The sequence below is a fragment of the Malaclemys terrapin genome, chromosome 5, assembly GCF_027887155.1.
Source record: "Malaclemys terrapin pileata isolate rMalTer1 chromosome 5, rMalTer1.hap1, whole genome shotgun sequence".
NCBI lineage: Eukaryota > Metazoa > Chordata > Testudines > Emydidae > Malaclemys > Malaclemys terrapin.
This window is the reverse complement of record NC_071509.1, coordinates 115,215,626-115,359,804: the sequence shown is the minus strand read 5'-3', so window position 1 is coordinate 115,359,804 and position 144,179 is coordinate 115,215,626. Positions and strand designations below refer to the sequence as shown.

The 144,179-nt window shown below is 40.9% G+C and overlaps 2 protein-coding genes and 1 non-coding gene across 7 annotated transcripts in view; 1 reads left to right on the top strand and 2 right to left on the bottom strand.

Moving 5' to 3' along the window:
* The window catches only part of PITX2 (paired like homeodomain 2), a 19,645-nt gene extending 417 nt beyond the window's left edge, over nt 1-19,228 (top strand). Inside the window, exons 2-6 of one of the 5 annotated variants that reach the window (XM_054030098.1) lie at nt 73-455; nt 4,152-4,207; nt 4,617-4,754; nt 15,569-15,774; nt 17,903-19,228. In XM_054030098.1, coding sequence (XP_053886073.1) covers nt 4,162-4,207; nt 4,617-4,754; nt 15,569-15,774; nt 17,903-18,466 — 954 coding nt within the window. In that variant the 5' untranslated portion in view covers nt 73-455; nt 4,152-4,161 and the 3' untranslated portion in view covers nt 18,467-19,228. Of the gene's footprint in view, nt 1-72; nt 456-633; nt 797-4,151; nt 4,208-4,613; nt 4,755-13,813; nt 14,611-15,568; nt 15,775-17,902 lie in introns of those variants that run through there. The other 4 variants (XM_054030097.1, XM_054030099.1, XM_054030101.1 and 1 more) reach the window with 4 other exon arrangements.
* A 31,764-nt stretch (nt 19,229-50,992) lies between these two features.
* ENPEP (glutamyl aminopeptidase) lies at nt 50,993-99,989 on the bottom strand. The gene is made up of 20 exons (XM_054031067.1): nt 99,130-99,989; nt 93,544-93,685; nt 90,629-90,760; nt 85,318-85,438; nt 82,690-82,844; nt 81,926-82,039; nt 79,600-79,734; nt 74,167-74,232; nt 70,977-71,042; nt 68,967-69,118; nt 64,973-65,052; nt 62,956-63,092; nt 62,773-62,828; nt 58,316-58,466; nt 57,451-57,530; nt 57,239-57,340; nt 56,963-57,133; nt 55,343-55,483; nt 53,369-53,447; nt 50,993-53,092 (listed from the first exon to the last, which is right to left on the bottom strand). The coding sequence occupies exons 1-20, from the start codon at nt 99,744-99,746 to the stop codon at nt 52,955-52,957; spliced, it is 2,835 nt and encodes a 944-aa protein (XP_053887042.1). The 5' UTR covers nt 99,747-99,989; the 3' UTR covers nt 50,993-52,954.
* Nucleotides 99,990-135,171: 35,182 nt separating this feature from the next.
* On the bottom strand, nt 135,172-135,296 carry LOC128838771 (U6atac minor spliceosomal RNA). The gene has a single exon (XR_008445273.1). It is a non-coding gene; the product is annotated as a U6atac minor spliceosomal RNA (small nuclear RNA).
* Nucleotides 135,297-144,179: the final 8,883 nt, after the last annotated feature.

Genomic DNA, 144,179 nt, shown 5'->3' with positions numbered 1-144,179 from the left:
CCCGCTTCTCTTGTCTATGTGTCCCTCTGCCTGGCTCTTTCTGTATCCCGCCCCCCCCCCTTCCCCGCGCAGCTCCCCTCTGTGTATCGCTGCCTCTGCCTCCCCTTCCCCAGCTCCACTGCCCCCTGCACTCCCCCTCGGCTCCGCTCCTCGGTGGAGTGAGTTTGGTGGAATCTCTGCTGACGTCACGTCGCTCCCAGTGCAGAGAGGGGGCGAGAGAGAGAGAGCCGGAGAGTAAAAGAAAGAGCGAGTCAGACACAGGAAGATCTCCGATCCCACAGCGAATACACTAGCCCTCCGCCGCCCCCCTCCACGGAACCCTGCGCTCTGGTTTGGATCCTTTATTACTTCTGCCCCCGCGTCGCTGGCGCTGCAGTCAAGCCAGCCCGCAGGATTTGCTCGATCTCGAGGAGGAGAAGGAAGAATAACGGGGTGGAAAGCTCAACTGGTAGCCGGTAAGTGGAGGCCCATCCTTCCCTGGGATGTGAGATAATGCGAGTCTGAGAATTGGTTCCACTGTGCGGGGATCCTCCCCGATCGGTGATTTGTGGGACTCTCTGATGTCTCTTTCCGCGAGCTAGGGCCGTTCCAGACAGACGTGAGTCGAGCCGTTCTGGGGACTTTACACTGTTTTTCAGTCATGGCAATAATGATCGATGAGGGCAGTTCAATGGCAATAGAGAAGATCGTGAGTTGTCTCGGAAAACGGTGCATCTCCCTGAACCTTCCTCTACCTACTTCACGTTAATACATCTGGAGGGACGTTCAAGAGATAAAAGGAGTCAAGTCACTAAGGGTGGGGTGTTTTTTTTTTTTAAAGGCTTCTAATGTTTTGCCTAGGGGAAAAAAATCCAGCTATTAAATGAGGCCTTGAGAATACTACCTGCGAGACAGGCCCTTTTGCAGAAGAGAGTTTAATTATTTAGATCAGCTCAGATTGGTCACGATTTAAAAATTGTGTCTTTTAAAACTGCTTTTAAATTAGTGCGTTTTTACTGTTTATTTTAATTTATTTTACTGTTAATTAGTTAGATTATTAATTGTACGTTGTTTGTGGACGGAAAATATTGCCTCGATTACATTCCTCACCGTGCTTTTTTTCCTTCTCCCCCTCCAAAATAAAATGAAAATGTTGTGGGTCGCTTCCTCTCTAACTATGCGTACCTTAATTTATTTCCTAGACGCAGCATTCCAGAACATTATTTTTTAAATTAAGGACATCATTTACTGTAAGGAAACTTACATCAAGTTAGGGAAAGAAGTCACCTAAAGCTTTAAGATTTTTACCTAGTTTCAGACAATTGCATATCTGGGAAGTAAAAGAGTGTTATGCACAAAGGAATTGCATATGCTTTACATGAAAAAGTGTAATGTGTGTGCCGATAAATGAATAGCCTTACATATAACCTTCAAGAAATATTAATACAATAGAAATAATCTAAATCATTGTCCTGTGTTTACTAGACTGTAAATAGCAAGGCTTGTTTGTATTTCCAGTATAAGGAAATATTCTTTATTTATTCAAATAACCCTTACTCACGAGAGCAGTCACTGGGACTCACTACGGATTATTCGAGTGAATAAAGATTACAGGATTAGGCCTTAAATTAAGCACCGATTTCGTTTATGAACCACCTACAATAACACCTACCATATTACAAAAACTACTAACTCCAAATTATGACCAGTAGTTCTGTGATATTAAAATGTTTTGCATATAGGGTGACCAGACAGCAAGTGTGAAAAATCAGGACGGGGTGGGGGGTAATAGGAGCCTATTTAAGAAAAAGACCCCAAAATCGGGACTGTCCCTATAAAATCGGGACATCTGGTCACCCTATTTGCATATGATTTGCAAGATATTTGCCAGGGCCTCAGATTAATTTGTTTCTAAAATAACACCAATGTGTAAAACTCACCTGATATTGCTTATTATTAATCCAGGTCAGCTATACTTTAAGTGCTCGGAGCACTTAAATTAAGTTAATTAACTGAATTTCCCCAGCAATCCAAGAAAAAGAAAATACTTCAACCGTCTATGAGTTTGCTATTTGTTTTCATTTATAAAAATAATTAAATCGTTTGAAAGTGACAAAGTGGATAGGAGAAATTAAAATAAAAACCAAAGGGGAGAGCAGAGCCACTACTAAATGATTCAGCGCTGTCATTTCTGTAGTCAACGGAAAATCGCCTCTTCTTTTATGCCATTCCCCTGTTGATATTTCTTATAAAAATTAACAGAGAGAAAATTAAAATCAGCGGTGTGATTGGGATTTGAGCGGCTGAAGCCAGGAGAGTAATAATCCTGTCTAACAAAATATATTCATCCCAGGACAGCAGCATTTGAAGGGAGAGAAAAACTTCCCATTCGAAAAAAAAAAAAGTTGTGCGTCTCAATTTGTTAGATAAATTAGCCATCAAGGAAAGCGAAGAGGCAAGGCAACTGAATTTGTCATGCAAGGCTTGTCTTGACAGAGCCGGTTTAAGGACCATCAGAGAGGAATTAAGGTTTTCTTAATTGCCTTCTCCAAAAATTTAGCCACAGCACATATACTAGGCCCAGCGATTGGAAGGAGCATGTAATACAGATCAGAGTTCTTCCTAAATCCTTCTTTGGCTTTGAATATCAATTCCTGCGTAATAATAAGACTCAGAAATGTCCTGAGAAACATACCTTGACCATTTTTTTTATTTTTTATTTTTTAATTCTCACTTCCTAGGAGAAAATCCGTGTTATTTACAGAGCTGCAAACTGCGTTGGAAAATGTGAATGTTGGTTGGTTCAGCCATACTCATGTAGATTATTAATTATTATTATTATTTTGTTATTTTATTATTATTTATGTAATCAAAAATGTTTGTAAACGCCATTCTGCGGCATTTTAGGCACTAGCTAATAATTCACCCAGTTCAGACAATAAAAAAAAAAAGAAGAAGGAACGAAAGAAAAGATTACCGAAATGATGATGACATGCAAATTTCCCCAGAAATTATCATAAGTAAACATTTGAAGCCTGGACTAATAAAATCCCATCTGTGTTACTTCATATCGAGTTAGTAGAGAGCTGTGATAATGAATTTTGTAATATCTCACGAACAGACATCTCAATCAGGCACTAATCCTGTGATTTTACTGCAGAATCACTAAATCTGGAGCAGCCAAACTGCTGCTCTTTGGCACAGGGATAGCGAAGGCGCACCTCCTGCGGCGACCAGCAAGTGCTCTCAGGCTGGGGATCCTAAACTGTCACAGACCGGGTTCCCACTGCCTGGCCAGCTAGATTAGAAAGAGGACGCTCATGGCTCGCATTGTCAGGTTTCCCCAGGACAGGGAGGCAGCACGTGTAATCAGCGGCGTATCCTTAATGAATACAAATGATTTTCTCTCTAGGATACACTTCTGCAGTCTGCTCGTGCTTCTGTTTTACCTGCTCTTAACTACAACTACTCCATTGGTGCTTGGTTTACTGTTTGAACCTCGCTGAACAGAGAGCAGAGCACAATGGGGTATGAGGGTTTCCTAGACCAAAGGGGGCCGTGGTAGCCTTTAGAACGTACTACAGAGAAAGATACAATGAAATGAAATTGAGCCTAGCGCAGGGTTGTATTACCCCCTAGTAACCTTACATTATTTTAAAGTAGAGTATTATTTGAAAGTGTGAAGCCCCTTTTGTGCTACTTATAGGAAAGCTAAATCTGCTGCATCAAATGTTACCGTCTAATTTAAACTCAGTTTGTACATGCCAGGTATTCTATCCTCTGAGCAAATTATGAATCAACAAACAACCGGGTTAAAATGTGCTAAGGAAAAGTTTGGTTGCAAAGTTTTAAAATAGTAGATAAGTGTTTACAAAAGTCCGTTCGCCATTCACAAATAAATTCCGCGACTCTTTAAAGGGAGTAAAGGCAGAAATGTTTGATCGCCTTGATCATTGTGATCATTATGACTGCCCTTTAATGCCAGTGTGTCCCTTTCGGAGTGAAAAATAGGTGAACTTGATTCTGATTTTTTTAAATGTATTTTTTAAAAATCGTTACGAAAATATGTTAGCAACATGCTTCACACCGACTACAGCACTGCTCCTTTGAGGTTTGATTTTTCTTAAGTAAGCATTTTTAAAATAAAATCCAATAAATGTTATGTTTTACAGATAACGGGTGATGGAGTCCAACTGTCGTAAGCTAGTATCGGCTTGTGTTCAATTAGGTAAGGACAATATTTCCGATCGATTCATATGGACATATTATTTATGTAGGCAGAAGAGTGGTTTATTCGAATGTAAATGTTTGTGTATTATCCGCATGAGAGAGAGAGAGAGAGAGAGAGAGAGAGAGAGAGAGAGAGAGCAAAATATGCGCGTATATTTTTATAATCACATATTAAATTTACAAATACTGATGTGCAGATTGATCAAATATTATTTTCTCTCTATGCAGAGAGCTGATACTATAATAATCAACAAAATTGAAGATAAATATTTCTGGACTTTTAAATTATTTGTACTGCGGTGAAATTCACGCGGACTGTAATGTTCACAGTGATGGTGCTTTGGCAGAGTTCTACGTTTGACAACCTCTCCTCTCTGTTTCTCTCCCTCTCGTCCTCTCTCTAGTAGGGGTGCAACCTTCTACAGTTGAATGTCTTTTCTCCAAAGACTCTGATATTAAAAAGGGGGAATTCAGTGACTCTCCAGAGGGCAGGAAAGAGGCAACCAGCAGCAAGCTTTTCGGGAGGCAGCATCCCAGCGCCAACGGTAAGCGAGAGCCCCCCAGGCCGCCTCCCTTCAGTCCCAGTCACCTTCTTATCACTCACCCTATCACATGTGAGTGAGAGAAGGGGAAGAGAGACTCCAACAGGTTGGATGCTTAATTGTTCCTTCTTTGTTCATTCTTTTTTTTTTTTTTTTTTTTTTTAACTAAAAGCCAAAGGGCTTGTCTCAGGTGTGCAGTGTCCTGTCCTGGTTGGATTCTAGTGAAAAGTGTCTTGGTTGTTATTTGGATAGGGGACATGCAGAGGAAGTTTCCCAGACTCCTTTCACATCCTCCACACTCTCTCTCTCTCTCTCTCGAGCTCTTGTTTGGGAAGGTAGGCCGGTCCTGAGCTAAAACGTGGTCCAACAGCGACCTCTGCTGCTGTACATCTGCGCCACTGCACAGAGAAGTAACCAATGGGGGGAACTGGACAATGCAGCCCCCTTCCTTGAAAGTTAACTGGGTCCAGGTTTTTTGCTGTGGGGCATGCAACGCAATTAAAAATGGATATTCTTCGCGAGGTATTTTCCTCGTGCAAAGAGCAGAGTGCACGTTGTAAATAACAACTTTCAGGGCCAGCTCGTGCGCTATTTTTTTTTTTTTTTTTTTTTTGCTAAGGCAATACTTCCCACGGAGTTCGAAAGGGGGAGGGGAGCGGGGTTGCCTGAGTAAGGAGTGCAGGCAGGATCTGTCGAGTGGACGGACTGTCGGGCTGTATCGGCCTCCTTTTGATGCGACCCTTTCAATGCACATTTTTGCTGTGCTTTAAAATGTTCTCTTCGTGTACCTAATCGGAAGTGTTTGCGTCAGCATTTTTTTAAATTAAAGTTCACAATAAAAATTGTTGCTAAAAGTTCAAAATAAGAAACATGTTTGGTAACTATCTCCGTTAAGTATCGGAAATGGCTTTTTTCTTTAAAAAAAAGGGGGGGGCACAGGAAACCTTTTAGCTTCCACTGTAGGAGGATCTCTCCACCCCCTTTTTGATTCAAGTTTTAGTGGCTCTAATATGTGAATACAAAATGTAGTAAAGAAAAACATCAATGCAAACATATTACAAAGAAGAAAACAAGATCTCTATTTCAAGTTCCTATTTAATCCAAGAGGAGAATAATTTTGTTTAAATAAAATACTGTATATTAAAGTGAATAAATAGTACAGGAAACTGGACTGAACTAATAATGTAAGTATTCCTGGTCTTGTGGTTAAACACTTACTTGTAAGAATATAGTATTAACCCTATTTGGCTAAATAGCTTAATATTTCTCAGATAACATCCAGTGATTTGCAATTGTTCGTTCCCCCATTCCCCGTTTGGAAGTTTTAATCACTGTTTGAGAGCTCCTTATAAAAATAAATGATTAGACCAGAGGATAGTTAAACACCAAGATTAGAGACAATTCCAAACCCTAAAGAATTATGACCCAATAATTTGTCATCCCGAAAAAATACATGATATTAAATTGTGCACAAATAAGGTTTATCAGTGTTTTGCACTTTTTCATCCACACGTAATAGCTGTTAAATAATGTGGAGAGGAAGGATGACATTGGTTTATATATGGTTTGAGAATAACAAAGGCCTTTTTACCCTTCACCTTTTTTTTCCCCTCAATGAACAGGTGGTCTTAATCAAAGACTATAGCACGAGCTAATGGGAAAGTGGGGACCTTTCTGCTATAATAAATTTATGAGTCCTTACAAGCCAGTTTTATTCTTCTAAGTATTTATAAAAATAATATCCACATATGCTCTATGACATGGTAGCTTTTACTACCCTTGCTGAGAAACAAATGGTTATTTTCTTAGCCATTAATTATGAGTCCGGATTATTGTATTACATGTAAAATTTCCTGCCTAGTGCAATATCGATAAGTCTATTTTTTACCCTTCAGACTGAAGGGGAAATTGCTATCCAAACATATTTAATACCATTAATTAAAATATGTGTTGAAGTAATGCTGAAAACCTTGAGTTTGTTGGCAATTTTTTGGAATTTTTAAATGGTAATATTTCGTGGAATTTGTTCTACATGGAGCTATGTATAAATACAGACCGTTATATTAATACCTAATGAACAATTATAACTCCCGAAATGTCCTCAGTTGTTAGGATGATTTATTTGAAAGTAATATAAACCGTATATTTCTTTATTTAGCTGAATTATTTTATTTTCGTTTTCTGTTTTAAATCTTTTATTCCACCTTGTTTTTGTATCGCCTGGTTAGAAGGAAATGCAGCAACTTCATCTTTTATGTCATTTACTTCTAACAAATCAAGTCAGGTGTCAGAGACACGAAACAATTATTCTTTAGGAGCATATCCTGCCATAGTTTCTTTTATACAATTACTGTTGAGGTCACTGTGACTTTGGAGAAAAAAGATATGTAAGAGGGGGAAATCACAGTAAGAGAGCCTACAAAATACAAATGATTGTTGAGTTTCTGCAAGTGCTGAACATTTTCATAGCTCAGCAGAAAATAAAGGCTTTATTAAAATAAATGGGAATGTACACAGTCATATTAATATCTATATGAAAATATTCTTGCTACAAATAATTTCGAATGCAAATATTCTAATCTTATATTTAGCCATAACATGGAATATAGGAAAAGTATTTCTTAGTGACAAACCACATAAAACTACTAAAACTGTGTAGTGCGAGGGGCGGGGGGGTCAGGAGGGACGCACACAGCCACAAACATTACATTTTATAAGTACTGTTTATTATTATTTTATTTTAATTTCTGTGCGGTGCCCTGGCCTTTTTGATAGGGCATGCTGAGTATATGCAATAATTATTTATCGTTTAGTAAATTCCACTTTAGAAATCATGTTACGTAATTAATAACCCAGTCATTGAATAGCAGGCTTATAATATATAATGTTGAAATAACACGTTGCGTTATTCCATCGCTCTCAACATCGCAAATTGATTAGTTAAACTTGTTTAATTATTTGCGGTTGAATAATCAATAATTTAACATCACTTTTAGAAAATCCCCCACTCATTCATCTTTATGTACATATTCCCCTGCAAAGTTAGGTACACCACTGTTTAAAGAAGATATTTATCACTTATTTTTACACAAGTTTAAAGCTAACTATGCAAACTTGGTAGCCCTCTGTCGCCCCTCCACTCATAGTCTAGTTTCTTATAAGAACCCAATATCAACAGCTATCCTAATGTAGTGTGTGAGTGGATGGCTAATAGATAGATGGATGGATATTCAACCGGATCCCAGCCTAACTGAAAATCTCTGTATCCTATTAGTTCAGCGAGATACATATTTCAGGGGCACTGCCAGTGCAGATATTGTGGAAAAGCCACCTGAGACCACCAAAATGTCACCGTAGCTAAGTCTGCATGCCAGGAAGTACAGTGTGCTGCTTGAACAGTTTCAGTACCAAAATGTAATTTAGGATGGCAACCGTGTCCAAAAAGGGGTAGAGAAACCATTGGCATTTGGCTTCCTAACAGCAGCCTGGCCAGTTAGAGGGAATCAGAGAAAATAACCTTGAGAAGAAGGAAAGAAGGAAACCTGAAGAAGAAAGGCCTGCGTAAGATAAAAGAAAAGCATCTGGCCTGGGAAAGAAAGAGAGTCCTAAAAGAGCAAAGGAAGGCCTAGGACTAAGATAGAGACTGGGAGCTGAACAGTGAAGGTGGGAGCCTTTGAAGGAAGAGAAATGAGGTTTCCAGTTTCTAAATCAGCAACACACTCTGGTCATATACTACATTTCAGTGTTTCCGCAATTGATTGGGACTGAGTCTCTCTCCAGGGGCAATGCGACTATAGCAGTTCCTACCCCAAATTTAAGTTTCCCTTCAAATATTCTCTGCAAAATCAGAATTAAAAGTTACTTATTGTTCCTTTGATTTTTTTTTCCCGTCGTCGTCGTCGTCTGACAATAATAGATGCAGCAGTTGTTAGACTGACCCCAGGGAAAACTAAATGTATAACGAAAGCTTATTCGTGAGGAGGAATATACTAATGGAACAATCTGATGTCTTCTTAATCCTATGTAAAAAGCTTTGTCGTCTTCCTAATATTGACTGAATGGGTAATTAATGGCTCTTCATCTAGGAGAATACCCGGTAATCCAAGATAGGCGAAAGACAACAAGCCAAAGGTAAAAGACAACAGGACTAGCTGGAGACTCTACATAAGAACTAATTTATCCATTTAGGAGAGTATTACGTCTAGAAACAATGATCTTATAGTAGATGAAGGCAAAAGTGGGAAAATAAATAACTGCAGTATGTCTTGCAAACACAGCAGTACTCAGCTAAGCAGGTCAGCTGAGCTCCTGTGTCAAGATTTCGCTCTCTCTTTCCCTCTCTCTTTCTCTCATTCAGAGATCAATTTAAATCTGTGCAGAATTTGTAGCCCCTTCTCCCCCCGCCTAACGGTTACAAATGATCAGGAAACATAGGATTTACCATAATGGATCAAACCACTGGTCTGATATCTACTCCGGTATCCTGTCCTGACATTGGCCAGCACTAGCTCTTTCAGTGGAAAGTGCAAGAAACCCTGCAGAAGGAAATCTGCCCACAATCAAAGGTGCTGGGTTTTTGTTTTGTTTGTTTGTTTGTTTCACCCTTTCCGAAATCCCCATTGCACAGAGGTTGTGAGGATCCGGAATCTAAAGAGAACCAAAGATTCTACCAGAATTAAAAAATAAACAACTTCTGACATTTTAATTTAAACCTTTAGCAGTAATGTATTACTTAGGTTCCTACAATTAGGTTGAGGGTTTTTTTGGTCAGCTGACAGCTTTTAAAATATTATTTCGCTAGGGAAATAAAAACTTCATCTCAGATTAAAGGTGGGTATTTTTGGATTTATCTGATTTATGGTCACCATGACAACTAATGCCGAATGTTAGCTACCCTCATGGCTGGGGAGGGGAAAGGACAGGGGGCGAAGCAATGGTGGAGTTTTAATCACAGTACTGTAAATAAGTGACTGTAGTCTTCCCTTCTGACTATACCTGAATATGTCTCTATTCCTACTTCCCCCCCACTCCAACCCTCCACTACACACATGTTCAGGTAGAAATGGATCTAAGATAGCCCATTAGGTTCCGGGAGATGCTTCATAACTGGGACCCAGCAATGATTCTATTCAAATTCTTTAGGAAGGTTCTATATAAAAAAATATCTCTGGTGATTCTTTAACACAATTCAGATTTTTACAAGGGGACCCATTTCATCTATTATCTGGAACCCAGATAGGAGAAGGAGTTAGAGCCAGTTAGCGCCACTAAAGCAAAGGAACCCAAAGGGAGTCCAGGGTTTTGTCAAAAGAATCTTGACAGAGCTGAGGTTTTTTTCTTCCATCAGCGCCTAATATTCTAACAACCAAGGGAGTCTGCAAACTATAAATCGCCTAATCCTTCAACTCAGAATTTCAAATGCGCAACAGTCACTAAAACTGCGTGCTGTGCACTATATAGAAAAGCATGGTTTTGCAGTCACTTACATGTGTAATTATTCTTGACATACTAATAGAAACAGGAAAGAGCTGACAATAAAGACGTCAAAGCAGGGTAGGGTAGGGTAGGGTAGGATAGGGTGGGGTGGGCTCTTGTTCTTTGATTAATTAAAATTTTGGACCAGACTGTGGGAAGGGAGAGAGACACTAAAGAGACAGACATACAGACAAAATTTCCAATTTATAATCTTTTAAAAATGCCCACTAAAAAGGAGCGTGGTTGGCCACGCATCCTCATATTCTTCCATTGTTAAAGTCCATAGCACAGTAGCTGTTGAGAACTGACCGTTTCGTTTCATGCTAAACTAAAGAACAATCCCTAGGATTCTGTTGCAGGGCGTTTCCAAACGGGGTTGAACAGTAAAATCTAACACTAAATAAGACTAAAATGCATAATCGGTTGCTTAATACAGTGACAAAACAGCATGGCTCTATGTCAGACCCCAAAAATCCTCCAAACCATTTGTCTGGAAGAGGGAAAAAGAAACCGAATTCAATCTCTTATCAGAGAACATTAAATCTCATTTCTGACTACGAGTTACACCGTGCATTTGCGCATGTGGAGTCTTGTGTACAAAATTGACCAACGTTAAGCTTTATGACAGAGGCAAAAAATCATAATGATTTATGACCAAACAAGTTAGAATTCAACATAGCATCCCATTACAGAGGAACCCACAAAGTGCATAATAAGTGCCTTGCAGTTTCCAAACCATACATATGTCTTTTCGTTAAATCCCAGGATTCAAGGAAAGGTTTGCAATTCTAAACTAAAAAGCCCCGTCTTCAAAAATATAAATGAAGAATAGCTCTTCCCCCTCAACACACACACACTTTGCCCATACTCCACGTATAAAAGTGGAAGCCCTAGATAAAAATAGAAGCCTTGTAATCTTTCTCCTCCAACCCCTCTCCCAGAGCGCTTCTGTTCTTTAACCAGAGAGAGATTTATTCCATTACAAATTGTGTAAAGGTAATAAGGGTCTCGTGCTTCTCTAATTTTCCCCGTTATTTGCAATATAATCCTGAAATACAGGATTAGAAAATAGCAATTGTTGTATTAGCTTTGTCCATCCACCCATCTCCCGGACTTCCTTTAAAAGACAGAACTTACTTTGCTGAAGTTCTGAACCTCCAAATCTAACGCGCAGGAATGTCCCAGCATTGCCTTTAAAATAATGAAACTGGGAGGCATTGGTTTCGTCCTAATGGAGTCCTTTCATTAACAAGGGCTTCGGGGATTTATGAGTACAGGACCACAGTAGTACAGCGAGGTTAAGAAGAAACTGGAATATGATTAGTAAACAAATTGTGCAGAATGGAGCTGGATTCATATTGACTTAGTTATAGGTCATCTGCTGCCGGTGCAAAGGGAGGAAATATTTACTTTGCACATATACTTTATGATCTTGGGGGAATTAGAGGAAATTCAATAAGAAAACGGCTAGAATCATTTAAAACCCCCTATTTAAAAGACTTAAGCAAATTAGAGTCTTATCAGATTAAAATCCACTACAAATGTAAGAGCATTGTCTCCATCGAAACGCTGTGGGGTCTGAGGAAAGAGATTCTTTGCCAAATCTCAGGGATAAAACACGTCATTTAAACACCAGATAATGAGCAGAATGTAAATTAATTTAACCTTCTTTACCAACAGGCTGCTAAAGTAATATGTATAATTTAGCGATAAGTAAGACTGCAAGCGATAATACTGAGAGAAAGAGCATCAGCTAATAAGAATGACCTGTCAAAAAATGAATAAAAGAAAGGGAAGCTTGGAAGTTGTGTTGGCTTAAGAAAGGTCACATCTGTGGGAAACTCCCAGACATCTAGAATTGTGAAGAGTAATTATAAGTATAGGAACAATCTTAGTAAATTGCACATACAACTTCGGTGTCTGGAATAGGTCGTGCCATTAAGCGGAACTCTTCCAATCAATGGGGTGCTACTTAAAACCCCCTGGCACTGCTATGGCCCACTCCCAAGCCTATTGCAAATATTTGGGATAAGGTGTTTTCTTGCAACTAGATTCAAAGGAGACAAACGGATAGGTTCAAATATATTTGCCTCTTGCTTTATCTGCGGGACAAGCCCATCTTCTGATTGAAGAACCTTCCAGTCATGTGGCCAACATGGAAGGACACACAATCTCACAATGAGCTATCCCTCCCCCCAATGTGAGATTTGCTGAAGAACTCCCCATATTTCTACTATCTCACACCAACAACTACTGTAGTAATATAGCAGGACACGAAAACAAAATCAGAATGTAGAAGGGAGATTAGCTCTTGGTTGGCGCTCTGAGACGCAGCCTATGGGAGGATTTTATACTGCCGCCCATCACCGTAATATCTCGGCGTTAGCGGTGTCTGATTCATCGTAGTCACATTGTTGCTCTATATTTCTCCGTTCTCTTTCCTTTGGATAATTTTGGTTTTACTTAGTAATTTGTTCAAGACGACAGGAAAGAAAATGGTCTCTAAAAATAAAAGGAATTTAGAAAATGTCTCTGTGATCAGTTGTTTGAAATCTCCTTGAAATGATAGATGGTTATATGTTGCATAAAAATGAGATTTTCTTGGTTTTGTTTTCTTTGAAATTATCACAGGAAAATAAATAAGATAGTAAAAGAAAAGTGAGAAATGTCAAGGTACAAATATAGTGTAAGTATCAGCTAGAGAGAATCTCGTTTATTACTTTCCAATAAAATTTAAAAGATTGCTATAATTCGAAAATTACCAATTTTTCGGCAAAAAAAAATCGGTTAGTCAAACTGGTATAAAGCTGTATAATTTATTATCTATTTGATTTATTAATGGTCGTTTAGACTTGCGTGGTATTTTCGGTGTTGTCGTTTCTATTCAACAAATCTGTAAAACGAGACTATAGTACTAAACACTTGCTAGGATCATGCGTAAAAGAGTGATTTCTCTTTGACAATCTAGGTTTTGTTTGTTTGTAAATCGGATTTATAACCCGCCATTTGTCTTGTTCGCAATTATAGAAAGGCTTTTTAAGACTAGGGTAATATCCATGATGGTTTGGGTTGAGATTTTAAAATTAGTTCGGTTATATTTGTTTCTTCTTCTTTCCCTCAGCAGCCTGTTTTTCAGTGTAGAAATGTGTGAAGCCAGCAAAGTATGTTGTTTCCCTATATCACTGTGGAACGTTAATAAATGTTATTTATAAAAATGTGTGGGTATATATAGACATACTCCCCAACATACACATATGCTTTCACCCCCGTTTGGAATCACCTCCTTTAAATACCCAATCTCTTGCAATTTGGGCACGGCAGGTTTCACAAGCCCCTAGTCCCGCAGGGTGAATTACTTAGCCCAGCCCTGCTTCTCTGATAGGTCGTGGTTATTATAGTCTGCCTTCCGCCTAGCGCTTCCTGATTGGTCCGGAGCGACATCATTCCTGCCCTGAGCAGCGGGTCCCGGGCGGGGGAGGAGGGAGGGAAGGGGTCGGGTGACATCACTGCCCGGGGAAGGCCTCCTCTGGTTTTAAGATGTTGGGCAAACAGGGAAGCGGCTGAGCTGATCGGGTCCATTGCTCGCCTGGGTGCTGTGTGTAGATGTGTGCACAAGAGAGAGTGGCTGAGCTGGGGAGGGCTGCTGCTGCTGCCTTGGATATAATATCATCTACCTGCCCCTGTCACTCTGACACTTACTGACTGACACTGCCATCGCCTTAGCGTGTCAGACAGGAGACTTGGTTCCTATGGTTATTCATTATTATTAGGAATATTATTATTATAGGGTCGATTTTTTCCCCCTTTTTTATCGTCTTTTTTCCCTCTTCCTGCTGCCTTCACGCCACAAAGAAAACCCCGTGCGCCTCTGTGTATATTTTCCTTGAGACTTTAGCTAAGGCTGGCTGGACTTGCACATTAGACTTCTTAGGACTCTTTCAGTAGAAAGGGTAACAAGTTGCTTCTTGAACGCCGTCCACCGCTGCTGCTTTTCTGTCTCCCACTGGACCAGGGAGTTGAGCCTGCGCCTTCTGCAACGCTGCGCCTTGGAGAGGGGGTGCAGTGTGTATATATCTATATATACATCGCTATACATATATATATATATACATAGAGACACAAAGAGAGAGAGAACTATTTGGCTTTCTTTTGCCGATGAACTTCATGAAAGATCCGTTAAGCCTGGAGCGCCTGGGAGCCGGGAATAAGCTGTGCTCCACTTCACCTTCCTCCTCCTCCTCTTCATCCTCTTGCCATCATCACCAGTCGGCACTGGTCATGGCTTCAGCTGTAGCGCCGGGGCAGTCTCGCTCTTCCCTGGACTCCTCCAAACACCGGCTGGAGGTGCACACCATTTCGGACACCTCCAGCCCCGAGGCCGCAGGTAAGAGAGAGTCCATCCCGGGTTGCGGCTACACCCACCCATCCTGCTGCCTCCCCCCGCTTACAAACCCCCCGTGGTAACTTCTGCATCACCCTGTCCCCCAGCTCAGTCTCGCTGCTGATCCCCCCTCCTCCGCAGTCTCTTCTTATTTTCTCTTGAGTGAAGGGAGGTGAATTGAAACCGCGCTGAGGTTCCTCTGAGCGTCTCTCGTGGCAGCAGAGCCCGGCTGATTGCCTTCGGTCTGTGTGTTCATTGGGAGCATAGGGAAAACCCTCCCCCCGTATAATGAATTGCTTCTGCAGGGACTCTCCGGCGGGTTTGCATTGGGATTCACTGCGGCTCCCATTTGACTACGGATTGCCCCAGCATCCCATTGCGGAGAAAGGGAGAGAGACCCCCTCGGCGCCCTTCAACCGGGGAGTTGTGGGGAAAGAGGGTCCACAAGGCGAGAACAAGGATATTCAACCGGGACAATTATTTAGTCAGAGCCTCAATGAACCTTAATGCGCGAGATACAATACATGTAGGGACTATCATTTCCTTTGGTATTTGGAAGGGTATTTGAATCAAGGTCTGATTATAACTATATTATCTCCATGAAATACTACGTGCGTGTTTATTATAACTACATATGTACAGACAAGTAACGCTATTTATCTGGATACAGAACTATGTGCATACAGATACATATTATATCTACATCTTCTATCTGTATTTATATAATCTGCAGATATAGCCTCTCTCTATAACCTATAGAAACGGATACATCGATCTATGCGGTAGAGAGTGTGTGTGTGGGGGGGGGGAGGGTATATACCCACCTAATTATCTTAGCTGTAAATACAAGGTTAACCAAAATTCAATCAAATGAGCCTTCTCTCTGTAGGGAAATAATCGCCACATTTTCTCGTAGCATTAAGGAGCAGCCTTTTGAACAATGGGTGCCCTTCTTTTACAGAGAAAGAGAAAAACCAGCAGAGTAAAAATGAGGATGCCGGGGTTGACGATCCCTCCAAGAAAAAGAGGCAACGGCGGCAGAGGACTCATTTCACCAGCCAGCAGCTGCAAGAACTAGAGGCCACTTTCCAGAGGAATCGCTACCCGGACATGTCCACCCGAGAAGAGATCGCCGTCTGGACCAACCTCACCGAAGCCAGAGTCAGGGTAGGTACAGACGCCGAAAGCCCGATGCTGCCTGGCGGTGGGGGAAGCGTTAGACCGACTGCAGCTGCTTTCGATTTCAGTTTGCGTTCCAAACTTCAGAGCCTTTGCACAAAAGCATTAGGGAGCAAGACATTTATGTCAAAGCGAGACAGATTATGATCTCCCTCCTTGGAATATGGTGCATTGCACGTTTCGCCCTTACTGTGCAATGTGTTCTCTTCCTTTTGATCGAAATGCTAATGAAAACATTAGCCAAGAAAGCAACTTGAAACAGGCTTCAACCTGTGCTGCCTCTAATGAGAAAAAGACACAACGTACACAAGGGCTTTTATTTCCTCATAGGCATTCGGGGCATGCCCTTCCTTGCATTTTCTCTTTCTTTTGGTTTCATAACTACCCAAGCGCTTCCCCCACCCTTCCCCCCTTAGATTTATGGTACTATCACAGTGCTAAGATTTATCAGGATTATGGGCCAAATCCTGATCCTATACAATCCCATTACTGTGAGGCCTTCGCTCAAAAATAGACTCCAAAAATGAATCCAGAGATCCTTGCTATACCCGTGGTTCATTTATTGCTCTACTTGTACAAGGATTCTATAAAAATACAGTAAACAGAAAAACGTGTTTTATTTGTGGGAAAAGTCCATTTAGTCTTAAATGCTTTAGAATTAGATTAGACCTATACAATAAATTAATAAAGGCCTCTGTTTTAAATTAGGAACTAACTTAATCTACAGAAATTTAGAAGTAAACATATATTTTAATTAAAAATAGTCAAGTTGTAGACTTCAGACTAAACTGAAAAGTGGAAATATACAGTGAGTAATTAAGAAATATAAAAAAGGGAGAGGAAAAAATCAGGCTATATGTGTTGTTGATTAATTCAAGCAGAACGGGATTGCAAACTGTTTGAATCTGTCTGGTCTCATTGTTATTTTAAAAAGTAGTCTCCTTCATTTAGGCTGTTTGTTGTTGAAAACAGTCACTTTGCTTTCTTTGTCTATGGTTAGTAGACTCGTGGGTAAAATATCGGATTATAAAATGTTAAGGTAATTTTACCAACCACTTCACACTCTATATTTTTATTCATGAAGTGCAATATAACTGATGGATGTTTTGTGAAGATAGCTGGAGAAACATTTGCTGCTTTAAGTTGACAATATTTTGTGAATGTGAGTGGGGCATGATATTGGTTTATAGCTGTGTATAAGCAGTGTCAAGGAGTAATTGTACAGTTAGAGATTTGTAATGTAAAACATCGTTTGTGTAAACAAAGAGGAGCCAGGGAAGGCCTCTAGTACACAAAATAACTTTGCAGGAGGCTAGCTGACAAATCAGACACCAAGATGTGGATTGGAAAGATTTGCAGAAAGGCACACGTTTTAGCCATTGTCTGGAGGGAGGGACCTTAGATCTCATTTAGCACGTTGTTAAAAGGCAAACTTTGCCAAAAAGCAGAAAGACACGTTTGTTTATAAGAGTTCGGGGGTTCTTGAAGATTAGCACAATGGGGAGCTTGCAGTTTAAAAGAGCTGCTGAGATTTATTAGTATTTTCCCTCTATCTGTAATCGGAAATATAATTTTTCTCCGCTGGCAAAATTCTGCAGGTTTTCTACGCGTTTTGCATTCAATTTGCAGTTTTGATGTGTGGTTTTTTTCCACTTAATATCTCCCGTTTGTAAAATGACAGGGACCAAATGTTGTAAACGCGATGTCTTTTGTGGCGCGAATGTGTGTTTCGGAATCACAAAAGAAAAACTAATTTGCAAAATGTGTGCTCTAAAACAAATATTTTATGTGATGATCTGCAGCTACCACAGTCTGGATGTGCTAGAACAAAACATCGCTAAAGTATGCACTGCGGTTCCCGGAGAGTTTCTTTGCGATTTTGCGAACTTCAGGGAGTTGTAGATTTGAATAACCATTTTAAATACAAACGTCTGTTAATAGTGAAAAATGCAATCCCGTTTTACACTGGTCAATTCTCTTGTCAGAGGAACACGTGATATCTTTTGTATGACCTTCACCGTTAGCAAAGTGCTGTGATTTTAGTTTTTGCATAATTAAACCGCGCCTGACCTTTTATCTATCTATTTATTTATTTATTTATTTATTTATTTTAAAGGTTTGGTTCAAGAACCGCAGAGCCAAATGGAGAAAGAGAGAAAGAAACCAGCAGGCTGAGCTTTGCAAAAATGGCTTTGGTCCACAATTTAACGGTCTAATGCAGCCCTACGATGATATGTACCCCGGCTATTCTTACAACAACTGGGCAGCCAAAGGCCTGACCTCTGCCTCCCTTTCCACCAAAAGCTTTCCTTTCTTCAACTCTATGAATGTCAACCCTCTGTCTTCTCAGAGCATGTTCTCCCCTCCAAATTCCATTTCATCCATGAGTATGTCTTCAAGCATGGTGCCCTCTGCAGTCACTGGGGTCCCTGGTTCCAGCCTCAACAGCCTGAATAACTTGAACAACTTGAGCAATCCCTCTCTGAATTCTGCAGTGCCAACGCCAGCCTGTCCTTATGCTCCTCCAACACCTCCTTATGTTTATAGGGACACATGTAACTCTAGCTTGGCTAGTCTGAGACTTAAAGCCAAGCAGCACTCCAGCTTTGGATACGCCAGTGTTCAGAACCCAGCTTCCAACCTGAGCGCATGCCAATACGCTGTGGACAGACCCGTGTGAGATATTAAAGTATAAAATACTGAATGGGAATCCCTCCCCCTTCCCACAAAGACTGAGAATTATACTAGAAAGTAATGGGCACTATAGAGAAAGAGAACGAAAGAAAGAAAGAAAACAAAGAGAAAATGAAACCACTGAAATAAGATAGTCCCTTTGTTTTCAAAGGACCTCCTGCAGATTCTGACATATTTCACTAAGAGTATTTCCAACAGTTACAAGAACACACACACACATACACACACACACACATATATATATATATATTTACATATGCATATATATATATATATATATATATATGGACAAATGTTTGACTGGATATGATATGACATTTTAATGTTACTATAAGCTTGTTATTTTTTAAGTTTAGCATTGTTAACATAAAAAATGACTGAAAGGATGTATATATATGGAAATGTCAAATTAATTTTATAAAAGCAGTTGTTAGTAATATCACAACAGTGTTTTTAAAGGTTAGGCTTTAAAATAAAGCATGTTACACAGAAGCGATTAGAATTTTTCGCTTGCGAGCAAGGGAATGTATATACTAAATGCGACACTGTATGTTTCTAACATATTATTATTAAAAAACATTGTGTGAATATCAGTTTTAGAATAGTATCTCTGGTGGATGCAATGATGTTTCTGAAATTGCAATGTAAAACATGCCCTGTGTATAACATTTCGTACAATATTATTGTTTTACTTTTCAGCAAACATGAAAAATGTGTTTTATTTCATGGGAGTAAAATATACAGCATACAGTTTTGTCTGGATTTTTTTTTATGAACTAACTGCATAGTGGTAACTACTTCACACTGATTGACTGATAGATGACACTGGATCCCCTTCTTTGGAAACACGGTGCAGTCATTTTTACTGTAATAGGTATAAATTACAGTTATTTCCCCACAAAAAATCCTTACACTAAAGTTACATGCTAAATAAACTCTGGCCTTGGAACGATTGACTTCTGCAAAGTAGACAGGATTCCATTATTCCCATGAATAGCTCAGCAGAACATGGATTATTTGAGACTGGTGGACTCAAGCATTTCCAACGAAAAACAAAGTTGCTGCATCCATGTATAGAATGAATGGCTCCCGCTGTGAAGGAAGCTTTTACTAAATACTAAAAAAAAGTTTGCAAACAAACACCTCCTATTCAAATCCCACAGTCACCCTTTTTTCTTAAGTAGAGAGATCTTTCATGTAATATTACATTTCTATTTCCAAATTCCTTTTCAGACATTAGCAGAAGCAAAGACCACTCCAAATAACCGCAACCTCTGAGAGCCCAAGAGGTTGAGAGGTTAGCCTGAAGTTTCCTGAGCCTTGTACTGCAATATGTAGTTGAGAGAAAAGGTCGTGCTCTCTGTGTTTTGTTTTAAATAATATTGACCCATTAATTCTAAACCTGCTTGTTCGTGAAATTATACAGGATTATAGTTTGCCATCTCCAGGACAATGAAGTAAATCAAGATGAATTACAGTTTGGCCCTCCCATCCGATGAGATCTGAACTGGGAATGAATGTGTGCGAATGTTAAGAGCCTTGTGGGGAATAGGGAGGGGGAAGAATGGAGGTTGAGAGAGAACCTTTTTTTATGGGGCTTTTGAGTTAAAAAAAATCAAGAATTAATTAAAATATAAAACGCTGAACAAACTGCAGAAAAAAAATCGCCGGTTTGCTGTGTAGGGGGCATAAGCAGGCTAGATCGGACCTGAGACTGGAAGGTCCTCGAGTGCCTGTCCCTGGAGAAGCTGAACCTCTGTGTGTGTGTGAGTTTCTTTGCAGCTGGGTGTGTTTTAGCTGCTGTAACTTTACCTATAGGCCGAGCAGACACTGCGCCTTTGTTCTGCACGGAATCGCTGCCACTTAAAAAGAGATCTCAGATAATGCCCCTGCTTTATGATCGGCGCTCGCTGCACATTAACTTTTCTTTCTTTATTTTTGGAGGAGTCGCGGCCAGACCTGCAGGCAGGGATCACGCGGCGGAGGGAGAGCAAACAAAAAGCCCTTTGGACAACGGGTCACCTTCCCCTTGTATTCCTTGGCGGTGGGTGAGAGGCAGGGGCAGCCAGACGGATTTGTTCAGTCTGCAGCATCCTGACAATTCAACGGGCCTGGGGAGGAGTTGGTGCCAGCGGCTGGGGGGGGGGGGGGGGAGAAGTCGGGGGAATGGGATTCCGCTAAGAGTGACCCCCACCCCCAAGCAGGATAAGGGCGCTTAGTGTGTCTTGGGGGCGTTGGGCGGGGGGAAGAGCGGGGCCACTTCTAGCTGTTTAGTCCTAGTGTTAATTAATTAAGCCAGAATCAATTGGTCCCCGGGCGAAGGTTCCTAACATGGGAGACTGGGGTGGGTAGGAGACCGTTTTCCCACCATCGTGGGACTGGCCAGGGCAGCTCCCGGGACAGAGCGAGGGGAGCAGATGGCGCCTCTTTGGAGCCCAGAGGCAGACGGGCCACTCCGGACCCCAACTTTCCCCCCCAGGCCAAACCGGTTCCAATCGATTTGCTGCGCCATGTCAACACTTAAATGCTGGTGAGTGCGAGGGGGGTGTTGTTGTGTCCCCCCACTCCCCGCTTCATGATTTCGGGGCTAGTTGCGTGTTAAAGTGCTAGAAAACCAACCCTTTTAAAAAGCTGGGTCGCACTGGAGCTCATAGTTTCCCATGTAAGTGCTAAAACATGGCGAGTTCAGAGCCATCCTTATCTGCCTTTACTTTCTTCCACGCTCGCTCCATAGGACAGTCGCATGTTATTAGAAATCCCCGAGAAGAATGCTGAAATATTTACCCCCTCTCTGTCTTCTTCCTACCAATACTTCCCTTCGGTGGCTGTAGTTATTACAATTATTCCATTGCTTTTTACAAAATCGCTCACAAAATATTGGATCTGAGCTTTCACTATGCTACTTAAATTGTTAAAAACGATGAAAAATCAGCGTGCCCACTTACACAGAACATAAATCACCCCTAGTGTATTCTGAATTTCTCCTCTTCCCCCACCCAGTTGAAACTCGGAGGCTCATCATTTCTCTGCGCCACTTGACCAAAGATATAATGTTTTGATTAGGTCGTAAATCAAAATGTTTTGGCTTTCCTTCTCCCTGTTAGCGACGGAAGTTTGAACATGAAAAAAAAAAAAAAAATAACGGAGAGAAATGGGGGGAAAACCCAGAGCCTTAAAATTCCAGTTCTTAATCAAAGATGAGAAAGTAACTATCTGCTGTGTGGCTGCTCTTTTGAGGACTCTAAACTATAACGCTAATGGCTGACCCAAAGCACTCTGAGTGTGAACAAACAATGCTGTCTGGGTCCCAATCCACATCTCAATCCACAATGGGATGGGAGTCCTAATCCCTCCCCCACTTCCCGCAAAAGCAGGGATTCACTCTGCAGTGTACCCAGCCCTTCACTCCACTTCTCGTGTGCGGATTAGGAGGGGGGGAAGTGTGGCCTGTAATCAGATCTGGTGTTTTGAAACATTTATGAATATAGACTCGCTATTGATTGACTTCAGAAATGGCAAGGCGCATTAATCTAAACACACAACGTAAGTAAAGTCACGGAGTGGGAATATACCTGAATAAAAGAGAAAGATTTCGAGTATTTCTCTGTGGTTATGGGTTTAGATGTTGTGAAACTTTGTCCCACGCGTCTGGCGATGATAGTTTAACTGAACCCAATCCCAAAACGTGAATGTAATTCAAAATGCAATTTTATGCCACAACAGGTTAGCTGGAGGCACTTTTTATGAAAGTACCTTAATTTAAAAAAAATGTATATTTTTAAACCAAGAAAAAAGGGAACCAATCCATTTTTATCCAAAGTCTCTTTAAGAAATAGCCAGCGCTTTATTTCCCTTTGTTTTATGATTACAGGATCTCCCTCCTTCCCCCATTTCTACCTTTGTAACTACCTTGTAACTCAGTGGATAAAATGTGCGTCTATTTTACTTTTGCATACATAATTTACACTCTTCTTTTATTCAGAGTATGCTGTGCATCTTATTTAAAAATTGATTTTGGATTGCTTAATGGGTTAAATAAAATAAGAAAGAAGGAAAACCACACAATTGAATCTAAATTTGGTTATTTATTCATTATAAGAAACAAACAAACACGCGATACCACCACTAAAAGCGTCGTCAGTATTTCAGGGGGGAAATTACTCTTTAGAAAATAGGTGATATTTGAGCTTAAATTTACTCAGCACAGGAATGTCTAAGAGAAGCTTTGCAATTTTATACGGGGGAATATAAAATGGGTACGTTACGGTGTTTGGACAGCAATGTTGCTTTATTTTAAACACTTATTCATAAACTCACCCCAAACTTTCCTTAAATAAATGGAAGGGGAAAACAATAAAATTGTTACGTTTTAGTGATGAAGACTATAAACTCCAAATTACTTTAAAGTATATTAATTGTAATAATGTGGTATATATAATTCGCGTGTATAATTCAAAGCAACTACTCATCCGTGTGTGTGTGTGTGTTTGTGTCAGACAAACTAGCAAAAACAAAAACATTCAGAGTTCAAACTAAAACTGTCCTTAATCCTCCCCACTGTGTTTTTCTAGGCATCTCTGCGGTTCTCTAGTGTGCAGGCTGATTTTACATATCACACTCTCAATAATACTTAAGCAGTTTAAGGGCATATAATTTACCTTGCTAAATGCCTACTTTGGTACGCATATTATGCATGTGTAGGTCTGAATATTACGCATCCAATAGACCGTAACAGTCAATAATCCATAAACTACGAAGGATTTACGCCTTCAGAGCTCCATAAAATGCTGGACTAATTGATTGCTAAACCTTAGTTTTCTAAATCAAAACATTTTGAATGAATTTCTCCAAATATCTCCAACCGCCACTCTCTTTCATTTGTTTTTTTGTTTCACATCCCTATCATTTAATAGCGGCATGGTCATTTTTTTTTTAACGAAGAAAAGGACTTTAAGACTGAGATTTTGTATCAGATGAACCAAGTTCCACCCCAGATGACTGTGGATACTTAGCCGAGTCGCAAACCCTTGAATAACAGCCAACTGATGACACAATCGCAGCAATACTTCCAATCTGTGTGGCTCACTAACTTGCATTTTCACTGCGCAATATGTATTGCCTGGAGTACTTCTGTTATGTAGGAAATCTGATGTCGCAAATCGAATTCTCTGTATGATCGCAGTTTCTCCTTTGCGCGACTGGTAAATCACCCTGCGAATAGGACCCTCATTACACCAAAAAGAAGCAGTAACTTTGAGTTTTGCATTTTCATTTTTAAAAATTATTATTTTCAGTTCTACCCCTAAACTGATCTGTTCTTGTGGACTTTGGAGTGGGAGTAGTTGCGCGCTCGGTGTCAAAATAAAAATGACCGAGTAGCTTGATCGTTTTCTCACTCTGGGTGTCCTCGTTTGTGTGCAAATACCAAGCGTTTGTACAGGTCACTTTACTATTGTAGACATTTGACAAAATATGAGAACTATTGACGGGTTTATATAATCAAGTCACTAACAAAGACTGGGTTAGGCGATTGGAGGGGGCCTGCCCTGAGGAACAAAGCAATCTTATGTAAATAAAGCTGCGATCTTATTTATTGAAATCACATGGGGGGGGGAGGGAGAAGGAGAGGAGAAGAGATCTGTGATCTAATTGAGACGTGTTACCTACCGGGAATAAATCACGTGCATTTACAAAATAACATGATCTAAAACCACAGTATGAGAGGCCAGCTGAGGGGCTTTATCAGATAAGAGTCCTGTTTATCTGCGTCTTTACAAAATAAACGCCCTGAAATGTTTGAGCTGAATTTGGCTACAGCCGGAGCTGGCTTTGCTGTTCAGTGTCTTGTTAGCCACTCCGAGCTTCTGGTGCGATGTCGATTTTCTTCATATATTAGAGCTCGCTGAGGTGTAAGGCGTGCAGATTGGATTATGGACATTTCTGACCCCTATCCGAAAGAGAGAGAAAAAAAGAAAGAAACGCCACATGCTGTGCGTTAAAGTACACAACAGCTCAGCCAGTTTACCTGACAACACTGGATTAGAATCCTGATCAATTCCATCAGAGGGGTGGCACCAAACAGACCTTATTGCTTCAGTGCAGATATTCCTTTAGCCTCAACCTTATGACCGGACGGCCTCCTTGCCACCCGCACTATCTAATGGTGTATTTAAAAAGCACAGGGACATAGCTAGGTGGAACATGTGGACTATTAGCGTGTCCATAGACAGAAAGGTCGAAATATATGGGCCAGGTTCTGCGCTAATAACAGCACTGTAAATCCGGAGTGACTCCAGTGCAGTGAAGACGGAAGTCAATGGAGTTACTCCTGATTTACATTGATGTAACTGAGATCAGAATTATGCGCATGCATAATATTATATCTAGGATATGTTGGATATACGCCACCCTATATAGATCATGTATTCTATAAAACAAAGAGAAATAAAATATATATTATAGACACAGCTAGAAATATATATTATATATGCATATCCATATTGGGAAAAAAGTACCAAAACTCCATCTGTAATTGCACGGAGATAATGTTTTCTCTCCATCCTATATTTTTTAGCTCTTGCAAAGCGCTATGCGCAATGAACACCCGTAGGATACACTCGTGAAGTCCAGTTGCTGTGTTGTGCTCTATGGTTACTGTCCTGGCATTCATTGCCAGCGCATTGTTTTCCTCGCCATCTTCCACTGCTCTGCAGGGAAACCAGAGAGATACCCCCACTCCTCACCCCCCTCCGCCCCCCACACACACATAGACACACACCCTCGGAGCCCTCTTCATTCCTCCCCACAGATTCCAGGAAGGAACCTGCAACAGCCCAGGGTGGTGAACAAATAAACAATGTAGAGGCATGACAGCAAGCAAGTAACCCGTGCGGGTTTTTTCCTCCGCACGGTCTGTTTAGATCTGGCCTTTTATAAACCTTTGCATTATTGTCTGACGATCATAAAACTGCACAGAAAAGCTGCAGCGAATAAAAAGAGGCTTAGACGGATAAAAATTAGTCCTACCTACATCTAATCACTTCCTGAGCCGTGTGTTTGTGTCTAATGCAAAGTCTCACACACAGACTCCCCAAACCCAACCCTGTTGAACATTAACAGACTGCAGCTATATTGCGGTGTAAAATGTAACATATAAAAATGAATCATCTATCAGATTCTTGTAAAACGTCCCGTAAAGTGAATCTATAAATCTTGGTATGCACTTAATCCTTTAGACTTGACTTCTTCTGTTTCTACAAAATATTTGTGTTCCCCTCCTGAAAAACAAGAACCCCTGCTGCTATTAAATGACTATGGGAGGTCATTTTCCCCCCAAATACCACAATAACTTTGTTTTCCCCAAGGTGGGCTTTAAAATAATCTCACTCGAAGGAGGTGAGCGCCTTCCATTCAGCTCCAAAGCAAAAGAACAGATCGTGATAGAAAAAAGACTTCGATGGAAGGTTTTCCCCATAGTCAGATGTGCTGGAACTAGGGGTGCTTGCAGCAGTAATAACAAACACCAAATACATGGTTTTCAGCACCCCCATTATAAAAAATTGTTTCAACACCCCTGCTCCAGGAGATATCATGTGTAAACTTGGGAATATTTAGGCAGGAGAAGGGTAAAGTATATGGATTCCCGGAGCACAGAGGCAGAGAGGGGAGACTGGAAGAGAAAGGAAACGCTGCCTGCTTAGGGTGCCAGCTGAAGAAGAATAAAGCGAGTCCACTCTGCCTTGAGGCGCAGGTGGGCGAGACTGGAGCCAGGGGGTTTCTCGCTGCTCTGGTGCCTGCACGGGAAATGCACGCAAAGCTCACTGGCAACTGTGTCTGGCCATGCCAGGGGCCCTTTCCTATCGCCGCCCCGAGAACAGGGGTTGAGCTGTCAAATGTGCGCGGGGCTGTAAGACGCCGAAGGCGTTTCTGTCGGCGAGCCCCGCATCAACTCGTGGCGGAGCAGAGCAGAGCGCCGCCCCGGGGGCTGGGATACCGCGCAGGACCCGAGAGGTCAGCGGGCTGCGGAGGGCAGGGCGCTGCTGCCAAGGGGCGTCGGGACGCTGCGCCGGGCTCCGTGCCGCTCGCACGTGGCCTGACCACCGCTGTGTAATCGCTGCGTTTCCCCTTCGGAGCGCCGCGACCGGTTCGGACACACAGGAGAACGGCGGCCTGAGTGACAACTACCCGCAGCCAGATCCTCCCACCACCGGGCGTGACTCAAGCAAGGCCAGGGGAGCCCGGCGACTGCTGCTCCTTGTTCCACGTGCAGCCAGAGCCCGAGCCCAAGTTCCTGGGCGAAACGGGCACCTTCCCCGGGATGCGGCTTTTCCAGCAGAGGTGCGCGCAGCAGGGTGCTGCAAAAGCAAGGTCCTGTCTTTCCCGGGGAGGGTGCAACGGGAGCGTGTGTCTTTATTTATCACCTCCAGGTCCATGCTGGGCTGCTGAGCCGCAGGCAGGGGGAGCAGCCCCCGCCCAGTGCTCTGTAGCAATCTGCTGGCTCTCTCTCTGTATACACACTACACTTAGGTATGGCCCATTTGCTGCACCCGCGATTGGTTATTAGGCGGGTCAATAAGCCAGGCCGCAGGCTGATAACCACACATAAGTCATTAGCAGACACCCGAGTTACATCATCAGAAGCAAAACATGCTCCCGTGTGACCCACACTCTTTGCCGAGAGGCAGCGTCTCTCCATAGCTAAGGAAGGAGCAAGGCTCCTGGTAGAAGATTTTTATTTTGACCTTCTCCCTTGTTTTTGTTTTAAAAAAGCAACCAGACCCTTCCATGGCATAGACACATGACATCAACACGAGTACATCAGAAAACTGCCTGAGGACTTAAGGGGTGTAATACTGTCGCTATTACAGGCTATGACAATACTCCCAATGATTTCAGTGAGGTGAAGATTTCACTCATAGTGTCCAACATCTTCAAGTGTTCTGTCCTTAAAAAAAAAAAGAAATCCTTCTAGCCGTTTTTGCCTCCCTCTGTTTCAGTTGTTCCTCTCTAGAAATTCCACAATGGCCTTATTCTCCCGAGACTTGTCTACTCACCCTTGCTAAAGTTCAGCATTACTGGTTGCATCACTTTGGGGATCCCTAGTGTATACTGGCCACTGTTTTAAGCACTGATTGGAATCAACAAGGGACCAAAAAATTTGGTGGCCCCCTCTGTGCTAGAACTCCCAATCTTGCTAGGGCTGATGGAGCTGGATCATTGTTAGTAAAGGGAAATCACTGCAAAAGGTGCCTGCTGTAGACCATGCTTTTGATTCCAGGAGCAGTGTAGCTATGTTTTTGGGTTTTGCCTCTTTTTTTTCCCGTTTTAATGGATACCTTAAGAAATATTTACATATGCTCAAAGTCATATAGAACTCAGCATGTCTCATGCATATGAATATGATATGTATTATTTTATATAGATTTTAAAAATCCTATTCAAACAATTGCACTATGTGGCATCCTCAGTATATATATAGAGAGAGCTATCTGCAAGAATCAATAGTGTGAATATTTTAAATCCAGGATCAAATGAACAAGTCCATGGACTTGTGTGTAAATGCAAAGAAATAAAACTGTTTACAAATAGGTCCTGACTGAGCAAAGTTCTTGTCATGTGTATAACTTTAAGTACTTAAGTAGTCACATTGACTTAAATGTCACTACTAGAATGTTTAAAGTTACATATATGCTTGAGTGCTTCACTGGACTGGGGCCATATATAAAGCAAGTTAATATAAAAGGTCACAAACCATGCAAACAGATACATTCCTATGCTATGTATATTCACATAAGTTTATAAGAAAATAATTACAATGTATATTTCAAACCCTTCAGCAGTCCTGTGTTGTATGTGTGTGTATAGTTATTATATAAACATATCTCCCTATCCCCATAAAGGGCCCAATTTCACCTCTACAGGGAAATACTCATGTGGAAGCCAGGAAACACCATAAAGAGTCCCTTGTAGAGTTTCTTCTGTTTTTCAGTCAGAATGGGGTGCTCCCTCCTGTCCCCGTGGAAGAAAGCAAGGGTCTGATTCTCAAATCCAGCAAATGTTGGAGATCCACCAGTGGCACAGGGTGATCCATGCACCCTGTGCCACTATATCAAAGTTGCATTCCCAGCAGCTCTCCACTACTACCTGATATTGAGACATCATTGGCAACCCTCTAGCAGGGCACCTGGTGGCTTACTCCTACACTTCTTTTAATGGGGCGCTTCCCAACAGAGGGGCAGAAGAGGTGGGACATGAAAGGTTGCTAGAAGACTTTATGGACACTGGAGAACTAGTGGAATTATGACATCATGACATCCAAAATAACTAAAAGATGAACATACAGGGTTTGTCTACACTGGAGTTGTTTACTCTAATGCAGCCAACTACATCTATGCAACCTTCCCCCACCTCCCCAGTACTGACATGCTCTTTGAAGAGAAGGCACTTTTAGATGAAGGGTTTGGGGTTTTGTTTTTATTAACGTCTTTTTAACTCCAGTAATGTCTGACTTCTTAAGTCTTACAGATACAATGCTGTTGCCCCTTTAATTAATCTGCGAGAGCTTACAACACACATCTCTGAAGATCCCCAAGAGGTTTCCAGAAAACCTGTCTTGGCATTTCTATGGTAAAAAATAAGCAGACTACTCCGCCTCCATTTTTATTTTATTTTGTAAATGATTCAGGGCTTCTTCATATAGCGTAACAAAGCAAGTAAAGACATAAGTGTACACCCCAATTCTTTCCAAAGTTCTTTGAAGGACTCTTTTAAGGCTGTACTCTTATCACAGAAGACAAGGTTTCCATGACTTGACTTTGTTTTTAATTCCTTGCCTGATCGAGACGCCATATTTTGATCCCTGAGAGATTGATTTCTGCCTGCCGATGCAGGCGGATAGTGAAGACAAGCCCTAAGACTTGGATCCTTGCAATGGATGCTTGTTTGGAGACCTATTGAAGTCAATGAAGCCCTGCAAGGATGCAAGGGTTTGGGCTGGCAGATCTGATTGCAAGATCAGAGCCTAGGAGCGCAGGAACTCTCACCATTAGGTCTAGTAGTCTCTCTTTCCTGGGTCTGTTTTTTTGGGTGGTGGGGAACAATCATAAAGTAGCATTCCTCCCACTGCCTCTGCTGAGTCTAAAGGCAGAATTGTACCTCTTCTGCCCATTTTCCTGCACTGCTGTTTCTGTGGGCTGGACTCTCTGGTACCTGAATCGTAGTTTAACTTGTTTTACTGCAAATTAGAATATATTTTGATTAAAATAGCATGGCCTCTGGCTTTTGGCAATATCTATTATACATTCATGACTTTAGCCTTCCCCCATCTCCTGACCAGAATGGGACTTTTCGTATCATTTACCATGACAAATCTCCGGCCCTAATTACCTTGAATGCATTTGCTTCATAGCTTACATCCAGTTGGCACAAAAATCACACCCAATATGTAACTTTGGTATTCGCTCCCCTGACAGAAATTCCTACTACAAGCCTCATTCATCTAAGAAAAACTTTAATAATCACACTAGAAAGATAAAAATAAGGCACATGAAACAATAGTGCTCTAATATGAGTAACATTAACTGAATACTGTAGTTGGAATCAGATAAATTAAGTACTATTACAAATAGGAAAAGGATATACAGAGATAAAACACACACTATGGATTTTACTCATACCAAAATTCAGTCAAGCTTTATTCTTTTTGGTCTATTTTCATGTTACCAGGCACCCCTATTCTACTCATGTACTTATGACTTGTGGTTGGGCCAAGAGGTCAGAGTCTTTAGCTTGGAGTTACTGGCAACAAATCTGACAAATATTCTTAGAATGATGCAATTAGGGATGATAGCACCATTCTTGCAGTCAGTAGTTATCACCCAATAAGTAGAGGCAAGAGAACGTAAGAGAGGGTTTTCATAGCAGGAGGCCTTTTTAAATTCACACAGACCATGCAGCTGAGGGGCAGACTCACCCTTCCCTTCAACCTATTTACAGGAACAGTGATAACTGAAAATGACTGTTGTTAGCTAATACCTATATGTTAGGCATAGGGCATACCATATTAATATTGTATTATTCCCAGCTCGTGGTAAGTTACATTAACCAAATTATGTTATGTCTTTCCCACAGTTTTGCCCAGTTTTCTCCTTTATGTCGAGAGACATATATCCCACAAACCTCTGCAAAGCTAAATGTACCTTTTGGCATTAATGAATATAAAACCTGTTTAAATAAATATATATTTGTTCTATAGCCTAGTACAGGTACCTTCCCAGGCAACTGGTTTGAAATGTAGTATCCCAAACAGAGATAAGGATGGGCTAGCTCAGTGGTTTGAGCATTAGCCTATTAAACCCAGAGTTGGGAGTTCAATCCTTGAGAAGGCCATTTGGGGCAAAATCAGTGCTTGGTCCTGCTAGTGAAGGGAGGGGACTGGACTTAATGACCTTTCAAGGTCCCTTCCAGCTCTATGAGATTGGTATATCTCCATATGTTATTATAAGGAAAGGTACAGAACAATTTAAAGAACTGTTGAGTTGGATCTTAAGTGATGAATAAAGTGCTTTCTAATTTATAAGCAACCCTGCTATAAATATAAGTAGTTCCAAGAACACTCTCTGTATAAAGTGAACATGCTGCAAGATAGGAATTGCTTCCTAAAAAAGATTGTGTTCATACTATCCTACGTTGTCTTAGACAATAAAATTGGCTTTATTTGGTCTCTTAAACATGTTTTATAACAAACCACAAGTGTAGCCAATCAATTGGCTATGCTGTTAGCAATGCTGTCAATGAACGAATAAATGATCTTTTAAATAAAAAAGAAAATAGTGTTTCTCTCCTAAGCCTTTCTTATCTGTCATATTGACTCAGTGGCAGCTGAGGGCACTCAGCATCTCATAGTCTTGTGCACATCACTAGTAGCACAGGTTCAGCTGTCTCCTTTTAGCTGTATCAAGATGTGTGGAATCTTCATATTCTGTTTCTTCCCTTTTTCATAATAAAAGGCTTCTAATATAAAGATGAAGCTTAGTTTTAGCAACACCATTAATGGTCACATCATAGATCACATAACATGGGTCAGATCCTGCATTCTTTGCTCTCTCAGACTCCTGCTGATGTCAGTGGTAGTTTTGAGCCTGCCAATAATGCAGCCTAGGCCCCAAATGTGTATTTGATACCCTACACCTACAGTATTACAGGACCAGCTTATCCCCTGTGTTTTTTTTCTGTAGATGGGGTGAAAAGAGCAGAAACATGCTCATTTGTGCCCTGATTCAGCAAAACACATAAGCATATTTAACTTCAACTTGAAGTCAGTGTATTTTAAGCACATACTCAATTACTTTGCTGAATCAGGGCTTTGGCTAAAATTCTGTTGTTGGAGGAAGGGGCCTAGCTAAAAGGTTCATCTCCCACCCTCAGTATCACAGCAGCTCATAGGTGTGGTCTTTGTGAGTACAGAATTCCACAGTTTGTAGGGGGAACCTGGCTGGGCAGGAAAGGAGAAAGAGATATGAACCTCTGCCATACTTGCAAAGACATCCTCACCTCAGACAATGCTATCTGTTATCTTCTCTCACTGAGGGTCCTCAGCTACATTGGGACCAGTGTGTTTCTACTGGCTGGGGGATGGAGAAAGTAGGATTTGAGGAGCCTGTATGCCATTCAGCTCAGTTTTGTTAGGACTCTTTGTGTCATGGAGTCATCAGTGAGGAGCTCTATCTTAGGGTGTGTTGTCTCTTTTGGGATGCCAAACTGTCAGTCTTCCACAGAGTCCTTCCCCCTCTGAGATAAGGAGAGAGAGTGTGAATGCATCATTCCCAAGGGACCTGGGGCTGGAGTCTGATTACTTCAGTAGCGAGATTGGAATGGTTCATCTTCCATACTTCTGAAATCGGCTACTAACTTAGGTGCCAAGATAGTTGAGTGTACAGGGACTCTAGACCAGGATGCAGAAGTCCTGAGTTCATGATCCTCAATCAGCCACAAATGTCCTGCGTGAAGTAGGGCAAGTCAACTAATTTATCCTCTGTTCCCCCTCTGTAGAATTCAGATAATACTTTCTTTCCTCAGAGAGGTGTTGGGAGATGATGATGGTGAGGTATTCATGTGATCCTCACCACTGTAGTATTTAAATATCTGGACAGACAGAAACATCTGTGTCCTTTTCCCCCTGTCTTTAGGCACCCAAGTTTGAAAACATTGCCATAGTGCACATGTTCGGAATGTTTGCTTTTTCAGCATGCATAAACTTTGCTGTTTCAAACCCAAATTTCTTCACCAAGGCTAAGCGCACGGTCCTCATTGAGGATTATAAACATGACGTGTTAAATCAAAGCCAGCTTTTAAATATGGAGTAAAAGCATCTGAAAATTTCCTTAGCAGCTGAAAACTTGTTTGATGTCCAGAAAATTATAACTAACTACCCAACAACCATGAAATATCTCTGCCAAGAGAATAATGAAACTGCTAAGTAACTGTAGATGGTCATTTCATTCTAAATGCCTATCTCAACCACAACTACAGCATCATTACTGAGACACTCTAATACATAGAGACAGATTTATGTTAATTAATTCATTTCACTCATTATCTAAAACATTGAGTATAGCATAACTCTCCTTGAAATGCTAGATTTATTTGGACAAGTGTGTGCTGATTGCATTACATGTAAGTAGCAGAGTGAAGCAGGCCAGTTGGCCCAAATAAATGTAAATAGGGTAACTCCTAGTTTAAAGAAAGTAATGCCATGTGTGACTTATACTTCATCCGTTTGTCAAATGATGTTGGCCAGGTTAGAAATTTTCATTAACGTTTTGGTTTCCACAGGGAAACCATCACAGTAATTTAGAGGACCTTCTTAAGCAACTGCCACAGTGGCAGAGGTGCCAACTTTTCACTTTCCCAGTGGGTGGTCTGCTGCAAAATTCCCCAGAGGCTAAGGATCCGGAGCTGGTTTGGGCATCCCTTTAAACTGAAGTGTTTCAAAGATTTTTATATGTAATCTAAGATGTTTCCAAGAAATATAGGTTCATATTTAACTTTCACAGTTTGGTGGGGGTTTTTTTCCATCAAAAAAATCTTAAGGGGCAATTAGCACATTCCATATTCAACACACACACACACACACACACACACACACACACACACACACACACACACACACACCCTTGATCCTACTGCCACATAGCAGAGTCTCCTTGGATTCCAATCTCTTCTCCTCTCATTTGCTTTTCTTTTATGTGGAAATTGCCAGAGGCCAGACTTTGCCATCATTACTCACAATGAACAGAACCTATCTCCATGATCAGTGCCATTGATTTCCTTCGGACAACTTGCATAGCAAAGGTACTACTCAACATGAGTAAGAATGGCAGAAACAGGTCCTAGGTTAACTTTAAACACAGTATTACAAATACTAAGGGTTCTATTCTGCTTATTCTGTGTACACAGGTTCCTGATCAATATCAATGGGAGTTCAGACAGAAATAATGACCTACATATCAATTGCACATGTTGGTGTAACATGAAAAATGTATTCCTTTGGTGTGGTTTTTTTCCTTTCTTTTTATATAACCTTCAGAGACCTATGGAAAGACAGGCGTGCCAGACATCTTAGTCACACAACAAATGCATATTCTAAGTTCTGTTTGCAGATAAATTCGGTGGAGGTACGCTGCTAAGCAGAATTATGGGGTTGTGCATGGCAGATCTATGTACATCTGACTTATTCATGTGCATACCTAATTATCATAGTTAGCCAATCATAATGATCCATGCTCTTCCATGTTGGAAAAACTATGGAAAACTGTAGATCTCTGCTTCAGAACAGAAATGTCCAGTCTGTGTTGAATTCCTCAGTAGTTCTCCTCACAGAATGGCCTGGGGATTCAGCCCCTTAAGCCTATAGAACTTAGGGAGCTGCTAGAAGACAGAGCCATCTGGTCTTACCTCATTGAAAGAGAATCCCCCAAATGCTGGCTGCCTGCACAATGCGCTCTGGGCAGGGTGTCTATATTGCTGAGGAAGGAGGTGAATGAGTAATTGCAGACTCTGTTTGCAATAACTTATGCTCTTTGCCCTGTGGCCTTCAGGTTTGTATAGGCAGAATGTGCTCAAGAGGCTCGTGCCTCACTTTCAAACTGCAAATGTGGAGTCATTTTTTTTAGACTTACCTTCACAAATCCTCTGTTCAAAACCTTCATCATCAGGGATGGTGCCAGTGATACAGCACCAGAATTGTTTTTACAACTTCTAAGCTGTAATAGCAGCTCTGGAGGAGCTGCAGTGGTGCTCCATAGTGGGAAAAGAAGATTCTACTCTCTTGACCACTACAGAGAACCCCTGTTCAAGGCCTGTTTATTTTTTATTATTATTAGCATGGTAATTGTGCCTAAAGGGCCCAATAGAGGCTGGTTCCCCATTGTGCTAAGCAATCTACAAACACAAGGTCAGAGAGCCCTAGATGGAATAGTTCATAGTCTAACCAGGCAAGACTGATTCATTGTTGGAGAGGAAACAGAGTCAGAGAGAGAGAGAGAAAGTGACTTGCCCAAGGTGACACAGAAGGTCAGTGGCAGAACTAGGACTAGCCTCAGTTCTTCTAGCTGCTGCCCTCTGAGGTCTTTGTAAAGGGCTCTAGGATCTGGTCTTTAGAAATGTGTATGATACTAACTGCAATACAATTATAAAAACAACAAAATACATGTAATACCCTGATTCAATTAATAGAATGAACATTCTGATATTAGGGGCCAATTCTGCAGAACTACTGATTTGAATGGGACTACTTCTGTGATGAAAGTTTGCTGGACTGGGCCCTTGTTTTAAAAATATTTGTTTAAATAAAGCATAACTATTATGAAGTCCATGTTTTTGCACTCGGAAAGGGATGGTTCATGAACATAATCTTGGATATAATAAGGAATAAAGAACTCACTTTTTGAAAGTTTGTGTGTATATAGAGAACTATTTTTTCACAGCTGCTACATTTGAAAGAGGAAAAACCTGAGAGAACCATTAACTCTATGGCGCATCAGCAATCTGAGATATCTTTGTCCTCTGCTAAATGATTAGCTCAAAGCAATGCCTATTCTTGCATTTCCATCCCAAGCAAATCCTACAGACAAACACTCTAATAGCTATTATAAAATAAAGAATCCTTCCTACATAACAATTTTACAACAGTGGAAAATCAGACTCATCTTTATTACCCACAAGAACAATGTTTATTTTTCATTCATTTTTTAAATGTTCTTATGGCAACATTTACCAAACAGTTGAAAGTAGTAGTGGAAGAGAGCATAAATCACAGGAGAAAGGGAGTCAGGATACCTGAATTATATTCTTGCTCTGCCACTTATTTGCTTTATGATCTTAGGCATGAGGTTTAACAGCTCTGGGCCTCCGCTTACCCATGTGTAAAATGGCTATAATTCCTAACTGTCAGAGGAATGGATTCCCCCCCCCACACGCTGCTATAGAAATCGCATTGGGAGGGGCTCATGGGAAGGAATCTCCTTGTGATGACCTTACCATGTGGTTCCACTGTGGGGCTTTCCCCATCTATGATGCAGAATTAGACTCTGGGGCATTCCTACAAACCTGGAGAATGCCAAGGGATTCATAAAAAGCACAGGGTCATCCACCTGGGGACCTGTGCCTCCACAGATGTGTGGTCCTGCAGGGCCCTTGCCCTTAACAGCACAGCTCGATTGGAACTGCATTCCCAGGGCCTCTCCTGATCATGGCAGCCCAGGTACTCTGTACAAATAAGTTCTTAGGTGTCTTGAATTGCACACCCAAAATTAGTGGAAACTTTTGACCTTAATCTCTTTCTGCCTCAGTTCTCCATCTTATAATGAGGCTACTATCCCCTCCCTTGACAAGGGTGTTGAGAAAATAAATGAATTTAGTCTTTGTGAAATACTCTGATAGGGTAGTGATGAGCACTGCAGTGTGCAGTAAAGGAGGTCTAAGGCCACGTACTGAACAGTGACGATAATGAGCAATTATTCAATATTTTGCTTTAAGTCAGCTCCATCCATTGTGGGCACTGAATGAGGCAGCCGTCCTGTAGGAAAAAAATAGTAAAAAGACTATATCCTAATGCATATGCACAAGGGGGCTGACTTAAGATTGAACAGGCAACTTTAATTCTGGAATTTCCTAACTTTGTGAGTGTTTGACTTTGTAACAATGTTCTTTTAACATAGTTGTTTTAAAGTAATATATATAGGCTTTGAGAGCCCTGATGATTTATGAAGTGCCAACAGTGTGGTTTGCATCTCATAAGAAAATATAGTTGCTGACCAAAGGAGTTGATATTTTAGTTCAGACTAGAACTGGTCAAAATAAATTTCATTTTTCTTCAATTTTTGTATTGAAATTTTCATTCCACAGGTTTTGGAAACAAAGGATTTGTTTATTCAGCATTTTTGTGTGATTAAAAAATTCCTAAACCAAAATCTCCTAGTTCTTGTGTTTTCTCCCTTCTTATCCTTTTTTTTCTCCTGTGCTTTCCCCATTTCTCCTTATTCATTCTTTTCCCCACCAATTTTGCCACTGAAAAGAGGGGAAACCCCCCAAAATCTTGGGGAAAAATGATTTTTCTCATTTCTTAAAAAAATTCCTGAAAATGTTGAAAAACACTTTTCAATTTTTTTTTATTAAAAAGCCACTTTTTAATATAAAAGACTTTCAAACAATTTTTTGACCAGCTCTTTTTCAGTTTCAGACATGAGTACTACAAGTTGTACCAAACAGAGCTGTAGGTCATGCAAGAATATAGCAATGGTTATTTAAAATCAAAACAAACAAACAAACAAACAAACAAACAAACAAAAAAAAACGGCTTTGTAGAGGTAGTGTGATTGAAGGAGCAGAGGTAGGTTGCTTGATCCATGGGAAGGGACATGATAAATAAAGTACAACCCCACTTATTTGAACTGTTTCTGGATATCCAAAATATTCAGCTGAGCAGGAGAGATGTTGAATAAGTGGTGCACATCAGATGTAACTAAGATTCAGATGAGATGGACTTCCAGATACATGGGGTTTTATAGTATAACATGTTTCAAATTAATACATTCAAGAAGGCATGAGTGTGTTAGCTTGGGCACTTGACTTATTTTTAAACACTTATCTAGTCAGCCTGCCAAGTTTTCAGACATGAGCTCAAGCAAAATTCTTAAGCCCTGTACTTTATAACTGCAAAATGTCTGTCTTTCTTGGGAAACCTATTACTTAGGCCTTGCCTACACACAACAGTAGTACTGCTTTAACTACACTGTTAAAGTGGTACAACCTCTCTAATGTGGATGCAATTGTATTAGGATAGCTAATTTATCTATTGGAAGAGGAATAACTTGTATTGTTATAAGTGTCTATACATGGATCACTGCATCCACACTGGGAGTTGTGCTAGTATAACTATTTCAGGAAAAGTATTATACCCCTGACCAACATTGTTATACACTTACAAAAACTGCGTGCAGCCCAAGCTGAAGTGGTCTATGGGTCTTTGTCCTTTTTTTAATCCAGTGGGATTAATACGTGCAAACTGCGAATACATACAGCCAAGGACAAAGGGCTTTCTAAACAGCCCTCTGCTCACAGAGTCTGAATCCTTCAGACCTGCACTATAGGCTTCCTATAAATACAAGATGGTTGTGCAAATTAGATGCATTTTTATATGGTGAAGGTGAAATATATTTTTTATGTATACTTTTGAAGGGATGAGATAGCGCCACTTTTCTTTATGGCCTATTATTTTATAAATATCTGGATATACTGAACATCTTAAAGCAACTGAAAGAAGGATTCTATTAGCTTTTGTATAATCTGTAGGATGAAGGGAGGCACTTCTAAAAGCTCTAGCTGACAGGTTTTAGCAGGATGGCGGGTAAAACTGTACTGTAAGCTCTTTGGGCCGGGGACTGTCTTCTTGGTCTGTTGTACAGCAACTAGCATGATGGCACCCAAGTATATGATGGGGGATCCTAGTCATTACTGCAATAATAACCACAATTGAAATGCTAACATTACTTTGCCTACACTGTATCTTATACTAAATACAAAACTAGATGAGATCAACTTTCCCGGTTGGATTTGAACTGACAGAAATTTGGAATCCAGCTGTTTCTATTCTCTTAGTTTCCCTTGTTGTGCCACAGTACTGAAGCAGCTAATGTACTGTGCATGCAGTTCTATGTGCTGGTATTTAGGGCCTGTTCCAAATCCCATCCAAGTCAAGGGGATTCTTTCCATTGACTTCAGTGTGCTTTGGGTCAAGCCCATAGATAATATAAGAATTGATGCCACAAAAATCCCTAAAATAGTAGAAAGATGTACATGAGACAGGCTGGTATAGCAAAGTTAGTTGAAAGTGACCTGAAGAGGAAAGAGTGGGTTTGTTCCTTTTTTGATTCTTAATGAAGCACAGAGCGCCTGAGAGGGGTTTTATATTTAAAAAAAAAAATCTCCCTTACTATTTAGTGTTCTCCATCTTGCTGGCTGTATTTCTTGGAGCAACCCAGTGATATGGATTGGGAGCTCTCTGAGCACTTAGCTGAAGGAGGAAATGTTTTGAATTTGTAACCAGCCCCTGATTCGGCAAGGTACTTAGTTATGTGCTTAACTATAAGCACGCAAATAATTCCATTGAAATCAATAGCACGACTTGTGTATTTTAAGTTACGCTTGTGCTTGATTATCTTGCTCAAATGGGGGCTCCAAAGGGCTTTTCTTCCAACTATTTGTTCAGCAAATGAATTACGCAGGTGTTAACAAAAAGTTTTAAGTGGTCTGAATAAAAATTACATCCCCTCTCAATTTACTAGGTTTCAGTTCTTTGGTCTCTGTTGTCACAAACCTACTAATTCTCCATCCTCTATAGAGTCATCCAGGAAAAACTGGGTAGCCAATACCTCAACTTCATATATAAAATATATACAAAGAACGCCTGTGATTGTTTGTAACAGGCAGCAGAAAACACAAATCCATTCTCTTCCCCTTTGCAGGTTACCTTTAAGAACAGAGTGGATGCCTTAAATCTGCATTCCCTTGGGTTTGCCACACATTTAAAATTCTTCCATAGTAGCAAAGAAAAGACCTTCACTCCAATCGGTAACAGAGTTAACCATTGCACTGCTGTGCTTTTCTTCTTTCCTTTCAGATGATTCTATTTCGGTCTACACCCACCTGTGATTAATGGCACCAAGTCCCAAGACACTGACACGACAGCTATGTATCTGTGAAGTATAATTTTCTGGATCTGACACAGTATATTGAAGGAGCCCAGAAACAAGAAACATTATGGCCATTCATACAATCAGTGTAATACCTTCTGAGGGGTAATAGGCATTTTGTACCAGCCCATCCTGTGGAGATGTAATATCGAAAAGTTCAACAACAACATTAAAAAGCTCTGATTTCTGTTCATACAGAGTATGCAGGCAACAACAAAACCAAAATCTGCTATGACTACTACCAACAATTATAAATTAACTTCTAAAATACCACATACTCTGAAGAGATTATGATGTTAATATGTGTATCAAACATTAAACACTTCTCTGGGCTCTGATCCTGCAAGCTGTCGCACATGGGTGGGGCCACATGGAGTCCCACTGACATCAGTGGAGCTCTGGGCGAATATAAGGGTCTGCCTGTATGGGTTAGATTGCAGGTCTGGGGCCTTGCAGCCTTATTCAGATCCCATTGAAGTAAATGGAAGGACTCCCTTTGATTTCAATGGGCTTTGGTTCAGGCCTTTAATGAGCATATGAAATGTTAACGTTCAGATAACCTGACAATTTCAGTTCTTTAAAGGGCCTGGTTCACAATAATATTATTTGTAAGGTGTTAGCACCTAGAGTCCTAGGTCTGGATCAGGACCCCACTGTGCCAGGTGCTGTACAAACACAGAACAAAAAAGCATTGAACATCTCTTTGAATAAAAGTTTCCATGTACTGTTTTGACTCATAATAGTTTTAAAAGCCACTTTTTTGTTTTAAGTTTGAAAAGTAAATAAGCAACCCTTCTTTTGAGCTGGGACCTTATGTGTCAAGGGACAGCCCCAAATGAATGTTTACTGTTGAGTCATAAACTCTTACCGTTAAATAGAGAGTTTATAATGAAAATGTTGACAGACCCTGAGCTCTGGTATCACTTCTAAGCATTCTGCCTGATGCATCCTGGAATTTATTTCCATTTACAACCTAAACGAAAAAAAAAAAAACCCAAATAATGCATGGGTGTGTGTATGCACATAAATCTGTGTTTTAAATGACAGGAAGTTTCATCTTTAAGTTTCAGCAGAGTAACTTTTTGCAGTAGAAGTGCTGGAAAAGCAGGAGTTTCTAATGGAAATGAGGACACACCTATGAACTGCATAAGTCTTAACAGGCCAGGAACACACAGTTTTCTTATATTTTGTGAATTCCTTTTCTGTTTATAAGCTATTGTTTTAAAAGTTCTGAAATCTTTCAAACTAATGCCGCATTCACTGAGAGATTCCCTCTGTGTTGTTTGTCTTCCCTTAAGATGCATGTTTGCCTTAGAAAGGTCTTCTGATGTTTGTCCCCTCAGTCCCCTTGCTAAGTGATGAGCTAAAACTGATTAATATTTCAAAATAAATTGCTCCCTCTAGTGAGATTACAACAGTACTGATGTCTGGCAGCAATGACTAAATTGCTTGTTTTGCTATATGAACTGATAAGTAAAATATGTAATGGACACAATCCTGCACACCTTATTCAGACAAAACTCACAAAGATCTCAATAAGAGTTTTGCTCAAGCAAAAAGTGCATAATAGGGCTTTATACATTTAAGATTATGCTATTTACAAAGGCTCATTCCTCTCACCTCATCTCAATACATTAGGGCTTGTTTGAAACACCACTAAAACCTTCCCTTAAATAACATGTCAATTAACTAGCAGACCTCTGAAGAGCCATAATAGCTTACACAGTGCTAAAGGCTTTGCTATGGATAAACTTCACAGTAGATACAAACAGCACAGTCATTAATATCCACTTTATTTCTTTTATCAGAGAAAAAAATTGTTAGAATCTGGTCAAATTTAACAAAACCTATGGTGTATATGTCACATTCCTTTCTCTGCCCTTAATTTTTTTAAAATAGAAAACTAACCTAGAATAATTATTTAAAAAATGCCCAAGCAAGACATTAAATTAACCAGAACTATAACAACAACAAAATTAATTCTGTTTAGGTTCTTATTCCATGCTCACTATTGTGATACAAGACCACCTTCAGAATTGGGACACTTAACAAGGCAACTAATATCTATTGTGACAAAGTTCCTCCTCTATCTTGGTGGGTCCTGCACTTATTAACGGATTTTCTTGCCTCAGAGATTCACCATGTGGGTAGGGGAACAGCCCAGAGACCTTCCCCTCTGGGAGGGCCCACAGCCCAGGTCAATTGGGAGGGGGGGGACGGGGACCCAGGCCCACCCTCTACTCAGGGTTCCAGCCCAGGGCCCTGTAGACTGCAGCTGTCTATAGTGCCTCCTGTAACAGCTACATGACAGCTACAACTCCCTAGGCTACTTCCCCATGGCCTCCTCCAAACACCTTCCTCCTGGTGTCTGATAATACTTGTGCTCTTCAGTCCTCCAGCAGCATACACTCTCAGCTCCTTGCACCTCTTACTCCCAGCTCCTCACACTCACACCACAAACTCAAGTGAGCTCCTTTTAAAACCCAGGTGCCCTGATTAGCCTGCCTTAATTGATTCTAGCAGCTTCTTCTTAATTGACTCCAGATACCCTAATTAGCCTGCCTGCCTTAACTGGTTCTAGCAGGTTCCTGATTACTCTAGTACAGCCCCTGCTCTGGTCACTCAGGGAACAGAAAACTACTCATCCCGTGACCAGTATATTTGCCCTATACCAGACTCCTGTACCTCACTGGTCTGGGTCTGTCACACTATTATAATTTTAACAGTGTTGCCTTTTTGATTAGGCAGCAGTAATCTGGAAATGCTCAGCAGCAGCTCTTCAATGCAAGGAAGGGAGTACTAAGCCTTTTGTCTGCCAATTCTTGTAAATGAATAATTAGCCGTATTGTCATAGAGTTGGGCATACGATTAGTTATGGATGACATATAATCATCCCCTTCTCAGAATAGTTGCATCATGCAACCCTAACATAAGAGGCTATCTAGAGAGGGCCCCCTGGATGGGTGTCCTTTGCTAAGAGAACATGCAGATAACTTCCAGAGCTCCAGACTGTAAGGTGCAGGGCTCCACCAGGGAAGAAGGACAGTAATCACAAACTCATTGGCAGTGATAACACTTCCCACTCCTTAATAGATCAGCTGCTCCATGACTCTGGGTTCTGCAGGCTCTCCTTGCTTTCTAATTTAGGGCTTGAATATGCACTATTTAAGTGAATGCTGAGCAGAATCAGACCCTTAGACTTCTTCTCCCTGGCTAAAGCTGGCATGTGACCTTCTGTTTTTTCTCTTTGATGTCACTTCCTCTCTGCTTTCCCAGCCAGCCAGCACTAACTATTCTCAGCATGCAGGGGGAGGAGGGCATGGGTTTGTGAAGGTATTTAGGTGTTGTTCTGCTTAGCACTGTAAGGCCTGAATCCCATTTTTCCAAAAGTGACCCAAGCCTCAGGTATGGACCATGGAAAAGGGAGTCTGCTCTTCTGTGTGTGAGAGAGAGAGAGGACCAGGAAAAGGGGAACTAAGAAGGGGACTTGGGGATGTGGGGAGGCAGCAATAAAGAGCCCAATAAGGGAAGTGGACTTAGGCTAGATACTGAGAAAGGAGAGGGGGAAGGCAGGGAGGAGCCAAGAGAAGAAGGGAGTTAGGGGGAAATGGATCCAGGGGGTGGGGAAGACAAGAGGGGACATTTAGAACAAGAAATAATTCTATTTACATGTGTTTCTGGCAGGATAAAACTGCCTTTTTTTTTTTTCTTTTTGTTGGTTGAATGGCTCATCAAGAGCAATTCACCTGATTTCACTGGGGAAAGATCTCCCTCCTGTGTCACTCTCCACACCAAGTGTCTATCAATGTGATGACAGTTGTGTAGCCACACCTTCAAAGACAATATGTGAAGAGCTGAAAATCAAAACTACCACCCTGTATTTTATCTGGGTACCATTTAAGGTTAGTGAGCATCATTGTAACTGTCTTTCTGCATATGCTTTAAAATCCTAGCTTCAAATGCGAGTGCTCTGCTCACCCTTTAATGTCTTACACAATATATGCAGGATTCAATGATCATCTTATGTCAACCTTACTGCAGCTGGGCTAAAACTGACACCAGAAACTGTTGCTCCTTCCCTCCCCCCCAGTTATTACCAGTCAGATCCATGGATGTTCGGAGAAGGATAGTGCAACATAAAGGGGTTCTGCCAAATGGACTGTGATCTGCTAGTGTGCCTCAAAGCTCCATTTAAACACTAATTGTAAAATTACAATGGTATCATTAGAATTTAAGTTATGCGCCTGGATCCCGCATCGGCTTATGCATGTGCTTAACATTGTTTACATGAGTAGTCCTTTTTAAGTAGGGCTGGTGGAAGGATGTTTTGTGCCCTAGGCGAAACTTCCACCTTGCATACCCCCCTCCCCCGAGCCCCTGCCCTGAGGCACCTCCACCCCGCACCCCCCCTGTGGCAGCTCCCCACCCTGAGGCACCCTCCCCTGCCCCAGCTCACCCCTTCCCCGCCTCCTCCCCGAGCACGCCGTGGCTGCTTCACTTCTGCCGCCTCCCAGGCTTGTGGCACCAATCAGCTTAGAAGAAAATGGCGCCCCCCCAAATCCTAGCACCCTAGGTAACTGCCTAGGTTGCCTAAATAGTTGCACCGGCCCTGCTTTTAAGGCAAATCATGTGTGTGTTTGCTAACCAGGGCCTCTAACTTGCAATGGGCTGAATTGCCTGCCTACTTGATTGGGTGCTGCAGGCAAAGTAGATACTCCTCTGCCTATTGTCTTGTTTTTGGATCACACAGGGGGCTAGGTGAGGACACCTGCAGTAAGGCAGCAATATATGTGTCCAGAAGCAGAAACATAGGCCTCTAGGGAGCTTTTATCATGAAAATTTAGTTGTTTGAGTGTGGTTAGGCACCTACAGGTTTTGGCGGCAGCCAAGCCGGAGTTTTGTGGCTCACAGTGAAGCCTAAAACTGGGACTTAAGTGCCTAAATACCTTTGTGGATATGAGCCTTAGATGCTTTTATAAAACCCCCAAAGCAGATACATCTAGGACACTTTTTATCCTAAAAATTTGAAGAAATATTAATACCTAAACACAGGCAGTGCTAGCAAAACCAAATATAATTAACTGTAATGACTTCTACCTGTCACTAGAGGCTGCTGTTAATACACAATGATGAAACATTAATAGGAAACAGTTCATTCTGCTTTTTTCACCACAAATATAGATTACTTACAATTTACTGAACATATTCTGATAAGAAGTTAGCAAAGCTAATTTGTATTTCCAAGATGCACTTATGCAGTTATCTCTACTTATTTCCATTCCTCAAATCAGATCCATTCAGTCTCTGTTGTAACTCTTAACTCCGATGGGACTATCAGTATCATAGGAAGGTATCCCATTTTTCCAGACTAACATGCACACTTTTCTATAAGGCTCAAAATAAAATGGATCCTAATGTTCAAAATGCTGTGTAAGTCGTGGCTTCTCTGTTTTATCAGTAGCTGGGTGATATTTCCTCTAATTTATGGTGAACAATGCATATCTAAAATCTGTAATAATGCACTGCATTTCCGTTACTGAGAACTTTAAATATACTAGTTATTTTGTTATCTCCTTCTTCCATGTCACCCTCTGTGCTTGGAATCCTTTCCAAAATCTAGTCAGTCTTCCACTCTAACATTTTGCAAGGAACGCCAGAGGATCACTTCTGTTGCATTGTTGACCAAAAAAAAAAAAAAAGTGTGTTTATTTTTCACCTGTGACTATTTGAGGTGGTTGCTGCATATCTCTTTCCCCTGGTAATCTGATTTTTGAGTTAACTAGCCTTTCCTCTAATTATAGTGTCAGGTTACGTTAGATGTTTCACTTTTATTTTACTTCAGTCTCACTGCAAAGTCCTGTTGCTGTCTTTGCGTTTCACCCCTGTGTCTATGGGGAGGCACAAAGGCATAGCCTCAGCTCCCTGCACTAAGTTTGGCTTTCCCGTGTGGGACCCTGTGCCTGCAGAGGGACCCCCTCTGCTGCCTTCTCTTGTGTGTAGCCAGCAGTTTTCTTCAGTTTCCCACAGCTCACCCCGCCCCTGCACACACCCCTCTCCAGCATACTGTTGCCATCACTCATTTGAATTAAAATAAAATGAGTGGTTAAAAATTTTAAGCACAGACCTGCACCTCTTGCAATTTACACTAGAACAAATGACTAATCTTAGTGTCATCAAGAAAAGGACCCTCACACAATATGCAGCCACCTGCAGTTTCTGGAATTTGGGCTCCCCAGCCCAACCAAACCTACTGAGAACATATAACTCACATGTTCCAGAGTCCTGGGGCATTACAGTTGGGGTGAGACCTGCCCATTGACAGAACATTAACCTCTTTCTATCCTGGAAAAAGAAGAACAGGAGTACTTGTGGCACCTTAGAGACTAACAAATTTATTAGAGCATAAGCTTTCGTGGACTACAGCCCACTTCTTCGGATGCATCCGAAGAAGTGGGCTGTAGTCCACGAAAGCTTATGCTCTAATAAATTTGTTAGTCTCTAAGGTGCCACAAGTACTCCTGTTCTTCTTTTTGCGGATACAGACTAACACGGCTGTTACTCTGAAACTTTCTATCCTGGGAGGCTGCTTCACTGGGCTCTACTGTTCCCTGAGTAAAGTGTGAGAGCAGCTGCCAGCATGAAATACAGGAGAGGAACTCTGCAGACACACTGACCTCTTGCCTTGCTTTGGGTGATGCCCATCCTGGAGGAAACTATTCTAATGACTAGCCCTCCAGCCAATGACAATCAAACTTCTCTGTGCAAGTGGTAGAGTGGCTTCTAGTCCATGTGGGGGGGTTCCCTGGCTGCATGGGGCCTGTAATATACATAGGTGTAGCATGCCTTTGAAATTGACTTATAACTCCTCACAAGTAGAGCTTTGTGAATCTTTTTTCCAAAGAAACCTTTTTTTGGGGAGGGACAAAAAAGAAAATTCAGCAACACCAAAACATTTTGTGAATTTGTGTTGATTTTTGCTGAATGATTGCAGTCAAAGCACTTAACAATTCAGAAAAAATCAAAACCTTTCATTTCAAGACACTTGCAAAAGTTTCACTTTTTTTTTTTTAATGCTGAGTGGCTTTTTGTACAGAAATTTCCTTTACTTTTATTTGAAAATACTTAAAGTAAAAATGCTCAAAATTAAAATGCAACATTTTGTTTGACCCTGAAGAAATATTTTTGACGCTTTGATTTACTAAATATTTTTTTAAATTGTTTTCAGTTTGAGCTGAAATTTTGCTTTTTTGGGGGGCAATTGCCGGCAAACAGAAAAATTTGTTATTCACCTAGCTCTCCTTATGTGTGTTAAGGAGAATTCTGCAGTGCCCTATAAATCCTGTTGTGGGGATGTGATCACTTTTCTCACAGCCCTGAGACCGGTGGACCTTTTCTGGTCCGTCCTGAGCCTGAGATTATCCCCAGTGTTATGTAGACCCGTTGCAATACCAACTAGCCATAAACTGCTGTTAGGGGAATCTCTGTCTCTGGCATCCATCTGTAAATAAATGCGTGGTCAACTTAGAAGGGGACGGTGATGTAGGGCAGTTTTCTGGGGGCGAGGCAGTATCGGCAGCAGTTTGTAGGTGCTATCTGTACACAGCAGTGTGCCCTTTTGGATATTTCCTGGTGGGCACCCCCATCTCCCCTGCAACTTTTGGGCTAGAAACTAAAACTTCAGTGATGGTTACAGCCTCTTGTAGTTTTTTTACTTTGTTTTTAAAAATAGGTAAATTTCAGATGCATTTTTTTTTTAAATACACCTCTACCTTGATATAAAGCTGTCCTCGGGAGCCAAAAAATCTTACCACATTATAGGTGAAACCGTGTTATATTGAACTTGCTTTGATCCACTGGAGTGCACAGCCTGCCCCCCGGAGCACTGCTTTACCACGTTATATCCGAATTCGTGTTATATCGGGTCGTGTTATATTGAGGTAGCAGTGTAAATTAGGCTGCAGTAACCCAGGAAGACTTATCTCCAGACCACCTCCCACTAAGTCTCAGACACATCAACAGCAATGTGCTCCTGTGGGTGCTTCAGTGCTATTTTTCTTTGGAGGGGGCGAAATGTTTTTACACTTGTATCATATTTTTCAATACCAATTTTTTACCTCTTGAGACAGTTTCTTATCATATGTGTGTGGATGTAAATCTGGAGTAACTCCAGTGGAGAATGTAAAGTGGGGCCCTGTTACAATGTTTCCTGATTAAAATATAATCTTAGCTTGGTTAATGTTTTCATAACCCAAAATATACAAAGCCAAGTCATAAGTAAACTTAGGGTGAGAGCTTGATCCCTCTATAACAGGAATTTTGCCATTGATTTCAATAGGGGCAGATTTAATCCGTAGTACCTCTTTCCAATATATCTAGTACAACCTGTTGATATTTGTACCAATCACTGGTTAGCGTCTCCCATTTCACCCTGAAGCCAATGAGCTGTTACTGTACTGTTAGAAGACACAATATTCTAGGATAGTGGCAATTGCCAGTTAAGTTTTCATTCATGACCTATTTTAACATTGCGATCCTTTATCGGTGAGGTTAACTGCTTTGCAGTCCACTTCTCCATTGCCCCTTCTGTTGTCTCAGCAGCTGACTCAAGAACACTTATACAGCTGCAACACCCAGGGCGCTGCAGAGGTGCTATTCATTTCTTGTTCTCTTCTTCAGAGTAATATTTCCAACTAGCCCTTCAACAGGAGCAGCAAGAGAAAGCATCTTCATATGCCTATAATTTCTACAGCCTTCTGGGCCTGAAGTGTTCTCATTCTGTGAGCACTTGCATCTGTGTTTAATATGAAAATTTCTCAGGCAAGAGTAAGGCAACACTGAAACAGTCCTAGTGCCTGTTTTAACTCTGCAAATGCCAAAGTACACTGTGGTGATACTCCAGGCATTTCTCTTACTCCGTGTATGCAATAGCTTTTCCTCTATTGGCAACCCAGAAAATGAACCTGGGGTAATAGGAACAGCAGAGTCCTAAAAAGCTGTGTAGAGCTAAAAAGCCAGCCAGTTCTGCACTCCTTCACTTTATCAGTGGAAATTCCTTCCTCGCTGATCAAATGACCAAGGGAAAATTATCTCTTTTTAAAACAGCTCACATTTCTTTGGATTCAGTTTCAAATTGTCATTCTTAACCTTATCGCAGACCCTTTATAAATGCACCAGTTCCGGACCAAAAGATTTAGTATGTACCAGATTTGTTATCCATGTATGACAAACAGTCTGAAAGAGGTGCATGCCACAGAGTACATTCTCCATGAGCCGCTTAAAGGTTCCAAGAGCACTGCATAATCTAAAGGACATTACTTGAAATTGCCAGAGCCTTTATCCTGCTGTAAAAGCCGCCGCCTTCCTGGTTTTTTGGATCCATTTCCACCTTTGCAGAGCCAATTAAGATCAACATGGAAACTGAACTTACCCTATTACAGCACTAAATACATCTGTTTCTGACAAAGGACAGAAATCCTCTGTGACTGTAACAGAGTAGCTGGCCCTTTAAATAAAATTGGGCTCAGCACTCCTTTTCCAGTCCAGGTGTGCCCTAGTTTGGTGTAATGAGCAGGGTTGGGAGTTCAGAAAGGGCAGTTCAGAACTCCAGAGTTGTCAAAGAGAACTTATAGGGAGAGCTTGGAAAGGGCAAGCCAACCAGCACTGATAATAAAGAGAACTCAGAGGAAGAGCAGAGCTGAACTGAAAGCTTCAGGGAGGGGTCCCACTGAAGGATGGGGTGGTGAGAAGTCCCGGGTTGAGCAGTGGAGCCACAACAAGCTGGTGAAAGCAGAAGCTAGGAAGGCAGTCAGTCACCTACAAACTTCTCCAGGCTGAAGAGCTAAGCATGGCCAGAGATAATTGGAGAGGTCTGAAGGCTCAAAGCAGCAGAGGGAGATATCTGAGGGCCAGAGAAGGCTGAAGGCTGGGGAATGGATAGGGCTGAGCCCTCTGATGTCTCCAGGCAATAACTAGAACCATACGTGGGAAGGAAATAAGGCAGAGAAACACTCTAGGTAGAGGAGCTGGCTTTGGCATGGTGAGAGATGCTAGAGCCGTACCTGGGAGCTGAGCTGGAGCCCGGTGAGAGACGCTGGAGCCATACTTGGGTTTGGACGGTTGGGGACGAATGTACTGTTTGGACTGTTCTGAGGCTGGGGGATTTGGGGTAATAAGCTAAAATCACAAAAAGGGGTATTTATATACTCTGAAGGGTGCAGTGAGTTTATCTGAGGAATCGAGAAGGAAACTGAGGCAAGGGACCACTTGCTGGGCTGCCATGGGCGGGAGCTTCCAGTGATCATTTAATCTTCTATCATCCACACAGAATCTGGCATCAATAATCCCTTTTCACACCCAGAAATTAAGGCTGATGCTAGAGGTTCAATTATCTCTTCCTGACATTTCATTACTCATCTGTAAAACTCTTCTCTGTCAGAAAGTGAGAGTCCGCGAGGTACTTGCTTGAAAAACATGCTTCTCCTAGTGTCTGTCTTGGTGTATTTACTAATGCAATAAAACTCTTTATCTTGGTTGATTGAGGGAATAAATTCAACCAGAAACACTTGTCAAACGCTGCTGCTTGTAACAGTGTCCACTAGTGCACTGGATCAAATCTAGTTAGACCTTTAGAAACTCATCTTCTCCCCTCTCTTCCTACTAGATGAGCTGCCTCACATTTTCTCATTATTGTTTTATTAACGAACACAAAAAAATCTGTATTTTTCAAACCGACTTCACAAACCAACTAGAATGCTTGTCTTGAAGCTAATAGAGCTGAACCATCTTGTAAAACCAATTCTCTTCTCTTTTTGATAGGTGCGAATGTAACCCATTGCTCAGTATATGAAATGGGTATCGCTCTATGACTGATTCACAGAGGATATGGATCTATTACAATTCTCAGCTTGGGAGGTGGTTCCTTTTAACTCATGCTTTTTACGGTAGAGGTCTCTGGTTCAGTGCCAGATGAGACCTCACTTATGTGATAGCTGACACACAAGGGATTGAACTGAGTACCTCCAAAGCTAAAAGAACAAGGTGGAGCTAAAATGCTCGGCTCTTAAGGTGAGAGCTGTAACAGATCTCTATCTCTTTTGGCTCAGGTACAGAGGGGAATACACAGTACGTATTGGCCAGATAGGATCAAAAACATTTGGCTAAAAATAGGCAGTGTGACTCTGAGGGGGGAAAACAGCCTGTGTCAGTGAGTATTACTATGTATTCTATATTGGAGGGTGCTAACATTAAATCAGCCCACAGGATAAGAGCCACCGTATTTATTTGCTTTATTCACCATATTGATTTGCTTTATTCAATCATAAAAATCTTTAAAGGTACAAACAAAAGATGATGGGGTCTAAGACGCATGTGATATGTACTTGTCCAGACAAGGGCTCATTATAAATATAGAATCCTAGAATATCAGGGTTGGAAGAGATCTCAGGAGATCATCTAGTCCAACCCCCTGCTCCAAGCAGGATCAACAGCAACTAAATCATCCCAGCCAGGGCTTTGTCAAGCCTGACATTAAAAACCTCTAAGGATGGAGATTCCACCACAATATGAAATAGTTCTTCATATTGAGGGGGGGAGGAAGTGAAAGATTTTGTTCAAGGTCTGTGCATGTTTTGGTTCTGTACAATTGCCTCACCTTCATTGCTGGGCAAAGGCGAGAGCACTGAAGAAGTCACTTGGCTCTTTGCCATGTTCCCATCACAATTGGAAGCATATGACAGCAGTGGGTTGTAACCATTGCAGGTTAAAATCCTTAAATGTTTATTTGCGGAATGCTGGCTGGCACTTTCCTTTCACATAGCAATTGACTAGCGATCACTAGAATTCTCTGACCTCAATGGAAGCTACCTACACATCCTAGGGTGAATTTGGCCTGAAACATGTGTAAGGGGTCAATAGAACATGAGGAAGCATCAGCTCTGATTCTCAAATCTCTGAAAGTGAAGAAACTGCTTATTCTTTCACAGCTGGATCCAGATTCACAGTTGTTCTGCATCCCCTTTTTGCACCAGCTAAGGTGGAACAAATGGGTTGGAGGGGTGGCATAAGGCAGGAGTAGCTGCACAGGAGCCCCCTGTTCCTAGGATATTTCTCTATTCCTGGTGCACAGCCAGATCTGTGCCATCTCTTCAGCAGCCTCACGCACCCTCCCGCCTGCTGGGGGACATTCCAGGGTGAAAGGAGGTGTGCTTTTACTCTCCATTGATTCTGCACTCCTGCAGTGGCCCATTGAAATAGTGGATAAGTTTGGCCAACTCTCAGTTCTACTCAGTAGCCTGCACTGGGAGACAAACTGGCCCCCAGTTGTTCCTGGATAGAGGAGGCACAATCTGTTTTTCCCCGTGTTCCTGGGCCAGCCCTAGGTCCAGCACAGGGATGAATTTGCCCCTCCTAGGGCTGGAGGTGATTGCCATATCTGAAATTCTTAAGAAGCAGTGGTTGATGTTTTTCAAAAAGACAGTGATGGCCAGTCTTTTACTTCCTAGTTAAGAGTGAGCGTTTCCTAGTTTTTGTTGGTTTTTGTTTTTGCTCTTCTTATGGAAAGAGAGGTAACAGGTACCCATTTCCTTGTCTAAAACATACAGTGACTTCTATCCTAGGCGCTGGTTACTTTGACAGGATTTAGAGAGAAAAACAAAATATAAAAATTACAGAATCCCAAATAATAAACTTAAACAGTAGGTTGGTAATATTGATCCCTTGAATACCAATAGTTACACTTTTAAAGAATCAATCTGGAAACAAAATTAACTGACATTTCTTTAGTACTAAGAACACAAAGCTAAATCCCACATGCTGGCTTTTACAAGTATAAATATATAAAATGATTTTAAAACAAGTTCAAATTACTACTTAATTCCCTTGGAATAGACCACCTGTAAAATACAGTCGGAAGGGTATCCCTGAGTGTTTATGTAGAAAGAAACCCATTTAAGAGTATTTAAAACAAAGGGGTACATTTTTTCAAAGCAGTAGGTGGGAAGTACAAACAGGAGCCCAACCCTGCAATTTTTTCATAACTTGAGTAACTTTACTCTTACAGGTAGTCTTATTTGTCTTACATGAGTAAAGTTATTCAAGTGCGTAAGTGTTTGTAGGATTCAGAGACAGCATTTGTAAATGGATTCCCAAATGTTCATGTAAGAAACAGTAAGTGCATAAAATTAAGACAATATATTTTTAATTCTTTGCAACTTTGAAGTAAAATATTAAGTTGTTAGCCATGCTTCTATCTCTCCCTTGTTTTGTTTTAGCCATTCAATATTATTCTTTACTGTTTCGAGAGCCTGTTTTCTGGGTGCTTGTCCTGCTCCAGCATTAGGGTATTTTTCAAAGAAATTTTCCATCTTGAAAAGAGAAAATGAAAATGAATTCACAGGCAGCAAGTACTTCTGTTGTATTTAACATCAAATAATTTTTATAAGGCCCAATTCTATGTTCTTGAAATCTGGGAAAGTTTTACTTGAGAAAGGACTTCAGGATTGGACTGGTAGTACTTGAATAATTATTTTATAGCATTCAAAATTATGTGAGGCATCTTAGAGAATAAAAGGGCAAGTTTCCTGCTGAGGAAGATCTTATAACTTAGTAGTTTAAAATGACTATAGGCATCATCTCCATACCTCCCAAAGCTGAAGGTCAGTGTTGAATGTTTGGGTTATTGATACTATTCGACCAAGATTTCTATCATTGATTGTGTATCTGAAAAAAATAAATAGTATTTGATATAAAAATATTGCTTTTTTTGGAGTGTTTGTTCCTTTATTGTTAAACGCTTTTAGCATCATGAAATAGATGTTGCCCCAAATTCCAGATGTTACAGAAATATTTGAAAAAGCATATTATATTATTTTTGTACTATTCTGTAGTTTAGCTATACCTGGAGAGATCTCTGATGTAAACATATTCAAAGAATGGTGTCTTCTGCCTGGAATCAAGCCAACCCTTGAGAGAAATTTCCATTACAACACCCTCACATGTCTGTGTCCCTTTGTGGAGCTAAAATTGAGTATGGCCAGAGGACCTCTGTAAATTGGCAGGCTTAATGTGATTCTATGCCCTCATGTGAGTTTCAATTAGATTCCCTTTCTAATGTCCTTCTCTGGTAGTAGGAGTGAAAGAGCATCTCAGGAATCAGTGTGAATAGACAGAAGCAAAGCTGGAAGCTTATTTCATTGTTACTACAAGAGGGAATAAGAAATTTACAAGACCCCTCATTGTAGATTGCTGTGAATAAAGAGAATATTCTGTATTAGGCCAGATTGGGGATTGACTGCTGCAGAGTCCATAGAAGAACACTCCCATAACTCTGTGGAACTTGCTACAGTTTTCGCTTGGCATTGGCTGCTAATGATCCTTTAGGAATAGAAATATACCTTGTAGAATAAGTCTTAACTGCTTTATCTACATCTTTTTATTCCTCAAATTCATATTACAATTATTTACCACACAGATTTACAGTTCATAAAGCCCAAACCATAATACGGCACACCTCTAGGAAACTGTCCTGTATTTTCTCTCTCCTTTTCCTAGAAAAATACTTGGCTTTTTATGAGTAAATATTAAAGCAAAAAGCTTCCTGACTGATTCTTCTGGTGCTGTCACAACTTAGTGTGGGAGAGATCACAATTCACTAATGGTGACAATCAATATGCCTGCAGAAAACCAGAATGGGCAGTGTCTATATGGGTGAAATGACTGGAAATTCTTTTTTTTGTGGGGGGGGGAGGGCAGGGGAAGATGCAAAATCTACCTAGGGCACTGGGCTACAATGCATTTTCTCTGTAGCTGTTTTTCAAGTCTATTGGTTGTCCCAGCAGGTGCAGCCCTTTCACACTACTTACATGGGTGTTAGTCACTGAATCCATGGAATTATTGCTAGCCTCTGCAAAGTTTCTGATGAGCTGGTGTGATGACTCCCTCTGAAGTTTGTTTAGTTATTCCACTGGTAGCTTAAGTAGTGTGGAGGGCCTTATACAGCCTTTAGTCTGCGAGGAACTGAGTGTTGTGAAAGCTGTGGCAGATTAGGGTGCTCAGTATCTCACAGATCAAATGTTAATGGCTGGAGTCTCAGAAAAGCTGGTCTCCCATAAACCAATGGGATTATTCACATGCTTAAAGTCAGGCAGGTTTTTAAGTAACTTGCTGAACTAGGGCCTTAAATGTTCTTCCTATGTTATGCAGTGTTTCAAAGATCTGATAGCTAGTTACTCTGTCCAAAAGAAAGGCAGGTAACTAGCACAATGTAGTTTTGATTGTTACTTAGCTCTCAGCAAGTTTTGATTCAGACTGGAACTATTGTGTAGTATTTTCAAGTTGGCAGAAACTTTTTTTTTTTCCTCACCACAGGCTGCAATAATATTTAAAACATTTTCAGCTCTCTGTCCAAAGGAGTTGCTTCTTAGAGCCATTTGCTTCCACAGAAATGGGTAAACCCAAAGATATTTGCAAGTTTTGCTTCACATTAATAGAAATGGATTGATGTGTTCCTGTACCTAATGGTGACTGTGTGGAGAGACTAAAGTAAGGTGAGATAAGAAAATAAAGAGCAGGAGACTTAGAATTAAGTGTAAAACATTCAAAGGATGTTAACATACCTGCTGACTAAGTATTCCCAGTTGAGCCGTATCCAGTCCCAAGCCATGGTTTTGCCATAGCTGTTATAGGAGATGTATCTCAGGACAGTGAACACATCCTGACTTTTAATAAGACTGGTGTTATAAATATATTTTAGATACCTAGGAGAAACCAGATGGGAAACAATTAAACAGACTTTTTAAAATCTTTCATTAAAGATTGTGAAAAGTGAGTTGTAAAGAAACGATTCAAGTTGCTGAGACCAACCTAAACCGTCTGCAGAAATATTTGTATTTTACTATGGAAAATCTAACACTAGAGACTTATTTTTCCTAGACCATTTTAAGGATGAAATAGGCTGGTCTAAAATGTGATTACCTATTAAGGATAAGAGGTTTTTTTTTTTTTTTTTCCAAAAGTGACCGGCATGTATACATCGCTAGTGTTCACTTTTTTTTTTTTTAAAAGGTGCCTGGGCTCAAGCAATAACAATGGCATCTTCCACATATCATGACCTTGTTTGCACCATATGTGCAAAGTCATGCCTGGCACACTACTGCCAGAAGAGATGCTGGAGCTGAGCCCCAACACAAAGTAAGCCCCGGGCATCTCACTGAAAAGTAACAGGGCTTACGGCCCAGATCCTCAAAGATATTGAGGCATCTAGTTCCCATTGATTTCCTAGTTCACTTGAAAATTTTACCCTAAATCTATCCGTTTTCTGTCCCAGTGAGTGAGGTCAAAGTTCCTTCATCTAATAGGATGAAATCTTGTGAACTATAGAAGGTCTATAATGCAGTAGGTCACGGGTGTGACCAATAGGTCCATAAAATGGGTGGACTCACTGTCACATAGACACATTTAAGGACAATATTGGGAAGCTACTCCTAGCTACAATGTACAGTAGCTGAGGGTTCTGTTCTTCCACTCCATAAACAAGTGGCTGAGTGCACAGCCAGCTTTCTCAGTGGTGTGTTCTTTTTTTCCTTTATTTAACTAAAAAAGTTGATTCTGGGCAGGGCCAAATTCCACCTGTGAGTTACCTACAGTGCAGATTTTTTGTTGTGTTTTTGCTCTGCAGATTTGGGTTTGTCTGAATAATCCATGTTTTAGTCATAGAAGTGATGACTGTGTAGGGGTTAGTTATGAAATAACCTTAAATGATGTGCCCCTGTGAAGTTATACACAATGCTAACCTCGGTCACCACATAGCCATATTACTGTTACCTTCATCCCCTCTCTTCTAGTTCTTCCTATTGTTAATTCTGCTCATTTGTTTAATCTTGTCTTCAGTTGTAAACTCTTTTTGGGGCTAGGACAATGGTGCCCAGATCCCAACTGGGACCTTGGCGGATACTGCCCTGGTGGTGGTGGTGGTAGTAGTAGTCGTAATTAGGGTAGTTCTATGCTTTCAAGAGATGAAGAGCTATAAAACCCATCACCTGAGCGTATTCTTTCAGGCAAGGGAACAATGACTTTACCTAGTTATTGGCAGTATAATCTCAGGGAGGACTACTCAAGAGTGACAGCATTTGACAATCTGCTGTGTTCTATATCCTACTTTATAGATGACCAAAAGTAGTAATGTGGGTGGGTATATGGGGGAAGGAAAATAACTCTTTCAGCATATTTTCAGCAACCTGTCCAAAAGGGTGATGTTCTTCACTGATGCCAGACCATAGAGCAGCTTTTCTTTTTCTTGAGCTAATGAAGTACTTTGGTATTTCTGAAACATATAGTTCCATGATGTCTCATTGCCGGAGTTCTGCATCCCATAGCGATATACCAAGAGCCGGAGATTTACAGATGGACTAAAAAACATAAAGAAATATATTATGGTTGCCACCTTTTTTTGAGTTGCATTAGAATACCATACACAGTACTCTTAACTGAATGCAAAAACCATGAATATTCACCTTGCTCCATTTAACCAGGAATAAAATAAGCGAGATGCATTGTTCAAAGCATCCTGGTCATCCATGCTGCATGCAAATCCTAAAACATCTGCACGAAGAAGCCTTTTAAAAAAAATAAAATAAAATAAAACAAAACAGAGAGAGGGAGATTTTCCTAGTGTTCCACAATCTGAGTCTATCTATAATATTAATATATACAATAAATTCTTAACCTCATCACATGGCTTCCAGTTTCATCATCGTTCCAACCCAGCTTATTTGCAATGGGTTTAACCAGACTGCGAAAGTATGTCTGAAATAAAGAGGTTTTCTGATTACCCTTATAGGTTTCATGATGTAACAAGGTTTTCATCTTCATAGTTTGCCTTTTTAAAAATTCCAGTAACAACAACATACCCCGGGGGAAAAAAACTTTCAGCAAAGTCACCATGTCATGAAAGGATGTGAACATCATACTGCACCTTTGCTTTGCACTGTTATGATGCACTGACACAACATGAAGATGTCCCATCAGCCTCAAGCCTTGTCTACACTATGATAACATAACCACCAGTGTAAACTAGGACACACTCTGCTCAGCTTGGTCCCCTGACATAATGCTGACTACAGTTTGTGCTTATCTGTGCTGACCACTGAAGTATGTTCAGCCCCAGGTCAGCTATCATAATTGCTGACAACCTCACTGAGACATGGTTACCTTTCCTGGTGTAGGTAAGGCATCCGAAGTTTTCCTATCTTGAACAATCCTGCTTGTAATACATATGACAGCCCTGGCACAAAAACAACTGTACAGTGAACAATCAAAATAGGTGGCAACTGTAACTCGGAACATTCCAATTTTATTTCCAGTATATACAGATCCACAGTCTGGGGATCTGTATAATTCATGGGCCTATATAAATCAGGTCGCAAAATATATGTTGAGTATATTATTTATTATACGTCTTTTAATGTTGAAATTATACATAAAACAGCTTCAGCAACTTTGAAAATCACTCAGCCTTCAATACTATAATTGTTATAGCCCTGAACTGTAGGATTAATAGATTATAAGCAAGACTTTCATGGTTGTATCACCTTAAACCTGGGGTAGAGCTCTATATCATCTCCAAGCATGTCTCTGAGGTAAGATACAGCTGATATAACTCTATGCCAAGGTAAATAATCCTCTTCATTTTGTAGATATTTTGTTAGATTCAGTGGAACAGCATAATTCAAAAGTTCAGCCCTGAGGAAGGAAGAGAGACAATTGATACAATCTTACAAATCCTGTCTCATTTGTAACTGGAACACCCAGAAGTCTAATATACTGGGTGTTAGTTGTAACCACGTTCCATCGCTGCATCATTCTTGTGAGGAGCTCTTTTCGGAAGGAATTCATTGTATGCAATTTGAAAACTTGCGTATTTTGGAAACAGTTTTTGTTGTTGTTGTTGTTGTTGTGGACAATGTTTTATTGGTCCTATTGTACAATCTGTAGGAAGCAGAGGGACTCGCCTCAGGAGCATGTGCCTCTCTAGAAGCAAATCTGTTCAAATCCAAATTTCAGAAGACCTCAGCCTTCTACTTTTTTTTCAGTGTCTGTTTGCCTTAGTTTAATTTCTTCTTCCCTCGCCATCAATCACTTTCCTTTTCTCTCTCTGTCCTTCAAATCACTCATCATTTCTTCCCCAGCCGTGTACTACACCCAGTCTGCCTCTTCTCTGATAGGAAGAGAGAAGGACGGAGTGGGCCTCCAAACAAGCAGTGTCCTCTTTTCCAGTTTCTGTGAACATGGTCAGGAGAAGAAGTTTTCTTGTCTCCCTCTTCCTCCCCTATTCTGCCCCCCTCTCCCCCCCGCTGCCATGGGATAGGGCTGATTAGGAGTTCTGGAGAGCCAACAAACTGTGTCTTCTCTAGGAAGGAAGAGGGGCAACATCTTCCTCTTCCCTCCCCTCCCCAAACAGTAGGAGGTGGGGGCTGCTGTGGCTTTCTTATCCCTTTCCTCCCTGGGAATGTGCTATATTATGGAACAGGCACTCATGAGGATTCAACTCACTGTCTGGTCTAAAAATAGACTAGGCAGAGCAAGCACACCACCATTCAGCACGATGCTCTTGGGAGAGCAGCAATTGTTCAGTCCATGGGGGTGGGGGGAGAGAAATCAGACAAATTCATTGCTGGTCGACCAGATTGATGCTTCAGATTTTTTTTTTTTAATCAAAACAATTTGGCAAATTCAGGTGAACTGAAACATTTTGTGAATTCAGGCTGAATCTATCCCTCCCTCCTCCCCCCCCCCCTCAACACACACACACACTGGAAAAAGTTTCTGTGAAAAAATAATTTCACTCCGCTTTAGTGATAACCTGATTGACTTCATAGCCTATTCTGAGAACCATCTCTCCCTCCCTATTACATGGTGAAACGGTCGAGGCCTGTATAAAAGTCTGCTTCTGTACACCTGCTTTTAATGTAGACTCTCAACTCCCCACTCCCGCACTTGCGTGTATTGGAGATTTTTGTGTTATGATGGGACAGCTGAAAATCACACACTTTTAATTGTGTTGCAGTCATGGAAGTGTTGTAAATTTCATCCGCAATGCTATGGGGCATATGTCCCAGCAGCACTATGAATACATAGCTCATCTAAGGATTAGTTTTCTCTGCTGAAAGTATTTGGCTACAGATTTATCAACTTATAATAAAATGCAGAAAATCTGCTGAATCTATTCTGAGTAGGTGTTACTAGAGGAGGTTGTTTCAAATCAGTAAGTAATTACAATAATACCTAGGGCTAACAGTGCCTTTCATCAGTAAATCTCAATGTACTTTAAAAAGGGTCAGTAGCATTATCTCCATATTGCAGCTGGAGAAACTGAGGCATAGAGTGGTTAAAGTCACTTGCCCAAGGTTAATCAGAAGGCCAGTGGCAGAGCCAGGAATACAAACTGGCTTGCAAATCTTTTTATGACACAGAAATAAACACTGAAGATCTAAACATGGGGAAATAATAATTTTAATATTGGGAAAAAATCCAATGAATTCAGTGGGACTGCTTTTGTAACTGTTCACCAGTGGGAGTAAGGGATTCATACTCTGGCTGTAATTTTGTATTTGCACAAGCAATGGGTATCTAGTGGTCTGATCACATGACTGAGAGCTAGAAAGCCATAAATTCTAATACCACCAATTCACTGTTTGGTCTTTGGCAAATCCCTTAACACTTGTGTATCTGGGTTTCCTTATCTGCAAAATGGGGATGTTAATCCTTACCCACTTTAAAGAGTTGTTGCGAAGATTAGCTAGTATTTGTAATGCAGAATATAAGTGACATACAATATTTGGTAATGTGAGTCTCACAGAAGGGACAAACTAGCTCTAAATATCTAACTAGTATGTTTAATAATCATGAAATCTTATGTTGTGGGTTTTTGTTTTGTATTGTACATGGTATTGAACGTGAAGGGTTTGATTTTAAACAAATTAGATGTACAATTCATGCACACACTTGCTGTGATTGAGTGTGCAATTCAGTCACGTGGGAACAAATGATCATAATTAATCCCTTGCATACACAACTGAAATAACTACAAGTAAATTGAATGCAAAATTGTGCATATATTTTGCTTATGCAATTGCATTCTTAATGGGTTTAGTAACCAGGCCCAAACCATCTTTATTTTCCTGACTTTTTTTTATGGAACTCTGTTATCAACAGTCTTTCTAGTTCTCACAGTGTTTATCTCTTTTATACACAGCTACTCAACTGCACACCCACAAGAGCCCTTCACTTCATCCCAAGGCAAAAGGAATTGTCTGTATTGTGTGATAGCAGCAATTAAAGTGCTAAAGAGATTATTATAGCACCGTGCTCTTTAAAAGGGCTCAGATAATATACTTGGGGAAAAAGTTATGGAACATACACAGGAGGCACTTTCCAAAGAAAGTTCTGAAGGATTATTATGATTAGATGTCACGTACAAGAGCAGAGCAGCTCTGAAGGAGCTCTCATTACCATTCTAGGGCAATCAGCATTGTGTAGTTACTTGCTTTTATTCACCAAATAAACCTTGAAAAGGTACACACAGTTGTGTGACTAAAAAAGAAGTTACATCTCATTAACTGTCCTAATTCAAGATTCAGAAAGAAATTTGGTGGATTTGGGGATATCTATGGAGACATATACACAGAGGGACACACCCTCTGTGACTCTCCTTAGACACCTGGTTTCTTCTGAGAACATGGCTTCATCTGGAACATTTCTGTCTTTGCCTTGCCATTCACACCAGGCTCAAAAAGTCAAGAGTTCTGCAGGCAGAGATAGGAAATAAATCCTTCTCCCATTGAAGCGAATGGCAAAACTCCCATTAACTTCAGTGATTCAGGATCAGACCCTAATACTGGACAGGTAAGGCCAACTCTAACTGATATCAATAAGAGTTGTACATACATTTGAATTTGCTCCTTATGGAGGAAAATGTAAGAGAAGAAAAGGCTGCTAAAGACAAACCAAAGCCTAATTCTTTCTGTAGTTATAACAAAATAATAGTTTAAAAAATCTCATTCTTACCATCCAAACCAAGAGAATGCCAATATAATAAACAGTGGGAAGACATGAAAACTATTTTTAAATATCTATAAGAGGGGTGGGCAAACTTTTTGGCCTGAGGGCCACATCTGGGTATGGAAATCATAAGGTGGGCCATGAATGCTCATGAAATTGGGGTTGGGGTATAAGAGGGGGTGAGGGCTCTGGCTGTGGGTGCAGGAGGGGACTCCAGGCTGGGGCAGGGGTGCGGGAGGGATGAGGGTTCTGGCTGGGGATGAGGGATTTGGGGTGTAGGAGGGTGCTCCAGGCTGAGAGCAAGGGGTTCGGAAGGCTAGAGAGGGGTTGGGGCCTGGGGGTAGTGGTGAGGGCTCTGGCTGGGGTGGCGGGCTCTGGGGGGGGGAGCCAGAAATGAGGAGCTCAGGGTGCAGGAAGGGGCTCCAGGCTGGGGCAAGGAGTTGAGGTGCGGGGGAGTGCTCTGGGCTGGGATCAAGGGGTTTGGAGGGCGGGAGGGGGATCAGGGCTGGGGCAGGGGATTGGGACACAGGAGAGGCTCAGGGATGCAGGCTCCGGGCAGTGCTTACCTCAATCAGCTCCCGGATGCAGCGGCACGTCTATCCTCCGGCTCCTACATGGAGGCGCGGCCAGGTGGCTCTGCACGCTGTCCTGTCCGCACGCGCCGTCCCTGCAGCTCCCATTGGCTGCAGTTTCCAGCCAACGGAAGCTGCTGGGGCGGTGCTTGGGGCAGGGGCAGTATGCGGAGCCCCCTGGCTGCCTCTAAACGTAGGAGCCGGAGTGGGGACATGCCACTGCTTCCGTGATCCATGCAGAGCGGCCCCTAACCCCATTCCCCGGCTGGAGTGTGGGAGCAGGGCAAGCCCCAGACCCTGCTCCCCAGCAGGAGCTCAAGGGCTGGATTAAATCGGCTGGTGGGCAGGATGCGGCCCGCGGGCCATAGTTTGCCCACCCCTGGTCTATTATGTGTTAGTTTCATTATAAAACCTACCTTGCCAAAGAAAACACATCATCCAGAAGCCCGGCACGATCAGCAGAAGAAAAAGACTGCACGAGGGGAGGAAGAATGAGAGAAAAAAGTTGTTTATATTTTGTAGAAGAAACAACAATTGTTAGTAGATTCCCAGAAACCAACCAGCTTACAACCAAATCCAGTTAATTTCATCAGACTCACCATATGGTTGATAGCCAATAATCTGCTTATGTTATTCCAAGTTTGTGTTTCATAATTTACACGATAAAATCCAATGTGGTCTGGATTTATTTTCAGTAAAGAATCAGGGTTGCTGGGTGTTATAGTAATTCCTGTAGCTGTAAACAAATACTAATGAAAAATGTACATGCATATAAATATAATGCTGGGGGGGAGGAAGGGTGCTCATTGGAAATACATTCACTCCAAAAATTCATATTTGATTTTTAACCCTTATCCACAAAGGACCCGAAGCTTAATTCTAGGTTGGGTGCTCTAAAATGGCAGTGAGTAAAGATATTGATGTAGCTGTTGGCTTAGAATAGGAAATAACTGTGGTAACAGTGTGAAATCTGTAGGCAAATGTTCTTTATTGAATGGAGACTACTGTACTTAGAATAAGCATAAAGGGAATTATTCTTTTTGCAGTAAACACTTAATCACAAAAATATTCCTATTAATATTTATTCCAAGAGCCTCTATCAGTTCTCAGTGTTATGGTTTGTATTAATCTGATTTTATATTTTACCTATTTATCCTCTGCATGTTTTTCCATTTTATGTCCATGCATCTCTTTTCCCTTCCTCTTCCTTGACTTAATTCCTATAACTACAGATTAATTAAATCCCAAAATAAACCAAGCCCTTACTCAAGTCTTGAGGTTCCTGGAAACTCAGAATGAAGCCTAACCCTTGAGGATGATGTTTCATTCTCAAAAGTTAAACTGCTCTCACTGTGGTCAGCAGTTTTGAAAGTTCACTTAGTGCCTGTTCCAGTGTCTGAAGCAGAAGACTTTTACTCCAGTGCGTATTGACTCAGCCCTTAGTAAATAGTATTTCTGACTTCGGATGAACCGTGCAAGGTATTTCAAAAGACTGTTCTAATTCATTGGGACAACTCTCATCCTCCTGTGTTGTGATGGGGAGAGTGGTGAGAGAAAATTCTTTCATGCAATTTTGTTATGCATCATAACATAATGGGTAGGTTTAATTTTCATCCTAGACTCTGAATGCAAGTAAATTAAACACAAACTTTTTAAAGTGATTTAAAAAAACTAAACTAAAAGACGGAGACAAGTGCTAAATACAAAAAGAGAATAGAAGAGCTGGTTATATATATGTTCGAATTTTGAAATTTTGTTGAGCAGTCGAAATTTTTCAAATTTTGAAATGTAGAATTTTTGGAAAAAAGCACACAACTTTCATGAACATCTCCTTTTTTTTTTTTTTTTTTTTGAGCAGAAAATAGTTTCAGCCAACTCCAAACATAAGAGTACTGCAGCTCCCTCCACCTAAACTAAGCGAGTCCAGACTGCCACCTGTCACTGCAAGAGATGTATTTATCAGTATCCAGATCCAGCTTCTCCCTTAGGCTGAGATTCAGGAAAGCACATACTTAAGTCCCATTGCTATCAATGGGACAGCATGCTTAGAAAGGTTTCAGAGTAGCAGCCGTGTTAGTCTGTATCCGCAAAAAGAAGAACAGGAGTACTTGTGGCACCTTAGAGACTAACAAATTTATTAGAGCATAAGCTTTCGTGGACTACAGCCCACTTCTTCGGATGCATAGAAAAGCACCTACACATGTGCTTAGCTATGAGTAGGGATGGATTTAAGCATATCTTAAATGTTTGAATATGCAGGCCTCGCACATACACACGCTATCATTAACATTAAATGGAAATCTTTGTTTTAATGTGCCCAAAATTCCTCTAAATCAAATGACCAATTTTATATTAGGGTGAGTGTCATATTGTGTGAATAAATAAGAATAGATTTTAATTATTGGTCTTAATTAGCATAATCTTGTTTATGGGAGGGGCTTATTCTCATTCCAGGGAAAGACCTTAACTCCTTTATTCTCAAGCAGTGTGTTTCAAGCACTGAAGAGCATAAAAGTTAATTACTTTTTAGTTCTTAGTAAGGATATTTTTAAAGCTTTGTGTGATTGTCACATTGAGCCTACTGTTATTCTTAAATGAAACATTACTGAAGTTTACCTGCAGATACTGATTTATTGTAGAATGTAACATTTGTTTCGGTCCCAGCACGCCATTTCACTGGGATATTCCATGTGTAACTGAAATGATTTCAATTGAAAAAAATAAACAACTTTTGAAAGAGAACCTAAAATAATACATTTAAAACATTTTATCAATTATCATGATTAATAAATATATTTTATTTATTGTAGCATCTATGGGCTCCAGCTTTATTGTGCTAGGCACTGCAGAAACTTACACAGGTACATAGATCTTTATAAATTGACTATGAAGAAGTATCTATATCTAGATATCCACTAATATATGACTAAATACCACAGATAACAAATTTTGGGCTTTCCCAACAGCTTGATTATTTAAATATAATAAAAACTTCTTTAGGATATCTTCCTGGCAAAAGCAGTTTATAAAAAATTTGGATCCAGGCAAGGTAAAATAGATAGTTGGTTATTTTTATTGGACAAATGCTGCATGATTAGGACAATATTCTATTTCTAAGTTAAAATAAAAGGTTTGAAGTTTCTGATAGCATTCCTCTTTTCGATATGGAGAATAGCAGTAGTTAGTCCCTAAAACTATGAAATATACATAATTGCTGCCTCTGGCAGACTGAGCACTGGACTGGGAGCTATGGACTACTGAGTTTTAGTCCAAACTCTGGCATTGACTTTGTGTGGTATTAAGCAAGTAACTTATGCCTTGATTTAGCAAGGTATTTAGTCACATGCCAAACTTTAGCCATATGAGTAGTTCCATTGACCAAGCCATGTTTTGGAAATCCATGGAAGGATTCACATGCTTAAAGTTAGTACGTGCTTAAGTATCTTTCTGAATGAGGGCCTTAATGTGCCTGTGCCTCGGTTTCCCTATCTATAAAATGGGAATGATATTTACCCAATATCAGAGGGGTGTTGTGTGGACTAGCTAATTTCTGTACCATTATATACTGTAAATGTGTTTATTGTAATTATACACAGTTGGAAATATAGTCTTGTTAAGTAGTATTTCTGTATCATATCATGCTAATCTAGTAGATCACAAGGCATTGAATTTAATGAAGTATGATTATATGTGGATGGGTGACCTTAGCATTAATGTAGAGGTTTATATGTTCAAAGTTTTCTACAGACAGTAACTTCACAACACCCCTGTGTGGTAAGTTGCTAAGGATTACTATGCCTGTTTTACAGATGAGGAAAACTGAAATAGAAAGTGATTCTTTGAGGGCTATACAACGAATCTGTGTCAGAAGGAGAATTAGAATTCAGGACGTCTTGATTGTTCCAATCCCGTGTTTCTTCTCTTAGACCACATTGATTCCTCCCTCCCTCACTGAGTGCCAGATTGTGATCGTATCTTACTCCTTGATAAGTCTCATTGAAATGAATGGGAGCAGTTGGGAAGTAAGGTACTATATAATGCAAGGGTATTAATATCCAGCCCAGAGATGTTTTTCTAGCATCTTAGATACCATGGCAACAAACACTATACAAAAACTTGTCATTCTTCTGACTTAGAATCAAAGGAACAATAGCTTCATTCTAGCAAGTAAGAAAATGAAGGAAGTCATGTCTCTTTGCTACCTACGGGGAGAAAGGTCAGCTCTTGTTTTATATTTTTAAATAAAAATATTTTACCAGATTTTTACATTTCTAACTTTTATTAGCTGTCTTTTGGAGAATTATTCCATGGAGTTTAAAAGGGTTAGTACTTGGCCAAAAGCCTGTCTGTTGCATCTCTCCAGGATAAAGCCGATAAAAGAGTTTTTAATATTTGTTTTGTAAATGCACTTAGTGGAGTGATTTTTCCTTTAGTGTTTTTATATGTTCCTGAGATCATGTACATAAATACTTCTCTTGGGCATTAAGTACATCGTCCATATCCGGTTAAGTATGGGTATTGAGGATGTGTTCCTGACATGCTATATTGCAGCCACATACTTGTCTACCAGCACTATTTAAAAAACATGAGTTCTTGAAGTTGTATTTCTCTTCTGAGTGTTAATATCCATGACTGGACTTTGTTAGGACAGGGGCACTGTAACCATCTAGGGAGACAATCCCTGCAGGCTTCAGAGAACAAAACTTTTATTAGACTCTGTTTCACAGCTTAGTAACAACCCCAGACCTGGAGCTGAGCTGTCACAGTTCCACTGGGGGGCACAAGGCCCCAGTAGTCTCCTCTCCCACATCAACGCTGGCTGGGGGAGGGAGTACAGTTTTCCAGTGCACTTGGATCCTTTGCAAGGGATAAAACCTATTCCAATTAAGATATCAGGGTTTTATTATATAATAATAATAATATAATTATATAATTATATATATATATATAATTATATATATATATATGCATTTTATCCCTAAGCACTTGATAAAACTTTACTTATCTAGAACTAATTTCCCCCACCACTGAGATGCCACTGTTTCTGGAATGACTGGAGCAGTTCACAATGTACATGGCTGATTAGAGCAGGACTTGCTTTAGGATTTACATTAAAAACATGATGAACACCAAGAACCTGATGCTCTAATTCCTTTGGTTATCTGAGGAAAGCCGGGCTGCTGGATTCACTCCCTTCTGAGAATAATGCAATGAGCCAATTGTTGTGAACAGTAAGGAGCTGCTAATTGAATACCATCTTCCATATGGCACAGAGGTAGAATTTGCAAAAATGAAATTTTTTCTTGGTTCAAGTCTGCAAATTTTCTTTTTCTTTTTTCTTTTTCTTTTATTTTTTTTTTTTCCAGTTCAAATCCAGACCAGGTCACTAGTGACCAGAAGTGGTTTTTCTGGCTGACGGCTCTTTGATCTGTGTAAAATTAGTTGATGGCCAATGTCCAAGCCCCAATGGTGCCCACTTCACAAAACCACCACCGCAGTTGACACTGTTTGACAGCCTTGTTGGCAGTCTCAAGCAGAAAAGGCAAGAATTGTATGGACGTGGGGACAGAACTACTCTTTTGACTTTACTGATGGTGCTCTGTGGGTTATTGTTGAGACACACGTGCTGGGCAGCATGGGGAAGGCTGCATTGTTCTGTCCATGGTTGTACCTGTTTTGGTGGCTAAAGTCTCCAGGGCTGTAAATAGGGCATCTTCCACCATCATGAAATTCACTCAGAAATATTGAAAAATTATCCATATATAACTGAAACTGCTGTGATCTCCGTTACGCCCAGTCCACCATACTATTTGTCCTCCCTTCCTCTTCTTCCTTTTGGATTTAGACATTTGGGGCTGGTCCACACTAAGCCCCCAGTTCAAACTAAGATACGCAACTTCAGCTACGTGAATAACGTAGCTGAAGTCGAAGTATCTTAGTTCGAACTTAAAGGTACTTACCGCGGGTCCACACACGTCAGGCAGGCTCCCCCGTCGACTCCGCCTACTCCTCTCGTGGAGCAGGATTACCGGCGTCGACGGCGAGCACTTCCATGATCGATTTATCGCGTCTAGACAAGATGCGATAAATCGATCCCAGAAGATCGATTGCTTGCCGCCGAACCAGCGGGTAAGTATATATGTACCCTTGGTGTTCTACACTGAGACACAGAGCTGATGCAGTAGTTGTCCTGGGTGTGGGAAGTTATTATACAGCATCCTGTTAAGTTTTCTTGTAATTTACTGATTGTTGGGTTTCCCCTGAGACCTCTTCCACTTGGTCTCCCAAGAACTCAGTTCACTTCCAGTCTTGTCTGTTACTCAGGTTCCTTTATTTGGCATAAGGCAAAGTTACGCAAAGTTGATTAGACTCAAGCATAGGGGTGGATGGCGTGTACCTTGCATCCAAAGTTACACCACATACCTCTTCCTTTAGACATTACATTTACTGTACATTGCATTACATGTTTTGGGAGGTAACTGTAAATTCAAGGTAGGGAGAAGTGTGTGTGTGAGAGAGAGAGATAATGAATACATATGAGCATATCTATCTACAGCATCTCTCTTTCTGCTGTTTGTCTACAGGACAGGCATATACAAGAAAACCTTACCCTAGTGCAGAGGTCGGTTCAGAAGAATTTGCTGAGGGGTCCAACAGAAAACGTCTCTGTGTGATCTTTGAATTAGCTTCCACACTCAATACAGGGTATCCCATCTGCCTGGTCCAGGTGTCCATCACTTCCTTCACTGGCTTATCACTTGCCTAAGAATAACAGCAGATGGTCACACTGAGAAAGCTAAATCAGACTGAAGAGGGAATAAAACGCTCATGCTGAGTGGCTGGGAGACCAGAAAGGGAACAGGTTTCCCTCATTAATGTTAGGGCTTCGTTCAGCAAATAAGAGAGCAAGATTGGCTCAAAAATATTTTATTTGTTAAAACCTTTCATGGTGCATGTAACAGAAGAAAAGTAATGAGCTGTTAACAGAGACATTTTAAATACTCTTAAAGCAAACAGGGTTAAACTAGGTCAGGGTTCAGGCAGTAGGAGGGGCAAAGAATATTCCCTGCCCTTGTGGCTTGCTCCTCTCTGCACACTTCAAGCTCAAACGATTTTCCTCCTCTGCTGCCTCCTTCTGAGGAGGGAGTAGAACACAGGAAGGACTAGCTGAGATTCTAGCACTATTAGCGAATCTCCTCTATAGCAGAATTCCCAAACTATGGTCTGCAAGCCAGTCCTTCCAGGTGCTCTGAAGAGAGCTGAGCTGCTGGTTCCATCCTCCAGACAACTTCAGGTAGGTGCCGGTGGAAGGAAGGAGTAGCAGCCAGCACTAGGGACTGCTGGTGGAGCTGCCCACGAACTCAAGTGTAGCTGCCTCTCAGATTGAGGCCATGGGACTTAACCAGTGCCCCTCCAACCTACCATGTGCTGGATGGAAAGGAGCCAGGTTTAAGGTGTTCTCCAGGGCCAGAAAGTACTGTGAGTAGCAGAGAGGGAGAAGAGAACAAGGAGAGAGCCAGGCTGGGCAAGCAAGAGCCTGGGACTAGGAGGAGGGCAGGATGAGACACTAATGTAGAACTTGGGCAAAATGGCTGTCAGGAACCTGGAGGGGGAGAGGAAGGCATATGGTGTCCAAGTAAGCAGCTGGGAACTTGGGGAGGCAGAAAACAGTTGGGCCTCAGGAGGCAACTGGGGAGCAGCGTGGGAGGAAAGAGCCAGAACCTGGGGAGAAGGAAGGAACCAAGGTCTGGTGGGAAACTAGAGAGCAGTAGGGATCCAGGGTAGTTAAACTGGCAGTCATACTAAGTGCTTAGATCAGTGGTTCTTAACCAGGGGTATACATGCCCTTGGGAGTATGCAGAGGTCTTCCAGGGGGTACATCAATTCATATTTGCCTAGTTTTACAACAGGCTACATAAAAAGAACTAGCGAAATCGGTACAAACTAAAATTTCAAACAGACAATGACTTGTTTATACTGCTCTATATACTATACACTGAAATGTAAGTACAATATTTATATTCCAATTGATTTATAATTATATGGTAAAAATGAGAAAGGTAAGCAATTTTTCAGTAATAGTGTGCTGTGATACTTTTGTATTTTTATGTCTGATTTTTGTAAGCAAGCAGTTTTTAAGTGAGATGAAAATTTGGGGGTATGCAAGACACATCAGACTCCTGAAAGGGGTACAGTGGTCTGGAAAGGTTGAGAGCCACTGGCTTAGATACTGTTGTGATGAGCGCTATAAAAATCCTACTATAGAAAGAATCATGTTAGGGGAGTGTGTGTATACGTACATTTAAGTGAGACTGATGTGGGCAGATGGATAGGTTGGAAGGGTTGAAATTTCTTGTGTATGTGGATTGCTTTGCTTTGTCAGTTCCCCCTCACTTGCGTCCAGTTCCAACCCACACCTAAGCAATTTTCCCATGCAAAAAATGAGTATTGTATTTACTAGAGGGATGAGATTTGGAGTTTTCTGGGCTGGAGGAGGCTGCCTGGGATATGATCTCTCTACTAATGAGGTTCACAATATGAAAAAGTTTGGGAAACCCTGCTCTGTAGGATGAGTACAGAAACTTTTAATAGCAAGGGTGTTAATTGTTACAGACCATACCAGTGCCAGGGATTCCCAGAAATCATCTGTCTTTGCATTCTGGAATTGGTATTTCTTTAGGTACTCCTAGGAAAAAAGAGAAGAAAATGTTTTAAATATTTGCATGTCCTTCCTCACCTGTCAAAACAATGCACATATTGTAATGTTATCTGTAGTACTAATATGAGGAATACCTTCCTAAGAGTGGTGTTATTCTTAACCAGCAAAGGCTTTGAGCAGGGCCGGCTCCAGCATTTCTACCGCCCCAAGCAACAACAACAACAAAAAAGCCGCGATCGGCAGTGGCAGTTCAGTGGCAGGTCCTTCGCTCCTAGAGGGAGTGAGGGACCTGCCGCCCCCGAATTGCCGCAGGTGCCGCCCCTCTCCCTTGGCCGCCCCAAGCACCTGCTTGTTAAGCTGGTGCCTGGAGCCAACCCTGGCTTTGAGAGAGATGTACATTTGTTTATTTCACTGCTTTCTGCACAGAAGAAAAGTGGAAACACTTGCCAAATGCAGGGTCCACAGGTTGTTCTAAAAAGGAGATCTCCGGGTATGTCTACACTACCAGCTGGATCAGCGGGGATCGATTTTTATCGCCTCTAATGAAGACACCACGGTAAGTCGATCTAAGTACGTCGACTTCAGCTACGTTATTCACATAGCTGAAGTTGCATAACTTACATTGATTCCCCCTCCCCGCCCCCCCCCCCCCAGTGTAGACCAAGACTCAGAAATATCCCAACTCCTCCCTGTATAAATGCAGGTTGGGAGCTTTGAGAAAGCCAGAAACACTGAGAAATTATTGCACACTGAATTATAAGTGTCAAAATATTAGTCCATATGACTTACAAACACCATTTCCTAGTGAAAATTTGGGGGGCATGAAAGATCTTAATGTTAGCCAGGATGAAGTGTGATTTTAATTTATACACTGTCCATAAGAGAACCAGCCTCTTCTTCCTTCTGGAAGCTAAATTGGGTCCATTGTTTTTTATAAAAGTTTTATTAATTTATATGTCTCAATTTAAAAACAAAGGGAATCAGCAAAAACATAGCTGCTCATTGATGAGACATTTGAAAAGGTGGAATAAAGTTTCCCCATCATCCCAGTCTTATGTGCCTTCAATAAATCAAATGGAACCATATTAATCCAAAAACATTTCAGTACTTCCCAAAGGACAGGCCTATTCTTAAGATGGGGAGTCAGTATTTTCCAACATGATACATTAATGTGCAATGTATTAATCCTTGGAGAGGGCCCTTGACTTTTTTTCTTTGTTGTTTACTTGAGTGGACAAAATGTAGTTGTATTGTACATTTCTGTCTTATTAAATAGGTCACAAAAAGAGTTATTTTAGGAGTGTCTAAAAGTGGAAATCAAAGTTGAACTATGATAACTTGGATAACTGCATTCTGTGATCAAAATCTTCTTAAAGGCTTAACTGATAACTAATAATTAGCTATTTAATGATTTCCTGTTCTGCTTAAATATTGAATGCTAGAACATGTTATCCCCCAGTTCAGTGCTACTCTGAGACTGTGACACATCAAGTAGTACGTGATATTTTCTGCCTACAGAATGTTAGGTAGGTGGTGCTGTTTGTTTCAATCTCCGCCACAGCTATTTCTGTGCTTTTATAGGGATTTGGGTAAGCAGGAAGTATTTATCACGGCAGCTTGTGCTTATAATGTGGAGTGTGACTGAATATTCCTGTCTTGTAGGACTGTCCTTGCTGATTGTACAGAAATGTTTTTGCTGTGGTTTCAATATAATCAGTCAGCTGGCCAGCTAGGATGTTCTCCCAGCCCCTCCATATCTTAGCCCTGTCAATTCTAGCTCGGGAGCAGTGATGAGAGCACCAGTGTAAACAGGGCTCAGGCATCTCTATCACCATATTCTGAAGATTCACTTTGAGGACTAGCTCAATGGTGAGAGATTTCTTGAAAAATGCCAGTGTAGCAACTCAGAGATCTTGGAGGGAAGAGGAGGAGGTGTGTTGTTTTGTGGGGGGTGAGGATAAGAACATATTTGTTTCCTGGGTTATTAAAGGCATTATGATTAATTATTTAAAGATTTCAGAGCACAACAGTTATGGCCTCTATTTTTGGAGTAGACTCCAAGTTCTCCAATTTTCTCTTTTGTGTGTATGGTAGTTGGCATGTATCCTAACCATGTATCCTAGCTTCTTGGTAGGGGTAAAGTAAAAGAGGGCTTTTTTTTTTTCCCCCAGGGCAAATTAGCACCGTGCATTGGGATTGACAAATGTGGAGTAACTCTGTTTTCCAGTTTTGGCTTCCCTAATTGCTCTGAAAGAGGAGTTTGTCTGTAGTGGCCTCAGGACCAGCTTCAAATTTTTGCAGGTGCCAAGTGAATCAAGATTTGTAAAGCTTTCAGGTCGATTTCTGTAAACGGCATAGCACAACTGAATGGTCTGGAGGTCCTTGGTGGTAGGAAGATGCAGGAGTGCTTTGGTAGCTGGGTGACTAGGTTCTAGTTAACACAGATAAGAGCATGGGGATAGAGTATTAAGGAGGAATCAAGAGGATATTGTTAGATATCATGTGCCTAGGGTCATCACTGGCTGGCCTTCAAACACACATACAACCCTGCAGTTCAAATTCCAACTCATTGTGAGAATTAATTTCCACTTAACATTGCTACCTATTCCCATTGCAAAAGGTTCCATAACTTCTATATCATTACCAAACTGTACCATCATGCTGGGAATTTGGGTAACCTAGCTTTTATTGTCTACACAGCTTTTTCAGATGTGGTTGAAGGAGCTAGTGTATCTACATCCTGCAAAAAATAAAATTTAGATTAACTGGAGTAAATGTTAGTATAGAAATGTTGTTAGGAGTGAATGTTTTAGTACATAAATAGTTATCTAAAATTGTAATGAGAACACAAAAAGCGAATGTATCCAGGGCCGGCTTCAGGATTTTTTCTGCCTCCAAAGCCGCGATTGCGATCTGCGGCACTTCAGTGGGAGGTCCTTCGCTCCGAGCCAGAGTGAGGGACCCTCTGCCGAATTGCTGCCGAATAGCTGGATATGCCACCCCCCTCTGGAGTGGCCGCCCCAAGCACCTGCTTGCTAAGCTGGTGCCTGGAGCCGGCCCTGAATGTATCACATTCACTTTTCTGAGTAAAATCTTTCCCTTTCCCACATGTGGTTTATTTTTTTCTGGCATGTTTTACTGTAGTTCATACCTGACATCCTTTTTGAAACTTTGCTGGTGTAATCCAATCTTGAAGCATTCTAAGAATTGATGCTCCCTACATACAAAAAGAAAGGGAATAAGGTCATTTCACACCTTTTTAAAACTAGATTCTTATTACTTTAAAAGACTTCACTAGAGTGAATATTCCATCTACCAAAAATAGAAGTAATCTATATGGATAAAAATTTAGTTCCTTATTTCTGCAGACCATTCTCTCACTCACTCCTGCCATGATTTCAGATCCTGTTGTGAGACTTTGACTAAGAGCTTAGGAGCCTTTAAAATGCTGTAAATCTGCAGTTTTAGATTGTACAATGACTCTACTCAAGGCTTAAATTATGCTGGGATGCTGACTTGGAATAAAAATACCAGCATCTGAAGCAGATTGACAGGCTCTGTGACACTTACTCCTGGGGGGCCAGGAAGAGACAAAGTGTGATAGGGGCCTTGGGAAAGGAAGAGGGTGGAGGAAGACACCAAGGTAGAAGAAGAGAAATAAAAATGGACAGAGGAAATAATAGACAGGTGGAAGTAGGGTGACCAGATAGCAACTGTGGAAAAAATGGGATGGGGTGGGGGGTAATAGGCACCTATATAAGAAAAGGTCCCAAAAAACAGGACTGCCCCTTTAAAAATGGGACATCTGGTCACCCAAGGTGGAAGAGATAAAATGGGATAGCCACAAAAAGAAGGAAAGGAAAATAAGCAAAACCCAACCTACAACTTCAAGGTTAGTAAATTTTATTTCCCTGGCAGAAAAAAAGGCTAGTTGAAAAAATGTTTTGAACTGTTTAAAAACAAAACAAAACTCACTGTCCCATGAGATTAGGCACTTATGTCAGCCCTCAGTAAGCCTTGACTCCATTCTTTATATTATTAGGGATGAAAATTTGGACACGTCAGTGTGTCACTGGAGTGGTTGAGTAGACTTATGAAATAGTTAGGACTTGTCTACACTAAGACTTAGAGTGCAGCAAGCCAGGGTATGAATATACAGTGCACTAGTCTGCTGCACGCTGACTGACCGCGTGGATGTGCTACCATACACTAAACGTTCCATAGCATGCTTTGATGTAGAGCAGTGATTTCAAACAGCAATAGACAAGCCCTTAATTTGGAGACTCTCTTTTCCAATTAATTATCACAGTTCTTAAACTGGCCAGCAGGTGTCTCTTTTCCAATGCAAAAACAGCTTTGTTATAAAAATTGGAGAGGTTGACAAGCTTCAGAACTGATTAATTATACAGACTATAAGGTCACTTTTATAAACAATGTAGAACAGTGTTTCTGATCCTCACAACACTCCTGATTGCCTTTTGTTATCCCCTTGAGGTTGTGACGATGGAGAAGAAGAACACAAGTTATATAAACCCAGTTGTTTGCACAACTTCTCTCTTATTTGGGCCAGATCGTCATTTGGTGTAAATGGGAATAGCTCAGCTGAAGTCAATAAATTGACACTGATTTATACCAGCTGAGTAGCTTGCCCTATTTTATTTTTTGTAAACATACTTGCTAGGAGCATATTCTTATAATTGCTAGCCTATGCCAGAGATATTGTGAGGTTACACGTGTGTAAATTTGGAAGTTTTGGTGCCTATAGTTCGTTAGCCACCGGGTTCAGAAATGCTGAGACTCTCAAGACCACTTCAAAAAGAACTTATTTAAAATATTTCCTCTGGAAAAAAATTATCAATATTAGAGCTAAAAATATTATGGAAAATTCAATTGTTATCTGAAGACAATGCATTCAACTGTTAAATTTACACTCCATTTCTCTCAGTTAATAATTCAAGTGCAAATCTCAAAACAACTTTAACTGTGGAATCACTAATACCAGCTCTATTATATGGTCAAACTGTCTTTTACCTAACTTAGAGACAAGTGGGTGAGATAATATCTTTTATTGGACCAACTTCAGTTGGTGAGAGAGACAAGCTTTTGAGCTTCCATAAAGCTCTTCTTCGGGAGCCAGGGATATAATTTATCTTGAATCTGAGTACCCTCACTTTGTGGATTTAACTTGGAGTATTCTTATTGTCTGTAGATAAATCTCTGATAAGATTAGTTTGCTTCCTTTCAGGTGACACTCAAAATAATGAAGAAAGCCTCTTATGAAAGCGTGTGACAGGTGACAACGCACCATTTGGAACTCAATGTCCATTAATCAGAACACATAAATATGACCTGAAGAAGAGCTTTTTGTTTTTGCCAGTGGGTGCTCCCCTCCGCTCCCTCTCCCCCATGTGAGTGGGAGCGGGGCCTTGGGGCGGAGCAGGGGGCAGGGCCATGGACCTGGCGCCGGGGCACACAAAAGATTAATCCAGTCTTGTGGGTGCTGAGCACTCCCTATTTTTTTTTCGGTGGATGCTTGAGACCCAGAGCACCCACAGAGTCCGATCCTATGTCTCTCACCAACAGGAGTTTGTCCAGTAAAAGATATTACCTCACCCACCTTCTCTTTCTGATACCCTGGAACTGACACGGCTACAACAAAACTGCATTTTACCTAACTTGACTTTTCTACCTAGGTTGTGCCCTATCAATCAGATACTGACCAGGTATGTAATTACAGAGTGTGCTGTGATGACTCCATAGACCCTAAAAAATTCATTGCATCTTTAGACTGTATAAACATTTTTACATGTTCTGATTAAGTTGACATTGAGTTCCAAATTGCGTGTTCATTGTCAGCTGTCATACAATTTCATAAGAGGTTTTCTTAGTTTTAATATTTAAAATATATCCCCAAACATTGCAGGTGTCTCCAGAACAGTGGTTTATCTTAAAATATTCAGTTTTGTGGTTACTATGTAAGCACAAAGGGGAGGGTGAATTAAAGATGGGAGTTTTCTATCCAGTTTCTTATACAGTATAGTACCATCTGGGTACCTTTTAAAAGTTGTAGAAAACAAGAAGGTGTCTCTTACTCACTGCATTGGTGAAACTTAAATCAGCTTTGGGTCCAGTGTGTCTGATTTTACTCTACATATCTTGGCTATTGTTGGTTTGACCGAGACCTTCAGGGCTGCTAGAATGGCAATTTACTTAATGATTTATGGTTTGGCTACTGGATATTTATGATGCAATAAATACTGACAATTGGGGGGGGGGGAGGACTGTAAAAGAAATAGCCTACTCAGGTGTAGGGCTAGCTAATAAAAAGAGATACCTAACACTCAAAAGGATTTTGTTCTAGACATAGCTGAGGCTAAAATCAGTGAAAGATACATTTTTGCTTAGAATAATGGAAGCCTTGAGAGAAAGAATAGGCTGGATGTAACATTAGCAGACACTATGTTAGAATTTCTACAGGGTTCTGAAGGAAAGATACAAAAGCACAGTCTATAGTTTGTTCACTATGGATTTAAGGAATTTAACTTAAAATCTTAAGCCTACTAAATTTTTTGTGAAATCAGATTCTTGAATGCGATTAATCATTGGGAATCTCTGAATTCTTTAAATAACTGATCTTTTGGAGTGTAGTGTGCAACGGAGAATTTGAATGATTAGAGGAAACCTTATCTATACCATCAAATAGGAAAGAGCTGTAGAGTTGTACAATAAGTTGTTAACCTAAATGGTTTAAGTATCCAAAAAAGAGGAAATGGCAGGAATATTTTGCAGTAACAAGCCACTGGATCAAATCCTTGCCTTGCTCCTACAAGTACTCCCACTAAAAGCAGTGGCCCTGTCTAAAAAGTTCCCCACTGTCATTAACACTGTTTCAGCAACATTAGGTACCCTAGCTTAGATGAGCGGCTTGCTGCTGCCGTTCTTACCACCACTAGGTTGATTAGATGCTCGCACTAGGGTAATTCCATCATTGACAATGGGAACTGTAGGGTGGACAAGGTGCCAGAGGTTGCTAAGATTTTAATCCCCACATTTCTACATGTGCTGTGAGCAGATTTAGGTGGCACAGTGGTCAGAACTCTGATGTCTGCCTGGAGGCCTGGCTAAACTATTGTTCTCGCAGTTGCTGTAACCTGAAATAGTGTTAGTAAGAACGAGGAGTCCTTGTGGCACCTTGGAGACTAACAAATTTATTTGGGCATAAGCTTTCATGGGCTATAACCCACTTCATCAGATGCATGGACTGAAAAATACAGTAAGCAGGTATAAATATACGGCACATGAAAAGATGGGAGTTGCCTTACCAAGGCGGGGGGCAGTGCTAATGAGGTCAATTCAATTAGGGTGGATGTGGCCCATTCCCAACAGTTGACAAGAAGGAGTGAGAATCAACAGAGGGAAAATTATTTTTTGTGGTGACCCAGTCACTCCCAGTCTTTATTCAGGCCTAATTTGATGGTGTCAAGTTTGCAAATTAATTCCAGTTCTGCAGTTTCTCATTGAAATCTGTTTTTGACTTTTGATGTTGTTGAAGAATGGCCACTTTTAAGTCAGTTATTGAGTGTCCAGAGAGATTAAAGTGCTCTCCTACAGACCTTGGGAGACAGGCCAGTCCTTGCTTACAGACAGCCCCACAACCTGAAGCAAATACTCATCAGCAACTACACACCACACAACAGAAACACTAACCCAGGAACCCATCCCTGCAACAAACCCCATTGCCAACTCTGTCCACATATCTATTCAAGGGACACCATCATAGGACCTAATCACATCAGCCACACCATCAGGGGCTTGTTCACCTGCACATCTACCAATGTGATATATGCTATCATGTGCCAGCAATGCCCTTCTATCATGTACATTGGCCAAACCAGACAGACTCTATGCAAAAGAATAAATGGAAACAAATCAGACATCAAGAATTGTAACATTCAAAAACCAGTAGGAGAGCACTTCAATCTCCCTGGACACTCAATTACAGACTGAAAAGTGGCCATTCTTCAACAAAAAAACTTAAAAAACAGACTCCAACGAGAAACTGCAGAACCAGAATTAATTTGCAAACTTGACACCATCAAATTAAGCTTGAATAAAGACTGGGAGTGGCTGGATCACTACAAAAAAATAATTTTCCCTCTGGTACTCTCACCTTCTTGTCAACTATTGAGAATGGGCCACATTCACCATGACTGAATTGGCCTCGTTAGCACTGACCCCCCCACTTGGTAAGGCACTCTCATCTTTTCATGTGCTGTATATTTATACCTGCTTATTGTATTTTTCACTCCATGCATCTGATGAAGTGGGTTTTAGATGACAAAAGGTAATGCCCAAATAAATTTGTTAGTCTCTAAGGTTCCACAAGGACTCCTCATTGTTTTTGCTGATACAGACTAACATGGCTACCCCTCTGAAACCTGTCACGGTGTTAGCAAGGGTGGGGAACTTTTCAGAAAAAGGCTAATGCAGACACAGGCTGATTGTCTGTGATCTCCATTGTTTTTTGTCTCCTCCTTAAACCCCCTTTGTCATAGTTAAGATTATAATGCGAGGCCTCTCCTACCTTGCTGTATGATATGCCATCAAATACAGACGTTATTTCAGCTGGAGATGACACACTGACCACAATAGGGTGAGAAGACAACAAGGAGTCGTCCTTCATCACAGGCAGCACGTCATCAATTAACACCTGATCAAGCTGGTAAACAGAAACAAAACCAGGACTGTAATTCTTACTCAAAGAACATAGTTGATAACTTTAAATGGAAGCTTCAGATCTGCCTTTGGTATATGGGGATGTGGATGGAAGAGGCATGCAGAATGAAATTTCACCACCTCTACAGAACGACTTGTGCAATAGCACTGTATTTCTAAGATGGGGACCTTTTTCCTCTGTTATGATAAACTACCTCTTACAGAATCCTGTTTGAACATGTGCGTCTCACAACACAAAAAGCTCAGCAAGGCAAAAAAAGGAGACTATTACCAATTTCAGCTTTGAGACATAACACAGATGGCTATATAGAAGTCAGGTTGAGGAGTACATAGGGTTTCTTCAGGAACTGTCCCTGTTTCTTTTTTTCTTTTCCTTTGTCAGATCCAGTAACCTGTGATCCATATTCATTTAATTCCTGATTAATAGATGAGTGAGACTAAAGTTTTACATAACTTTCTGTTATACCATTCACTGATATACAGCTCTATGCCTTAGTTAAATACTGTGTCTAGATTTTAAAAGGGGCTACATAACTTCATGATCAATAATAACATATAGTTATGTATGTTAAAGTAAGAGTAATGGAATTTCATATTTCAGGTTGTAAAGAGATTAATCCAGGGTAAGAAAGGATCTCTTCCCCCCATCCTCCACCCCTCACCACGTACAGCTCAGCATTGCACAAATGAATATTGTTTTTTGGCTTTGCTTTAGAGTATCAGATATGCTCTGGTCACTGCTAAAGTAAATGGGCCAGTGATCTTTATTTTGCTATAAAGGATTTCATGTAATAAAAATTTAACAAACTAAAGCACCCCCTCTATATACAAATAAAAGTAGGAATGCATATGGTAGGTAGAGTCTCATACTAATTTGGGAGATATGGGCCATGGCATCTGTTTTTGGCAGACAACAAAATCACCTAATTCATACAAGCAGTTATTAATCCCCAGTGTGTAAAATAAGCACCTGCTTTCCTTTTCTTGTGTAATGCTGACAGACCCTGGTCATTGATGGGCAGGATCAAACGTGGGACCTCTGGAGCTTCGTGCATGAGCCAAAAGCCAACAGTCTGTTAGCGAAGGCTGCAGAGCAAACTCATTAATCTCTCTTTAAGTGGTCTCAGTGCCACTAGATGGAACAGAAGACCACACCCAGGAGGCATGTGGGTTACATACTTGTAACGCCAACAGACCCCAGTTGTCATCGTCGGGCAAGATTGAACCTGGGACCTCTGGAGCGTAGTGCATGAGCCTCTACCGCATGAGCTAAAAGCCAACTGGCTGTTCGCTAAGACTGCAGAGCAAACTCATTAATATCTCTCTCTCTCTCGTGGTCTCGGTGCCACTAGATGGGAAGAACACCACACCCAGGAGGTGTGTGGGTTACACTTGCAGAATCATAAAGTAAACTAATTAGTTCAGCTTCACTGTTAGCAATGTTGGGAGCTTTAGGATAGATAGGCCACCTGCAGTCACTACTGTTTTAAGCATTATTTTGATTAGACCTGCTCTGAGCATGGTTCTATGTCATAGTGCTTAAAACACTTGCAGGAGCTGGAGAACTGATTTTCCCCCCACTGAACCAAAGCTGTAGAGAAAGTTTTGGATCTGAATAAATTCATCCTAAACTCGCATTTACCAATCCACCAGACTTCAAAGGGATTCACATTCCAGATTGGATTGTGGTTCTGTAACACCCCATCCCACTCCCCACCACACACACTCTTCAGCTCTTCTGAATCAATAAAAGGAGACTCTCCATCTCCATCGTTCAGGAATAGGACTTATAGCCACTTTGCAAAATCGCCATGACCAGGCTCAGAATCCACTTATGATTCTTTACTATGATAAGCTAATAATTTACTCATCAAAACATTACTCTCCTCAGATAAGCAGAACTTTTCAAGTCTTATAGACTGGTTTCAGACCAAAACCCAGTTAGCAGGACAATTTAGAAACCCAGCAAGTCCTTTCACAGTCCAACCAATAGAGATCTGTGGTATACAACCACACAAGTCAATTTGTTCAGGTATCTCCTTTCTCTATATATCTGCATGCCACAATAATTAAGTGTATGTGTATCCACTATGTGTCCTTGTTTTCAGTGTCTGTGACATGATTCTTATTTTCATTCTATTCCAAAATAAAAAACATAGTGTAGAAATAATTACCATTTGCCAATTAGTTTCTGCAGCATTTACTCCCAGGAACTCAAAGTAACTGGCAAATCCTTCATTTAGCCACAAGTCGTCCCACCAGTCCATGGTCACAATGTTTCCAAACCACTATAATTGTAAGCATTAAATATGAAGTGTTAGCCACCGTGATAAGTGTATATTATAGTTTTGCAAATCTTCATGCAGTACCTCCATTTGTTTACATTCTTCCTGTTGCCAGGAAGAAGAATTTGTCATAAAGCTAGGTTTTTAATGGGAATTCAGATGATGACTCACATTAATAATTTGTATTATGAAATTACATATTACAGCGGTGATTTGGAACTGATTCATATACCACTGGAAGTATTTTTAGTTTCTTCCTCTTGATTTGATTTACCTTTATATGGACCAAATTTTCAAGCAGCTTCCAGAGTTTAGTTGCATCCATTTGCAAGCTTAGATCACATATCTGCACATGTAAATGATGTGGGTGGGTGGGTGGATGTGAGAGAGATGATGTTGCAGGCAGATTTTTCAGAGGCTGGCTGAAAACCTGGTCCTAAGCATCTAATTTTCTGAGAAGAGTCCATTTGCAATAATTCCAGTACTGTAAAACTCTAACAGCAGAATTGCCTTTGTGCACTTATTTTAAAGTGAGGTTTAAACATACTTAGAAGACCTGGAACCAAATGTATGGCTGATTATTTTCATAAATGAGGTATGGATACTGTGCACTTCTAGTGCTTTAAAAACATTAAACATTTAATAAAATCTACCTGGTGAACGAGCTCATGGGCAATCACAGCTGCCACTCTCTGTTTGTTGGACGAAGCAGATTCTTTGGGATCGTAAAGTAGGTTTGTTTCTCTGTAAGTGATCAGACCCCAGTTTTCCATAGCACCAGTACCAAAATCTGGAATAGCTATTTTATCTATATTGAAAAAAAGACAGCTGGGTAAACATTGTATTCTCTAAGATTCTTAAGTGATATTTCCTTTTTAGGTAGGAAGACGTCCATCTGCTTATTCACAACATAAGATAATAGTTTGTTTTGTGGCTCACCATTTGACAGTCGTCTTCTGTATTACATACTGCAATGACAGAGTGAACCCCAGTATCTCTGTTCCTATGTATAGGATGCTCCGTGATACATCCTCAACTGAATGTAAATTGTCATAGCTGCATTGACTTTAATGTAGCTCTGACAGTTTACACTAGTCAAAGATCTGTCCCCAGATAAAGTGCTGTTCAAACTTATGGAAATACACATGTGATCCAACACTTAAATTTGGCTCCAGAAATTATTAGTATTTTCTAGGGATATGCTGTAGGCAATAAAGCATCTGAAACTGTCTGTAGCATAATGAGGCATGTCATTGTTTGTCACCCTCTTGAATAACAAATATTTACTGCCTTATTAACTGAAGTTAATCCCCCATATGGTGAACAACATTTGCTTCTCATTCAATCTGTGGAGTCACTTCTTCATGTTCCATAATCAGTACAAGTTAAAATGAGAATTATGGACTCGCAGATGACAGAACAAGAAGCAATGGTCTCAAGTTGAAGTGGGAGAGGTCTAGGTTGGATATTAGGAAACACTATTTCACTAGGAGGGTGGTGAAGCACTGGAATGGGTTACCTAGGGAGGTAGTGGAATCTCCATCCTTAGAGGTTTTTAAGGCCTAGCTTGACAAAGCCCTGGCTGAGATGATTTAGTTGGGGTTGGTCCTGCTTTGAGCAGGGGGTTGGACTAGATGACCTCCTGAGATCTCTTCCAACTCTAATCTTCCATGATTCTATGATTGGCCATGCATTCTGTTCTGTGAGGGTAAGGGTAAAATACAAATTGCTTCAAACTTGGACAGAGCCTTACACACAGCTCTAATTGCAAATTGCAGGTGTTTATTCTAGCCAGCTCGGTCACTGGGCATAGCTGTCAACTTGGCAAGGTCTACGGGACACATTATACAGTCTGTCAAGAGATCCAAAATGAGGAACACAAGAAAAATATTGATGCCAGAAGCTTTGATGTGATAGTAAATTAATTTATTTAAAATAATCATTTTGTTAAAACCCTCTTTGATTCATTATTTCTGATTTAATCAATTTATAATAATGAAGGGACAATATTATAAAGACATGAAGGAAAGATGGACTTTTGGGTTTTGAACTGGAGAGTTGAGATGTTTGTCTCCTACAACTTGACACTTTGAGGAGCACAATATAAAATCTATAAGCTGGTCTACATTACAAATATTATTAATTCAGGGGACAGAGTTCCACTTTGCAATGTAGATGAGACCTTATCAATGTTCTTTAACTGGGCATCAGATATGTTACAGAAACATGCGCTTGGTTATAGATAGTTAAGATCCAGTTTAAATGGATCCACAAATTGGAGCCAGCTTGTAACCAGGTAAAGGGACAACTGTGTTGTAGCTAGGTCTCCTGACTTGGTTGTAATTTGTAGTGTAGATGGACATTTATAGCGACTCAGTTGATATTCAGGGGTGAGGAGAAGAGAAAGGTCAAAACTTAAAGGGAATTTAGCATGTCAGTTGCTTTACATGGGTAATCCATTAGACAACGCATAGCATGATTTTTTTTTTAAATTCCTCTGGCTACCTTAACTTTAAAAAAAAATTTCCATCCTTTTCAGTTAAGTTTATAAACCTTAATAAACTATACCTTTGGATTTTATAGGAGAGGATACTTCTATAGCTTTTTCACAGCTCTAATTGTACCCCCAATTAGTTCAAATTTCACAGATCAGATCCAGATTTCAAACATCCAAATTTAGGGATGCTCAGATCTAATGTTTTGCTCTGGGACCTTAAAATATAAGGGCTACAGGCAAAATTTGGTTCAGCATCAAGGTTGGTTTTGTTTGAATCTGGGATCTTCATTCAACCGATCTATAGAAAATAAATTATAGTCGTGGATCCAAACTCCACCATGGTGGAAATGGGTGCACAGAAATTGGAGCAAGTCACATGACTTGCACCATTTATGTCACCAGTAACTCTGGTCGAGAAGTTTCCTTGGGAGCTGAACCAGTTTATCTCAAGCTGCATCTGGCTGTATTTAGCCCATATTGTTTCTCTGTTGATGTCACCAACATTTCTCGTTATTTAAAATTGGACACTCTAAAATAGCAGTGTTTAGTGCCAGTGTTTGGATTCAAGCTGCCAGAATGAAGGGAGGAGAATGTCCTAATTGAGTCTGAGCCTCCCATCTTGACATACGAGAGCGTCTTGAACTATAAAGTCTTAATCTCAGCAGATTGCTAGCAGCAAAATTTCTATATTTTCACTCTCCCATGAAATAACAATGACTCAGAGCAGAAAACAAAACTGTGATAGTAAATTAAGAGAATGAAGAATATAAATGGTAGTAATCACCTAATTTTGGAAGAGAGTAGTTCATATCGAAATACTGTTCAAAGTAGTCAAATACAACTTTAGTAACATTTGCTGCATATTCTGCTGTTTGTATTTGCTCTGGCTGTGCATATATCCTGAGCTGTAAAACAAAGTGGAGAAATACAATTAGAGCAGATCCCAGTTGGACAAAACAAATCAAATTATGTTTAGCAAAGAGAAGGATAATATGGTTGACTTTTTTTTCTTCTCTGGAAGATTAAACCTAACACTAAGACCTTTGTCTAAACCACTTATATGATGAGGCTTATGAAATGTCAACTTTATATATAGATATACATAGATTAAATCCATGTGTAACTGCCCCAAATCTGTGCACTATTCATCCATGAAACATTATGAGCTTATTTTCTTCATTCCTCCCAGCCACTCTCACTCTATCATTTCCTTTTTTTGTCCAATCTTAGATTACAAGCTCTTTGGGTGGGAATTCTGTCTTTACTTGTTTTGTAAGGTACCATTCGCATCTATGGTGTTACACTGTATAAGTAAAAAGTAACACTAAGGGACAAACCTAGGCTATATTTTACTAATCTATATTTTGCTACATTTGTCTGTTCCTCTGCTTTCAACAAACTCTGTCTGGACTTTTGATCCTCACTTAAGTTAATTATGATTTGACCTTTGACCTCATTTCCCAGTAATTAGTGGAAGCCACCACATTAAATTTGAATAGATTTAGGAAACTTATTTGTTGGAAGACCAGCTATGCTTTTCAGTTTTTTGAAGGGATAGCTTCCCCAAATTAACACTCTTAAGCTTTGCCACTGTTACTGATAGACACCCTCTAAGAAACAATAGGTATGCATGCTCTCCTAAGACTAGTGCATGAGACAGGAAGGGCTGCAACCTGCTATCAACAAAACCGCGCAACTGACCATATAAACATACAAAGAAAACCAGCTGGGAAAAAAGGGTGTTTTTTTCCCTCTAGTTGTTTGGTATCTTAGAGTTTCCTTGTGGAATACAATTGTGTACCTACTTTTGTTACAACTCTCTGCTACAGAAGTGCACTGTACAGGGAAGAGGAGGTAGGGAACCCCTTCCCCACACAGACCTACCAGTGCAGGATTGCAACCTAGCATTTCAGGGCATTGGATCAAGGAGCTGGCACATCCTGGGCCCAACAGGGTATGGTCAAATGGTTATACTTCTGGAGCCAACAGAGAAGGAGACGGAGACAGACTGACAGATGCAGAGGGAACTGATAGACATACACTCTTTGCTGTGGTCACTTTATTGTTCTGGCAGCAAAAGCTTTGCACTTGGGGATGGTGAGGGTGGGAGGGAGGAGAGTATAGAGTCCCCTGAACTTTTAAAGGGAAGGACATCACACAGTCGTTGGTCTCTCTATATGTATGTTTCATTTAGTGGATAGATATTGTTCCTTTTTGAAGCAATAGTGAAGTGTGCTCTGCCGTATGTTTCCTTCACTTTCCTCCCAGCTCTGGTTACCCTTAGCATTCCTGTTCTGCACTGGCAGGACAGTTTCTCAACTTTTCATGGTTCATGTAAGTGTAGGAAACTGCCTTTAATAGAAGGGCTGCAGACTAAACTCTGACTGTTGACATTAATATTATAAAAATAGACTGGCAGTGGAGTAAGGTAGGAATAGGCATGCGTGATAGCTGCTAAGCCATCTGCAAAGTATCGTGCTTAGAGCTTGGCTTGTGAGAGTGATATTTTAATAGAAAATTCCAAAGCTGGTATGAGGAGGATAGGCTCTTGGGTTTTATGAGTTAATATGCATGTTCTGTGATATTTCTTACTTGGATTTGTTTATTATAACCTGCAAACTACAGACTAGTCAATTAACTGTGCAATATGTTTGGATATTAAGGTGTATGCATGCACATTTTAAATCTATAATTACATTTTTTTAATGAAGAGGAGAAAAGTGATATGTCAAGTGCTGATTTTTCATGCCTCCACTATCTGTGATCAGGAACTGCTGCTGCCACATGGTAATTAATTTTGTATTACTATTTAGCAATGGAATATCCCCCAGGCTTAAGAGACCAAAGACCTTTTCCTTCAAAAATGTACAATTAGAGCTGGATGGGCTTTTTTGGTGAAACAATTTTCTTCAGAAAATGCCAATTTGTCAAAATCAAAACTTTTCTGATAAAAGTATTTTGGGCTGACAAAGCTTTCGTCTGGAAGGTTTCTCAGGTCCAGGATGGAATTTGTGGTCAAAAGTAAAAGAGAGAGAGAATCTAGAATAGGCAGTAGTCCAGTAGTGAGGACACTCACCTGGGATGTGGAAAACCTAGCTTCAAATTCCTGCTCTGAATCAGGCAGGGATTTGAACCTGGGTCTCCCATATCCCAGGGGCGTGCCCTGACCATTGGGCTTATTGGTTATTCTAGTGTCTGCACCTCACTCTTTTTTGCACTCTCACACACATACCATAAATTCCATCCTGGATCCAAGAAACCTTCCAGATGAAAGTTTAGTCAAAAATAATAGGTGTCCACAAAAATGTTCACTTTCGATGAATCTGAATCGTCTGATGGAAAAAACGTTCCTTTGAAAAAAATCCTGACTGAGTCTAGGCTTTGAACTGGACAAAGGAGTCGGCCTGTGGTGAGGAGCCATGGTTGGCAGTTGATAGGCTTCAGTACAAAGAAATTAAGCTTTCTTCAAGAAAAAGTGGTGAGGAAGATAACTGAAAGGGGGAAAAAAAACCAAACCGCTTCTAAAATTTAATTGGGTTTTCATCAAGACCATGGGATTTCCACGAGGGTTGGTTTGCAATTACTGTCTGTAACTTTCCCTTCAGTAATCTCTTTACTCAGTTTAGTGTGCTTCATTTCCCTAGCTGATCCATACTCGAAAATCTCTTGCACCCGTCAGAACCTACTTTTACGTTTGATTTGTGTAATCTCCCTTTATGAAACTCAAAACATAGATTTAACATCTGATGTGGAGTAGTAATCGATTTCTTATGATCATTTAAAGCTGCAGGCATTTCATTCATTATCTCTTCCACCCTTATCTCTGCCAGATCAACAACTCAGAAGGGATCCCAAAAGAGTTTTAAGAGCTTTTATTGTATATTGTGAGACTTCTGTGTAATTGTATTGTTTTGTTTTGCTAAAAAGTAATATATTGTGTTACAAAGCCTCACTATCTTATGCTGCTATGTAGTTAGTAGAGCTGGTCAAATGATTTATTGCCAATAATTAATCCAGTGAGCACTGGCATTTTCTTTTGAATAAATTATTTGTCAGTTGATTTGTCCCATTGATTGACTAGCAGTGCTGATCACTATGGTAAGGCCTGGTCTACATTTCAAAGTTTTACCAGCATAACTATTTTGGTTAGGGATGTTCCTAACTGAAATAGTTATACTGGTGAAAGGTCTAGGGTGGACAAAATGATATTAGTAAAAAGGTGCATTACATTTGTATAATTTATTCTGCTTCAGAACTGAAATAAGCTATACCGGTATTAGCACTTTTTTTTACCAGTATAATTGCATCCACATTAAGGGGGTGCTGCTGCTTTAGCTACATCTAAGCAGCAAAACTTTCTAGTGTAGCCAAATCTTTAGGCATTTTTATTGACTAACGTAAATAAAATGTGTAAGAACTATAGCCCAAACTAGATGGGGATTCTTCATGCAAACTCTGTTCTGGTATTAACATCCCCTCCCCCCATACACACACTTTAAAGTGCTATATAAGAGTGAGGTATGTATGTATTTGTAACTTATAGATATTCACTTTTATTCACAAAAGCTACAGTCATACTATAACTTTGCTTTAATATTCCCTTTTGAAATAACAAAGGTCAATCCCTAACTCACAGCCTAGAGTGTGGTAGCTGAATGTAGAATGGGAGAGCTTTTGTATATACAAAACAATGATGTCGTGTGCGGTTGTAGCATTCTATTTCTTTTTCCCTGAATAAATTTTGCAAAAGACCCATGCAAATTCTGATCATGTAGATGATTAAGCTCTAGAGAGTGTGTGTCTAGGCTAGATAAACATAGTCCTGACACTGAAAACTAGTGGAGCAGCCTATCTGAGAACTACAGTAGCACCTTGCTCTAAAGGTTTGGAGTCACAGTTTATGACTTAGATTTGCAACTAAACAAACACAAATTTAAAAAAAATCAAGGATACTGCATCACATTGCAAAATGTACCCTGGTCACATATTTAGACAAATGTAGTGCATGCACAAAGATGTACAAATACATAAAGTTTTAGAGCAAGGAGACCTCAGCACAGCACTGTGCTATTAGATCTTTGCTAAGAAGTGAAGTGAAACCTCAGGGATTTTTGTGAAAACCCTATAACGTAGGAAGGGATTGATTTGCAGATTGGGATACTTGAGGCAAAGTACTGGTTTACCCACAGAAGGTCACATACTGAGTCAATGGCAGTGTTGGGAATATAATCCAGAAATCTGGATTCCTAGTCATTAGACAATATTTTCTCTAGAACAGCAATAAATTAGCCCGAGCAAATGGTTAAAACATCTTTACTGCAAAAGTATGTTGTCTGATTCTTAGAAGAGAAAAAAGGGAACTAGCAACAGCACCACACTGGAAGAATTTTTCTGTCTCTCATTGAAAAACTTGGACAAATAACTAGTTAACAGGGGTAGAACATTCCAGATTAAGTTCAGGCTGAATAAGGAGGTTGAGTGAAAGGCTAAATCATGGCTGGGGTTTCACATCAGATTCAACAACTCTGGTAAAATCTTGTGAACTCGTCCCACAAGATTTTGAATAGTAAAAATCTCACGAGTAGATTCTTATAAGAGTTTTGGCTGAATCCAAACCAGAATTGGAAAATAAACTCTTTACTCCTTTGGATACAATCTGCAACCAAAATTATAGGAGCCAGTTCAGATTTGTGGATTCAAATCCAAACATACTCAGTTCAAAGGACCTGAGGTTTCAGCCCTTCATGGCAGGGACTGTCTCTTTTTAACATGTGTCTGCATCATTCCTACTCTGATTGGCGCATATAGGCACTACTGTAATGTAATTAATAACTGTACACTATGCATTTTTATATAACAGTGCATTGCTATGACTCAAGTTTTTCAATGTTGTTGATTAATAAGCAAGAGAGACATGAAGTCCACATAGATTCACAGCTTTTAAGGGCAGAAGGGACTATTTTGATCATCTAGTTTGACTTCCTGCAGAACACAGGCCATAAGAATGGGAAGATTAAGCAATACAATATGAAAAGCTGATTTATGTTTTTTAAAACTTGCATCTGGAATATGTTCAAAATGAAAATTGGACTTACAGGAATTCCACTGGCAGACTTTCTTTCTATCCATTTAAACTGGTGCACAGCAAAGCACACCAAATATGTGCTCATTGGGACAGATTTCTGAAAAGTTGTCCTGTTCCAGCCATCACCCACTTGAACCGTTTGCTGAAGAAGGAGAAAAATAATTCTTACCTTGTGAAACTGCAAACATATGCATAAAAGAGTAAAATATTCAGATATAAACTAGAGCTATAGGAATGACTAATTGTCTCTCTGGCTTTACACAGCTCATGGGATGGGAACATGCAAAGTGATTTTTTTTCTTAAAGGTGGAATGCATATGATGGGGCTTTGTTTTTATGCACTAAGAATGAGTTTTCTTATTTCTAGCTGTTTGCATTAAGAAATCAAACCATGCATGTCTGTGCTTATATACTCTTGTTAAGATGAGCTTTTCAATATGCTTGAGTTCCGTTTAATGTATTTTCTAGCTAGCCTTCTTGAAATGGCTCCACAAAACCAAAATGGAGAAATTAAAGATTGGGCCGAATTATGCCCTCCTTTAAACCTGTGCAACTTTCCTGAAGCTAATGAGGTAGTACAGATGTAACTGAGGGCAGAATTTAGCCCACTGAATCCAATCCAGTTTCAGTAGTAATTAATGCTGTAAAGCTTGGTGGGTTTGCTTTGCAAGTGGTTGTTCAGACACCCTTTTGTTCTTAGAGCTGGCCAGATTTTTGGCTTGTTAATCTATTGCAAGCCAGTCCTGATTTTAGCAAATGTACTTGGTATTCTTAAATATTTGCTGAATAGTTTGGACAAAATGCTTCAACTGTTCATTATTTGTTACTGGTCATGTGGTGTGTGTGTGTGTGTGTGTGTGTAATATATATATCCCTGGTTGGATGAGACTCTATAAAAGTAAAAAAGGCAATGGCAAATAATAGATACTATACCTATAGTAGAAATACAATAAACTTCTGCAATGTTTGTGAATAGCAGCCTTTACATGAATAACAGATGTTTTGATACCACAAGCAAGAGTGAAACAAATTAAAGTAAATTATTTATATAGTCACAGATCTGTTTTTTCCCATTATTCGAGCAGCTCTGTTCTGATATCTCCTGTCCCCAATATCCCTTTGAGTTTTTAAGACTGAATACCCCCTAATCTCAAAGAAACATTCAAATGAAATCAGCATTTCCCTGTTCTTTCAAAAGTAAATTTCACACAATTTCGTGCAAAATAATTGTTTCATGCAAAACAGTCAAATCCTTTTGTAGAACCTTCCATTCAGTCTTTTTATGCTTTGAACATCTTTCCAAAATATGTTAACTGTGCTTCTACTTTCAACTTACTCAAATTGCTCCTAGAAACTCCATCAGCATTTCCTACAAAAATGAAGTAGTCTATGAAAAACATCAGTAAGTTTCTAAGCCATGTCTACACTCAGAGGAAAAAAAGGTGTATTTTTAGCATATAAAAACACAAGAGATACCATACTGGGTCAGACCATGGTCCATTTTGCCCAGTTGCCTGTGTCTGACAGTTGACCATACCAGAGTTTCAGGGAGAGTGTAAAGAACAGGGCATTTAGGGGTGGATTACTCCATATCTTCCACTCATGGCTTCTGGTAGTCAGAAGTTTAGGGTCACCCCAAAGCATGCGGTTATGTCCCTGTCCATTCTGGGGACCTATCCTCCATGAACTTATCTAGTTCTTTTCTGAACCCAGTTATACTTTTGACCATCAAAACATCCTGTGGCAACAGAATTCCACAGGTTAGTTGTGTGTGTATGAAAAAATACTTCCTCTTGTTTGTATAAAATCTGCCACCTATTAATTTTATCAGGTGACCTCTGGTTTTTGTATTGTGGGAAAGAGTAAATAACAGTCTCTATTCACTTTTTCCACATCATTCATGATTTTATAGACTGCTATCATATCTCCACTTAGTTGTCTCTTTTCTCAGATGAACAGTCCTAATCCTTTTAGTCTCTCCTCACATAGAAGTAGTCCAAACGCTTGCTCATCTTTGTTGCCCTTCTATGAATCTTTTCCAGTTCCACTATATCCTTTTTGAGATGGGGCTACCAGAACTGGACACAGTATTCAAAGTGTGGGTGCACCAGGGATTTATATAGTGGCATTATGATATTTTCTGTCTTAATTTCTGTCCCTTTCCTAATAGTTCTTAACATTCTGTTAGCCTTTTTGACTGCTGCTGCAGACTGAGTAGAAGTTTTCTGAGAACTATCCATGGCGACGCCAAGATTTTTCTTGAGTGATAATAGCTAATTTAGAACCTATCATTACATATGTGTGTTACTTTGCACATATCAACACTGAATTTGGTCCTGCTTTGATCAGGGGGTTGGACTAGATGACCTCCTGAGGTCCTTCCAACCCTGATATTCTATGAATTTCATCTGCCATTTTGTTGCCCAGTCACCACTTCTGGGAGATCCCTCTGTAGCTCTTTGTCAGCTCTGTGTAAGCTCAAAAGCTTTCTCTCGCACCAACAGCAGTTGGTCCAATAAAATATTACTCTTCCCACTTTGTGTCTTGAATATCCTGGTACCAACACGGCTATAACACCATTGTGTATCGTTTATATATATCCAGTAGGGGTGACAAGTCTACAATATCTGTGCATGTGGAAGCCCAGGGATAGGCAGCTAATGAGAAAATGTGATTCTCTTCTGCATTGGGATTGCATTGCTGTGTTGTGTTTTACTGTTGAGCCTTGGTGGCCAGTAATACACAACTAGGAATGATAACGAAACAACCAGTCCTATTTTATATAAATCTTATTTAACCTTAAGCTGTATAGTTTCTGAGATAACAAATGATCTGTTAACACTCAAGGGTGTTCAGATTTGAATTACTCTTACATTTGTTTTACAGAATCATTCTACGTAAGTAGTACATTTGTGAAATACATACCTCTACGGGCATGTTTGCGAGTGCTTTGAATGGTTCTTTATGGATGATTGATATGGTGTAAGTTGCCTTTTTGTTGGGCTCATCAAAGCAAGGAAACGACTTCCGTGCATCTGTTGGCTCATGATCAGTAGCTGCTATGCTCCTTTAAAATAAACAAAAAGCTTGTTGCATTGTCCTAAGCCTTCATGATAGCCATTTTTTGTTATTTCCATGTATGACCATAATTGTTTGTTAGTACTGCAAACTGTAGTAGAACCGCAAAAGTTTTATTGTCAGTGGTCTTTTTATAAAGATACAACTTAAATATTTATAACCCTCAAATATACTTAGGCTTCTAGAAGTCATGACCAGTAGGTGTTTTAACAAAAAACAAGTAAAACTGCTGATCACAAATGGAGGATGTGCTTAAATATTTTTTTAAGAGCAGGAAAAGTAAAATACAAGCAGTTCCTCCCATAGTAAGGGGAAATCCTACTCATCCTACCGATGTGAGTAATCCCATTGACTTCATATTAGTAAATATTAGTAATGTCATCAACTAAAAGGAAACTAAAGCCCTGATCTAGCGATGAGCTCTGAATGAATGGACTGCTCTGCCCATAGGAAGCGCCACTGATTGGGTCTTCCTGGAGCTCATTAGAGGATCGGGACCTGAGCTTCTCTTGGAAAGACATCTTTAAAAGCTTCTGAGTGATGGCTTAACTCTACCCCCACAAAATACTGAAGCTGCCTGCACAGTACTTTCTTGTTATAGGCATTTATCACTTAGAGGTTACCCTGTACATCTGCCTGCCAGTGCTGCTAAACTTTACTGACTCCAGTAATGAATTGTGCACTGACATGAAATGTTTGAAATAGGGTAGAACACTTAATGACAAATCAGTGCAAGTGCGTTTGCGTGTTTTAGCTTGGAGGTGAAGCGGGCTCACTTAGATAGAAATGACTAAGGGAATTGTTGCAAAATAGGATCATTTAGAAAATGTTGCCAAGGCTTTTATGAAACATCCTCCTACATGAAATCAAGTTTTCCCCTATCAGCATGCTGTTCAGGGATGGAGCATGCTCTGTTCTGATTGATGGGGGAACGCATCTCCGATATCTCTTCAATTAATTTGGAATGCGGTGCATTTTCGGACAGCATTTCTGCTCAAGCTACATTAAGGTAAGGTGTGGATTTTTTGATTGTTCTTTCCCCAAAAAGTAATTAAAAATACTCATAATAAATTATAGATCTTTATCACCATCACAAGTTCACTTGACAGCCAATTTTTCAATGTTTCTGTTACCTTTCGCTTTTCCCTGTGATGGTTAAATCTTAAACTGGTCATTAAGAACCTATAGTAGCAGCAAGGTTCATGTAGAAGTCTGAGGAAGTAATACATCTCGACTTTTACTATTCATCTTCATTTGGACACTCACTCAAATGCCTTGAATTCATGGTCTTGGAGGAAGAAGTGTAATGAACATCACCTTATCTAAACCTCTCAAAATAGCTTAGACCTAATGGAGTTTCTTTTGCTTTGTAAGTTTTGTCCCATTCTCCTCTTTGTAGGGTTTGGGAGATATTTCACAACCAAGTTAACTTCAATCCCTTGGGCATCGTTTTACAGCAGTTGCTTTAAAAAATTGCTGTATGTTTTGGACACTCTTCTATCCATGTTCCTAAAGACTGATAACACAAGAACCTTTTCACTGATTTATAAGGTGATAAACCATATATCCTCATGCATTTGTGGTGGGCAGAAACACCAGTGATGCAATTCCCCAATGCCACAATTCATGGGGGTTGATTCAGAGACCTCTAGACCAGGACATGCTCCTGTGCAGACAAGTGGTAATTAAAGAAAAAATGAAATATTGTATAACTTGGTTTTAAGATAAAAACCCTCCCTTTTGTATAAGGTGGATTCTGCCCCTGCAATTTCTGTTGATCTCTAGGTTTTTAAAACATGAACCAGAAGTGACAAAGTTGTAAATATACCAGGAATATTAAGAGGAGATCTGTCTGTGACCACATGCAGCTGTTGTTCCCAAAATAAAACATTGCTACATTTAGAGCGATGATAAATTACCATTTTTTGCCAAGCATATACAGATTTTCATTAGAGAGAGAGAGAGAGATTTGTCTCCCTCCGTTAAGTAATGGATTTTCATACATTTTTTTGCAAACATAGATTCATCACTTTCCCAGGGAAATTTTGGCACTTTAATAAGGATACACAGTCATGGCAAAATGTGTTTTCTGCCTGCCACAACTGCCTTGGCTTCCTTTTAAATAGAGAAAATTCAAGGAGAGAATGGAAAACTATTTCACATCTGTGCAACCAACAAAACCAGGAATACCAGCTTCCTTATCAGCTGGAGATGTGCCCAAACTAGCACCATTTGAGCCCCCCTCCACACCCACACAATGCTTCACTTCAGAGGTTTGAATAAAAGGGAACTCAGATCTGAACCAGATTTTAATTATGCAAAGCCAAGACACAGCTGCCTTGCCCATCTGTATCCTCAGTAATACCAGAAGAAAAGAAACTGGAGTTATTTCACATCTCTTGATGGCAGCTGAGGATTAAAAAATTCTGTCACGCTCTAGGCTGATGCTTATTTGGCACTTTTATAGGTCTCGTTATTCTCACATCAGAGCACCTCACATTCTGTTTATTGTATTTATCCTCACCACAACCCTGTGAGGTAGGAAAGCGCTATTATCCCCATTTTACAGATGAAGCGCAGAGAAGCTGATTGTTCAGTGTCATAGTGGAAGTCCGTGACAAAGAAGAGCATTAAACCCCGATTTCCCAAGTCCCAGGCTAGTCCTCAAACCACGGACTCATCCTTCCTTTGTGACCTAACGTTGTCCTCTGGTGAATGTATAAAACCAGAGGTGGATCCAAGGGACAGTGAAGTCTGGACCCGTGCCCAGTGTATAAAGAAAAGGGGCCGCAGCAATACTTAAGCAATCCTTTGCCCTGGCAGAAACTGCTCTCTAACGGGCTTTTTCCACTCCACCTCCTCCTCCCTGCCATTCTTCCTCTTTTCCATCAGCAGCCAGGTCCCACAGCTTCTGAGGCTGTTCAAGAGGAAAGCTAATTGCCAGCTGGCTCAGTCCCCGCCCCACTCCCCCAGGTCCCCGCCCCACTCTCATAATATAGGCTGGGCTGGTAACACTGCCTATTGTTAATGCTGCTCAATTCTTCCCATGATAAGACCTGTTTTCACTTGCTTCTAACATTGCCAAACTTTTGTCATTTGGGCTAAAATCTCCCACACCAGGCATCTACGTCAGGGTGACGTTTACTGAAAAATTTCAGTCAAAATAGTTCAGTTGCTTGCTTCTCAGAACAAGGCAACTTTTCACAGGTGGTCAATAATGGTTCTTCACTTGAAATCCTGGTATCTAATTTGCAGAAGTGCTGAGAACTCCCAGCTGCAGCTGAGGTCACTGGGAGCTGTGCTTAAATATATAAAATGCAATGTAATGCTACATACACTGCAAAAAATCAGATACTGGTATCACCTCAAAGTAGTGGGTACATTTGACCTTAATTTCTCTGTGCTTCAGTTCCCCATCTCATAAAACGAGAATAGCAACATCCCTTTGTTTATAGGGGTGTTGTGAAGGTAAAATAATTAATGTTTGTGAAGCACATGGATACAATAGTGATGAGTGCCAGGGGGAAATTTAATAATTCCATCTCCAGAGCAGGGTTTGAATAGTGTCCAATAAATAAGGCCTAGAGCAACACCTGGAATGATGAGAAGACGACAAAATAATGAATAATTGCTCATTAATTGAGCACCATCCCCACTGCCTACTGAATGAGGCAGTGGTCCTGTGGAAAAATAGTATGCAGTGCTGTAATTAAAGACTGTATCATAGTGTATACAAACAAGGTCCAGAATTAAGGTTCCCAATATGTTAGTGTTTGACTTTGCAACCTTCATAATGTCCTTTTAACAGAGTTTTTTGGTCTCTAATATCCATACACACACACACACACACATCCCCTTCCCACCATTTGCCACACACACTTGCTATGAAGATAGGATGCCTCCTGCTGTTTGAGCTGCTGTTCCACCTTTCCCTCCTACTTCTGAAACTGAGGCCTGGTGGCTGACAGAGGGGTGGGATGAAAGATGAGCTTGTGGTTATGACCCTGAACTGGGCTTGAGGAAATTGGGGTTCTGTCCCTGATTCTCTGACAGATTTCTTGTGTTACCTTGGGCAAGTCCTCTCTCTCCCTCCTTCAATGAACTAGAAATAACAACTCCCTACTTTACAGGGGTGCTGTGAGACTAAATGTGTTAATGATTATGAGGCTGTTAGATGCTAGGGCCATAAGTATCTTATCTAGATTGATAACAGAGGAGCTGCATAGGGACGGTAGTGAGGGAATAGAGCTGAAGAGCCAATTGGGGGCTCAGATGCTCCCCATATGGCTTCCTCTTAGATCAGATTGCTGCTGTAATTCATTTTTATACATATGGGGAGGGGACCCAGGTGCCCTTTGCTCTTCTCTCTGCCCTTGCATCCTCCCTTGCCAGTCCCTGCCTTTTGCTCATGGTATTACCAGTCAGCAGCAGAATGAAGCTGACATAACTCTTGCTTGTTGCACCACAGGGTTCTAAATAGCAACAATGAAAACTAACTAGAGTTGTTAATTTCACTGTGCTGCTATTCAGGAAAGCTAGGAGGTATTCCAATAGCCTGTCTGCAGATTCCAGGTTACATTCTAAGTATCAGGGCTGGAAATGTCACCTTTAAATCATAAATGTAGCAAAAAGTGATGGTTTTAGTGCCCCTCTCCTAACACATTTAGTGCCCCTCCTCCTCACCAGGGAAAGTTTGCCACTTTGCACTGGCTAGCAGATTTTTCAAACCCTGCCTTTGAAGTAGTGGAGATCTGAGGCAGGCAAAGGGTTAATTGAGCCATCAAAAGCACATACATTTGGGTTCTTTAATTGGGGTTAAACCTTTGCAACATTTTAATAATCATTGATCTGATTACAAGGGATGAGCTGGAGCAGAAATATGTCAAATCACAGATATCATCCAAATTTCAAACCTGCCCACGTGTAATTTAAACCAGCTGGGGAAGGAAAAGTGGAGCTCTGATTCTGACATTCCTTTTGCTTACAACATCAAAGCGGTTATGTCAAGAAAGCTGCCACAATGCTAGTTAGTTGGCATTTCACTGAACGGTTCTTACTTTGGGGAATGATAGAAAACAACGTACAGAGCTCCATGTTATGTACCAGACTACCCGTACAAAGCAACAGATAGGACTCAGTCCCCGCATACAACTCCCAGATGCGAGTTTGCAAAGATCGGGGATAGACTGTGGCCAAGAGAGATCCAAAATGTTTTTCAGAATAAAAACTCCAACCCACATTTCCTTGTAAGCAGCCACCCAGAGACTGCTTTGGCATTCTTAATGCTGTACCTTCCTGAGGGAAGCAGGAAAATTAAAAGAGAGCCCAGAAATGTACGCAACTTGGTGACAGAGAGAAGGCGAGAGAGGGAGAGAGCAGGTCTGAGCAAGTAGAAATAGATGTGCAAGTCAAAATTTAAAAAAATGGGTTTACTTGGTCACTCCATTCTCAGTGTAGGTGGTTCTATAAAATCCAACGAGGGAGCCATTCAGCCAGCCTTGGAACTTCAGGTTTAGTATATAGTTGTCATTTGCAGTAGTAGCAGAGAGCATCTCTTTTGCCTCCATCACCACATATTCGTGTTGTTCATATTCAAAACATTCAATCAGTGCAATCTGCTGCCCTGAGGATTTCCAGAGCATGGGCAGCTCTGTGATCTTGGTCTCTCGGAGGTGAAGCCACAAGTACTTGGTAGGTTTCCCCAACTTGATGGAGATGTTGACTGTCCCTGTGTAGATATCTGCATCCATCAGAGGCTTCATTTCCAGCTCATAGTGTTCTGGGTTAATGTAAGTGGGTAGCCTGAAATCTGTCCATTCTCCATCTGCATCATTTTTGGGAGGGCAGTGGCGTGTCTCCACTGTCCCAGGAGTAGTGGTTGCTGGCTGTTCTGTGCCTCCGGAAGATTGGCAAGGCTCAGGTCTGCTTAATCCCACGCCAAGTCCCACAGCTAAACCCACTGCAGCCACTACTGCACAGATGATGGCCACATGCTTTTTCTTCATGCAATACCTCTTGGACTTCTTATCCTCAAAATCCATTCTCTGCATCTTTGCTCCCCTGTCTTCTTTCAAAGATAAACATTAACCTTAAAAAGGCTTATTAAGCACCTCCGCGCTGCTTGTTTTTAGTAAGCCCAGCAGATTCGGTTTGTATTGTAATGGTGTAGTTACAGCCTTTTTGTCTCTGCCACCTCTCCTTCCACTATGTACTCAATTAATTAAAGATAGCATTCATCTGAACCAGAGGAAAAGTGGTTGATCCAGAGGAGTGCAGCTGTGAAGAAAGACAGAGGAAATGGACACAGAAGAACACTGTTACTACTCTACTCTCCTTATAAGCAGTTCAGCCCCACCCTCTACTCCTCCTGCTCTGCTCTGAGTTAAATATAAAACAGCACTATGTTAATCAGCAGTTAGGAGATGATCATATGCCAAAGCTCTGTCAGCAGCTTTCAGAAAGTTCACAGATAGTGGTGTAACTGCTAGGAAGCCTCAACTTTTGCCACTACCTCTTATTTTTAATACTGTTGTTGTTTGTTTTGACAACCAATGATTTCCTTGAACTTCCACCAAAGTTTTTGTGCAATAAAATTTCCAAGGTTTTAAAAAAATCTTTGTAGTTTCAGTCAGTTGTTTCCCCTCATTTATAGAGTCATTGTTTTACCGTACAACTCCATGTGGTTATAGGCAGAAGAATTGGCAATAAAATTATATAGCTTCACTTTTGTTTCAAGCCTTAAAATTTTGCTCTTTTCACACATACAGGACCAATTTTCCAAGAGATCTTTTAGAACTGCACATAGGAACAGGTGTATTTACTTCCTTAGCCAATGTATTTACTTCCTTAGCCAATGCAATTAGTGTTTTGTGTTGTATGAGCCATTTGAGAAACTTCTAAAAATGTGGCTCCCAATATGATTTAGACACTAGACAACCTTCATTTCCATAACCAAACATCAGGTAACATGAATCAAGTGGAACCTGATCCTGCAAGGGCAACTTTTGAGAGTAAGGTCTACTTCTGTGAGTAAAGATTCCAGTTTCAGGCTCAATGTATAATCTATCAAAGTAGATTAGAACTGAACACCAAAATCTCCAATTTGTTTTATGCTCATAGTGGAGGAATTTAAAGGGTGGAAGAGAAGCATTCAGTTTTCAGCTGCTGTGACTCTCCTGTTTTTCACTTGCTCCAGAGGCAGAACTTGTGTCCCTTGTGTTTACTTATTTCAGCATGACAGTGTTTGTATTCAGAATAAGGTGCACTAGTTTGGCTTCATGACTCCTGTTTAAATTGATGAGGAGTTGTATGGCTTAACTCTTGCTTGTTATATTGGATACACTTCAGTGTTTTTTAAGAGAATTGGATACAATTTCACCTGGATGGCTAATCCTCAGGCCTAAATGCAGTTGTTACATGCTCCGAAAGATATACACACAGTGCTGTGCAAGGGATTCTTCTGGGGTAATCTTTCCACACCCTATTTAGAGATGACTCTGACCACAGCTTTACAAGTCACTTTTGTCTACTCGCTTTCAAATGTCACCAACCTCCACTCAGACACAAGCTTGTGTGAGATTCCTAGCCACAAGATCAACAAAACTGGCTAGTGTTGATGTAACTTAATATATTGTGTCCAAATCAAAGATTTCAAACAGAAGCCAAAGAAAGAGAAGGTTTGTGTGTTGGAGAGCTCCAAGTTATCTTACTCAGATGTTTTCAGACGGCTCTAAAAGAATGAAACCAATGTAATAATTAAGTGTACAACTGGAATCTGTTTCGCATTATGTCTCGTTTTCTTTTTTTCTTTTCTTTTCTGTCTCTTGATCAAAATTAGACACGATTTGGGAAAACAGTGCCTTTGAATGAACTTGGTCAGAGAATAAGCTCTGGTTATAGGGGCCAACATTGCAGATCATCATGGTCTTAACATTTACAGTTTACTTTCTCTTTTTTGCTCTGGTTTAAAGATACAAGAAGAAAGAGCAGATATAAAATAAGATGCCTTGAAACAGAGTGGCTTGTTAAACACTTATAAAGTGAGAGATTAAATGTGTCTCGCTTTTTCTTTGCTTCTTTAGCCAAAAAAAGGTGTTATGATTTCAGCCCACTCTGAGGTTTTTTTATTTCAAGGTAAAAAGTGCTATTAGTTGAACTTATTGAAGATGTAGCAGAGAGGATTAGTTATTGTAATTATGAGAAGATTTGCATATTTCTCTATGGGAAGTGAAAGTATGAGTATTTGTACCTTTACAGGGAAGGGTGAGGGATGAGGGGAAAGCATATCTGGGTGAGATGGTTCCAAAAAAATGATATTTGTGCTAAGTCTTGAAAACAACAGCAGCAGCAAACACCATAAAAACAGACAAACGAGCAATGACCTATTTATTAACATGGCACATAGCATAGATCATTATTTTCTATAAAGCAAATGCAGTAAAGCTGTTACACTCAATTATGCTTGAGCACTGCTATGTCACTGATAATCTCTTTACTGAAAAGTGAGTGTCAGGTGGTGTTATGGCCCAATATGGGTGTAAATTTTTTTGATGGTGGGATTTAGGGCTTCTGGGCAGGCCCATCCCTCCCATACCAAAAATAAGCTTTGTGCCTTGTTGACATCTGAGGGGAAAATCTATTCTAGAAATAGCAGGAGATGGCACCAGGAGGCAGCTAGACTGCTGAGCTAGTCAGCGACAAATAACCAGAGGCCTCTCCATCAGTCTGAGGCAGAGAGGGGTATTACAGGGCGACCTGTGGCCGCTGTGAATGAAGTAGGTCCAACTCCTCTGTGCTGGTGCTCCCATTTGACCAATTAAGGAGGCAAGGCAATACCGGGGGCTATAAAGAGACTCAGTGACCTGAGAAAGAAACATGGGGAGTCAGAGCTGCCTGGGTCAGTCAGGAGAAGGGCAGGAGTTGAGAGCTGCCAGAGCCAGGAGATTGATTGTGTTTCCAGGCAGAAAGCTGAAGGTAGGAGAGCAGCAAGAGGCATTTGCTAGTTGGAATCCCCAAGCCAGAGAGCAGTAGAGGCTGGTTGTAATCCAGAGAGCCAAAGGCCAGAGAGAGCTGAAGGCAGGGGGATCAGTGAAGGAGCTTATCTGCTGATGTTTCCAGGGCTGGAGAGCTGGACTCTGAGGAACTGTGAGAGGGCAAGGAGGAAGTGAGGGATGCTTTCCTGGTAAAGATGATCTCCCAGTAGAGAGGCTGTTGGGTTCATGCAAGGAAGACCAGAGTTTTAAGGACTACATGCACTGGATGTGGATATGGACTATGTTTGGGGACTTTGGTTATGGGTTGATTTGCAGTATGTTTTGTAATAACCTGGCTCCCAGTTGATGTATTATTCAAGCAAGAGAGCCTGGTGTAGAGTCCTTGAGTAGTATGAAATCCAGGGAAGATCTAAGCACCAGACCAGTTTGGGAGGGGAAGGGGAAACATTCATGTCAGATTTTTGTAGTATGGTCAGTTTTAATTTTAGAAACCTAAAAAGGAATGAAAACCGACGAACCAATTATCTCACTCATAATCCTAGAAATGTAGGACTGGAAGGGGCCTTGATAGCTCATTTAGTCCAGTCCCCTGCACTGAGGCAGGACTAATAACGTCAGGCACCTGTAGAATGATACCATTTGCCAAAGATCTATCCTGTGTAACAAGCAAGGGTTAGATGGAAAAGGAGCAGAGAAGGGCAACAAAAATTATTAGGGATATGGAACACCTTCTATATGAGGAGAGATTAAAAAAGACTGGGACTGTTCATCTTAGAAAAGAGATGACTGGGTGGGGGGATATGTAGAGGGCTATAAAATCATAAGTGGTGTGGGGATAGTGAACAGGGAAGTGTTATTTACCCCATTCACATAACAGAAGAATTAGGAGGTCATCTGATGAAATTAATAGGCAGCAGGTTTAAAACAAACAAAAAGAAGTTGCTGCTTCACACATTGCATGGACAACCTATGCAACTCATTCCCAGGGGATGTTGGAAAAGCCCAAGGTATAACTGAGTTAAAAAAGGAATGAGATAAATTTGAGGATAGGTCCATCAATGGCTATTAGCCAAGATAGTCAGGGATGCAATCCAATGATCTGAATGTCCCTAAACCTCTGACTGCCAAATGCTGGGACTGGATGACAGGGATGGATCACTCAAAATTGACCTGTTCTGTTCATGCCCTCTGAAGCATATGGCACTGGCCACTGTTGGAAGACAGAATGCTGGGATAGACTATTGGTCTGACCCAATATGGCCATTCTTATGTTCTAAGATTTTATTTTTTATTTCACCTTAATTTGGGATTTAATCTACACCGAGGAGCAGCGCTATAGCCCCAGCACTAGTTAGCGCCCCCCCCCAACTACCCCAATGTGGTGGGGCGGAATGTCACAATGCTCCAGTGTTGGTATTGGGTGACTTACGCTGGTGAGGGCTTGCCTTGTGCTGCATACAGTCATAATGCTACTGCTAAGGGCTAGTTTGTGTGCATGGATGGTAAGGCTGTTCTATCTGTATTCAGTGCTGCTCTCATGACACTACAATGAATATAAACCCTTGCAAATGTTTATTGATGTGCAAGGGTTTCAGAACTGTTGATCACATATTGCCCATAGCTTCTAATTGTATTTAAAAATTCAAAAAGAAACTAATTGTGATGAGTAGCTGAGCTACAATGCTGGTCAGAGCTGGATGGAGAGGCCTGCTGAGCTTATTCAATATGAAAAGAAGTACTTCCATAAAATCCTTAATTGAAGCCGACAATAAGCAAGAGCTGTTCTGGGAAACATCAAAGACATGGAAATGAAGTGTAAAAAAAAGAAAAGTGTACGGCTAACCACAACAGACACAAACCTAGTGAGCCACATTCATACCTAGCATAACTCCACTGACCTCACTGGAGTCATGCCAGGGATATATTTGGCTCCTGTTTCTAAAATGTAAGAGCACCAAGGAATCATAGAAGCAGCAAAGCCAATGGGTCCAACATTCTTACTCTTTTGTTATTCCATCCTCAGATTCCTGTATGTTCTCTGTGCTGTCTCTATAATGAGATTTGGGGGTATCTCACAGTGAATTACCCGTAAATCCTTGAACATCTATCAGGCTGAGTTTGGTCCCTAGTCTCTGAATCACTATTCGAGAGCTTTGGTTACAAGAGGAAGATCCTAAGTAGCTGTTGTAGTGAGTGCTTTTTGGTAGACCTTCAGTTGCAGAATTCTTCTACATGTTTGTCCCTGTGGCACTCTGCAGGAAAGACTCCTTAACTTGAAAAATGTGAAACTGATTGTAGTGCTCACTGGAGACCCAAATGAATTATACTTGAAATAATTCTCCTCACCCCCATATTTCATATGTAATTAATGATTGACCTTGTCCTCATCTCAGGCTTTGAACACTCTCACATCATTGTTAATCACCTAAAAATGCTGTAGGCCTTAAGTTATTGTTATACAGTAAGCCCTGTTTCATTTGACATCTTTTCTATTATCATAATTTTTAGTTTATAAATCATGCCCTCTTGAATTTGTGTGCTTGCGAAGTGCAAAGACTTTGGATTGAATTGATGATTTAATTGAAGACATTCAGAATTTCTTCAACTGTACTTGTGTTTCCTGAGTAAAATCTTTGAAAGTTGACCTCATCGATCTATGGGTGTGTTTTTTTTGTTTGTTTGTTTTTTTTTTTTTTTACTGCACTGCCTCAGGAGCATTCTGCTATTTTCTAAAGTAGATTGACCAGTTCTGGATAGAGTGCACTAGATGAGGTAAAATATTATCTCTGCCTTCTGCAGCAATACCACCACCTCTTTTCTGAATTCAGTTGTGTTTATCTGCCAAGTCAGTGCTGAATTTTGATTTTATTCTTCACTGAAGATGTACACTGGGGTAAAGCCTTGAGGGAATTTCTGCACTAGGAAATATGTAGCTTTACCCTTTGGTAGAGGATTTCTTCATTTGATTCCTTGCTTCAGACTCCTTGCTTAAAGTTTATGCACAATGAAGGGAATGCCATCTATTAGCCTATTTATGTAAAAGATGCAAGTCCTACTGTACTAATTTCCATTGTTTATGTTTTGCAGCTGCCTTCAGTTTGATATTAACTTTTGACTTGAAGATCTTGCTTGGAGTTCTTCCATTCAATTCATTAATGAATAATACAAAGCTGGGCTCAGAACCCTGATCCCAGCAGGTATTGTCATTCTTTTCCAGCTTTAAGAGGTTCTATACACACACACACACACACACACACACACACACACACACACACACACCCCCGTATGAGATAGATAGATAGATAAGCCGGTTTGTTTATAAGCCGACCCCCCCAAGATGGATAAGTAAAAATGGAAAAAATTGTATAACCCGTTCATACGCCGACCCTATAATTCAGGGGTCAGCAAACTTTGGCTCCCAGGCCATCAGGATAAGCCACTGGTGGGCCGAGATGGTTTGTTTACCTAGAGTAAGGCACGGAGGTAAACCTAAGTAAACAAAGTGTCCCAGTGTGCCAGCTGCTAACCCTGATGGGCTGGGACAGCAACTGACGGGGAAATTTTTTTGGAGGGAGCAGCTGGGAGTCAGGGGAGTAACCCCTGTGACAATCCCCCACATGACCCCACCCCTAGCCTGGGACCTCTACACACTCCCCATCCCATCCCTTCCCACCTTATCTGGGGAGGGCCAGGGGAGGATGTCTCTGGCCTGGCTGGAGCTGCTCCGGCAGGCTGGGCAGCGCGGCCACAGTCTGCTTCGGCGGGCCAGCGTGGGCGGCGCGGCCGCAGCCTGTTCCAGCGGGCGGGGCCGAGTGGCATGGCTGCAGCCTGCCAGCCCCAGAGCTACAGCTGCTTCTGAGGTTGGGGGTAGAGCAGCATGGCCAGAAGCGGAGAGACTCTGGCCCCGCCTCTTCCCTTCTCACTCTGCTGGCTGTGCTGCCTCTCCTTGCACCCTCTGTTGGGGGGAGGGGCTGTGTCCCACCTCTTGCTCTCTATACCCATTCATAAGCCGACCCCCTTCTCTGGTGCTTCCCTTTTTTACTAAAAAATGTGGCTTATGAATGAGTATATACGGTAGTTACATTTTATTTCCTGTCTCTTCAAAAATGGTCACTACAGCAAATCAACTGTTTTTATAGTTAATGACTCCACACTTTGGACACCAACCTCTGATCTGGAACTTTAATTACTTCAAGTTTTAAAAATGTGCCCAAAAGGAGCTCTGGTGCATCTACAAAATGTAAATAAAACATATACAATTTTTTTTCTGAAACCCATCCACGCTGGGATTTTCCCACCATCCAATACAATTTGTTCAGCCCACTTTCCAAGGCAGAAGTCTGGGAGAAATGATGAGCTTTGCAGAATGACTAAAGGTTCAACAAATTTGGACTCTGATGGGCCAATAGGAGAAGCAGGTTTCTGAGTTGCGAAGCTTGAGTGAAAGTGCCCAATTCAACTTGTATAGGTCTCTAGGGGTCATGTGAAATACTTCCCCTACACTCCAACTCACCATGTCCTTGAGGCTAGAGTGATGGGTCAGTGTCTTAGAAAGACCTCTCTCCCTACATGGAGGCAGCACCCTCCTCAAAACCCCTCCTTAATATCCCAATGAGTATAACTCAACTGTGGATTATCACTTCCACTGGGTTGGATAAGTCTCAAACTCCCTGCCACAGGCTCCAGGCCTTAGAAGGGTACAATAGGAAAAATTAAAACTCCTAAAGGCCCTTCCCCCTCATGGAATTAAAGCAAAACACTTTCCCCTGCACAGCCCACCAGATCTCTCTCCTCCACTGAGCTAGAAAGGAATTGAACCTTCAAACTCTACCACTGAGATCAGTTATGTAAAAGGAGGCAACAAAATAACCAAACTTCCTCAGCTAGATGTACCCCTGCACAACACAGCTTTCTTTCCTCACCCCAATAACACAACCCTCTTCCTTATCCCTATCAACCCTGCATCCAATGCTTTCCCTCCACCAGCTTACCTCACATAAAAAGGAATTACTTTCTGAAAGGCATACAAAGATGTATACTCAGGTTAAGTCTACACTGCAACCAGACACCCATGACTGGCACATGCCCACTGATTGGAGTGTAGACTTAATTGCAGTGTAGACTTAGGCTGGAGCCAGAGCTCTAGGACCATACTATGCTGCTGGGAGTGCTTCTTGGTTTGCAGCTGCTCCTGGAGTCCTTGGGAATTAAGCTCCCTTTTCCATCTGTGTTGAACTAGAATATAGTCAACTTTCTCTCCAGGTAGATCTTTCTATAGTTATCCATGCCCATGTGGCATGCAGACTAGATAACTGCAATGTGCTATGTACGATGCTACACATGAGGATCTCTCAGACCCTTCAGCTAGTGCAGAATATGGCTTCACACTTCAGCTAGTGCAGAATATGGCTTCACACTTATTTGGTGCGGGAGTTAGCCAGAGGGAATATACAGTGTTTGCTCTCCAGAGGTTACATTGACTTCCTGTTTACTCCCATTGCAATTGAAGGCATTGATTTTGATCAATATAGTTTGCACCCTTGACTACCTGAGAGACCTCCTCCATCCTTGTGCACTCTGTGCCATGTAATATGCATTTATACTGACAGTCCCTAGATCTAACTATCTGGGTATCATAGACAAGCCATTCTCCATGTAGGGGTGGTCTAGAAGTCACTCCCCATATTGATCAGTCATATCCTGAGCCCACTGATCTTCAGGACGTGGAGTAAGGCTCGTCTATTCATATGGCTTTCACGTTTGGAAGAGTGGGGGAGCTTGGAGTGTGAAGGGATGAATAAGTACATAAAAAGAAATTGCTCAGCAGCCCAATAATGACATCTGCTCAATGTGCAGCAGCAGTGCAAAGCCAAGTAAAATACTAGGCTTTATTGAGCAGGGAATAGAGATTAATATGAAGACCATTATAATCACTTGATGGTATGTTTTTATCCTTGAATGCTGTAGTCAGCTGTGAGCGCCTCATCTTATTAAAAAAAAAAAAGACAATACAGAAGTGAAGGAAGATAGAGGAATAATTGGAGACATGGGTGCAGAAGAGTAGAAGTAATCCATATTAAGATTAAAAACACTGAGCCAAGTGCTGCTCACCTACATTGGTGTGCATCTGGAGTGACTCCATGAAAGTGCTTTTAATTTGGAAAGAAGAACAAGAGTATATAATAATGCTATTAAAAATATTGGTTGACTTCGTACATTCAGTTTTTCTTTTCCATAATACAAGACCAAGGAGACATACCAATTAAAAAGACAATACATTTGAAACAGAGTACAGGAAACACTTTCATGCAACATATAATTCATCTGTGGCACTCAGAGTAAGATGGCTGGTGGAGGGGATTTTGCATCTTTCCCTGAAGCATCTAGTCACTGTTGAAAACAGAATAATGAACTAGATGGGGCCATTGATCTCTCCTAGTACATTTATTCTTATATTCAATGTTATTAGGTGCACCAGAAATCAAGCAGCGTTACAGAAAAATTATTGCATGTATATGTGATTTTTGGCACTATAAAAAGCCCCATAGATAACCCTGCTCAAATATAAGAAGAAAAGTCCATTACAATTTTTTGAGCAGTTAGATATTAAATCAGAGACTTCCCTGTCAACATATTTCAGCTCATTTCCAAGTCTGTTATCTCCTGCATTGGCCTTTGTTTTCCTTTATTGGTCAGAATTGTAAAGCTGAGAAAAGAAGAAACAAAGCAAAAAAAAAAAAATTCAGAGGCAGAAACAATGCCACTTGACTATTATACAGAAAATCAGTGATATTATATAAACTGAATGATCGTTATTTTAAGGCATTTAACAATGAGTTTAGAGGTTGGGGGAAGAAAAAGTTGTAGAATTCACACTACAATACGGAGACAAGATGAGCTGTGTATTTGAAAGTTTCCCCACACTGCTCCATCAGTATGACTGGGCTTGGCAGAATTCGATTTTTTTTTTTTTTTTTTTTATAATTTCAACAGATAATATGAATGTTTGTTTAATTTTTAAGAATTTTGTTTTTTATTGATTTTAAGATTTCACAATAGTGAAAAAATTATGGGGAGGTTCAGACTATAGTAGGGATTAGACAAAGATTATTTAATGACAGTAAACAATGAGATTAAAAACATTAAAGCTTTATAACCATCAAAACACAAACTGTCATTATCACATGTCAAGATATACAAAACATCCTTAAATCAAACTCTATTCGTTCTCAAGCAGCATTTTTCATGCTTTGTCTATCTATAAATTCTGTTATTGATGGAAATATTTTTTCATTCGTTTGTGGGTGTATGGCGAAGTCTATGTTTACTGATATTCACTGATAAAAATCTAATCTTTCCAAGTCTTATCCTTCCATGTGTTAGCTGTGGGTACATCTACACTACAGGGGGGAGTCGATTTAAGATACGCAAATTCAGCTACGTGAATAGCGTAGCTGAATTCGACGTATCGCAGCCGACTTACCCCGTTGTGAGGACGGCGGCAAAATCGACTTCTGCGGCTTTCTGTTGGCGGCGCTTACTACCACCTCCACTGGTGGAGTAAGAGCGCTGATTCGGGGATCGATTGTCGCGTCCCGACGGGACGCGATAAATCGATCCCCGAGAGGTCGATTTCTACCCGCCGATTCAGGCGGGTAGTATAGACCTAGCCTGTATTTAGGGTAGACTGCCCCAAGGGCCGATAGGAGAGAACAAGTTTTATGCGTCTTCCATCCTTGTCCACTCCATTGAGACTACCAACGAGCATGCCAGCCATGGTGATTGCGTTTTGTAATGTGGACACCTTTTCAGTAGGAAATGGGCTGAGGCAACCAACTTCTTTCATGTAGGCCAAACTGCCATCTAATGGTATAATGGAATATATAGAACCCAGCACGATGAAAGCAAAAAAGGGGCTAATACAGATATAAGGAGAGGCAGGAAGTGGAGCAACTTAGTTGGAGCTGTTTTTGAAAAAGACAAAGTGATGCTTGTGGTGAAGCAAGCTGTCCTTGAGGGAAATGCTGATCTCCTTGTGACCATCTAGGCTGGAAGAGGTTGATACACACAACAGAAGATAAAAAGAAATAAACCCCCACTGGTCATCCTTATCCAGAAAGGCTGAAGTGTGTTGTCTTAAGGGAAATGACTGCTGGTTTAGATGGCCACCTGCCATACCAGAAGAAGACTAGTGTTTGTGTTCTACTAGAACATCCTGTAGAAAAAGGGAACCATGGAGGAGATTTTGCAATTCTTGGTGAAACAGCAGGCAGCAGCACAAGAGAAGTGTGCTGTGAGGACCAGCAAAAACAGACACACAGCATTATGCTCCAGATGTCGCAGGCCCAACCAAACAGCAGGAGATGCAGACAGCAGCATAGCAAGAGCACAAACTGATTGACCTGGCAATCGCCCCCAACAACAACTGGAAAAGCTAACCCAGGCCATAGGACTGAACCTAATTCACCAGCAGAGGCTGAAAACTACCAATGAAATATTTACTCCTAGGCCCCTTTTAAACCAAGATGGAACCAAAGGGTGGCCCAAAGATCTTCCTGGAAATGTTCAAACATGTAACCATTATGCCAGTGGACTACTTGGCTGGCACTGGTCTTATCCGATGAAGAGCAAGCTGCTTGTAGTGGCACAGTCAGACAGATGGCCTGGTCTTACTACTAGGTGAAGACAGCTATCTTGGGTAGTTTGAAAATAAATGGGGAGAAGAATTGCTGCTGGACCTGTGAAGAGAGGTTACAGGTCCTTTTGGGAACAAGACTTGGGGTTCCAGCATAAAGACTCAGGAATTTTTGCTAAGGGAGGCTAAAACCAGAAATGAGCTTGGCAATACAGGTGGCAACCTGATTAGTATCAACCTTCTAAGATCTGAGAAAATGAGCAAAGGCTTACTGATCTCCCCATGTTACTACAAACCTTAGTTGAAACCCAAAGCAGCCTTTCATTAGGGGAAAGAATATGTAGGAGATTTGAATGAGCAACAAAAGCAAGCCTTCCACTTGATAGTAAAGTTGGCCCAATCAGGACAGACTAACCTAATGTTCGACTGTGAATTTTACCAGTGTTCCAAACTAATACTAAACACACACTAGCTTTCTAGCATGCCTCTGGGTCATTTAATGACATTACATTTTTCTGAACCTCAGGAATGTGGTGGGTATTTTTTAAATGAGTTGGTAAATGAGCCGATCTACTTTTTGCCATGCTTCACCACCAATTCCCTCAACAATTTAGGCGCCACAACACTGTAGACAGAATTACTCCACAATCCTTCAACACGAACAGCAAAGACTCTATGTTGTCATTATTTAAATAGATGGAATTCCACAGCAACCCTCTTTATATACAGTAGAACCTCATAATTACAAACACCAGCATTCTGAACTGACTGGTCAACAACACACCTCATTTGGAACTGGAAGCATGCAATCAGGCAGCAGCAGAGACCCCCCCCCAAAAAAAGCAAATACTGTGTTAAAAGTAAACTACTAAAAATATAAAGTTTTTAAAAAATTGACAAGATAAGGAAACTGTTTCTGTGCTTGTTTTGTTTTTAAATTAAGACGGTTAAAAGCAGCAGTTTTCTTCTGCATAGTAAAGTTTCAAAGCTTTATTAAGTCAATGCTCAGTTGTAAACTTTTGAAAGAACAGCCATAACATTTTCTTCAGAGTTACATCTTTTCTGAGTTACAACCTCCATTCCCAAGGTGTTTGTAACTCTGAGGTTCTACTGTAATGAGAATGTGGAAGTGGCCCACTAACAACTTTGTGTGTTGTTTGTTCCATGTGCTTTAGCAAATTTAAGCTCCTCTAATCTCCTAATACAGTTTTGTCCTGTGTACACTTGTTAATCCCTCGTCTTCCTCGGAGCTGCCAGGATTTAATCAGCCAGAACAGTGGCAGGTCAAGGTGTAAAAGTGTCATGTGTTACTGGAATTCTGGGGCAGAGGGATGGCAGTTTCCCCTTCTCTGCTACTGAAAGGCAAGAAGCACTCTTAAAAAAAAGCTAAAAGATATAATTTGGTAGTGATGTGTTTATGCAGTCACATGCTTGTATATACTGCCTGGCTACATTGTAATATTACTTTTATCATCAGAATGCTGCCAAACCTTTAGTAAGCCTAAGTACCATATGTGACGGGTTTGGTCACAGAGACCCCCTTGGGACTGTCACCTGATGTGCTGAGATTACCTCCGAGCCTGTTTTCCCTGCCACTTTGGGACTCCAGAACCCTGTCTAGTTGAGCCAGACATGCTAGCCTGCTGCAACACATACCCAGGTCTGGTCCATGCCCCCAAAGCTGCAGGCTTTAACCAAAAACTGCTCAGCAGGTCCCCTATCTCCAGCACCCAGACACCCAGTTCCCAATGTGATCCAAACCCTAAATAAATCCGTTTTACTCTGTATAAAGCTTATACAGGGTAAACTCATAAATTGTCCGCCCTCTAGAACACTGATAGAGAGAGATGCACAGCTGTTTGCTCCCCCAGGTATTAATCATTTACTCTGGGTTTATCAATAAACAAAAGTGATTTTATTAAGTATAAAAAGTAGGATTTAAGTTCCCAAATGAGAGAGAGGATTTTATGCACCAATTACTCTCTTAATTTTGCAGGATCACTGCCTTTGTTCTCTCCACAGGGGCTTGAACACCAGTAGTTAATGGATGAGGTTAGCTAACATGCTGTCCTGAAACAAGCAAACACAAAGTTCAAAAGGCTAGTTGATGTCCTTCAAGAACTCATGTGGCTCACTGCACCAGAACAATTCAGTTTCTTCTTGATGGTTCCACTAACAGAGGGTTTCATCATTGTGATAATTGCTTCTCATAAATGACACAGCAATTACATGAACGTTTCTTTTAAAGGTGACGATCTTCATTAAATTGCCCCCTCAGCCAATAATAAAGATTACTGACCCCTGAGCCAGACCTATCTCCAAATGAGTCCTCAGCATTCCTATCTGCCATGCAACAAACAATGTTTTTCATAAAGATGAATAAGTCAAAGGATTTGAGTTGTTTGGATGAAGTGTATTATATCTTCAGTTTATGAGAACATAATATAGTTTGTGGAACATAGGCTTTGGAAAAAAAATAAAGCGACTATGCTAAATACAGTTATGCTAGTATAATTGACCATATCAACACCTGTGAATAACGCATTGATTTTTGGATGGCATTTGGATACTACAGTGATGCACAGCAGTATAAAACCCACTGAAATTTTTTTAAGGTAGATTCATAATTTACCCTAATTTTAGATAAATACAGCAAATAAAGTTGACCTGAGGGCCTGATACCTCGCTTTCACCAGTTGTACATTGAATTCAGTGAAGTTACTCCAGATTTCTACTTCTACACTTTCTACAAGTGAGATCAGAAGTATGCTTCATACCAGGCATTTACTTTCACTTTAAAAATTTGATTTTCCAAAGTTATGTGAGTCTTCTGGCTCTACATATTCTCTTATGATAAGAGTCAAACAGGACTATGTTAATGCAAACTAGGTACTTTTTAGTCTAGGTCTACACTTGTACGCTTATCTGGGTACTTGGCCATATACTGCTAGCATGTGTACCCTGTACCCACACTGAGGGTATATCTACACTGCAATTAGACACCTGTGGCTAGCCCATGCCAGCTGTCTCGGACTCGCAGGGCTGTTTAATTGCGGTGTAGATGTTCTGGCTTGAGCTGCAGCCCAAGCTCTGGGACTTCCCATCTCACAGAGTCCTAAGAGCCTGGACATCTACACTGCAATTAAACAGCCCCACAGCCCAAGCCCTGTGAGCTCAAGTCATCTGGCACAGGCCAACTGCGGCTTTTTAATTGCAATGTAGACATACCCTGTGTTCACATGTGCTGGGCACGGGTATATGCTGTGCACAGGCGTATACTCACATCCATGCTGCCCCTTTTTGGTACGCCATGGTAATGCTACCATTTCAGAGATCATATCCCACTGTCCTTTGTGTCACAGGAGACACTCTGGGAACCATTTTGCTGTGTGTTGCTGGTACTGTACACCACCTTCGCACACTTAGCAATGGCAGCTCCTGGTGATCTCTCTCTCTTGCCAAACTGCATTAAAGATGCGAGGCAAGTCCATGATGATGTGGTTCTACTCCTGCTTGCAGGACAAATGTTCATGTGATCCAGTACTAGATACTGGACAGAATGGGTCCAGAAAAATTTGAGACGCTGAAGGTGGCTGACTCAAAAGGCAAATGAAAATCCATGGGGATCTGTAAAGGAGTTTCCTGAGGCTTGTCTCCCAGATGGTGGTGGAATCTGACCACACCCAGGTACTTGCTCTAGATGGCTCCACCACAGGCCCTTGTTCCTTACTGCTCACAAGAGGCCCCTACTCCTTGCAGGCGTTCTTAGGTCTCTCCCTGGAAGTTTGCTGCACTCCCCACAGGGTTGGGGTGAAAATCGTCTGGACGGGATTTCACCCTGTAGCTCCAGAAGTCATACTAGCAATCTCCTGCTTGGCAATCCTGCTCCATCTCCACCAGATGACTGCAGTTTCCTCCCTTTTAAAGGCCTCCTGACTATCATATGTGCTTGACCCAGGACCCCTCTAGCACCTTCCTCATCAGTGTGGGGTCTATACACCCCATCCCAGGGTCCCATGGAATACATGTGTTGAATGCCAGGATTGCAACAGTATGCCCAGGGATGGACTGCCACTTCTGGTCCCAGAGAACCAGGCTGATGTGGTGGGACCACATTGTCTTGGAAACCTGGGATGACAACTAGTGACTGCAGAACTTCCAAATGAGGAAGCAGACCTTCCTGGAGATGTGAGAGCAGCTTCCCCCAACCTCCAGTGCCAGACCACTCATTTTTAGAAACCCATACCAGTATAGAAATGGGTGACTGGCAACACCTGACAGTACTGATTAGTTGCTAATCAGTTAGGGTTTGAAAAGTCAGCTGTCAGAGCGGTGGTGGTACACATTTGCCAGGCCATCGATATTGTAATCTGGTGGTTGCCACAACCAAAGTCCTTGAAACTATAGCAGGATTTCTGAGGATGGGGTTTCTGAAGTGTGCAAGGGTCACCGACAGAGCACGCATCCCAATATTTTGCCCACCAAAAGGGGCCAGTGAATATGTAAACCGAAAAGGTTACTATTCACTCATTCTCCAAGGCTTAGTGGACCACAGGGCTCAATTCTTGAACACCAATGTTGAATACACGGGAAAGGTCTGAGATGCTAGGGTGCTCAGGAGAGTGAGACTACATGGTGGGGGGAAGAAAGGACTCTATTTTCTAGAAACAATGTGGTTCTGTACAGTACTTCTGTCCCCAAAGTTTTTTGGGGAAATCCCGCATACCCACGCTTTAATGTGGCTCATGAAGCCATACTCCGACATCATAAACCCGCACACAAGCAACCACTCACCCACACCCCTTTACTGTGGCTACCATTTGTAAGGGGCAGGAAAGACGGGGGTGGAGGGAGAGGGGTGATGTTGGGTCTTTGCACAATTAGGCACAATCTTTGCAATCAGGCATAGTACAGAAAGAGGTATTTGTGCAAGCTTCTCCCCATTGTCCTGTGACAAATGTTACTTTAACATTTCAAATTTAGGTGCCTTAAGATAAGCCCCTAGATACATATTTAGGCATGCAAATAAATGGCCTGACTTTCAAAGTGCTTAAATGTGGATTTTGTTGTATAACCTCCCTGCAAGATTATCTGGAGAATCTTATATTTATTAGGCAGCAGTGTCTTGTGCCTTTGGTAGCCGACCAATTATGCAATGTTCTATCTCAGACTGGATCTAGATTTGATCCAGATTTCAGGCAGAACTGCAGTGACATTTTAACCAACAGATTAGTTCTTTCTCTGCTTGGCTGATGCTTGGATTACTGCCACTGCCACCTTCAGCTATATGTCTGTGTTCTGCACTGTGCCAACTCTTACTCTGCACTACGGCAGTCAGACTTAGAAGCTTTTGTTCTGGATCAGGCTGCAAACTCTCTCCTGGAATACACTGATAAAGTGCTGCAGAGGGGAAAGGATGTTGCCATAGGTCACACTGCAGTACAGAAGTAGATTCCCCTCTGTGTTCCATTAATCACTTTGATCAGATAACTTTAAGTGCAGGGCTCAGTAGGAGGGGCTGATATATCTAGCACTGTCATTCCACAAGGAAATGAAATTCAGCAACATACTGAAAATAGCAGAATCCATGAGTCCCAGCACAGAGCAGATCACCAGCCATAAGAAAGATCAGTGTGACTTTTTAGTGGTGCCATTAGAGCAGGTTCAGCCTTATATTTCTGCTGCTTGTGAGGAGCTGAGTGGGACATTCTGCATCCCTGTTACCAGCTAGACTCATCTACCACCTGGAAAGTAGCTTTATTCTGTTAGCTCATCATGTCTACTGTATCTAGTGCCTTTCCTATCGTTCTAAATATGACTGCACTCACCTCAAAGATCTTCCATCACTTTCTGTGATGCAATCAGAAGTAAAGAGCAAATATCCACCTAAAGAAATTCCCAGCTTTGGAGAGAGGGAAGTGGAATCCTTCTACAAATCCTCATCATGGTATTTTACTGTATAAATGTTCAGCCTTGGTGGTATTACAAAATCATTGAAATTAGGGTTGGAAAATACTTTTATTATGTTAAGGTCAAATAAGCCATTTCACCCTATGGATACAGACTAGTAAATACACTACAAATCTCACAACTAATTTTCAGCGTGATGGGCTCTTTCCTCGCTTGACTTGGTTGACTAATCAGCAATCTAACAGAATCCACTGTCAGATTTTTTTCCTGCTGTCAACATTATTTTTCCTTTTCCTTAATTTCAACCCATTAAATTGACCTGATCAGTCTCTTATCTTCAGACCTACCGTTCACTTAAAACGAACAGCTAAACAAAACAACTAAACTCAGATAAATGCCTTTTTGGGAACTGAGCAGTTGCAAGTGGTGCAGGTCAGGCTATCTCCTTGCTGCTGACTGCACTTGACAACCTGTGGTACAGGTGTGAGGACTCTGACACCTAGAAATGAAATTACAAAAATAGGAAGTGATTTTTCTGACCATTCAGTTTCATTCCAGTGGAATATTAGAATCATTTATGGTTGTGACACAGTATGGATAAAAATACACTCTTCAGAAAGATGTGTTTTCTTCCATTCCATAAGGGGAAAACTAGGTCTTTTTTGTGTATACACCCAAATTATAAATAACACTTGCCTTTCACCTCCCGGGGCTGCCAATCATTATCCATGGTTTTCATTCAATCATTCAATGTCTGTTTACCTGTAGTAGTTATTATTTAGCCAGTGGCTAGGAAGACACAGAGGGCTCTGGAGAAAGGGACTCAAATAAACATGTGTACCGGCCTTGGAAACAATGACAATAGACACAGAATATGGATAATTTGATGTATTTTTCTAATTCAGCCTGCTAATGCCTTGTATGTCTAAAAATGTTTATTTTATAATGGCAACAGAAATTTGATGCATTTTTGGAAATTTGATGTATTTTTAGCAAAAAAAGTCTATTGTTCATACATTTATGAACATTTATGATTAATTAAAATCTGACAAAGATGACCAATGGCGCAGTCAAAAGGGGAAAAAACAACCCTTCTGATGTGGTTTGAGCTGCTCCCACTAAATTCAATGGCAAAATTTCCATTGACATAAATAGAAGCTGTAGCTGGCCTAACATATGTATATATTTCTGCATGATTGTTTCTAACCCCTTAAAGTATCTAGTTTCTAGGTGAATGACTGGCAGCTTTGAGGGATTGGGTCCAGAGATAAGGGCAGTAGAAAGATGGGTCAGAACTCTTTCATGGAATGAATTCTATCCTTTCCATATCCCTGCTAATGGAACCCCCCACTGATTTCCCCAGACTTACTGTCCCCTTGCAACATGCTATCCTTGTCAGGACCGAGCAGAGGGCGTGTGTATATAGAATTGGAGAGAAGACTGGCAAAGATATGAAGTGGGCAGCAGTGGTGAGCTAGGCAGGTGGGAATAGGGAGGAAAACAGCAGTAAGGCAGTGGCATGAGCTAGAGCTCCACTATAGAGTCTATGGGAGGGGAAGGAGGCTGAGAAAAGGCCCCATTTCTTCTTGAGAAAGGAGGAGGAATAGCAGGTGGGTGAGGAGTATAAAGCACAATCAGGTGAAGAGTTAGTAATAATACTTCGTATCTAATTCAGCCAAATATCTAGTCTGATACCGAGAGATGGTCAGTAGACCAAATGCCATCAGTGGCAACACCTGCACATTGTGCCCCTGACAGTCAAAGCAAAATCATAGAAAACCCTCCAAGTGGGTCTTTTATTTCTAAAAAAACAAATTTATTTTAAATGGCAACAGAAGGCTTGGCAGGAATATTTTGTAAAGATTAATAACACCTGAAACAATTAAGTTACTCCAGACTTACACCAGTTTAGATGAGAGCAGAGTTTGGTTCAGTGCCCCTTAGGACATCAATGCCACCTGGAATATCCTTAATCTCTAGCAAACTTCCATTACCTTGACTGCTCCTGCAAAAGTAGACCATCCCCTGGGTGGAAACCTGGCCTCACTGAACTCAGTGGCAAAACCCCATTGACTTCAACGAGGACAGGATTTCACCCCATCCATTTTATATGTGGCTGTGTTTAAGTGTTACATTCTCTGTTCTCATGAGAATATGCTCCAACTGTCATACTCTGTGGTGTTTCCATCACAGTTCCCCTTATCTACATAACAGGAACAGGTGTGCAAACTGAAATTATTTCCTAGTGACTTTACAATATACTCCTTTATGGGGTGTAGTGTACACAACCCTGAGCAGCCAGCCAGCTCTGCTGACTAAGTTTGGTAGGCAGTGGGCAGAGCTACACTTCTGTCTACTCCCTACCAAATTCTCACCCAGATAAATTGTCTGGCGTGCTGTCCTTTATTCCCTTGAGCTCCCCAAGTTGTAATGTGGGTGGCCCTTTTCAGGTGCACAAAGGGAAAAGTGAGGTGTCAGGAATCCATACTTCGTCGTCCTACCTTGTGCACTTGCCTAATGGCTGGCCACCATCTTCCATATGTTTCTAGAGATAAAAGCATATTAAATGTATGTGGCAACAATTTTATACTTAATTTGCTATTGGTATTAATTAATAATTAATTCAATAAGTTTTATTTTTGGTACAATACTAAAATTAAAGAGTCTCTTGTATCCTTAACAAGTTAATTGTTTACACATGATTCACCAGTAACATTTTAAAACAAATTACAGGAATTGCATTCTTCACTATCTGGACTGTTGCATGTTAGTGGACTTTACTCTTTCATCAGCTGTTATTTTAATTGCTGACCAAAAGATTACTGAAAAATATCATCAACGTTCTTGGGACTTGCACACGTGCTGCAACTAGAATAAGTAGATAAATTCTGATAAGGTGGATGAAATAGATTTTATTACCATTGCACAAGTTGTGGGAATGGTATGTCTCTGATGTATTGGGCGATTAACCTTTTAATGAATAAGCAATGGACCCAGACTAAAAACCCACAAACACCCAAACTAAACCTTCAGATTCAAACACCACCAACCTTTGGAAAATGGGGGATTTGATACAATCATGTGGAGAAAGTGAATAAGGAAGTGTTATGTACAACTTCACATAAGACAAGAACCAGGGGTTGCCCAATGAAATTAATAAGCAGCAGATTTTAAACAAACAAAAGGAAGTGTTTCTTCAAGTAACACACAGTCAACCTGTGGAACTCATTGCCAGGGGATGCTGTGAAGGCCAAAAGCTTCAAAAAAGAATTAGATAAGTTAATGGAGGATAGGTTCATCAATGGGTATTTGCCAACATGGTCAGGGATGCAACCCTATGCTCTGGGTGTCCCTACCCTCTGACTGCCAGAAGCTGGGAGTGGATGACAGGATGGATCACTCAATAACTGCCCTGTTCTATTCATTCCCTGTGAAGCACCTGGTATTGGCCACTGTCAGAAGACAGGATAGTGGGCTAGATAGACCATTGGTCTGACCCAATATGGCTGTTCTTATGTTCTTAGTAAAAGTTTGGATTCATATTCTGATGTCAGGAAAAGCAGCTGAGTTTTTTCCAAGATTAAGGGAGCCATATGTTTCCTGACAGTAGCACCAATGACTCCAAATCAGTTGATCAAAATTCTTCTCTTAAAAGTAAATGTTCTAAATGAGTTGCAGAAATGGCATTTTTTTAGTTTCCTGCAAAATTACAAAAGCGCCTTGAAATGGGGGTTGGAAGTGCATAGTCTCTGATTATAATACTGTCAAGCAGTTTTTGAATCTTCAGTTCTTAAATGAGGAAAAAAGAATAGACGGTAGTCGGGAAAGTGCTGAGTGGGTGAATGGAGGTGATGGTTAAAAACAAGATGATCAACAATCAAAAAGTTTGCTTAGTTAGCAGCAAGCACGAAGTTAGTTAAGAGGTTAATTCCTTAGGCAGTTCATAGAGGGAATGTTAATAGTACCCTACACAAATCCTTACCTGACAGGTGTTAAATAAGAGAAGAGGAAAGCACCAACTGTAAGAAAAAGCAACTGGGATCTAGAATGGCTACTGAAGGAACAGGGCCTGTGTGATATATAAGATAGACACTGATCCCGCCCCCCCCCCATATATATAATAGTCAGGATTTATAGCACTGTATACTCTCAAAGCACTGTAATACATAACATAATTAATCCCCACAACACCACTGTGAAATATGGACATGTTATCCCCATTTTAAAGATGGAGAAACTGATGCTGTGAAATGCCCAAGGCCGCACTGTATCAGATCTAGGATAAGATTTCAGGAATTCCTGCCTCATCGCCCTTTGCCACCTTTATGCTGTTTGAAGACCCAAGGGATATGTACAACGTGTCTACTGGCATCTCTAGAAAATAAAATGGAAAGGAGTGGGGAGTTGCATGAGCACAAGGACTGAAAAAGAAGGGCTGCTGACGGAGGAGCTGAGATGGATTGTCTGGGAACACAAGCTGCCTGCTATCAAAGGATCTAGCAGTGGCTGCATTCCTAGAGGCATTGGCCTCCCTCGGGCACAATGCCCCAGAGTGCTTCTATTGAGGCAGTGTGCCTCCCATATACTCTTACCACACCTTCACAACTACAGTAGTGCTTTTTACTGACTACCGGATCAGTAGTAATTTAAAAAAATGTTTCATGGGGAAGGTTGAGCTTCCTGTGTGCTCCCCAGTCTTCCTAGGGCACTTAGAGACCTAGATTTGCAAGGGACTGGGGAGGAAATACACTTATGCTGCCCAGCTGAGTTTCTGATGAACACACTGTGGACTCTACATAGTAGAACTGCATCCTTCTGCCTGGGCAGGGGTCACTTTCATTAAATCCAACATGCAAGTTGCAATAGGGTAAGGGCAAGCAGTCCACTATGCACCTCCAACCTTTACTCACCTCAGTGGTCCTAGATGTGTAAAGCAGGAGAAGAGAATCTCCTGAGGCCAGATTGTCCCTGACAAGTACTGGGGGCAGCATAAAGCTGCCCTGCCCTACTCTTACTAGGCACATGATCTCTCCCAGAGCTTCTGCGTATAGACTGGGAGTGCACCCACTCTGCCACATTTGAAGGCGTGCAGCATGCTCCCTCCTAGATCTGGCCAGCTCTGCCCTTGGCCAGGGCACAAGGTGAGCCATGGACTCCCCTACTGCCTGCTCTCTTCACTATGAGTTGTAGGAGGGAGCAGTCACAGTGCTCTGGGGAGTACAGGGACTGTGGTTGTACTTGGCTGCTATACAAGGGCTGTGAGGAGGGTGTCTTTTTTACACCCTAAGCCTCCGCCACCTCCTTCCTTGTCACTAACACAGCAGCTGAATAGAATCTGGCCTTTGATCAATTAAATTATCTGGTATTTATTTTGTGTAGAGCAGAGCTGTAATTAGTCACCATCGTAAGTGTGAAAACAAGTTAATAGCCAGTTTCATTCATTTATAATGAAAAGAATGAATGTTTTTGCCACAGCAGTATAGCTCCTACCAAAGGTCTTAATTTCTCGGATTATTTGTTTCTCTTACCATCGGAGATCCCCTAAATAAAATGTAACATTTCCAGCAACTTTAGACGTCCTTAATTCTTCAGACTCTCCCGCTTCCCATTTCAGCACTCCAAATGAATAGTTAAATCTCCCTTTCTCCCTATTTCAGGCTTTCCACTTCCTTTGTGTTTTTGGGTTACGCCTTGAGTCTGTGCGGCCAAAGTTTACACAAACCTTTCCATTAAAGTTGTTTACGCTTCTCTCTTCTGATGCTGCTTCTTTTCTTGGCAGACCTTTTTCTTTTTTTAACTGGAATAATCACTTTCTGGAATGTTCCACGTAAGTTGTCAAACAACTTATTAGTCATTTAAATTTCAATATCTGTACACTTCTGTAACTAAAGGAAAATGTATCGGAGGCTAAATTCTGAAGCCCTTAGTTTGGGCCTGATGCAAAGCCTATTGAAGTCACTGGGAGATTTTTCATTGACTTCAGAAGACTTTGGTTCAGGATGCTACTTGGTCACACTAACACCAATGGGAGCTTTTGCCTGAGCAAGGATTTGGCCCTGTGTAAATGCAAGGCTCATAACAAGGTGCCTGCTTTACAGCCCTGGAGGACAAAGTGCTCTGTTTCTCTCTATGAGGTACAGTCTAAGCAATGATACTGAAAGCTCCTCCCTGCTTTTACACCAGTATGTCTCATCCCTTACCTAGAGGACATGTCTAGGGGTGAGAGAGACTAGTTCAGTTTCCCTGCTCACTTAAGGTGAGATTGTGGCTGGCTTCAGTACACAAGAGTGGAAAGTGCAAAAATGGGCCTTATCCTTTTTGTAGTCTCTTAGTAGGGGCCAGCCAAAATTGCATCCTTACGTCTTTCTGAGCACAAAGGTTATTCAGGGCTCATTTCCGCACACTTGCTAGCCTTTCCAGAAGAAACGAGGAAGGCTGGGAAGGACCATCAGGGGAACAGGATAACCTCAAAAGGGAGCTCAGGAGCCAGCGCCGGCTCTAGGCACCAGCGGCACCTTTTGAGAGGCGGCACTCTGGCTTTTTTTTGTTTGTTTGTTTGCTTCAGCAGTGGCATTCCGTTTTTTTTTTTTTTTTGGCTTGGGGCGGCAAAAAACCTGGAGCCAGCCCTGTCAGGAGCTGCACTCTCGAGAAGTCCAAGAAGGCATTGCCTACAATACCCACTGGATCATCCTGGCTCCACTCAAATCTGTGGCTTGTTGGCCTAATCTGGCCCGAAGTGTGAAATCTGTCCCATTGCAAAAGCCCTGCTAAGGTCTCTGGTACCATCAATGCCTTGGGCTTCTGTTGTGCCGGGGGCCATATGTTGATATTCTACACAGAGTGGATTTAACCCTTAATACTTGGCATCTGTGCTGAAACTGCCTACCAGATTGCCAGTCAGTGCCAATTGTGCCGGTAGTTTTTAATGCTTTTCTGTTGGAAAGTAGAGGGCACCGACTCTTTACACATAGACTGTTCATTTTTATTTTTAAATGGAATTTCCCCCAGCTCCCAGCTTTTTAATTATGAGGTGTTAAATCCCTTTCCCAGGATTAACTGCCATCCTTCAAAGCAGCGTAAGCTATTTTTGCACTGCCAATCTATACAAATCACAATGGCCATAAAAAACCTAACAGAGCCATGATTTGATCAAATAGGCACCTACATTGCACCAATTTGATTATGGTTAAAAAACAAAAGTTTGACTCCAGCGCTGGCATCTGGAAATGCTCAGATGTAAATGGCTGGATAGTTTTACCTTTGTAGTAAATACAGTGGGGCAGACCCTGCTCCCTGCCCCATCTTCTTTATGTCACTCCAGGCGGCACAAAAGAAATAGCAGATAGGCTGAAACGGCCAGTCTGAGGTTCTGTATGCAGAAGGGAATCACTGGGTGGTGTAAAGCCAGCATAATCAGCTCTTTGCCACCTGCTTCCAGCCTGGCTAATGCAGGGGGAAATCAGAGGGTGTGCCCAGAAATAACTGTGTGCCCTGTGGCTAGGCTCACTTGTGCCAGGGACCAAAGTAGCCTCCTGCTACTTCCAGGATGGGGGTTGGGGGAAATCGCAGGAAACCCCCTATGTAATCTCCCCTCCTTTGATTTAGCGAAAGCTGCTCAGATACACCTGAGGATCTGGCCATTTGTATTTGAAAGCCTGTTTGTAATGGTAGCCACCCTGATTTCTATCTAAATGTTTATTTTAAAATATAAGTCTCCATATTCAGTGGGGACCATTTTAAATAGTCTATATTTGCCACATATACTGCACAGTAGTATGTCTGAAATACCACAGTTAATTCACTATTCAAGTATAGGGAAATAGCTTTGCTTACTCACATACTAACTATTGGCAAAGTTCTGTCTTAATGACCTCAAGGGTAAGACTATAAAACCATTTGCACTTGATCCTGTACAGATATCATTTACAGTTGAATGTAATGATAACCCACAGTAAGTGCCTTTGGGAAAACTATGCAGTTGCAAAGTACTGTCCAATCTTGTGGCTAAAGCAATAAGCTGAAATTTAGAAGGTCTGAATTCTATTCTCAACTCTGCCAGAGATTTCCTGTGTGATCTTGGATAAATAATGTAACTTCTCTTTGCCTCAATCTCATAATTCCGCTCAGTGCTGTTAAAAATCTCAGAGAGAAGGTATTGTGGCTTCATCCAATTCCCATGCGAGTCTGTCCATTGACTTTATTATGAGTTAGATTGGGCCTCATACACATGCAAATGGGTAATTTGATGCTTTGCCATGTTACAGCTTGTTTGCCACATTGATATGGTCACTGGCTCATGATCATGTAACTCGTGCCACTTTTTGTAACAAATGCATGCAGCCAAACACATGATTTATGCAAGCTCTCATGGGCAGTAAAAATTCTTTTTGTTTCACTTATGCACTTGTTATGCCTTTGTGTGCACAAGACCATTTATGTTTTCTTAAGCTGCTGAGCTAATTTGCTCGCTAGCTCCCTCTCATGATGCACTTGATGTAAAAGGTTATAAATGAGTCACCAAAACCAACTATCCATATTATCAGAACTACGCTGAGGAAAGAGGATTTTAAAGGGGATGGCCCAAATGCATCCAAATTAACGTGACTGCTAGCACAATAATGTTTTACTGATTCAGACTTTGAACATAATTGCCCTATATCTATGTAAATCCTGGACTTTAGTTGGCCTCAAAGATACTGCGGTGCTCCATAGACGGTGATTTTTAAGTTCTGTTTTACTTACATTTTTATATTTTATCATTTAGAAAAATCATTTATTTGTACACATAGCTAGTGTGGATCACCAAATCTACTATCAACAGGGTGAAAGGGCCAGCTTTCTGCTCTGGCCCCAGAACCCTAGCTGGCTAGAGAGCTGACAGGAAATCCCACCCCTGCTGCCATCTGTCTTCTGATTGAAGGAGGAGGAGGATTTGATTTAAGAAGGGACTACATAGGCTGCAAGGATAAAGCAGACTGAGAGTTTTTTGAGCTCAGGGCTGGGGGACAGGGTGGGGCCTTTTTGCATGGACAGTAGAAGGCTTAAATCAAATAGCATGCAAGAATCTTCCAGAACCCAAAAGGAAGAGAATACTATGATCAGTGACTGATGTTGGGGAGCACCTGGGCTTTTTTTCACTGATGAAAGTGACTGCTTCTGATCAAACTTAGTGATTGTTACTAATAATGGTCTTGCAATGATTTCTGGCGAATTCCTGCCTCCCTAAAAGGCCGTAGGAGGAGCCTCCACCCCAAGGCAAGGAGCTTTGGAACATGCTACAAGAGAAGGGAGTCCCCCTGCACTAGTGTCTGTAACTACATGTCCCTGTTAAACATTGCCCTCCCTCTTACATTGCCTCCCATTGTTTTTTAAACCCTCTTGTCTCCTAATTCCAATAGTAAACCCTTCTGGGTGGGGACTGTCTTTTGTTATGTGTTGTACAGCACCTAGTGAAATGGGTCCCTGATCTTGATTAGGTGCTTTGGTTGCTATTGCAATACAAATAGCAACCATATAGAAAGACATTACGTACATCTTGCATATTAAATATTACCTCTTGCTATTTTAAATGAATTGCTTCCACTCATAAAACTAAGTAGTATTTTATAGTGCAATTTACATTGGAAAACTGTAATGTGTGCAATATTTCTCACCCGTCTCTTGTGCAGTGATAGCTTTTCATATTAATGCTTCAGAAAAAAGAATGTCATTATCCTGTTCAAATTGTGTGTCCTAATAAACTGATTTGGTAGTTAGTGTCTCACCATTTTTAATTGCTACATTTGTACTAAAGATCAACAGAATTGCTGACAGTGCAAGTTATTTTCTTAAATAAGCATTTGAAAATTGGTAGCCATTTTTAATGGATGTTTAGTGTTCTAGACAATTCAGAAAAGAATTGGTCTCATTACATCCCTAGCTGCAACATTGACACTATATAGAGAATGATAGGGCAGGATGAGATAGAGAGTTGAAATGTCAGCAGCAAATTATAGGAGTGATGAAGTCCGCTGGCATGGAAATAATAATTAACAGGATCACTGCTGTAAAGATTATCCTATCTTCTTGATATAGCTCTTCTCCCCTCTAATAAGAGGATCTTTAACCACTTTTCCATGGTGAAGGATAATTCACAGTTGAACATTTTCTCTGTAATCTTCTCCCTTTATTGTTTAACCCACTTCCTGCTCTCTCTTTGGCCTCTCAGAACTGGCCTTGGGTGTGTTAAAGGGTCGGAGAATCAGTTTTGTGTTCTTGGGGCCCTTTAACAGATGCTGTTGTCTACATTTCTAGTGGTATCTTGCAGAAGGCTGTGACACCTTCCCAAATTCGTATCTTTCAGGCTGGTCCTCCTCGTCACCTTTAAAGATCTCAGCACAGAGGTTGCTAACTCTAGCAGCCTTTCTGCTTCTGGGCTTTTGTTGTCAATCATCTCCAGTTTCATGTGCTTTGTGGACTGTGTCCCCACAGAGTGAACTGGGACCCAGTGAACAGTCTTGTGGGCCTCTGATGGGGTCATCAGTGGTGTGGTAGGTACTTGAGCCCTCTGAAGGAAACAAGTGAGCCCTCTGAAGTGTTGAGGAACTAGGGACTAGTGGCCCACTATCACCGAGAAACAGGCAACTGGGCAATCATGAGGTCAGGGATGGCGCCACAAACATGTTGGTCTCATGTCAGAGAAAGGAGTCCTTGTTCAAAGAGGTCCAACTTGAAAAATAATTAAGGTATTTTATCTGGAGGAGGCTCACATGAGCCCCTTGTTTCCAAGTCTGGGCCTTGGGCCCTATAAAGGAGTGCCTGGCCTGTAGTGCCCCCTGCTGACCTAGTGCTGCAGGCACTTCCATCCTCAGTTTCCCTTCTCTCAGAGCCCCTTAAGAACTCTATGCAGCTCAAAAGAATAGAAGACAAAATTCATCTGCTAGAGTTCCCAAAACAATCTAGAACTAAAGTCTCTCCCCTTGGCTCACAGGGGTTGCACAGCCTCCTCCTTGAGGCCTGTGGTCTCTGAAGTCCCTCTCACTTAGGAGCCCTGAGGGCCTTTTATCAAGCGTAGGTGGTTGTTATCCAATTAACTACCCGGACAGGCTCATTCCCCTTAAATTAGCTCATCACAGGTAGTCTGGGCCTAGACTCCCCTTAAAGGGGCCAGCAACCCTGTGAGCGGGAGAATCTCAGCTTTCATTTTAGAAACAGAGTCGTTAGCCTTTGCTTTCGTGGTAATTGCCTTAAAAATGCAAACTGATATAAATCTATTGCTAAGATTGAAAGTCATACTCCTCTGGGCTCCACATGTGCAGCAGGAGGCATGTGGAGGAAGCTAAATTTCATCCCACCTATACACGTTCCTCACTACACTCTTTATGTGACATAAGTAGAGTTGGGTGGGAACCAATTTTCCCATCCCACATGAATTTTCAAGAGTCTACAAAATGTTCTTGTCCCTAATTTGGACAAAAAGTCAATCTCTAAAAGTTTTGCAAGCAAAAAATCCCCCCCCCCCCATTGAAATCACGTCAATCTAAACTTTTTGTTTCAATAATTTTGATTTTTGACTCGTTCTTTGTTACATTTTTACACATTTTACTACAAATTAACTTACATTTCTAAATGAAAAGTTGTTTGACCCAAAATCTGGAACTTTGTCTTTTAAAAATTTCAAAATGGGATGTTTCAACAATTTTGAACCTCTGTTTCAGCATTTTTCAAAATAGGAAATTAACCAAAACCGACCATTTCCCAGACCAGTTTCGGTTACAATGAATAAGCAATTTCCAACAAAAAATGTTTTGATGAAAAATTTCTGAACAGCTCTTGATATTAGTCAACCTTGCAGTGTCTCTCAGAATCATCTCCCTGACCTTTCCCTAAACCTTTAGGCTGACTCTGTATATAGTGAGTGATAACCATGGTCAGAAATTGGTTATAATTGTGGGAAAGGTTCCAAAAATTGTCTTGTAACACACCTCAAAATACAGAAGATGACAGTGCTTATGTAATTGTTCAGCTCTTTGAGAGCCCACACTGTTGCTGTGGCAACTGCTGTCTACAACCACACATGCTTCTAGGTGATGTACCACCGTAGACCCTGTAAACTACATGTACTTGGGACATTGCCTCGAAACATAGGTGGGTAATAGGAGAAGGGGGAAAAAATGAAAATGTCAACAGTTGAGATGGCAAATTTTTGAGAGAGCCCTTTGTTAAAATTTTGTCAGCACTTCACTTAGTCTAATATTCAGTTTGGTTGAGGGGTTGAGCAATGTTTCTGTTCAGTTTTCATGTCTGTCAAACTGGTTCAGCAGTCGCTAATCTGATGTCAGTCTGGATGGAGGGGGAGCTTTCCCAATAGTTATATTAGTCATTAATGATGTGACTGCAGCTACAATCACAGTAAATCTACAGACGACTGAGTATCAAGTCCTAAATAGTTCAGAAGAGCTAACAATCTCAAATTGGTACACGCACTAATAAATCTGTTGCATCCCTCCCACACTCAGGCTGCAGTATACCCATAACCTTTCATTGAAGACTCACCGTTACATATGAAAGTAAATCCCTTGAAGTCAATGGAAAGACTCTTAATTTACATCAGTGTAAGATGGATCAGAATCTGTCTGAATGTGATCACTAACACAGTACATGCACTTGCAGAGCCTGCTAGTACTATTATAAATGTCCCCAAGAAATTGCAAATTGCATGTATATTCTGAAAAGGCATTCAACATAGCATATACTAGCACTGGTATATCCTGGCACAGGCATATATTGGTACCCTGTGAGGCAGTGGCTGTGCAGCCATGGCCCAGGAGGCAGATCATCTTTAGAATGGCAGAGTTTCTTGCCTACTGTACTAGCAGTCACAATTACCATAGAAGGTCTGTTTTTTTTTCCTCACTACTCAGGCAGAATAAGGTCATCGTGGATATTTTACGGTCAGCACATCTCTAATCTTATGTACCTTGCTATTATAATTACAACATAAATATTCATGTGGGAATACTTAAGAAATCAGCTTCCTTTGGCATTGTATGGGATATGCATAATTATCACTGCAATTTTTGACAGATTTAAACTGTCAAGTCTGTTTACACTGCAGTGGAAAAGTATTTACTGAGCCATACAAATGTTACATTTTCTTGTTACAGATGCAAATGTATGTTGCTTCAGTTTGCTAAGGATAAAAATTATACGTCTGGTTAAGAAAATGTCAGAATTGGCCTTCCCACATCCTATTAGTATAGGGACACACTTGTTTTCCCCCAGGAATTTCAGTCAAGTATAAGATCTTGTTGTCTAGGAAATTGTTGAGAAATGCCAGAATTTATATGAATTATTAAAGTAAACCCTAGGCTGCTGAGCCATCCACTTACCACAGTTACAGAGTCATTTGGTTGACAAAGTAACAAACATGGCAGTGGCCTAAGGCTTAAGATTAAAACAACAAAACCAATGAAACATCCCCCTTCCTCCCCCCTGTTCTTTAAAGGATCAAATGCTGGAGCTTCCCGGGATGTATGAGTATCCTCAGCTTCCCAATGAAATCTATGAGAGATGAAGGGCCTGAGCACCTCGAGAGCTGGCACTAAAATAACTGGGTCCTCTTTCATTAACAGACTGCAGAGTTAAGAAGGCACATCCTGTCCTAGTTTTGTGACTTATAATAATAAGAAGCAGTACTGCCGACCCCAAATGCTGAAAGATCATGAGTCAGGCCTCCCCAAAATTCTGATTGGCTTAAAAATCATGCAAGTTTTCAAAACAATAAACGCTGGGTTCTTTTTATTTGCTTTTGACTTCTGAGTATTTAAGGTGCACGTGGGTCACATTTTCAAGCTTTTCTCTGCAACCACGCAGGTTAGAAACGTACCTTTTTTAAAATGAAAGGTGAGATTCTTGTCTCCAGGAGTTGAGGCGTTAAGTAAAATATCAAATGTCATGAGACGTGAAATAAAATTATCAGTGGCGACAGTGAGATCACAGGAAAGAAGCCCCTCAGCCTTCTGAAGACCTCCTGAATATCCTGTTCAATCACAGAGGTCCCAGTCCTGAAGTCCTTGCTCTGACAAAGCTCCCATCGCTTTCAATCTACCTATAGGAGTTTTACATGAATGATAAGTCACAGGTTTTGTCACAGCTACCTACTAACAGTGGAGGTTCAATAGGGCATTCTGGCTGGCTCCCTTTTTGGTATAAAGCTACTTTAAACATCTATGTGCTTCCTCTAGCTGTTTGTGTAGGTTCTTACATCATACCAATCACCATGATATCAGTGAGCCCCCTCATTTCACTTTACTTTACCATTGTCATGCTGACTATTCCTCGTTATTTTTCTCCCATTCCTAATGGCGCAGCCCCAATTCTCCACAGAGGAATTCAAAGAATCATAGCAAATAACTGGATGAACAAGAATTGTTTTTAAAAGTTAAATTGAAATAAGCCTGAAATTGCCTTTTGACTGCAAACATGTACCGAGTTCTTTTCTTTCCATGACTCTTCCCCTTAATGGCTGCAGCATTACTTCATTTCAGCCATTAGTAGTCTGGATTTCATCTTTGTTTGTGAGTTCTCTATACAGGAACATATTAAACTTGGTTTTGGATGTTCTTTCTAGTATCTGCGGAACATTGCCAGAATATGTTCCTTTCTTTCTTGGGCTGATATGAAGACATTAGTCCATGATTTTATCACATAAAGACTAAACTACAATCATTGTCTTTTTAAAGGATTCCAATAAAATCATTTATGGATTATACAAAAGGCAGCAAATGTTCATGTTAAGACATTCCTCATTTGCTGAGATGTGCGCACTGGTACTGGTAGCCTGTTGCACTGATTCTGTAAAAATGCTGCTTCTGAAATGCAGTGGTCTTTACAGCGTAGGTCTCATCTGCCTTCGAAGTGTTCTGTACTGACTTTGTTTTGAGATCTTCTGGGTTTGGAGGCCTGAGGTCCATTTAAATCAGATTTCTGTTGATCCGGGCCTCAAAATCCATCTCTGGCCCTCCTTCCCAGCTGTGGCAGGGGAGAGACCCCCCCCCATCTTTCCCAGCCCCAGCTTGGGGTCTGCTGTGGTGCGGGAGAGAGGGCACATCCATTGCATTAGAAAGAAAAGACTACTGATATTAAAATATGAGTTGTGTGCTTTTATTTGTAGAACAAAAACCCGTTTATTATTAAGGTTTTTTTATATAGCGCTTTTACGCAAAGCACTTTTCAATTGTTAGCTAACGGTACAAACAACAATTGGAAAGATCATTAAGTGGTCCGCCGAGACCCTCAGCAATTTTCAAGTGGTCTGTGAAAAAAAAAGTTTGAGAACCACTGATCTAAATATTTCAAATCATTTTCCTTTTCAGTTTGTATGATGAAAAACATATGTACATAGTGCCATTCATATAAACATCCCAGAGCCCTTTGAAGAAGTAATATACATTATGCTAGAACAACTGGGCTGATTATACACAAGTTTAAAATAAATTTGAATTTTGAATACAATAGTAAATTTATCCAGTGTAACCTTCAAAAGAAACCCTCACATAGGGGATATGTGGTTAGACGTGTCTGTGATTTGGAGGTGAACTAAGCAATCCCAAGACAGAAGACTATTCTAATGTTTCACAAATAATACAACAGCAGAGAGCTTCTAAGAATACTCTCCAAATGATGCACTTAAATTCCTTTAGGTGAAGCACATTTTAATCCAGGTTCTCAAAGTAAAGGTAGGATCTCCAAACACACAGGAAACTCTCAGGAAACTTAAGTAGCATAATTTAATTGTCCAGACCCCCTAGCTCAAAGGCTTCCATCTCTTTCTAAACAGCCCCAAGAATAAAGCTTCAGCCCTTGGAGTAAAATCCCCGCTAGGCAGATTCCTCTGAGGAATGGCTTTCCAATGAGCTTGCAAAGTGAGGTTTGTATAATTGCAGGCAGCGCCCAAAAAGCCCATAGAGGTGAACTAAACTCTTTTGTTACTTTACCCCAGTTAGGCCCAGCAAGAACCCTTATTCAAGGGCGTCCAACTGCTTTTTCAGTTCCCCTGACTCATAGGTGGCTACTTTGCCACAATTTCCCAGCATCCATCACTTCACAATGAATTCTACCAGCAGCTTGTGAACCAAGAGCGCCAGAACGAATTGTATGACAGGAAAATAAAATATGATGAGCCTTGTGTGGTGGACCATGAAATGCCTTGAATGTTAACAATGGAATCTTTGTTAGAACGGGAAGCTAATGTTATGACCTGAGTACAGATGAAATATGACTGAGCCAGAGTTTAGATGCATGTAGAACATTTTTTTCAAGCTATAGGATGATAGCTTCTGAGTTTAGGAACTAGCCTTGTTTGAACAGATTGCTATTGATGTATAGTACCAGCTGTAGGACCGGAGAACAGAATTGCCATGGTCCATTTTTTAAAACACTATACTAAATATCCCTAAAGAGAGCTTTATTCTTAAAGTCAAATCTTGAAGTTCTTACTCGGGAAAACCTCTTATTGATTTTAGTTGTAGAATTTAGGATTAATGGCTTTGTATTAAGTTTAGCCAGAAATACACAAAAAAATAAGGAAGACTATGGCCAGGCTGGGTGAAAGAGAAAGTTAAGGGCTGGTTTGGTTTGACTGGCCAGTATTGGTGATTCTAGGCTCTATGAAACTAAAATTGCTCACCCACCCACAGAGGAGAAAGTTATGAGATTACAACAAAGTTATAATCTAATGGCTCATGCTTTAAATATGCTTTGTCTACAACTCAACTACAGCTTTCGGGTACCTTTAGTGTCAGAGTCAGCCAGTCAGGTGCATTCTGGGGTCTCAAGGAGAGCTGGAGCTGGCTAGAGTGACTCTGTGGTACCCAAAAAGAGAGGGTGAGTTTTAAGAATAGTTTGTGCTCCTCTTAGCTTTGCTATTTGTTGTATTCTACACATAATTGTATGGTTAAGTCATTCCCTCATCCAAAAAGAATTGTAAATCACTATTACATTTTCACTGGTTACGCCAATTTGAAAACGTGTGCAGAATCACTCAGACCAATGCAGTGCAGTGGTCATAGAAACAGAGCTGTGGCATAGTGTTTGCAACTACATAAGCTTTTTGAATTAAAATGTGCAGTATTCTGTTCAGTTTTTAATTTTTTAAATAAATATTCTGAATCTGATGATAAGTTTAGAATGACACCATTTGAACTATGCAACTACGTTGTAGCCATGTTGGTCCCAGGATATTAGAGAGACAAGGTGAACTAATAAACTGAAGGTAGTTGGGTATTGAGTATACACTTTTGCATAAGAGTTAACAGCAGGACACAAAGAGAAGGTTTCAGATAACTAATACTTCTCTAATTTAACTAGTGTATATTCTCTGTGAAGTAGTTTAATAGATAATTAAAACTAAACTATGATTCTCAACATAAATGAATAAAGTACATTTGGTGATGTGTTATCCTTACTTTTTAAAAATTGTTTTTGTTCATTTGATATCTCACTAAGTTGAGTAATTCTCAGTGGGGCTCTTGGTCATTAGTACAAATTAGCAAGTTTTTTTTGTATTTCTTTTTTTCTTTGCCAGGAAGGTTTTTAAAGAAAAGTAAACATTTTTACAACTCATTTAAGGTACTTAAGATGCCTAATTACAGAAAGTGCAAGAATGAAAGGTTCAGAAAATTGGGCTTAATCACAAATTCATTACACTCACTGATCATTAACTTAATTATACCATCCATGGGTGAAATGCATATCGTTTCTACTAATAAAAATAGAGCAATTAAGTTCTACATCAAGGAGCAAATGCAGTTAGTTACCATTACTGTGTAATTCCATAACAGTTTTTTCACCCCTGGTTAATTCAGTGACTGCCCTTATTTATGCTTCCTAGCATCTTAGCTATGCAAAATCATTTACTAGAAAATGGTAGAGATGTGTTTTCACTCTTAAAAAAAACAAACACCTTGGATAGATGCCACCAAGTAAGTGGCAATACCTTAACCATATGTGTGTTGAAAAGGTCACTAGGACCTCTTCCATCCTTCTCAAGGGGAGTGCTAGCCTCTCCTTTCATACAACACTATGAGACAGTTAAGTTTGCCTTGCAGCTTAAAACCAGGGCTCTGAGGTTTGTTCTTGTCATTCAGTATGTTCATCAGCTCCCTTTCATATGGGAATAGAACATCAATACTATTTATATATTTTTATTAATTTTTATATTTTATTTTTTATTTATGTTTATTTTTATTTATTTATTTATTTATATAAAGTTTAGCCACAAATACAGAAAGATAAGGAAGACTATGGCCAGGCTGAGTGAAAGAGAAAGTTAAGGGTTGGGTTGGTTTGACTGGCCAGTGTTGGTGATTCTAGGCTCTATGAAACTGAAATTGCTCACCCACCCATAGAGGAGAAAGTTATGAGGTTACAACAAAGTTATAATCTAATGGCCCATGCTTTAAATATGCTTTGTCTACAACTCAACTACAGCTTTCAGGTACCTTTGGTGTCAGAGCCAGCCAGTCAGGTGCATTCTGGGGTCTCAAGGAGAGCTGGAGCTGGCTAGAGTGACTCTGTGGTACCCAAAAAGAAGGTGAGTTTTAAGAATAGTTTGTGCTCCTCAAAAAATTAACATGAGTTTATTGTGATAAAATCATGCAGTAATATGTCACTTCCTCTGCAATTCAGCATTCATTAATGGATCATTAATTTAAAGTATCACCATGAGTGCATTCCTGCTCTCAGACGATGGCCATCTCTTACCCTCTTATGACCTGTTGTCAAACTATGTTCCCTCTCAATGAAAGAGTTCAGTTTCTTTAAATTCCGCTCCTTGTGGACAAGGAGCCTGGTTGTCAGCCAAGGATACACTGGCACAAAGGAAACCTAAAGCTGCCCTAACAGCTGCCATGATTTTGGTTAATCCACCAGTAATGAAAAGCTGACATAGCCAGACCTGTGTTCCTACTCACCCTCAAAAAAGGTAGGGAATGGATAGAGATGATCCTGGGCCAGCAGAACAGCCCACTAGTGAACTGTTCCAGCCGGCACAATTTAGAGCAGCCCTGTGGCTGCTCTAATTTGCACTAGGAGCCAGTTAGGCCCCAAGCCAGTTTGAGAGTCAAGGATATAAAAAGGTGATTCAAATCCAGTTATGCCTCCCCACAGTTCAGTTGCACCAAGTCTGAGTTTGGCACAGTTGCAGCTGAGCTTAAGCTATATAATGAATTATGATTGTGTGTTCAGTGTTAATTTCCTAGTTCTTCACATGCTTATGGTGAACTCGAAATGAATAATTCAAATTTTAAAGGAAGAGCATATTCTAATGAGCATGCTCATACTACTGTATTGTCAAGGAGGAGTGTTCTAATGGCATCTTCAGTAAAATCCTGGACATTAAAATTGTTTCCCTAAATAGGATTCTTTTGTGAGTAACAATCTCATTCAGTCAACATTTGCTCACTGACGGTAAAGCAAGTTGTATTCAGATTGGGGTCATATTTAACACCCTTTCCTGTTAGAGTAATAGTCTACAGATCTGATGTTTCCAACGTGGTATCTCTACCTCTTATTGAAACCATGCCCAGCATCTGCACAAATATATTTGTTTTCATGTATCCTAGTGTAACAAATGCAGATTTACTTTGACCTGCAAGTGGCAGTATATGGCTTAAAAATGTTTCTCCAGTAGTGGTTTCTCAACCAACTCCATCACATTTGAAGGAAAAGATAATCACAGTGGTTACTGAATTCCATTGAATAGAACCTTATCTAAATAATCTTCTATTTGTCTGCACAATCTGATATACCTTCTTGCTGTTCCTTACACTGGTCAAGCATATGAAAATATTGCCAAAGATCTAGAATCTCTTTCTTTAGATGACCTTTTATCAAGTTGTTTTTAAGATGCTGTATATCAGGGGTTCTCAGCCCCCCAACATGCTATAAAAACTCCATGGCCCACAACTGCTGGTTTTCTGCATATAAAGCCAGGGCCAGCATTAGGGGGTAGCAAGCAAGACAGTTGCCCAGGGCCCCATGCCACAGGGGACCCTGCAAAGCTAAGTTGCTCAGGCTTTGGCTTCAGCCCCAGGTCGCAGGGCTTCAGCTTTCTGCCTTTGGCCCCAACAAGTCTAATGCCAGCCCTGCTTGGCAGACCCCCTGAAACCTGCTCGTGGCCCCCCAGGGGACCCCAGACCCCTGCTTGAGAACCAGTGCTGTATATAATATACTCTCAACATATTTTGGAGTCTTTCATTTACTGACTGGAATTCTGAAATAACATTGCTTGACTAATTTCTATATTATTCTCGGACGTTATCCAGCTTTCCTATATATTTAGGAAAAGAATTGTTCAGTCATCAATAGAAGAAACTTAACTTATGCATGTCATTCTGATGTTGTAAAGTTGGTGGTAAAAAGATCCTGGTATTTTCAAAGTGGAATATACTTGGTAAATATTATAGCAACAGCAGTAACTACCTCTGTGGTAGTGATAATTTTGTTAAATTCCCAGATACTGTGGTGATGAGCACAATATAAATATTTAGATTATATTTTGCACTACCATTTGGAGAATTAGCTAGTGCAAACCCTAAAACATTGTTAATCATGTCAAGAGTTTACCTCCACAATGATTAAATCAGCAGCAATTCCCATAATATTTATCCCACAATACAAGTGATTCCTTCAAACTCCAGCACCCATTGTTATCCCTCTCTTTCTATCTTTTTAATCTGGCTGGTGTGTCTAACAATAACAATGTTATATCTTACATCATATTAATCTTGTTAGAAAACCTTAGCAGAGATGATGGTGGTTATGATTGTAAGCACTATTGGCAGAAGCCCCAGAGGGGAAAGAATTCTCTGCTCTATAGGTGAAAAGCAAAATGAGCGGCCAAAGAGAGATTCATTTGCGTAGGACATGAACCTACAATTCCTTTCATGACTCTGGGGGAGTATCATAACTATATATTAACTTGGATTTTAGAGAGTAGTGGGCTCTCCGGGAGGGGAAAGATCTCTTACTTCTAGCAAAGAGCTCATTTCCAAGCAGCCAGTTCTCTGTTCAGAGGTCCTAAGTGCTCCAGACACTTGGACTGAGCTCAACCATTAGTGGAGTTTTGTGAGTAGCTGAGGGATTCAGTCCAGGGGATTTTACCTATGGGACAGTCTCATCATTGAGTGGGAAGGGAGTTAGAGGGACTACTGCCAAAGTTACTGGAAGGTGGGAGTATGTTACTCTTTATTTGCATATATTCTGTTGCTGGGTTTTCCCAAGTTTATGACCATGTTCCTTTACCAAAGATTTCCTTGTTCCTTGAGCACGGTCTCCAAGTGCTTGAAAGTGGGGGGAGTCCTGCCTGTTAAGGGCACACAAAGAGGGTGGGGACTGGAGCCAGTTTAGTTATTTGGCAAGATGGGCCCTAAATATATTTCACCCAGTCGTTTTTGCTGCTTTTAACCACCTGGCAGAAGAGTTACACTATCATTACCATGCAGCATCTAGAGGCCCCAACTTAATGCTAGGCATTGTAGGCAATGGTAAGAGACAGTTCCTGTCCCACAGAACCTACAATCTAAATAGACAAGACACACAAAGGGTGGGAGACAGGAAGTATCTCCATATTACAGGTGGGGAAATGAGGCACAGAGAGATTGTCACAATGGGAGCTGCTGGGTGGACTTTTGAAAAATCTAGCTCATATTAACATGTCTAAATGGGCACTGAGCTCTCAGGAAAATATGGTTCTAAGCAACTTGCCCAGTGTCACACAGGAAATATGTAGCAAGGCATGGAATTAAACCCAGATTTCCTAAGTCTAAGTCCAGTATCTTAACCACATCCTTCCTGGGACTGAAGGAACGTGGAGTTGGGACTTCTCTTTCATTGTGGCTTCCTGTCCTTTCTCTGATTTTGTGTAGGAAAGTGACACCCTTAATGCTTGTGGTCTCCAAGTCTGGTACCTTTAAAAGGTTTGAAAAAATAAATCTTAATAGAAAACTTTTGGTTCTATTTTTCTATATGCCATGGAGGGCATTGAAGGTTTTATATAGCATGCAGTTCATAAATATAATCACTGCCATTACAATGAACATGTACATATTGTCCAGAGGTAAAAGCAAGAAATGTCACAGATGAAAAATACTACTCCCCCAAAAAAGTCCTTGTTTTAAGAAAAAGAGAAAACATCTGTACTTGAATACCAGAACACAGCATGATTTTTATGTATGTCAGCTTTTCTATGGGGCTCATCACAATCACTGCAGTGCCTCATAAATATGAATTAATGTTTCTTCACCGCTCCTCAGTGAAGTAGGAAAATATTATTTCCTGTTTTAGAGATGAGAAAAAGGTCAGAGGGAAATCAAGTGATTTGCCCAAGGTCACCTGTCGTGGAGCCAGGAATAGAACGCTGTTCTCCTGAGACCCAGACCACTGTTTGAATCACAAGACCATTCTCTTTTCCAAGATAATTCCTGGCATCTGTCATGGAAAGAATCCTCAGGAACAATAGCCACACTTTCAGTAAAATAAAAATAGCTATATTAAATGAGCCACAGCGGCAAATATCAAACACTCCACGGAATTCACTGGACAATTCAAGAGCACTTAGATAATGGCTATGTTTCAGAGCATACCTGTGACCTTTGGATTCAGTTATGTTCACGAGGTACAAACATTTAAAAATAAATTACATGAAGCCCATATGAAAGTACAGATTCAGAGAGCAATAGTAATCTTTATTTTTTTAAAGCTTTGTTATGTTACTGGCCAGTACTGCTGGACTTCAAATTATCCAGGTGTAGCCTATTTTTAACAGCCTAGGTCTTTATCTCCTGTCATTTTTATTATCCCGTGCTTCAGAGACAACGTAAAAGCCATTTTTCAATCAATATGCTGACGATTCCATTTGTGCATTATAAGTCTAGCTGACTCTTGGTGTGCTAAACTGAAACAAAGGTCAGACAAACCTGGTGCATTGTGTTTTTATATTTACAAATGTTTATTATGATTATTTAATCATTTTATTACAGTAGCATCTAGAGGTCTCAAGTGAGATCAAGGCCCTTTGTGTTAGGTGATAAACAAATATAGTAAGAGACATTCCCAGCCCTGAGGAGTTTACAGTGTAAATAAACAAAGGGTTGGAGAGGAAGCAGAAACCCAGAGAGGTGCAATGATTTGCTTGAGGCCACATAGCATATCAGGCGTAAAGCCAGGAACAGAACCCAGGTTTTCTGAGGGTTAGTTTAGTGCCCAATCTACTATACCACACTGCCAGTATTCCCATAACATCTGGCTACCTCTGACCATGCATAATCAACTTGTTTTCACATTACTATAGCATAGGCTGGGAAAGGCGGTATATATCTAGCCAGTGGGTATATGTCATTAATTTAGCTACATCAGAATGTAGTCACATGATAGCATATGATATGTGATATGTGCTTCTATGCATACGCTGGGAATGGGCAAAGTAGCTTGGCTAAAATACGAATCAATGTGATTTTCAGCCCATTCCCTGAAACTTCCTCTCACTTATAACCTTTTATTTCCATTTCTCTGCCCTCCAACAGGCACTCCTCCTTGGCCCCAAATGGCTCCTTCACACCCCTTCCTGTAGATGGCCTTCAGTGGGTTCCACAGTCCCTGAACATTTGTCTCTCTAATGGGATTTCCTAATGGGTTCCCCCACACATCATGTTCTACAAACTCTCCTCATGCTCTTCTAAGCCCACCATCTGTCCACAACTACCCTAACTCTGAAGATCTTTGAAGGGAGTAACAGGTCCAGCAGCATATTTGCTGGGCCATAAGACTGCTGCTGCTTTTAGTCACAATCTGGATCCCCAGTAACATACATTCCAAAGTACATTTTGTGGCTTTGACTGGGGAAGACATAGAGTATCCTGGGTATTCATGCAGCAACAGTCCAAGAGCCAACAGACACACTGCCAGCTTACAAGTGTCTCCAGGATATGGGAGCCTAACGATGTTAAAGAGAGGCTATAGGAGTCTCAGGAGGGATTGCAGAGAAAAGGGCAGCAGTGAGAGAGGGGCTAACTAGCAGGGTAAAATGGAATGCGAGTTCATCAGGAGGAGGGGGACTGGTGTAACCTGGTGGACAGATGAAGGAATCTAGTACAGAGAGGAAGAGGAATGCGAGGCAGAAAATGGGAGAAGGATGGGAGGCCAAAATGAGGAACGAAAAGGGATAGATGAAACATTTGGGAGTGTTACTGTTCCCCAGTGTTCTCCAGTCTGGCTATCTGGTGTTAAAGGGTGTGCTTATGAGGGTCACTATTAAAAATCCAACACTCACTAAGGGGTACCACACAGAGCTCTATGAAATGCACAATATTTCCTATAAACCACTGTGCAGTAACCGTTGGAAAATGCTGGCTTTCTGATAGTGACCACTGGGTCCTTCTATGTAAGTTTTTCTCTGTATATGTTAAACAAATGTTCAGTTACACCTGATGGTAATAAAAGATCAGGTAAAAGGATTGTATTACCTGCCATGCCAAAATCAAACCTCTGTAAATATAGCACTAATTAGGAGCCTGTCATCCAGTGATAATTGCCATAGATGTTGCCCCTTTAATGGCTTGTCTCAACAGTAAGTCCGTAGCAAACACTGTGGCTACCCTAAAGGCTCTTTCCTATAATGTGACTTTGCTGCTTTCATCAAAACAAATTTAAATTGCAGAATGTTGCTTGCTCGGACGTCTTCTGTCTGGCATGCATGTGGTGGTGCGTTTTATAACATTCAGTCCAACCTTATCTGCAGACATGCATTTGATTTGTGTTGCTAATGGTGTTGTTGGCCTTCATATATTTTCTAGTAGCAAAAGGAGAGAGAAGGAGGTAGGAATGCCAGAAGGCACTTGTGATATTGCTCCTCACTAGCAATGGATTAAATCATAAAATACCAGCATTGGAAGGGACCTCAGGAGGTCATCTAATCCAACCCCCTGCTCAAAGCAGGGCCAATCCCCAGACAGATTTTTGTCCCAGATCCCTAAACTCACAACTCACAACCCTGGGTTTAGCAGGCTAATGCTGAAACCTCTGAGCTATCCCTGGCTATTTGGCTTCACTATGTATCTAGTTTTGTGATATGCCTTATCCTGCAGTGTAGGAGGCAGAAGGTGTATATAAAAGGATTTCTTCTCCTTTGAGAATTAACCACCTAAAACTGTGCTCTTAGTAATTACAGGTGATCTCAGCACCTAGGTAGAAAGTGAAAGTGGAAAGCAGTGGCTGTGAGGTTATGTGTATGATTCCTTACAGCACCAACTCTTCAGATCTGTGTAGGATGCAAAAGTTCTAATCCTTCTTTTTTTGGCCCCTATAAACAGAAGAATTTTCTCCTCATTGCTGTAATTAAGTAAGGATTCACGAACCAGGGGAGTCCATGGTGGGAGCAGCAGAAGGATTAGGTAGCTGGGGAGTTTCCAGCCTTCCTACCAGTGGTTGGAGAAGCAGCAATACCTGATGGGAGTAGTAGTATGTCCCCAATCCATCTGACCAGCTCTGCCTCCTTTCTAAGGGGAGAGGAGAATAAGGAGACCCATTGCTGTCAGCTCCATGTGGGGAGGAGAAAAAAGAGAAGATCTCAGGGGCAACAAAACATCAGTGCCCTCTCCCTTTTGGGAACTCTGTAGCTGGGAGAGGGAGAGTAAATTTAAGAGAGGCAGAGGGGAGAATGCAGACCCAAATGGGAGTGAGGGGAAAGGATGAAAAGGGGAGAATGGAAAGGGATAGAAGGGGGAAATGTAGAGAGGACAGGAGAGAGATTTACATGATGGAAGAAATGACAGAGGCAATCATAGGGAAAACTAACAAACCAAGGGGAAAAGACAAGCAGACAGAAGGAAAGGGAAACAGTGAAGAAACTTAAAGGAAGAGAAAAAATAGAAAATGTGATGGTCAGAAAGAGATTCATTATAAAGACATTTCTACATTTCTTTGGTGGTTTCTTTTTTGCATTTGAATTCTGTTCAGCCTGCTGGTGTATACAGTAGAGTAGACAGTCTGTACCTGCATTATTTATTAGTATGCTATGCTTGCAAGTTTATGGGTTAATGATGAAATGCCCTGGGATGTCTTACTTGGAAAGGCAAGCAGGCCCATCCACGTCTGTCATAAGGACTTTTTGGATTTTCTGATATTCCTATCTTAGAAGACCCAGTTGTTCTAAGCACTCTTTCCCCAGCCCTCCAGAAGGTGAATGAACTAAGGCTAGTTGTTCTCTGTTCCTGGCAATTTTATAGCTGGAATGTTTTATTTTGTTAGCAATAGTTAAACATTGCTAGACCTCTTTCCCTCCCAAAATTCGGTGCTTTAGAATTTTTGGTATAGCAATTTCATTCAGAAGCCAAACACAGAAAGATTTTTTTAAATGAAGGAAATTGTCACAGGGTGCCCCTCCCCCCAGTTAGGCTTAAGAGAGGGCACCTGGGCCCTAGAAGGAAGGAGGCTGGGGAATCAGTCAGGAAAAGGGGCAGGTGAGGTAAGATGAGAACTGCCTTAGGAAGAAAGGAGAGACCCGGGGAGAAACAGGAGCAACAGAGGAGAGCTGTTTCAGGGAGCCATTGAGAAGAACAAAAGATGAAAAAAACTTGATGGTGAGGTTGGGCCAGAGCTGGGGAACCTCAGTCTAGGAAGAAGGGGAGGAACCAGCCTGGTTAGGGGAAGCTGAGCCCAGTGGTGCATGTAGATGGTACGGTACGGTATGCCATACCAGTACGCTATTTATAGCTGGTATGGCATACCGGAAAGACCTAGGAGGAGCAGAACGTGGAGCCGCTGGGCGGCCCCACATCAGCAGCTCTTCTGGCATGGCTGTACCGCTCCCAGTATCCTCTGGCAGGGATACTGTACAGACCCCGGACAGGACTTGGGAGACACAGCTGCGTGGAAGGGCTGGGGGCGGTACAGCTGCACCAGAGGAG

Excerpts from the sequence above, each read along its gene's own strand:
- ENPEP (XM_054031067.1), bottom strand. The coding sequence starts at position 99,746 with ATGCAGAGAATGGATTTTGAGGATAAGAAGTCCAAGAGGTATTGCATG. Across the intron at positions 82,040-82,689 it reads CCCATGAGCTCGTTCACCAG|TGGTTTGGAAACATTGTGAC; the intron begins GTAGATTTTATT and ends TTACAATTATAG. Across the intron at positions 53,093-53,368 it reads CTGACCTTCAGCTTTGGGAG|ATGGAAAATTTCTTTGAAAA; the intron begins GTATGGAGATGA and ends TCTCTTTTCAAG.